General features: G+C 49.2%; 1 protein-coding gene across 3 annotated transcripts; it reads right to left on the bottom strand.

Annotated features, from left to right (window-relative positions):
• Positions 1–19428: 19428 nt before the first annotated feature.
• SH3BP4 (SH3 domain binding protein 4) lies at positions 19429–94731 on the bottom strand. Of its 3 annotated transcripts, XM_017890376.1 has the most exons (7): positions 91805–91824; positions 90177–90231; positions 77974–78047; positions 39396–39645; positions 31445–33804; positions 22367–22555; positions 19429–21527 (listed from the first exon to the last, which is right to left on the bottom strand). In XM_017890376.1, exons 4-7 carry the CDS (start codon positions 39511–39513, stop codon positions 21303–21305), a joined length of 2892 nt encoding a protein of 963 aa, XP_017745865.1. In that variant the 5' UTR covers positions 39514–39645; positions 77974–78047; positions 90177–90231; positions 91805–91824; the 3' UTR covers positions 19429–21302. The 3 variants fall into 3 exon arrangements, with proteins under 3 accessions (XP_017745865.1, XP_017745866.1, XP_017745867.1); XM_017890377.1 differs by lacking the exons at positions 90177–90231; positions 91805–91824 and adding an exon at positions 94541–94731; XM_017890378.1 differs by lacking the exons at positions 77974–78047; positions 90177–90231; positions 91805–91824 and adding an exon at positions 46655–46827 and having other exon boundaries at positions 19431–21527.
• Positions 94732–143745: the final 49014 nt, after the last annotated feature.

The following is a 143745-nucleotide window of genomic DNA, read 5'->3' on the forward strand; positions in this document are numbered from 1 at the left end:
AGGCAGAGGTTGCAGTGAGTCGAGATCGCGCCACTGCACTCCAGCCTGGGCAACAGAGCGAGACTCTGACTCAAAAAAAATCATTTACCAGTCTAGATGTTTCTACTAAATAAACAAGGCAGAAATGAAGTCTTGACAAAAATAGGGTCAGTGGTTTTCAGCCAGTATGAGGAATATCTAAGGGAAGAGGCTGGTTTTCAGCCATTGTGAAGAATATCTAAGGGAAGAGGCGACCATTACTCACGACATGCTCTTATTTCTTCAGCAGTTATCTTTGCAGGAAAAAAAATGGAAAAATAAAAAAAGAAACATATAACAATAAACAACAATAGGAAAGGAAACAGGTTCCTCTAGGCCTGAAAGACTTTGGAAGAAAATGAATTCCTCAGAATGAATAGTGAGCAAGTTAAGTAGCGAAAAGCTGGAGCATCCTTCCTCCCCAGCCGCTGCCAACAGTAGGTCTGGAGGACGTGGTCTGTTACCCACTTGTAATCATGTCGGGATTCAACACCTTGTAAACGTGCGTCGTCTCATGCCATGTCCAGAGGGCTTCGGATTTTCACCAACAGCACTTGAGTGGATAGGTATTGGCATAACACCACTTTTATTAAGAGTGCAAATGCTAAACATATGAGCCTGTTCAAGAGCAGTGGACGGAGATGGACAGGAGGGGTAGGAAAATCCCCAGACATTTTTCTTTTAGGAAACCGTCCTCTCTCTCAGTCCCTCAGGTCCAGAGCCAAGCAGGCTTCCCTAGGTGCTGGGCGAGTGGTTGTCCTGGCTGAGACCACAGCGGATCTTCCAGAGTGGTCAAGGGCATGGCCTGAAGTGAAGGTCAGGCCGGGGGATGCCAGCCAGCTGTACCCAGTTGTTGTCATGAATGCAGCCATACCTCCAACATGCCAGGCCTGCCTCCTTGCTGATTTCCACTCGAAACACCAAGAGTCAAATCATTTCTCCTTACATGAGGTTCAGGTTGACTTCTCCAAGGCTAGATCATGTTTCGTCTTTCTTCATTCGACTCTGGATATGTACGTATAACTCAGGCAGAAAAAGCACCGACGGATGGTGTCTGTTGCAGAGCGAAGTGCAGCAAGTGCAGTTAAAGGCCGTGAGTTTTCCCAGGAGACTAGGAGACTAACTTCAGCCGAACTCTTGGGGGCTTATGGCGGTCTTTCATTTTGACAAAGTTGGGCTATTAAGTCACAGGTAATAATATTAGAACCAGGCACCTGCAGGCATTTTCAGGAACCCACCATACATCCAGGCCTCTGGGCATGAAATTGTTTTATCAATATGATAGTAGTTTTGTTCCTTTAAGCAACTCTGAGCGCCAATAGAGGATGCTGTTTAAAAATGACATTAAGAAAGGTGAATGAGCCCCAAGAGCTGGCTGACTTCTCCAAATGGGGGAAACCCTCACTCTAGCACTGACAATGGCTGGCTGTTTGCATTCAGATGTAAACAGCCAATTAAACACTATGTCCAGCTCCAATTTTGAGTTCCACAGGGTTGTCAGATCAGACTGCCCATATGAGAACTTGGATGGCCCAGCAATGGGATCCTTCCTTCCCTCTTTCCTTGCCTTCTCTTCCATTCCTTCTTTCCTACTCAGTGTTCAGTGTGCCAGCCCCTATACTGCCTGCCAGGGATGCAATGGTGAGCATAGCCAGGTGGGACAACACCCAGAATCTCGTGGGGAGGTAGCGTTAAGGAAATAGTTATATTAAAGATGGTGTAGGCTGGGTGTGGTGGCTCATGTCTGTAATCCCAGCACTTTGGGAGGCCAAGGCAGGAGGATGGCTTGAAGCCAGAAGTTTGAGATCAGCCTGGTCAACATAGTGAGACCCTGTCTCTACAAAAGATTTTAAAAATTAGCTGGGCGTGATGGTGCATGCTTGTAGTCCCAGCAACTCAGGAGGCTGAGCAATGGGAGGGTATCTTGAGATTATGGCTGCAGTCAGCTATGATGATGCCACTGCACTCCAGCCTGGGTGACAGAGCAAGACACTGTCCCAAAAAAAGAGAAAAGAAAGATGACCTAATTATAAAACAAGGTAAGTTGTCCAGAGTAAAGGGTCATGGGGCCTGTGAGACTTTAACAAAGAAGCCTCTGGGGGTTCAGAGAGCATCCCTAGGGAAGTGTTAGAGGGAGTGACCCAGGGGAGGGTTAGGAAGGGATGTGATGGAGAGAGTCATCTCCAGGGAGGGGACCCCACAGATCGCCAGAGAACCAAGAGTAGCTCCCAGATGTGCTTTTTCATGTGTGAAATGTGACCCTTCCGTTCATCTTGTTCTCGCAGAGGCCTCTGCTAAGGAAGTGACATCCAGCTTGACAAGATGTTATTTTGAGTCCTCCGGAGTCCATTCAGATAAGAGATTCTGGCTGCCTCTAATCAGAGTGACTGGGCCGGCCAGTCACCCGGTAAATGTAGACTGACTTTAACAACAGCACTTGCGGGTCCCTGAATTTTTGATTGCATATCTCTTTAATTTTTTATGCAGCTCCCACAAGGGCATTTTAAAGATTTACAAGCTGTTCACAGGATGCTTCAAGATACTCGAAAGCATCAGACTACGTGAAATATACCTGTTTTAAAAGATTGTAGGGAGAGCTGTGATAAACAAAGCGTATGTTAAAGAAACATGGCTTTCAATTTATCCTCAGAACCTTAATGGAAGGACTAATATTTTCCAAAATTACAGTTTTGAATTGCCTTATGGCTATTTCTTTGCATGTATAGAAAACAGAAATCAAAGGTACTTTACACGATTTTTTAAAATACCATCTTGTGTAACAGTGAAAGAGAAGCTGTGATCCAAACTCATTCTCCAGTAATTTCTTATAAAAGGCTGAGCAAGTATCTGTGTATTTTGGATTTTCTCTATTGGAAACTAAGAAAAAACCTTCCTCTTTTTCTTAGACTGTGGGTTTTTGCAAAGATATACTCAATTATTTTTCCTCATGTATTAAGTCATATAAATTTTCTGATTCTGGCAATTTCCGCTGCATTCAGGACAACCGTTATATTGCAATAAACAAGAGGGAAAATTTGCAGACTATACTTTGCAGTAGCATCTGTTTAAAATACAAAGGTCTCGGCCGGGCGTGGTGGCTCAAGCCTGTAATCCCAGCACTTTGGGAGGCTGAGACGGGCGGATCACGAGGTCAGGAGATCGAGACCATCCTGGCTAACACGGTGAAAGCCCGTCTCCACTAAAAAAACAAAAAACTAGCCGGGCGAGGTGGCGGGCGCCTGTAGTCCCAGCTACTCAGGAGGCTGAGGCAGGAGAATGGCGTAAACCCGGGAGGCGGAGCTTGCAGTGAGCTGAGATCCGGCCACAGCACTCCAGCCTGGGTGACAGAGCAAGATTCCATCTCAAAAAAAAAAAAAGAAAAGAAAAGAAAACACAAAGGTCTCAAGTTAAATTTTTGGAATTAATGTAAAGAACATGGAAAATTTCCAAGGAAGAGAATACTTTTAAGTTTATATTCATAATAGTTTCTGGTGAAATGTTACTATCAGTTAGTAAGTTATTGTCCTTTGGAGACATATCACACTGCAAATATTCCATTCTTGTTTTTCTTTATTTTTTTGAGATGGGGTCTTATTCTGTCACCCAACCTGGAGTGTAGTGGCACAGTCATAGCTCACTGCAGCCTTGAACTCCTGGGCTCAGGAGATCTTCACATCTCAGCCTCCCCAGTAGTTGGAACTACAGGTACTAGCCACTGTGACTGGCTAACATTTTTTTTAAATAAGCTTTTTTTTTTTTTTTTTTTTTTTTTTTTTTTATGTCTGCAGGTTATTGGGGAATGTTTGGTTACCTGCATAAGTTCTTCAGTGCGGATTTCTGTGATTTTGGTGCACCCATCACCTGAGCAGTATACACTGCACACAATTTGTGGTCTTTTATCCCTCATCCCCTTCCCACCCTTTCCCCCGAGTCTCCAAAGTCCATCATGTTATTCTTATACCTTTGCATTCTCATAGCTTGGCTCCCACTTTTGAGTGAGAACATATGTTTGGTTTTCCATTCCTGAGTTACTTCACTTAGTATAATAATCTCCAATCTTTCCAGATCACTGTGAATGCCATTAATTCATTCCTTTTTATGGCTGAGTAGTATTCCATCATATATATGTGTGTGTGTGTCTATATATATCATCATATATGTGTGTGTGTGTGTGTATGTGTGTGTGTGTATATATATGTATATATATCAGTTTCTTTTTCCACTCATTGATTGATGGGCATTTGGGTTGGTTCCATGTTTTAGCAATTGTGAATTGTGCTGCTACAAACATGCATGTGCAAGTATCTGTTTCGTATAGTGCCTTCTTTTCCTCTGGGTGGATACCCAGTTGTGGGATTGCTGGATCAAATGGTAGCTCTACTTTTAGTTCTTTAAGGAATCTCCACACTGTGTTCCATAGTGATTGTGCTAGTTTACATTCCCACCAGCAGTGTAGAAGTGTTCCCTGTACACCACATCCATGCCAACATCTACCATTTTTTGATTTTTTTATTATGGCCATTCTTGCAGGAGTGAGGTGGTATCGCATTGTGGTTTTTTTTTGCATTTCCCTGATCATTACCGATGTTGAGCATTTTTTCATAGGTTTGATATTCATTTGTATATCTTCTTTTGAGAATTGTCTATTCATGTCCTTAGCCCCATTTTGATGGGATTGTTTATTCTTTCTTGCTAATTTGAGTTTGTTGTAGATTGTGGATATTAGTCCTTTGTCAGATGTATAGATTGTGAAGATTTTCTCCCACTATGTGGGCTGTTTATTCTGCTGACTGTTCCTTTTGCTGTGCAAAAGTTCTTTAGTTTAATTAAGTCCCAGCTATTTATCTTTGTGTTTATTGCATTTGCTTTTGGGTTCTTGATCATGAAATCCTTGCCTAAGCCAATGTCTAGAAGGGGTTTCCCATTGTTATCTTCCAGAATTTTTATAGTTTCAGGTCTTAGATTTAAGTCTTTGATCCATCTTGAGTTGATTTTTAAATAAGGTGAGAGATGAGGATCCAGTTTCATTCTCCTACATGTGGCTTGCCAATTATTCCAGTACCATTTGTTGAAAAGGATGTCCTTTCCCCACTTGCTGTTTTGTTTGCTTTGTTGAAGATCAGTTGGCTGTATTTGGGTTTATTTGTGGATTCTGCATTCTGTTCCATAGGTCTATGTGCCTATTTTTATACCAGTACCATGCTGTTTTGGTGACTGTGGCCTTATAGTATAGTTTGAAATCAGATCATGTGATGCCTCCAGATGTGTTCTTTTTTTGCTTATTCTTACTTTGTGGGTTCTTTTTTGGTTCCATAAGAATTTTAGGATTGTTTTCTTCTAATTCTGTGAAGAATGATTATGGTATTTTGATGGGAATTGCATTGAATTTGTAAATTGCTCTTGGCAGTATGGTCATTTTCACATTATTGATTCCACCCATCCATGAGCATGTGATGTGTTTCCATTTGTTTGTGTCGTCTATGATTTCTTTCAGCAGTGTTTTGTAGTATTCCTTGTAGAGGTCTTTGGTTAGGTATATTCCTAAGCATTTCATTTTTTTTGCAGCTATTGTAAAAGCGGTTGATCCATGCAGTTATCCTGCCTAGAAAAGACTTTCAGTTAAAATTCAAGGAAACTCACAGGAATAAAGTTGATCTTACTTCATTCGACTTGAACTCTGTGTAGATGGAAGTCTTATGCCCCACAGGCAGTCACTCTCTGCACTCTTAAAGACTTGTTTGGTCCTTTGGTTCAAGATCATTTCTTGTCAATTCAGCTCCCACTTTTTCTATCAAGCCACTTCCCTGGTGACCAGACTCATTCTCTGCTCCATCTGTGTCATATACTTTTATCAAAATAAAACTTGAGTAGTTAAAAATCGTGTCAGTACATTCATCTTAGATTCCAGTGGCACTAATGAATGCAGGTTGTGAGTCAGACCCTCTGGCTGCACCTTCACAATGGGTCTATGAGGCCAGTTTTTAACCCCAATTGATCCAGGAATCTGTGCTTGCCAGCTCACAGGGGAAACAAAGCTATACATGGCAGACTCCACTTGAGGCCTGAATAATTTCTCTTCACTTCTATTCTTCCCGATGAGCAGCACCCCTAGGGGTACATGGTTAGATTGTAGCCAATGAGTGAACATAACCCTCCGCGCCCCATCCCAGGCTCCCTATAACCAGGGGCAACCATGGGGCACAGCTCTGCTAATGCAACGCAACAGAATTCCACTGAATGCAGTCACCTACAAGGTCCTTGTTTCCCTTTCACAAAGAGACAGACTGAGCTGGCAGAGCCCCCTCCCCTTCCTCCTGCCTGAAAATGGACCTGACACCCAGAGGCGGACTGTGGGACAAAGCTACACTCTAAGGGAGGCTGTGTGTTCTGAGTAAAGGACGCTCACCCACCCTGGACAACACATTAGGTGAGAAAATGAAACCCTTTCCTTGCCACATCCGCTCTTGGTCGGGTTCCTGTTGCAGCCAGTGGAGTGCAATCCTGCAGACTGGTAGAGGTACAGGTGCCTGTTGTGGGTGTGCTTTGCCTGATGTGTATTTGCTGAGAACATCTGGGCAAGGTGTGCCTGGGCATCAGAGTCAGTGAGTTGGTCCCTGGAGACTAACGGCCTCACACCTTCATTTTGTTTAGCTTTGTACAGGAGAGTCCCTCACCAATACTCATTAACCTTTTAACAATATACTGACATCCTCCTTTGCCTACTTCTAGGCTAATGGTTATTAAGCTTTTGTGGATCACGAAGCTGTGTGAGAATCTATTAAAAACTCTGCATAATCTCCTCAGAAGATGCACAAGTCAAAATTATCAAAACATTTGTGCATCATTTTAAGGGTTTCATAGACCCACGGTATGGTTTGTCTGTGTCCCCACCCAAATCTCATCTTGAATTGTAGCTCCCATAATTCCCATGTGTCGTGGGAGGGACCTGGTGGGAGATAACTGAATCATGGGAGTGGTTTCCCCCATACTGTTCTCATGGTAGTGAGTAAGTCTTATAAGATCTGATGGTTTTAGAGGGGAAACCCCTTTTGCTTAGTTCTAATTCTCTCTTGCCTGCTGCCATGTAAGATGTGCTTTTTGCCTTCCACCATGGTTGTTTCGTTTACAAATTACCCAGTCTCGGGTATGTCTTTATCAGCAGCATGAAAACGAACTAATACACCCCCTAAAACCCATCCATGGACCCTGGCTGCAAAAGTCTTATAGGCATACACAATTCGTTTTGATTATCTGTCTGTATGTGCCCATTTTGTTGATTAACAACATGTTAATCAGGTACTTGTTTGATTTTTAATTTTGCAAATTGGGGTATTTGCTCTATTCCTTGGGTACTTACAGACAATTCTAAATTGCTCTCCTTTCATAAATTATCTGTCGCAAAAAAAGTCTGTAGAATTATGAAAATTACATTGGCACTGAGTAAGATGCTGAATAACATCAAAGGATACACAATGGAAACTGGGTCCTTCTCCAAATGTTGAACTGCAGGTCCCAGCAAACCCACAACTAAGTTTCTTGAGTGTCATTTTAGAAATACTTCGCGTACAGCTCTATTTTTTTCTTTCACTATAAATGAGAGATTTTATAGTCACTGCTCTCTTTTTTCCCTTTACTGTATCTTGAAAAGCCTTTCACATCAATAATTATAGAGCTGCCTTTTCCCTTTTAATGGTGGAACAGGATGCCATTGTATAAATGTAGTGCAAGCTATCTAACTACTCCATTATTGATAGACATTTATGTTGCAGCAAATTTTAAAATCACTCTTGGTTCAGGAGGTCTGTGTGCTGTCTCCACGCCAGCCATCAGAGTGTGCAGAGAGAATACAAACTAATTATATCTGCTTGGCCAAAGGAAATAAAAACAAAAAGCATTAAATCGATGGCAAGTCTTTCTCCACTTCTTACCGTCCTCTTCATGTCAAGAGTGAGAAATTACAACTTTTGCTATTTACCACTTTGAATTAAGTCACTATTTATTTATCTTGCTGGTTTTTTGTTTTGTTTTGTTTTGTTTTGTTTTTGTTTTTTGTTTTTTTGAGACGGAGTCTCGCTCCTTCACCCAGGCTGGAGGTTTTTGACTCAGAAAACCATCACCTGAGCATGATGGCAGCAGGATACTGCACACACGTTAGAGTCTTGGAGCTGCATTTAGATCTCAGCTCCACACTTCCTAGCTGTGTGACCTTGGGAAAGTTGCTTAACCCCTCTGTGCCTCACTTTTTTAAAATTATACTTTGAGTTCTGGGATACATGTGCAGAACGTGCAGTTTGGTTAATTCTGTCTACTTTACAGGCTGTTGCCAGAGTCAAATGAGTTAAAAATCTCTAAAGTGCTTAGGACTGTGATGGGCACAGGGTAAGTGCTAAGTGAATCTTGGCTGTTGTTAGTTCAGGTGGCCTAGGAATAAAACTGGAGCCGCTTTTGCTTCTGCAGTCTTGGTGTTGCCCAGGGTAAGCAATGCCAGGAACTGGGCTTGTCTCAGAACCCTCCTTGACCTGGTGGACACACACACACACACAAATACCTCACCTGCACACCTCCCAGGGACTTACAAAGGCCTACTGTGCAGGTACCAGTGTGCAAGAGGGACCTGAGCGAAGTCCTGTCTGAAGACTGGCATCAGCCAGATGTGAGGACTGTGGATCTGCCCACGTGGTACCTTCCACAGAGACAGGAAGCCTCTATCCGTCCAAACAGCCATGGCCCTTAGTCCCTGAACATATAGCCCCGGGTCAGCCCCAAGTCTCAGCCTGGCCGGGGGCACATGCTGTCCTGTTTCAGAGTTTCCAGCAAGGGGATAAGAATCACTCTCTCAGGCCAGGCGAGGTGGCCTATGCCTATAAAGCCAGCACTTTGGGAGGCCGAGATGGGCGGATCACCTGAGGTCGGGGGGTTCAAGACCAGCCTGATCAGCATGGAGAAACTCCATATCTACTAAAAAAAAAAAAAAAAAAATTAGCTGGGTATGGTGGTGCATGCCTGTAATCTCAGCTACTTGGGAGGCTGAGGCAGGAGAATTGCTTGAAGCCGGGAGGTGGAGGCTGTGGTAAGCCGAGATCATGCCATTATACGCCAGCCTGGGAAACGAGAGCGAAACTCTTTTCAAAAAAAAAAAAAAAAAAAAAAAATCACTCCCTTGGATGCACGGAAAGCCTGAGACAGACACTGGGTAGAGAGAGGGGGTCTGTTGCTAAGTCCTGGCTGGCTTCTTTATCCCTCTCAGCGGGGGCAACCCAACAGATCCCAGTCACATGATCTGCATCAAGAAGCCTGCCTGAACACAACTGCCTGGATTTTAATTAAACTTCAGCGGGAGGTGACTGCAAGTCGGACAATGATTGGAAGCCAGGAGGTGCAGAAGGAAGAGGCTGGAGCTGTGGCTGCTGAAATATTTAGAAATCACAAACAGAATCCTCCCTCCTCCCCTCCTCTCCAGACATGGAAGACATTTGTTTCTTTTCTGTCTAGAATTTTACCAAAAAATCAAAAATGGAGCTTGTCCTCACACTTTAGGACACGGAAGAATCTGAAGGAAAGCTTGCTAAAATATAGATTCCTGTGCCTCCACAGGCATCAGATTCAGGAGGCCTGGGAAGACCTTGGAAGCTGCATTTTTACCAGGTTTCTCCTGCTGAGTTTTCTTCAGGAGCTCCATGGGCTACACTTAAAGACACAGACGAGTGGCCACAGCAACTATGTTTTCAGAATGATATTAAATAGTGGAATTCTTTCATTTTCTCCCAATTACTAGGCTGGTACCTAGTCGGCCTCATTCCAGAGCTGTGAATGAAAGAATATACATGGAAACCCAAGATAATAATTATATATTTCAACCAGAGCTCTGTTGTGATCTGGTTGATTTGCAAAATGCCCAAATAAGAAAATTTTATAAAAATTTCAATAATGTGGCTGGATGCCATGGCTCATGCTTGTAATCCCAGCACTTTGGGGGTTTGAGTTGGGAGGATGGTTTGAGGCCAGTAGTTCGAGACCAGCCTAGGCATCGTGGCAAGACCCCATCTCCGTTAAAAGTTAAAAAAGAAAAAATTTAGCCGGACATGGTGGCGGCACACAGCTGTGGTCCCAGCTACTTGGGAGGCTGCTGTGGTAGGATCACCTGAGCCCAGGGGGTTGAGGCTGCAGTGAGCTGTGATGGTGCCACTGCACTCCAGCATGGGCAACAAGAAAGAGACTCTGCCAAAAAAAAAAAAAAAATCAATAATGTCAGGAAACCATATTTTTTTAAAATTGTATTTATTTATTTATTTATTTTAGAGATGGGGTGTCGTTATGTTGCCCAGGCTGGCCTCGAACTCCCAGCTTCAAGCAATGCTCCCATCTCAGCCTCCCAAAGTGTTGGGATTACAGGTGTAAGCCACTGCACTCAGCCTAGAAAACATATTTTTAAGACATTTTGGAAGTAGTGATACCAATAATGACACTAAGAAACTGCTTTGTTTGAAGTGAAGTGTGAGTAACCATACAAAGCTCTTTTATTGCAGGAGAGAAAGCTGCCTGACTACACCAAAGGACTTTAATAATATTTGAAGAAGAATTTTGGAATATTGCTATATGCACATCACAAACAGAAAAATGGAGTTGTTTTTGCTTGGATATGAATTTCTGAATGTGAAAAAAAAATCCTTGTTTTGATATTCTTATGCGTGGCATAGTGACATCAGCCTTTGGTATATCTGTGTATGTTTTGGACAAACTTAATATTTGAAAAATGATAGCCACCTCCCAGGACCTGAGAAAAATCCATAAATCTCCAGGGTCTGTGTGAATTATTTTAAGTAGGTCAAGTGCCCTGAGTCCCTCAAAACACACACACATCCCCTTTCCTGTCTTTAATTTCTCAGCTCATCTATCGCGTGGAAAATGTGATAATGAGAAACATATAAAGGTGTTGTACAAAGTGCCTGGAAGAACTGGAATCTGATTTTCTAAAGAGATTTTTAATGCATAATTATATCCTTATGAATTCACTGGCTGTGCAAAGAATCCACCCCATCCAGCACTCCCATAAACAGGCACAGAGTTGCGTTTGTACCTGTCAGTGTTACAGGTTGTTATGCTGATCTGTCGGTGTGAATTTTGCTGTAAATTCCTCATTCTATGTATGTTGGTTCTAACCAGGCTCAGAATAAAAAAATGTAAGTGACTCAGTTCTCTGGATCTTTTCTTTCCTAGACAAAAAGGATGGCTCTGAGCCCCCTGGAGTTGCCAGGCAACCTCCCTACCCCCCTCTACCTGTCTTGGGCTGGCTCAGGTGTCAGGGGACTGTTCAGAGAGAACTTTTAACACCCAGAAAGCTCACCTGAGGCTACAGATGTCCACCAAGTGTACCCATACTTGCTATTCTCACCTAAGTGGGATCATCTACACCCTGGGTGTGAACTGATTTTACACTTCGAGTGCAGAAAAATACGTGGGTGTGTGAAAAATATAGCAAGCACTTGTTATTCCAAAGTGTGAGCTTCAGCTGAGTTAAACATACGTAACATTATAGCGGGAAGACCAGCAAACCAGAAACGAGTAGAGATGAAACTTTCTAGAACAAAGTCTGGATTCCCCCACAAAACATGTATTTGTTTGATTAAGAAAGAAGGAGTCAGCCGGGGACGGTGGCTCACGCCTGTAATCCCAGCACCTTGGGAGGTCGAGGTAGGCAGATCACAAGGTCAGGAGTTTGAGACCAGCCTGGCCAACCTAGTGAAACCCCCATCTCTACTAAAAATACAAAAAATTAGCCGGGCATTGGTGGCAGGCACCTGTAATCCCAGCTACTCTGTATGCTGAGGCAGGAGAATCGCTTGAACCTGGGATGCAGAAGTTGCAGTGAGCCGAGATTGTGCCACTGCACTCCAGTCCGGGCGACAGTGCGAGACTCCGTCACAATAAAAAAAAAGAAAGGAGTACCACAAGGTACTCACAAAGCTATTCAGGCACTGGGACCTGGCCTCCATGCCCCTGAGGGAATTTCTCTGAAGATTTCATTCATCCAAGAATGTATTGAGTGTGAGTTGGAATTTATTGAGTGTGAGTCCAGTGCTGTGACATCCTCTTTGTCCATTTCACAGTCTGTGGGGTACACCAGGCAAAGACTCAGCTGTGATACAGAGAGATTCAGGTTCTATTTGTGGTGAGGTCAGAGAGCTATGGGAAAACGAGGGAAGGACCTTTCACAGAGGGAACATCCCAGAAGACTCTCCTAGGAGCGCGATTTGTAGAGCTGAATCCTGAAGGAGTAAACAGAGTAGGAAGTCAAGGTGCTAATTTGAAGGCAACAGAAATTGCCAAGGGTTGATTCTTCACCACAGGGGCTTAGTAAAGGAGACTTGGGCAATTCACAACAGGGTTGGGAGAGCTGAGCCCCACACTCCGCGCTAAGCTTCCAGGAACCCCATCCAGAACTGACCTGGTGATAAACGTGTGGCTGCAGTGGGCGTGCCTGGCACTAGGACAAACTGCCATGGCTGTATGTCCCCCACGGACTCTCAGCCGGGTCAGGAGCTCACCCTGGTGACCACCTTGCCAAGCAAGGCATTAAAACACCAAAACAACTCCTGCCACTACAATCCCCTGTCACCTTCAGTCACCAGGATATAGGACATTTTAACACCAGAAAGAAGTGAAGGGCTTAATCTCAGGATCAGAGACAGTTATTTGATTTGCATCAATGTGACTTCATGAAAATCCTCCGTGCAACGTCTTTTCTTCTCTCATTTTTTGTGTACCAGTGAAAGCTTCATCGGGACCCACAGTGACCTCCAAGCTGGCATTTGGGAGCCTCCATTTATCAGCTTAAACCTGGGGACTGCTGATGGCAGAGGCTAAGCAGGAGAGGGGTATGAATCCTTTTTTTTTCTTGAGACAGAGTCTCGTTCTGTTGCCCAGGCTGGAGTGCAGTGGCACAATCTCGACTCCCTGCAGCCTCTGCCTTCTGGGTTCAAGTGATCCTCCCACTTCAGCCTCCCTAGCAGCTAGGAGTGTGCTACCACACCCATCTAATTTTTTGTGCTTTTAGTAGAGATGAGGTTTCACCATGTTGACCAGGTTAGTCTTGAACTCTTGACCTCAAGTGATCCACGCACCTCAGCCTTCCAAAGTGCTGTGATTATAGGTATGAGCCACTGTGCCCAGCCTGCATCCAATTTTTAATTTATGCTATATTTTATTTTATTTTAAGACGTAGTATTTCTCTTGTCACGAAGGCTGGAGTGCAGTGGCGTGATCTCTGCTCACTGCAACCTCTACCTCTTGAGTTCAAATGATTCTCCTGCCTCAGCCTCCCAAGTAGCTGAGATTATAGGCACACACCACCACACCCGGCTAATTTTATATTTTTAGTAGAAACAGGGTTTCACCATGTTAGGCCAGTTTGAAACTCCCGACCTCATGTGACCCACCCGCCTTGGCCTCCCAAAGTGCTGGGATTGCAGGTGTGAGTCATCGTGCCTGGCCTGAATCCATTTTAGAAGGACCCTTCTGGGGACCATGGAGGATGAGCTAATGGGACAAGGCTGGAATTGAGGTTACAGCGAGAGGTGACAGTGCCTGGAAGTACAGGAGTCGCCGTGGAGAAGGAAGGAAGAGATGGAAGGCGGTTGAATCAGACGCCTAACGACCAACTCAATGGATGGATACATGAGGGGCTGCTGACCAGGTTTCTACGTATTTCCACCTTTTCTTCTCACCGGCCGTCTCTCAAAGGCCTTTACCCTCAAGTCCACAATCTTCCAGCTACGCCTTAGATCCTCCCATTCAGAGCTGAGTCCTAGATCTGCTTTCCCTCCTGCTCCCCCATCTATGTCTTACTCAGCTTCTCCCCCGACCACAGCCTTCACCCCTCCTCTCCTCCAGTTCAGCAAAGCTGTTCACCACAGCCTGGGCCACATCCTCCCAGGACACCAGTCCCTCTTGGCCCAGCCTGCTCCTGTTCAGCCGAACGGCAGACTGAGTTGACCCTCCCTCCCCCGTCTCTGTCTGCCTTCTGCCTTCCCCATTCCTGGGCCTCTTCAGGCTGAGCCTGGCACTGCCTGATGGTCCCATGGCCTCTGCCTCCCTGTCTGCCAATCCAGGCTGCTCACCACTGGCCTGTCTTCCCATCTCTCTTAGTCCATTTGCGCTGCTGTAACGAATGCCCAGCGCTGGGTGGTGTCAAGACAGCAGAAATGTATTTCTTAGTTTGGTGGCTGGGACGCCAGGATCACAGCTTGGGCAGGTTTGTGGGCTGGTGAGGGCTGCTCTCTGCTTCCAAGATCGAACCTTGCTACCGTCAACGGGGAGGAATGCTGTGTCCTCACGGGCAGGGCAGAGGGGCAAGTGTGCCAAACGCTACTTGAAACCGTTTTTTATTTTTTATTTTTTTTCAGGCGGAGTTTCATTCTTGTCACCTAGGCTGGAGTGCAATGGTGCGATCTCAGCTCACCGCAACCTCCGCCTCCCAGGTTCAAGCAATTCTCCTGCCTCAACCTCCCGAGTAGCTGGGATTACAAGTGTGCACCACCATGCCCAGCTAATTTTTTGTATTTTTAGTAGAAACGGGGTTTCACCGTGTTGGTCAGGCTGGTCTTGAATTCCTGACCTCAGGTGATCCACCTGCCTCGGCCTCCCAAAATGTTGGGATTGCAGGTGTGAGCCACCGCGCTCAGCCACAACCTCTTTTTTTTTAAGGGCTGTAAAGGCAGCAGCCTCCTGATCTAATCACTCTTTAAAGACCCACCTCTTCATCCCATCGCACCGGCCATTACATTTCAACACCTGATGTTTTGAGACACATCCAAACCATAGCTCATCCCACTCTAATCCTCCCTTGCCCTTTTTAAAGCAACTTACTCTCCAGCTTCTCTGAGCTGCTCACTCTTCCCCAGACTTCACCTCACTGGGGAGGCCTTCCAGGCTACCCTGCTCCAGCCTCGCCCTGGCCAGTGCATCACTGATTTTTCTTCCTATCACCTCTCTCTCCTCGAGCATATGAATCTAGTTCATTGCTGTTTCCCCACTAGCATGTGGGCTCCATGGGGATAGGGACCCCATCCCAGGGCCTAGAAGAATGCCTGGCAAATAGAAAATCAGTGTCTATCAATTAATAAACACCTCTCCTTGTCCTTTCTCTATCTTCTCAGGACCCCACCCTGCCTTGGGAGTCTCTTCTCACAGCCTCGGAATACTCAGCCTCGGTAGCATCCAAAGCTCCATAACGCAGCAGGTGCTCTTCTCTTCCTCAAGCACTTTCTCCGCTTGCTGCCGTCTCCCTTGAATTTCAGGTGTTTTCTCCTGGGGTTTTTTTGTTTTGTTTTGTTTTGGTTTTTTTTTTTTTTGAGACAGGGTCTTGCTTTGTCACCCAGGCTGGTGTACAGTGGCACAATCTTGACTCACAGTGTCAGCCTCCACCTCCATGGTTGAAACGATTCTCGTGTCTTAGCCTCCCTAATAGCTGGGACTACAGGCACTCGCCACCACACCTGGCTAGTTTTTGTATTTTTAGTAGAGACGTGGTTTCACCATGTTGGCCAGGGTGGTCTCGAACTCCTGACCTCAAGTGGTCTGCCTGCCTCAGCCTCCCAAAGTGCGGGTATTACAGGCATGAACCAGTGCTCCCGGCCTGCTCCTGTGTGTTGATCTTCCTTATTGGATGCAAACTCCTAGAGGCGCAGGAACCATCTCTTTTCTCCCTTGCTGTCCTTTGGACCCTCTGCGTGCCCAGGACTGACATGGGCCGACCTGTCTCTGACAAGCAGCGAGTGACCCTCTGCCAACGCCAAGCTGCCTACAGCTCACTAAGATGTATGCTGCACCCTCCCAAAATGAAAATTACGTTGAAAGTTGTAATATATATATATGACATAAGCACAAAGATTTTTTTAAAGCCAATTGAAATGGAAAATTAAGAAAGAGACTTTAGATATTTAAAAAGTCACAGGCGCAACTAATTAATTTCTTCACATTTTCCTTCTCCCTCATTAAGCAGAAACTTCTATCAGAGAAGCAAAGCTTTAAAAATACAATTCTTGCTAGCCTGGAGCAGAAAAGACTAATACAAGCGCTTAAAAAATGTGTATAGCAAATCTGGATGACTTCAGTTTCCTTAGGACGAGCTCTTTTTTCTTGAATAAGGGGAAAACATTACATCTTTATTTTCATTAACGTGCAACTGGATGTTGGTGCTTCCTTCAAGGATGCACCTAGGCAAGGAACCTCTCTAGTATTAGGAGTTCCTGCGATGTGCCAAACAGAAATCTCTGATATTTTTATTTCCATCGATGCTTTTGCAGGTAGCTAAATGCTCATCACTATTTTGAGTTTCCGGGGGATGTAAGATGAACTACTAGATTGTGTTATTTAATGCATAAAGAAGTACATATATTACACCATAATTTCTAAAAATCGTTGGTAATTGTACGTAAACATAATTGGTTTCATCTGTGAACCCAGGGTTTTTATGTGCATTTCCATAATACTGAGGAGTTTATAGCCTTTATCAAACTGCCAGAGGGGTTGATCTATGGCACAGAAGAGCTAAGTTGTTCATTTCAATCTATTTTACATAAAGCCAAATGTTATTGCAGCATAAATCATGGACCAAACTGACAGTGTTTCCCTCATGCCAGAAAATGATTCATTAAGGAATATAATGGTTCTTGGTGTACACTTCATTGAGCTCCATCCCTGCAAGGTTCATCTTTGACTTCTTAAAATCCAAGCTGGTTTTGATGCATTCATTGGTGGACAACTTTTCACTTATTTCTTACATTAGTTGTAAACACATCGTGAAGCCATTTTATTCACTACAATAGCCAAAGCCATCTTATTTGGAGATGCATTTCTATTGCAGAGATAGGAACAATTCCGCCAAGAAACCAATATTGATTGTGTTAGGCTCTTGGGATTCAGAGATGAGCCAAGACAAGGTCGCTGTCCTCAAGGAGCTCAGTGTGTGACTCCGCCAGGTAGGGAAGGAAAGGTGCCACAGCCTGGGCACAGCTTAGACCAACGCAGGGAGGTTTACAAAAAGGTGGTCAAGGGAGTGCTGGAGGAAGTCCGTGTGTGCAAGGACAGAGCAAAGGGGGTGAGCTCAGAGTTGACCACACAGCAGGAAAGGCTCCTGTGAAAGGAGTCCTTTGTCCTATGGATAGGGGAGGACAGAATTGGAAGGGAGGACCAGGGGGAGGGTGTTGGAGTAGCTTGACCAAAAAAAGAGGATGCGCATCAAGAAAAAAAAAGTCTTAATTCTGCTCATGGCGGTAGGAATGGTTGTGAAACCTGAGCTGCTGGAATCTGGACTATGGCTGGGGAAGGGATCCAGGACCAAGTCTGAGCTTGGGCACTACTGTGGGGTGATGGATACTCAGAGGGGCTGGGGGCTGGAGGATTACAAAACAACTAACTTGACACATGCCCCAAGTGACTTGACAGAAAGATGGCCAGGTGCAGATCAATGCAAGAATTAATCAGGGACAACATCGTCCTTTCCTCAAGAAGTCAGAGCCTAACTCTTTTCTAACTAAATCTTTTCTCCTGAATGAGGTCCTGAAGAAGACCTACAAATACCATAACGTTAATTATCATTCTCAACAATGTCAATGTCCAAATCAATATCAATGAAAAGCTGGAGGTTTAACTGAACTGCTTGAGCTGGCCTAGGAGTATTAGGGAGAAAAGTCATTTGTATTCAGACTGGTACTGACCAATTGTGAACATGTGTAGGCCAAGAAAAACTAGTGTGAAAGGGGGTTCTTGTTGCCTGAAATAATGCGGCGTGGTAAGGATGTTTCCCAGTTAAGAACAAGGTGCATTCCCCGCCAGCTTGTGGATTACAGTGATCATCTGAGCATAATGTACCCGAGATAAGGTAAAGCAACACCAGCCACTCTAACAAGTAACTCTCACCTTCTCAGTGGCCAATCACAGTTTTCTCTCTAGATACCATGTGACAGATACTTTGCTGAACAGAGCTTACGGGGGGTTCCTAAGGGACCTGGGGTCCTTCTGTCTGCCCCTGCCTCACCTTTAGGGACTTGGAGTTCCTCCTGATCAGTTGGAAGAATGGAGGATTTCTGGAAGGTTCCTGCAAGCCAGACTCAACGGCAGGCGCGGCCCATAGCATTTTGGTTCCCATCCTCCAGCTGGACTGTACCTGACTGCAAGGGAGATGGGGAAAGACAGCCCAGTCACTGGCTCAGGAAGAGGATGGGTCTTGGGGGAACACAGCAGTCCATCAGAAGAGCTTTCTCCCTTTAAAGAATTGCCTTCCTCCACCCTGGCTTTGTGTTGGGCGGAGGGCACCAAGATAGATTAAACCTGATTCATGCACCGTTCTTCCCAAGCAGGCTACTCCCAAAGGGCCAGGCATGGAGCAGGGTGGTGGGTGAATTGTGCCTCTCAAAAAGACGTGTCCAAGTCCTAAACCCCACTGTGAATGTGACCCTACTTAAAGACAGGGTCATCCTAGGTGTGATCAAGTTAAGATGAGGTCTTGATGGATTAGGGTAGGCTCTAAATCCTATGACTGGTGCCCTTAGAGACAGATTTAGTCACAGACACAGAGAAAAGCGACCATGTGATATCTTGATTTCAGACATCTGGCCTCCAAAACTGTGACAGAACACATTTCTGTTGTCCTAAGCCATGCAGGCACTTTGTTACAGCAGCCCTGAGTCAAAGTCCCTGCCCCTCTTATTGGCTGTGTAAATTATGGGACCACATTGAGCCCTGTCCTCAACTGCAAAATGGGTGTGAGGACCCACCCGGCAGGTGCTGCAGGGTGGAATCAACACAGGTGCAAGGGGTGGAAAGCGTCCAGCTAACAGAGGGCTTGTGCTCACTCCCCAAGTTCCAGCCATGTGGAGGGTTCAGCCTCTCCTTGCCCCATGTACCCTGTGTTATCAACGTTGCTGACACACTGGTCCCCAGGTCTGGCCTGTTGGTGGTCTGACTCCCACTCAGCCTTCAAGCCTTGCATCAAAGTCATGTTCCATAAGCCCCATTCCTCCCTCTACCTCCAGGTGGAGTTGGTCTCCATTAGGAGTCCCCCACAACACGGTCTTCCTAAAGCATGGTGTGCCCTTGTTTGCTGCAATCAGCACTTCAAGGTGGATGCCTGACACACACAAATGACTCCATCCTAAACTTTCTGTTGCGGGATTGGGGTTGCCAATTCATAGGATCCAGAAAAAAGCAAGACATCGATGTGCTTTCCTTTGGGTGCCTGGCGTGACACCAATTCCCATTTGGTTAGTGATGACTGAATGACTCTTGTTTCAAGAGCAAATGAAATGAATAGCAAGAAAATAGACACCTGCCATACCAGCTGTCATGCTGTCATCTAGGGGTGACTATTTTGGGGAGGCAGCCATTGGTCTATGTATAAATACTTACATGAGGTTTTAGTTTTGTTTTATTTAAAGTTTGGTTGGGTACAGAAAACACACACACACTTAACAGGTAAAAATATCCAAATAAAATTTACTGCAACTTTTGTAGAATTTTATTTGTGCTACAAGACACGTTGCATAGGAAAACTATTTAAAGCCCCTGAGGAAAAAATATCCATGGTTTAAGGTGCAACTGGTTTTGTATCTTCTTTGGGGAAAAGGTGATAGATGATCTCTGGGAGAAATTATGGGGTGGAGTTGAGAAGCACAATCGAAGGTTACATGGTGGGATGATTGGCAAATTGTGTGTCCTGGTTCTTGCAGCATAAAATAGCTAGTGTTTGTTTATTTTCAGTCCATTGGTCTTCAGTATCTGAATAAGTAGCTATACAACGTTTCAGGCCAGTAAGGGAGTATACATTGATTACACTAAGGAAGTAACATGTTTCAGGAAAGCAGTTTTAGAGAATGAGATTTGGGATCCCAAATGGCCCCTGACAACTGCAGGCACACAGGTATGTCCTGGCACGTTGCTGGGGATCACCTCCCTCTACTGATTTGCTGGGTATCAGTCCTTCCTCCTGCTCCCTTCCAAGACGTGACATCTATGAGGCATTGTGAGATTCACACAGCATGTCTGCACCCTAAAGTTATTAATGCAACACTGTGCCAAGTTCCTGATTTTATGTGAGACACATTTTCATTTTTACAAAATGCTCATCTTGCTCAGATGATCTTTACATTGTACAAAAACCGGTTTCATCTAAACTATTGCTTCCTTGGAGGAGACGCAGGTACACCAGGAAGGAAGAGGGGTTAAGCCTTAGATGAAATGAAGTGCGGAGTTTGGCAAATGGCAGCTGGCACCTGTGCACATCAGCATAAGGCGTTGCTTGTGAGGCCAACCACAGCATCTGCAAGAAGCACGAGAGTCGGTGGCCACCAAGGCTCTGATTCGCTCGTGAAGTTTTCTTCCTGTCCACAGAAGAGGCAGCAAACTCTATGGGAAGCACTGCTTTGACCCCAAGGAAAAAACAGTACAATGGCCTCGTAGCAGCAGGACCACCTCACTCTCAAATGGCATTGTTCTTGTCAATGACTAAATGCACACTGGCACGGCTGCTTTCTAATCTATTGGCAGAAACAGCTCAGGGCACCTACATGCTAACGCGGGACTTCACTCTGCCCACCAAAGCTCACCACAGAGTCACATGTTCTGTGGATGGTCATTCACTACGCGTGAGGCAAAGCTCAGAAGACAATGAAATCCGAGGAGGGCACAGGACCTCGGGCCTTCTCAGAAAGCATGAGCTGTACCTGTTTACTGAAGGGCCACTTTTCCCACGTGATTCACGTTCTGATGTGTAGGGAGTGACAGAGGTCCAACAACCGAACGAGTGTCTTTCTGGGCTGAGTGTTGAAATGCAAAGTGTGGCCGGGAATCAGAAATGCCCCCAGTGACCTTTAAATACCTATATACATCTCTAACATAATTTAAAAAGGTCTACGACAACATAAAAACCTCAACAGCCTGTGCCCCTATTAAGTTTTCTTTTAAACCTTTATGGTCCATAAAAAAATTAGACACCACCTTTCTCATAGATCCCTTCCCCCCATTCTTTAGAAAAGTGATTTTAAATTTACATTTACCCTTAACAAATAGAAAGCGATGTGATTGGCAATGACCTGCAATAGGCAGTCCCTTCAGGCCTCTCCCTCGATGGAGGAGGGTGGCACAGGATGGGTGTAGGCCTAGCTGGCGGGCCCTAAATCTGTCTGAGCAGCCGCCCCTTCCTCCCTCTTCAGCTCCGCAGTGACAGCAGGGCACTCAGGGCAGGAGAGGGCTTGCACTCCAGAGCAGCAGGAGGGGAGGGGACCCACTCAAATCACGAAGTCGTCCTGGTCCACGGGGCTGAAGGCGGCTGCTCTCAGAATGTCCAGGGAGTTCACCAAGATCAGAGTCCCGGTGAGGTGCTTCCAGCGCTTGGTGATGGGGTTTTTCATTTTGTCCAGGCCCAGGTGCAGCTCCTGGATGACATCCCGGTAGCTGTCCCCGATCTGATGGCTCCAGGTGAGTAAGAAGTCATACGCAGGCTTCCACATGGCCTGGGAGGTGGAGTCGTAAAAAACAAAAGGAGGGAGAGAAGAAGAAAGATTAGGAGACAGAACGAGATTTGTTCCTATTACTTAGTGCAGCTTCTGTAGTGACTATTTGGGACACTCTTTCGTGAGTGAACAAGCCTACAGAAAAAACAGTGGAACCATCTCGGCGCCGGGGTCAGCACACTCCAGAGGAAAAAAAGCAGGGCTTTGTGCAAGAGTAGGTGCACAACAAATGAATCATCAGAAAGGATTTCTCTTTCCTTACAATCCTTATGGCACTTTCTCTCTGTGCCATTCATTTGGAAATTCATCCCATTCATAAAACACAGCCTTGCGCTTGGGACTTCCTGCTTCCTGGACCTTGCAAGCCCGAACCGTCTTCCAGGAAGCTTACTAGGGTGCCCTCCACAAACATGCAAGAATACAAAGGACGTCTGAGCAACAGCCCGGCCACACCGGCTTTGGCCCAAGTTATGTAACGTACCAGGTATCACTCCAGCCCAGAACAGCTCACAAAGGCCTCTGTGTATGCGTTATTGCATTATTCAATCCTATTGATGGTAATTTAAGATCAAAATTAAAGCAAGGGACAGGGAGTTCTGTTTGTCTTTCCCATGTCGTGTGGGAAGGACATCCTAAAGGCAGGGCTCATAGCAACCAATCCAGAGGACGGTTCCCGCTCAGTGAGGCGCACCCAGTGCTGGGCACATGCGTGCACATTTCCACCCATCTCACCCTCAAGGAAATGCCATGAGGCAGACCTTTTTAGAGCTGCACTGCATGGGTCCAGGGAGCCAAGGGACAGAGGGTCTCAGTGAGCTCGAAGCTCAGCCGCGGCTCACCTCGCTGTCCACAACCCCGTTCCTGTCCCGGTGAGGAGACTCGTAGGCGTCCATCTGCTGCTTGGAGACCTTGGCCAGCTTCTCGGCCAGCTCCCGCCAGCGCTGGGCCACCTCTACGGCCGTGGTCAGGAGCACGAAGTCCTGGATGAGTCTGACCACCAGACCCTGGCAGTCCATCTTCAGTAGGGCCTGCAGAAGAAGAGGCACAGTGTGAGACAGTGTAGGGAGGGAGGCAGGCTCTGCTCCCCGCAGAATTCCAGCAGATGGCGCAGGAATGGCCATGGGCTCTCTATTCTCCATGTTCCCTGGCCTACCAAATGTCCCCTGAAATTGATCACTGCCAGGGCTCATGGGAGAGAAAAGATGATGTGCAGAGCGTGCTGGGTTCACCAGCGTCTCCCTCCAAAGCCCACATCCACCCAGAACCTCAGAACGGGACCCTACTTGAAAATGGGGTCTTTGCAGAGAGAATTAAGATGAGGTTCTTCTGCATTAGGGGAAGTCACCAATGACTGGCGTCTTCATAAGAAGAGAAAGCAGACACAGAGGCAGAGGGAAGAAGGCCATGTGAAGATGGAGGCAGAAGCTGGACAGACGCGGCCACAAGCCAAGGAATAGCAGGAGGGTTGAGCCAGCAGGGCCCAGGCCTGCAACACCTTCTCCCCCACCGCTTCCAGACGGGGCCATCCTGGGACTCCTGACTGAGACCTGTGGCCTCCTGAACAGTGAGAGGACAAGTATCTGTTGTTTGAAGTCCCTTGGTTTGTGGTCATTTGTCTTGGTAGCCCCGGGAAGCTAACAGACGGGGTGAATATGGATTATAGTTGTCACCATTCCCACTCTCTGGGGATGCCAGAGAGAAATGAATGCATTTCACCAAATAGACACCATAGCCTGAGGCTGAAAGGGACGGAGGACGAGCTGGACCTGCTGAGCGTGCAGTGCTGACACTGGCCAGTTAGAGAGCACTAAGGGCAGAAGGGACAAAGGCTGATGGACTCGGACTCAGACACAGACCACCCAGGGAGAAGAAGACAGAGAACAGAAGAGGCCCGGGGCAGAGACAGAGGGTGAACCACCAAGAACCACAGTGATCAGGAGATCCACAGACCTCCCCCAGGACTGTGCAACATGAGAAAACAGTTTCCACAGTTGGTGGGATTGCTCCCACGCCAAAGCGGCAAGAACTTTGTACTGTGTCTTTAGGACAGGGATTACTAACCACAGAGGAAGTCAGAGGGGAGGTAACAGGACAGACAGCCCTGCTGGGACAGTGGCCGGATGGGACAGGCACTGAACATATGGCTCAATAGCCTAATATACGTGGCGGACCCCAGGCTGGGGTCAAACTCACATTTCTGGTTTAAAGAAACAAATCAAATTGGCTAGCACAAGCCAGCAGGCCTGCTAGTCCTGCACACCGTGCCAAGTCACATGACTGCCACTGGGTGTCATGCGAGCGACTCTGGCGCCATCCTAATTATAAATGAGGCCACACATGTTTAGCGTGCGGCTCTGAGCCAGTCAGGATGACATCACCAGGAAGGCAGGAGAGCCGCACGCTGCGTCTGATTCTCGTCTGAGTCTCCTCTGCCATAGAAGGCACAGCTCACTGCCACCCTTCAAGCTTTCTCTCATCCAACAACGGGAAAGGCTTGGCTTCCAGGGCAAAGCGGCCCGAGGCAGCCCAGAGACGGTTTCTGAGGCTCCCGTGGGCCCTCGGACAGGCGAGTTGCTAAGAAGAAAGGAAAGTCACCAGGCCTGGTGCTCTTTCTCTCTATGCTCTGCTTCAGCACCTGAGGCTGGCTGCCAGCACTGTTTGGCCAACTATTTTGTGCGGATAGCTGGGTCATCTTGCTAGCGCTCATGCAGTCGGCTGGGCTGCTTGCTTCAAAGCGAGCCCAGCTGTTTTAGACTGAGTATTCTAAGGTACATTTTAAGTTTACTTGGGGGTAGTCTAACAATACAAAGAGGTGACCTTTTTGGTGACGTGTGGCATGCATCAGCCAGAGTAGGTGACTCACAATCCTTCCAGGTGGGCCCCCACTATCTCAATCCATGCAATTTAAAAAGAACCATGAGCACCGGGCGCCGGTAATCACGCCTGTAATCCCAGCACTTTGGGAGGCCGAGGCGGGCGGATCACAAGGTCAGGAGATCGAGACCATCCTGGCTAACACGGTGAAACCCCGTCTCTACTAAAAATACAAAAAATTAGCCGGGTGTGATGGCGGGTGCCTGTACTCCCAGCTACTTGGGAGGGTGAGGCAGGAGAATGGTGTGAACCCGGGAGGCAGAGCTTGCAGTGAGCCGAGATAGCACCATTGCACTCCAGGCTGGGCCACAGAATGACTCAGTCTCAAAAAAAAAAAAGAACCATGAGCGACAGATCATTCTGATGCCTCCCTAGATATGAGAGGCTGAGGCTGACAGCTGGCTACCAACGAGGCTGGCCAGAAGGGGGGGGTTTGAGGACCTGGTGGCCGTTTCTGTTTTTGTAGAAGCTACTAGAAACTCAGGGCTTGCTGACTGGGCTCCTCCACTCCCCAGAGCCACCCCACAAAGCAGAGTCTGAGTTCAACCCACTTTACAGAAGAAGCTGAGAGAGGCAAAGTGGGTTTCCCACCTAGAAATGCCACAGCCAGAGCTGCCTCTGGGCACCCATCCCCAGCTCCTCCCTGCTGTGTAGGCTGCAAGGCGTCTGTTCTACAGATAAGCACAAGAAGCCCGCAGACGCCAGGCTTGTCCCGGGTCCCACAGCTGGAAGTGACAGGCGTGGGGGCAAACGCAAACTTCTTGGCACTCGGCCAGCGTCCTTCTGATGCCGTGAGCCCCACAGGGCATTGGGAATTGAACCGCATGTAATACTGGTCTGGATTACGCTTCATATCAACTATTTATATATTTCAGAAGAAGGTGTGTTTCAATTTGAATTTGGACATATTCAAAATAAATTGTTTTAAAAAATGAAATGTTGCTAGATTCGTTTCAGCAGATAAAAAGCATACAGGTGTGTATTCACGTGTTTGGAGGGTGTGTACTAAGCTGGTAGGCTGTCAGATCCTAATTTTCTTGCTGGGGTGGGAGCCTCGTCTGCTGTCCTCGGAAGGTGTGCTGGACCACCACAGGGTTTGACACGAAGTCACTCAGTGTCCCCACTCAGGTCTTTTGTGGCTACTCAGCACACATCAAGCCCATCTGGCTGTGGGCACAGCTGCCTGGCTCCAAAGCAGCCTCATTTTCTAGGTAACAGAACATGTCAAAGTCACCTGCTTCTGACTCGAGTCATTCCTGGCACGAGTGATCAAAACTGCTCTTTCCCCAGGGGAACTGAGCACAGGTCCCCAACGTCCTGGGAAACACAGGTGTTCTCTGGCCCCCGGGAAGGAGAGCGCCTGGACTCCATCCAGGGGCAGCCAGGGTCCCATTTCCATGGATCCTGGATGAATGGAGAGGTCGGCACTTCCAACACCAAGAATGAAGGCATCTTTCCCTCACTCACTTTGGCTCCACTTACACAACTTTTACTGAGTCCAGCCCTGGTTTAGTTTGTTACAAACCACCCGTACCATCAACAAGGCATAATCGATGCATATTTTCAAAGGGCAAATTTTGGGTGCCCGCCAATTGTTAGCAATAGAAAAATTTCACAGCAGGAGGCTCTAGCTCTAGGAGCCTGATCCCTGCAGCTTCCTCTTTTTATGGGCACACAGGTACACCAGGAAACACTCAGTGGACTGATGCACTATCCTGATTTCAGTTGGAATTTTGTTAAAGTGAGTACACTATGAGTTCAGTCAGGGTTACTGAACTTTATAAAGGGACAGATAGTAATTTTGGCTTTGTGGGACACACGAGGCCTGAAAGCCACAGACAAAGCATATGGGAATGGGCGTGGCTGAGTTCCAACAAAATGCCATTGACAGGAATAGCAGACCTGGGGGCTAGAGTTTGGCAGCTTGTTTCAAGAGACATTCTTGGCCAGGCATGGTGGCTCACCCCTATAACACTAGCATTTTGGGAGGCTGAGGGGGGAGGATTGCTTGAGTTCAATGAGTTCCACATCAGCCTGGGCAACACAGTGAAACCTTGTCTTTCTACTACAGACAAAAAACCAAAAAATTAGCTGGGTGTGGTGGCACGTGCCTGTGGTCCCAGCTACTTGGGAGGCTGAGGTGGGAGGACTGCTGGAGCCCAGGAGTTCGAGGCTGCAGTAAGCTGTGATCACACCACTGCACTCCCACCTAGCGGACAGAGCAAGACCTTGTCTCAAAAAAGGGGCGGGGGGGAATATTCTTATAAAGTACAAAGAAATACAATTCAGGCTTTTTTGCTGCATGTTTATTCCATCCTGCTTCCTTCCCAACATGTCCCAAAACTGGAAGGGAAGCCTTCTGCACATGGCACCTGGACAATGGGCCCAGCCTCCTTCCCTTTCCCACGTTAACAGCCACAGGCTCTGGCTCTGGGGCTGCCTGGGAGGAACCCCCCAGGACCCCATCCAATGCACACTGTCCATCAACTCCTCCTCTTCTGGAGGTTAAAGTACGTCTTCTCCCAATTCACAGAGAGTCCTTCCACACCATTCTTTCCCACCCCAATGCGCCCCATGCACTTGCTAGCTTCCTTATTTCTGTTAGTTTTCAAGTCTCTTTGGGTTTATTCCAGCCCCTACTCCACTCCTAAAACAAGCACCCTCCCTTGCTTTGCATCCCACAGCAACTCCTCTTTCTTTCTCTTAGGAACTTCTCCACAGAGCCCGACATGCCTATTTCCCTACCTCCCACAGCTTCAGCAAAACGTCCCTGCTACAGCCATCACCGATGGCTCCAGGTCACCACACCCCACGGCTTCGTTCTTATGGTGGATCCAGGACCAGTTGTGACAGCTCACTCTGGCCCCTTAGGAAGTTCTCCCTGGGCCTGAGGCCACCGTGGGCTGCTTCTGCCCCCATGGCTGATGGTCACTGCCCATGGCCATCTCCAGCCAACTCCCCTTCCTTCCCCACCATAACAGAGACCACGTGCCGAGTGCTGACAGTATCCCGAGAATTGGGAATAGTCTCTTGCATCAAAAGGGTGTGGCTGAATGCAAAGTTTTCTGATTCTCAAAAAGCTGGGTTCCTTTTCAAAGGCCTCCACCACTGCCAGATGCTGCTCCCTCTCTTTGCCTGACAGGAACCCACCAACCACACAGTGTTTCTGGCCAGTCTACAGAGGATGCACTGTGAGGGTTTCATGTCCCCTGCTTCCCCTCTGATGTCTCAGGTGGCTGAAAGAAAACCCCACCCTCGAATCATGCCATTGCCACCATTTTTTTTGAACATGGGACCACGAAAGAGCATAAGGCTTAAATGTGAATGTGCACGCTTCTCCTTTCATAAATATTTATGACTCCCCCTACGGCTGATTGAATATGTATATTTGGCCACCAATATCCATAAATTCTTGTTGCCTTTGCCCCTCCCTTGAAGTGTCTGTTTTTGGCTTCTGGCAGGAGGCCTTCCTTCCCAACCTGTCAGAATAGCCACCCACAGGCTGCAACCCTTTATGAGGAATGAGGTTCTCCTTTCCAAATGCACAAACCTTGTCATTCTTCAGCGACACCATCACAGGCTCTAGTGGGAGAGAGGTGGCCAGGACAGAGGGGTACTCTGAGTGCAGCCACAGCCATGTTGCTGGGAAGGGGCAGGCAGAAGCACTGGGATGCCTTACGCACGGGCTCTATCAAAAACAGGCGCAAAAACAATGGAAAGAGAAAATGGAACCACAGAACAGAAGCATGGTACGGCCACGTGAGAATGCCTCCAGCTTGAATTCTTAGCCCAGCCCAAGGCCTGCATTCATTCATTCATTCATCACTCATTCATTCATGCATGCATCATTCATTCATCACTCATCCATTCATTCACCACTTATCTATCGAGTGCCTCAGTGTTTCTTATGTGCCGGGGCCCTTCCTCTCATGCGACCTATGTTCAGTTAGAGTAATAATGAGAAACAAGTGCACAAGAACATAAACTTGTTTCTTTTCTTTTCTTCCTTTATTTTCAAGACAGGGTTTCACTCTGTTGTCCAGGCTAGAGTATTATAGTGCTACGATCATAGCTCACTGCAGCCTCGAACTCCTGGGCTCAAGCGATCCTCCCACCTCAGCCTCTGGAGTAGCTGGGACTATAGATGTGCACCACCACATCCGGCTGATTTAAAAAAATAAATAAATAAAGAGATGAAGCCTTACTATGTTCCTCAGGCTGGTCTTGAATTCCTGGGCTTAAGCGATTCTCCTGCCTCAGCCTCCCAAAGTGCTGGTATTACAGGTGTGAACCTCCAAGCCTGGCCAAAACAAACTGCTTCTGATTCAAGAAACACCATGGAGACAGAGGATGATGGGGTGCACGGGCTGCAGGGAAGGACGTCCTGGAGAGATGGTATTTGAGCTGGCAGCTGAGGGAGATGAGGAGGTCTGGGAAAGGGAGCTTCAGGAAGAGGAACAGCATAGCATCTGCAGGGGCTGGAAGCCCGGCGAGCTAGGTGTGTTCAGGGCAGGGGTGCACGGAGCATGGTGGCCTCCAGGGGTGGGATGGGTAGGGCAAGATCTTACAGGACTTTGTGGGGCAAGGGCAGGGGCTGACCCCGTTCTAATGGCAGTGGAGAGAGGAACAACCCAGGTCTCATTTGATTCCTTTTTCCTTCCCATCTCCCTGCATACTGACCGTCTCAAACTCTCACACTTTCCCCATCATTTCAACACTATTTCCAACCCAAGGCATCAGAACAAGGACACAGAAAGCCATGATAAAAATAAGAGGCAGGGGGTGGCCTGGCTGTGACTCTCTGGGAGGGGCAGGTAAAGCAGTGGCAGAGGCCGCAGAAATCGTGACAGCCCTGTGACGACATGCGGAATAGAACAGCCAGTTTTCAGGGTCTCCTAATAAACGCCCTGGGAGAAATCCATCTGCGGTTTCTAGAAGTTTGGTCAAGATGATGACTGACACAGGTGTCGGTGGAGACACTGCAAAACCAGTTTTACTTTATCACCACAAAATCTAACCTTGCCTCAGGGAGCCGACCTAGCCAAGGGCAAGTTTCACTTCCTCCTCTCTGGGTAGAGGAAGGACTCGGTACTGAGGACACACCCCTCCCTGCAGCGGACGGGGAGGCCCACCAACAAATCCCCTCCCAGAGACGCCAAGCAATTCGATTGAAAGAGTTTGATCATTTACGTCTTTTGGAAAAAGACAAAAAAGCAGGAAATGAGTGTAAAAGCCACCTCCTTGGAGGTTATTTCCCACAGCTGGTGAAGTACTCCCGGTCGTGTCATTTTTCCACCTCTGGTGCAGCGTCGAGATGAGTGTCCTGGGCTCACCAATGCTGTCAGGTTCCATGACGGCATGCACGGCCATGGCTGTGGTCTCGGGGCCGCCCGCACAAAGCCTCTCACAGGATGGAAGCGCTTTGTGTGCCACTGTGCTGGGTGCGCCCGTGAGGAGACCAGGCCACGGCCAGGCACCAGGTTCTGGAAAGTTATTTTACTGGAGAGCCGGGAGGTGTGCTCTGTATCACACATGGGTGATGGGTGATAGGTGATGGCTGATGGGAGGGACACAGGCCATCCCCTCCCTGCAGGTGACCCCATGTGGGGCCCCAGAGGCTCCCCTGCTGCGTTTGTTCGCTTCCTCCCCACCCAAGTGCAGTGCTGCAGCCTTCCTGGTTGCCAAGGTGGCCCCTCTGACAGCCGCTTCCAGTTCCATCTCCCTTCCCTAGCGAATCTCGTGGCTCCATGCTTCTGGTACTGCACACAACTGCAGGGCACCCAGAGAAGGTCTCTCGCCCCACTCCTGCCCCACTCCTGCTGGGCTGCGTCCCTTCTGTCTCCTGGCTCAATATGGGCAGCCGAGCCAGGTATGTGCCATGTGCAACCCTCGCCTGCACACCTGTGTCTACAGGACACTCTGGGCTCTCCCAGACACACAGGGCTCAATCCAGGGGAGCCGGGGAGGCGGCAGAAAGGCCAGGGCACCAAGAACCACACCTCTCAGAAGCTAGGACACAAGAAAGGCTGCGGGTTCTGGGGAACGAGGAAGAGCGGCACATGGCAAGGTCACAGGGTTTTCCCAGGAATGAACACCAGCGATGTGCCCCTCTCCGGAGGATAGGGGTGGACTCTGTTCCATCACAGGGAGACGTCCATAGGGACTCTCCACCACAAACACCCCTGATGGCAGAACACAGGGGTCGCTAAGCCTAGCCAAGGTAACCGCCAGGACCCAGGTCTGCTGACGGCGGGGCCGCCTGTGAGGAGCGGCGCTGAGAAAGCATTGAGCAAATGCTCCCCAGTTGGCTTGCGCGCTGGGGCGTAACCCACAGTCTGACGCTTACTTTCCCCTTTTATTTCTTTGGATTCCAGTTCACAGTTGCGCCGGCAAAACAAATGCTGTCCTCGCCCCACAACTCAAACCAACACAGAGGGGGAAGTGGAAACGACACAGAGATGTTGGAAGCTTCAAGGAAGCAAAGGCAAGAAAAACTCACATTACAATGAACTCAGACTTTGGGGCAGTGGTTCTTGAGACTCTAGAGTCACAAACCCTGTTGGGAATCTAACGAACCACAGATCTGCTCCCAAGAGATCTAAACTGAAGTGGCGAGAGCACAGGCCTCCTTCTGCCCCCACCCCCACCGGGTCCACTCGGGGACCCTCGAGGAGCTCAGAGACTCGGTGGGAAAAGTGACTGGAATGCTCTTCTTTGCAGGGTTCAGGTGGTCTGGGGCCTCCCAGGATCCCCGGTAAACCCGTATCTCCAGATGCACACTTCAAGCCCCACATCTATACCCCAGGCAGCGGGACATCAGCCACAGACACCGTCCTGATGACATACACCACGGCCCACGCCCAGGCATATTGGGAAGGCGAAAGGCTGTGCTGAGCCGCACCTATTTCAGGCAGCGGGACATCAGCCTCAGACACTGTCCTGGTGACTTACGACACCACAGCCCATGCCCATGTGCACTGGGAAGGCGGAAGGGCTTTGCTGAGCCGCACCCCTAACCTCCCAGGCACCTGCTGAGCACTCACCATCACAAGCTCCTTCTGGAAGGACTTCCGGTCTTTGTTCTCCGTGTTGTTACAGTCCTCCTTCAGCTTTTCCAGGACGGACGCCACCCGTTCGGGCTCACTATCCAGCTCTGCCCGGCAGAAAAAGGTGAGCGGCAGGTTCACGTAGCCCAGGGCGTCGGCGAAGGAGCGCCAGCTGCTGATGTTCTCCATGAGCAGGGTCCTCACGGAGGCATAGATGTAGGTGAGGAATTTGCAGGGCCGCAGGATCTGCTCCAGCAGCACCGAGGTGCTCAGCTCCGGGCCTGAGTACAGGCTGGGCCGGGCCCTGCCGACCACCAGCACGTTCTTGGCATGCACGAGGCCCACCCTGCCCTGGTAGTAGCCGATGTACCACTCCTTGGTCCACAGCTGGCCCCGGAGCCTGACCCGCTCCTCGCTGAGCAGGGCAATCCCATCGCCCTTCTTGTACTCCAGCAGGTAGTGGTTCTTGTTCTGCCGCACCACAGTCTTGAGCAACTTACCAAACTTGAGGTTGGACACCGGGCGGTCCTGGAAAGTCGGGTACTTTGTAGTGGTGGCAAACGGGGACAGGATGATTTTCCCGACTTCGTTCTTCTTGAGAAACCTCCTTTGCCCGGAAGGCTTGATGGCACTTTTAGGGGGTGGCTGAGGAGTCTGGACGCAAAACTGGGTGAGGATGGCCTCCTGGTCGTCCTTCACCTGAACCCTCAGCGTGAAGTCCGAGAGCTCGTTGGGGTTCTGGGAGGTGATGGGGAAGATCAGGCGGCTCACCTTGCCCAGCTTCAGCTGGAATCCTCGCACCACTTTGGCCTGCTCACTGGCTTTGACCTCGTAATTCATCATATTGGAAAACATACAGACCTTGAGATCCTGGGGTCTGGATAAAACGAACTGGTGCTTGCCCCATAGCTGCAGGGCCACCGGGGCAGGGTTGGGGGCCTGGCGTGTGACCTCGCTGACCAGGAGTGTCTTTGGGGCACAGTCATGCCCAAAAATGGTCACTACCGTCTTGAAGGATGGGTGGATGTGTTTGGGGCCGTAGAGACCCACTGTGACTTTTTTATGGATGAAGTCCCACACGGTGGAAGGGTAGAGGATGCTTGGGCCGTGGGCAACGATAGCCACGTACATACAGGGCTCCAGGTTGTGCAGCTGTGCCTGGACCGTGTCCCCACAGCTGCAGTTAAGCGGGACGGAGACATACGGCCCTTCCTTTGAGTCGCTCCTCAGGCACTGGAGGCCCACTGTGCTTTTGCTAAAAAGGTCATTTTTTATCTCTGCTGACACTTTCATCTCCAAGATGATAGAGGTTTTCACTTCCAGGTTGCTCAGCTTGACCTCCAGCACGGGGCTGATGCTGCAGGACCTGTCACTGTTGAGCTCCAGTGGGGGGTCCAGCAGGGCTTTCATGGAGATCTGCTGGGTCTCCCCAGGGGCGACGTGGCCCTCGGGCACGTGGATGCTGATGCTGGTGTCGGGAAGCTGCACAGCACCCCCGGAGCTATCCAGCTTGCACACGATGTTTGTCTCCACGGCTTGGGTCTGACCCCAACCAGGGCTTTGGCCAAGCAAGTCCAGGTCATGGCAAGACCGGGCCAGCTTCCGGTGGTTTAGCCAGGCAGTTCGAAAATCCTCCCGGCTCTGAAATTGCTCGGGGGCAGGTGATTTCAAGCCGGTGAAGAAACTCGACGATGTGGGAGCGTCGGACTTGGCTTGGAGGACGGAGAGTTCCGAGAGACTGTAGGAGCGCTTGCTCCTGAAGAAGGGGTTGTCCCGCCTGACCGGCGGCTCTGCGTGGAGCCCGTTTGTGACTGGAAGCTCGTCGAAGATGTTGCCAGTGCTATTCGTGGTGGCTGAGCTGGATTCAGTGAAGGAGGATGTGCCTGTGTCAAAAAGGAGCAAATCCACAGTACTTTTGGGATTCAGCTCATCCAGGCTGGGCGTGACGGGCACGTTCCCATTCAGAAACGGGTTGGTCTGGACCCCGTTCCAGAAAGGGTTATTACTGTACGTTCTGCCTGGTACTCTTTTGTCATCCGACCAACCCCCGAGCAGATCCAGCTCCTTGGCTACCTCGTCTGGGCTGTCTGGAAGATTGTCAATCATACCGCTGTCACTCAGCGTTGAGTTCCGGTAGTTCAAGGGCTGCACGTAGGAGGAGGGGATGTAGCCCATTTCGGTGGTGTTGTGTGCGTACCACCACTCACCGCCAGATGTGTCCAAGACATAGAGATGGTCGCCCTTGGAGAACTTCAGTGTGGTGAAGTTGGTGGGGCAATAGTCCTTGATCGCAATCACTTCCTTCGCATTTCCAAAAGGTGTGGGGTTGTCTACTAGCAAGGCACTGGGAGAAGGCACTGTGCAAAACACAAAGAAAACAGACAGTGAGGGCAAGGCTGGTGGTGCATCCAGAGTGCTTCCCAAAGGAGGGAGGAAGGTGATAAACCAGACAGGTGGACAATAACCCAGGCAAGTCACCAACAGAAACAAACCAAAGTGAAATTCGGTACGTAATTTACCTGGCCAATGAACTGGTTACTGAGAGCACCATTGCTACTTGGTCACTTTCAAAATCGACAGCCTATGCCCGGCAGAAGGACCACAGAGGAGCCTCTCCATCACTCACAGAAAAGCAAATCAGTGCAATGGAATATTTAACATGCCCTATGCCCTAAACATCTCATTTTGGGCAACTTTAACTTCTTAAAAGAACTGCTACTTGATACAAAGAGAAACTGAATGTGATTTACTTAGAAAACATGGTGACATGATGAGTTAGGTGACCACTGCATGTGACCAGGGACTGGAAATGAACAGTCTCCCAAAACTTCCACAATGACATGTCTGAGCTGATTCCAAAGCTCTGCCTCTCGATGGAAAGGTTCCCTCAACCTACTTCTTAAATTTCCAACCTCAACCTGATCCTCATCCAGCTGTTTCCTCAGATAAAGTATGAATTCTGAAGTCAGTTCCTTCCAACCTCTTTTATACTTATTTTACGTATTTATTTATTTATGAGACAGTGTCTCGCTCCACCACCCAGGCTGGAGTGTAGTGGCATGATCTCAGCTTACTGCGACTTCGGCCACTTAGGTTCAAGTGATTCTCCTGCCTCAGCTTCCAAAGTAGCCAAGATTACAGGTGTGTGCCACCATGTCTGGCTAATTTTTGTATTTTTAGTAGAAATGGGGTTTCACCATGTTGACCAGGCTGGTCTCGAACTCCTGACCTCAAATGATCCTCCTGCCTCAGCCTCCCAAAATGCTGGGATTACAGGCATGAGCCACTGCGCCCGGCCCAACCTCTTTTAAATTATCATTCAAAATCATGACATGAAAATAGACTGTTCACATACCTTGAAAATGAGAGATTACGCCTAGTCATAGCTCATACTAGCATTGAACAAGTGTTGAAGCAGTCTGAAAATTCCAACCCTTTAAAAGTGAATCAAGTTAATTTATGGTTCCTGCCATTAAACTCTATATGTTACCAATGTAGACAACAATTAAAACAGCGAAAATAAGTCAGTTAAACAAGTGGTGTGTTTTGAAAAATAATGGATATGATTAAATATCCAAGTGTTTTCTCTCCTTCTCATACATGAGAAGGTATATTCAGAAGATGAAGAACATTCTTTCTGAAGAAAATAAGCATATATACTTCTCCCCAGGACTCCCCTCCCCCACCTCCTAAACTGCCTCACTTCAGGAGTCTGCTGACATTCTGGCTTCCTGTAATGAACAATTGAAAGAAAGAAAGGAAATGTTTTTTTTTCTTTGTCTTTTTTTTTTTTTAAAGTTGCCAAAGCAAATGACCAAAGCAAGGAATACATTTTTAGGTGAACTAAACCTACATCTTTTCTAATGTGATTAAGTCTTCAAGTTCTATTCTATCAAGTTGCCCCCCCTCTCCACCCCGCCCCAGAAAAAAATCACCTGCCAGTTTCCTTTTCCTTTGAAAGGAAATAATCACACTTCCTTGGGAAAGTGTTAGGAAATCAGGTAGACAGTTTCTATTCATTTCCATGAACTGGGTCACAGAGATGCGCTTGGCTGGGAGCATCCCTGGGCCTTGAAGCCCCACCTACCTCCTCCTGTGAAATTACAGCAGGTGGTCTATCTGGGTGTCTCAGAGAACCCGGCTCTGGGATCACTGAACCAAGACTTGAATTGAGCCCTTAGAAACTGTGTGATCTCCAGAGCCTAAGACTTGACTCATGGTGGAGAAAAAGTATATTTCCTCAATGAGCTTTGGAGAGGATAAAACGCAAAGATGTAGATAAGGCACTTGTCATAATATTGCTTGTACCAACTTGAAGAGGCACAGGATATTATGTGAAATAGACATCTCCTGGCCCCAATGTTATCTTCTTCCATAGCTCTTATCACCAACCACTACATCATGTACCTGATGGGGTTCAGAACATGCTACCCCAAAATATAGTACCATGCATATTTTAAGCTGGAGGAATTTGAGAAACAGTAGGTGCGGGAAGAACTCCCTGCCCACCCCCTGAAGCAGGTCATAGACTCTCAAGTGGGAGGGGCCCTCACTGTATGTGGGGGACAGAGCATCCTATCTCCAAGGACACAGGGAATCTGCAATGCCCAGGCCTTGCTGTCCTCTGGCTCATGACACTTGCTCCTGCTTTTTTTTTTTTATCCCATCACAGTTTTTCCAGGACTCTCCACACCTCATCGAACCCCTCGGGTTTAACTACTTCTTTAAGTCTTCATTTCCTTATGAAGAAATGTCTGTAATATATATAAAACATAGATTAAGTCAGTTTGCATGCTTTTCTCTTATTAACGTCTTCTGTTAAAGAGGCCCAAGCCAAGAACTCAGCATTTTTCCTTCTCTACATACCTTACATATATATATATATATATACACAAAACATAAAATATATATATATATTTTTTCAGGAGGCGAGCCTCCATCTCCCCATTAGGATATCAGTACCATTAGAGCCTGTTTTGTTTGCTGTTGTATCCCTGGGCCTCGTACAAGGCCTGGCACAGAGCAGGGGCTCAATGAGTATTTGTGGAATGAATGATCATCGTGCGTGCATAAATGACACAGAGAAGCCACAATCTGTGTTACTGGATCCTGGTGTTGGTCAAAGCAATGTCTGAATTCCCCCTGGCTATGCTCTTGTGCTCTAAAAAAATCATAAAACCGACAAATTATTTAATATGAGATGGGAGTGAACCAAAACCTGTGAAAGAAAATGGCTTTGATGGAGAAGTGGGAAGAAGTGATGCGGGTCAGGCTGAGGCCAGAGGATACAGAAGCTCTTCTCCCCTATTTCTGCTTGCTAGTCACGATCTCCAGGAATATCAACCGTTTTGTCTCTTTGACAAATCTACTGGAAATGTCACATAAAGATGAAAACTAAATGGAAATTAAATAAAGCTTGCCGGCCATCAAAATCTTGCCAGAATCCCTCAAAAGTTATGTCCTTATTATGCTCCCCCAGAATAATTCCCTTATAGTAGTTTCAAAACTAAGAAACCAAAGCAATCAAGCATGCTTTGTGCATAGCCTAGAATGTATCAACGAGAATTATCACTCAATTACATCCAACCGAAGAATGAAGAACGGTTTCGCTTAAAATTCCCAGCACTCTCCTTGGAAGAGAAGTCATCACAGATTTCACTCAAGGGATCAGGCTTACCCAAGGGAAACCACCCCACTCTTCCTTTCCAGAACCCCACAAGGTGGACTGTTGTGTGATTCCCCCTTCTAGATGAGGCTCTCCATCAGTCAACTGCCACCAAGCAGCTGGGGACCCTGGGGAAGGGCTTCCATCCCATCAAATGCCAGAGAATCCCTATCGAATTACATCTTCATGAATTCTGAGGAGTGTTACGCAGATTCACAGCCACCTTGATGTAATACAAAAAAATCTCCCTGGGTTTTAGGAAGTTCAATGTACTGAATAATATATTTCCTATCCCTCTGCCTACGTTCTTCTGCAGGCAAAACATTCATCAGAGCAGAAGATTCCATGGCAGATATTTTGGCTGAAATAAATTCCCACCTTGGAGTCTGTCTGTCACCGGGATGTGCGTGAAGCTTCTGGCTGGTGCACTGCCTGGGTCACATGTGGTGCCTTGGAGGTAGACTCCCCAGGATCTCTGGGCGAGACCAGAGATCCCACGGTTCTGTCAATCTCAGATTCTTAAAACACCCTCCTCCTCACGTTCGAGACTGTCTTGTTTGTCTTCCTCCTCTAAATTCGGGAGTCTTTTAGGGATAACAGCCAATATTTCCTCCAGAGCACTGTCATTATTATTATTATTATTAATTTATTTATTTTTGAGACAGAGTCTCAGAGTGCAGTGGCGTGATCTCAGCTCACGGCAACCGCCGCCGCCTGGGTTCAAGTGATTCTCCTGTCTCAGCCTCCTGAGTAGCTGGGATTACAGGTACGTTCCACCATGGCTGGCTAATTTTTAGTATTTTTAGTAGAGACGGGGTTTCACCATGTTGGCCAGGCTGGTCTCGAACTCCTGACCTTGTGATCTGCCTGCCTCGGCCTCCTAAAGTGCTGGGATTACAGGGGTGAGCCACCGTGCCCGGCCCACTATCATTATTTTTAAAAATTCACCTCACTTTAAGACTCTGCCCTCCTCACTGTAACACTCTGCCCAAATCACATAATTTATGCTCCCTAGTCCTAGCTTTGACTCTGAGTTGGGCCGCAAAGTAAAAAAAAAACAATGTCCAGTAACAGAATCTGAAAAATAAATGCTTCAGTTATTTATGGCAACACCCAATCACTGTTGCTCTCTTATTAATAACATCTCATACTGGCTAGCCTTTTATTTTAAAGAACATTTACAGCAATGCTCAGGGATGCCAGCATCAATCAGAGGCAGGGAGAAGATGTTTGGGATAAAGGGGAAGGAGAAGCTACTCAATTAGGCAGACACAAACACAGTGCGTATAATTTCTAGTACATCAGGATAGAGGATTACAACTTTATCTGGGGGACAGCGGTTTAGTTCAAGAAACATTTACTTAGCACTGACTTTAGGCTGGGGCTGAGGATACAAAGGTCAAAGTCAAGTTCCTACTTTTCAGCTGTGCTCCAGGCAAGACAATTTCAACAGCTAAGAGAAAGCCAAGGGATGATGATATTGATGATGATGGTGCCGTCACTGCAGCTGCCACGCCCTGAGGGAGCACGTTGAGAGAGACTGAATGTGGCCTAGGTTGGGGCAGATGTCCAGGAAGAAAATGCCCTACTGCTATCAACCTTGGTGTCCAAAAGATAGGTCTTCTCATGAACTCAATTTTATGAGGCCACTGGAGAAACCCGGAGACCCAGGGTTATTAAACCTTAGGACCACCTTCTAGAACAGGGGTTGGTAAAGCACAGCCCTGGAGCCACATGGGGTTGTCTACAAAAAAAAAAAAAAGTTGTCTTGGAACACGACTGTGGCTATTTAATGACTTACTTCTGTGGCTGCTTTCATGCAATGGGGCAGCAATGAATAGTTGTGACACAGTCGGTACATGGCCTGCAAAGCTTCAAATATTTCCTATCAGACCGTTTAGAGAAAAGGTTTGCTGACCCCTCCCCTAAGCCACCTTTTTTTCTTCTCTAGTGGTTCTCACTATTTCATCTATTTGCCACACTCTCTGTTCCCCTGGGTTTCTGTACCACCAAGCTCCCTACCACACTGTCACTGAATTTTATCAAGAAAAAAGAAACATACCCTGTATTAAGAAGGGGTTTCACTAATAAGGGGGAAACAAAAAATAAGACAAGTGGCTATGATTCCAGGGCTAAACCTACGAACACGGTGAAGTTTAAAGAACTAAACTTTAATTCTCTGAATGCTAAACTGGCAATCTTTAAAGCAGAAAAGTTCTTGAGTTCCAACTTGGAAATCCCAACGTTCTCCCTTAGCCACAGTCCTGTTCCCCAGAAGCTCACCTTTGACATCGTTAAAGCTCGTCTCTGAAAACCCTTCGCTCAGGTCAATCAGGGTCCCCTCTGACTTGCAGCGAGGGAGGCCGCTGGAGTTGGCAGCTCGGATCCGCTGCGCCGCCATCTTGAAACTCGCTTCCCGGGTAAAGCTGCTAAGGCTTCATATTTCTCCCTCCAGTTATCCCAGCAGACGTTGACGCTTCCGCCTCAAGCAAACATGCTGCGCGGCGGCATCCACTTGGCAATATGCTTCTTCCTGAAAGTAGAGGAGGAAAAAGTCCCCTGAGCAAGCGAAACATGGGCTCAATGGTAATTTTATGGGAAGTGGGAATCCTCTTTCTTCCAGGCTGTTCCAAGGAGGATAGACCCATTTCATCCTTCCTGGCCCCACAGAGCAGAGCAGCGCTTGCTCCTTGGCCTGTGTGCCCACTTTGTGCTTGTCTCATTGGCACCCTGGGCACACACAGCCCGGTAGTGTTTTCTGGCTATTTGCACCTGCTCTTCTTGGGGGCACAAGAGGGTTTGTGAAACGTGCTCCAGCACCTGGCCAGCCCATTCATTACAGTCAAAGAGGAGGACAGAGTAGGACTGTACAGTCCACGCTGCTAGCTGCAGGGCTCGGAAAAGGAAAAATCAGCTTCTGCTTGTTCAGAGTGGCTGATCCCAGTGCAGGAGGAGTCATCATGGTGACTCGGCCCTGGGAAGCAGCCATCAATGAGCACAGCCCAGCAGAGGCCCCAAGGGTGATGCTCCCTACCCATCCGCTGCTGAAATCCCCCCTGCACCCCAAAGAAACAATTCTAAACACAACACAGAGCAGCCATAAGGTACTCTCAATGCAACATATACAGATGAAACCAGGGCATATTTACTGAACCACTGTTACTAAGCAGGAAACATCTTTCCGTGGAAGAGACCACAAGAATAACCCCTGAGGCCTCTGCTTTTTCTTCTGGACGGGCCCACAGACAGGACAGAAGCATGTTGGGGGTTCTGGATATGAATGAGGTAACTGGTTTTGAGCAGGCCCTTCACCAGGGCCCAGGGAGAAGGGACAGGAAGAGCAGTGAGCCGATTTCAAAGCGGTGAATTTCATATGCTCTCCAAGAGAAACTGGCAGACACTGTCACAGCAGGCCACAGTACTTAGAGCTCTGAGCAGGCAAATCTCACCCCTACATAACCAGGCACATATACGATGGTCTGAGGTCCCTTATTCCCCAATTGCTCTATCCAGAGACAGCTGAGAATGTAGCTTCTGACCCAGTGTGCCGCCTTTACCATGCAGAGACCCGGAGGCCCGGACACTACCCTTTGCAATGTTTCTGCAGCAGCCGGGATGGAGCCCTGACCATCCCCATTCTTCCCCCAGGCTCCAAGTGCAGTGAGCACGGCTTGGAGGGCCCCTGTGCAGTAAGCAGAGCCAGGCGTGTGTCCACATGCTGCTATAGGGACAATCTTGTGTTCAGTATTTAACCCTGCCAAGTCTCAGCCACTGTCACCACTGCATCAGAAGCTGCTATCCCAGCTGTGAGTGACCGGTGGACAGTGGCTCAAGAGAGGCACCATTTCCACGTCAAGGCCTCAGAAGGCTGCATTCTGCACCTGAACACTCTCTGGACAGAAGGCATGTATTACGGACTGAACTGTGTTTCCCTAAAGTCCTATGTTGAAGCTCTGTCCCCTAATGTGATGGCGCTGGGAGATGGGGCAGTGGGGAGTAGTAAGAGTTACAAGAGGTCATGAAGGTGGGGTCCCCACGATCAGATCAGCGCCTTTATTTGAGACACCAGAGAGCTTCCGTTCTCTCTCCCTCTACCACGTGAGGACACATGAAGCCAGAAAGAGGGCCTTCCCAGGAACAGAGTTGGCCGGCGCCTTGACTCTGGACTTCTGGCCCCCGGAACTGTGAGAGATGAGCCTCCCTTGCTGGAGCTGCTGGGGCTGTGGTGCTTGAACGAAGCAGGCAGCAGGAGAGGAGGGCACGGTGGCCACGTCTCTGGGGAGGGGTAGAGCTGCCCTGCTGGGGGCCCTTCCCTTAGAAAACACGCACCTGAGGCCAGCCGCACCGTCTCTCCTACCCAGCACGGTAGGGAGGGGCGGAGTGGAGGCCAGCACTCACACAGGCCAGTTACTCACAGGAAGGAATGAAGCTGTTCTCCCCAAACTGGGTGGTCACAGATGTTTCCATCTTTCCCTACGAAGTTATGATGGTCAGGTCTGCATGCTCATTGCCTATTCCCGGCCCCAGAGAACTGTGCGTTGGGGAGACCACGGACTCCCTGGACGCCCGGGACCCAGACCGCCCGCCTGGAAGTGATGGAGCTCAGGCCAGGAGGAGGCCTCCTTCCACCCCACACTCCACCCCTCTGCTGGGGTCTGGGATGCTGAGGCTCAACACTGACGGGACAGCACCCTCGCCCCTACCAGAAGCGGTGACTGAGTGGCTCTGTCTGCACAGCCTGCATGCAGAGCTGGATGAAGGGGTCTTGGGAGACCACCCTACCACAGCCAGGTAGCCCGGCAGCCCCCAAATGCAAGGGCCACATGTGCAAGCCCCCGGGCTGCTTGAAGGCCACTGCAGAGACCTCAGTGACGGCCACCTCCAGAGCAGCCTGACTTCAACAGGCTGAGTGAGGAGTAAAAATCCTTCCCATACAAAAATGCGGGATCATGTACTGAAGAGAATCGGTGCAGCGAGAAAATGAAGAGACCCATGAGTGGGTGAGGGGAGGAGCTTCAGGACAATCGCAAGCCCACAACCAGTACTTGCCATGCGGCCTTTCACGTGTGATGGTCACAGTTCCTGCCTGAGAGTCTCCATCTGACTGCACCCGAGGAGGAGGAAAAGTCAAGGGTGTCAGCTGTAAGGGCAACTGGAGCCCACCTGCCCATCCGGTCAGGGACTGGGGTGCCCCCACCCCCACCAGTCCAGAGCTACTCTGAGGACTGTGCCAGGTGAGACTCTGGGTCACGGTGGCCGAACGAAGGCTCCTGTGAATCACCAATGTGTGCCCTTCCCACTGGGGCCACGACTTTCCTGCAGAAGAGAAAGGGCTGCCTCGGCCACCATGGTCACCCCACCCCCTCATGACTATAGCATTGCCTGGTTTCCCATCACACCAGGAAGAATTATTTCATGGAGGGTTAACAAAAAGTCCATCTGGGCGCAAGAGGGAGGCATTCCCAAAAGCTTCTCGGCATGTCCTGGCTCTGCAAAACTGTCAGCAGAGACGGGTGTCAGGCACCTGGGGCTCCACACAGGCTGCTCAGGACATCGCCAGGCCTGGTGGGACCGAGGGCAGTAACAGGAACGGGGTCTGGAGAGCACGACTGGTGACATAGTGAGGCCCAGAGAGCTCCCATACAAGGTGAGATGCCAGTGAGTGTTCAGTGAGGAGGAGGCGGCGGCCCAGAGGACTGTGGAAGGCCTAACAGGTGGACACAGTGAAGACCTGGCTACACCAGTGTGGAGGGGCTAGAGGGATGGAGGGGCTGTGGTGGGGCCCGCAGCGAAGGCAGGAGGCCAGGTAAGCGGGCGGAATGCGGTGGTGAAGGTCAGTCTTGCCCAGGACACCCCAGACAGCCACTGCAGCTTTCCGATTGAGAAAGAGAACTCTGGCTGTAGACAAGGGGAAAATGGAAGCAGCAATGTCATTTTCTTTGAAAACTACTGACATACGGCCTCCAGTACCCTGGGGGCAGAAGAAAGAAGTCACAGAACTACGCACGTGCTTTCTGGAGATGCAGCAGTGTTTGTGTTTATTATTGATGGAGGGGTATGGCCACTCCCCTGAGCCAGTGATGAGACAAAAAGCTAAAGTATTTGCGGTTCTAGAAAGAGATCTGCAGTCCTCTCCTCATAGAGGAAGCCATTCAAGGAAGACGTGTCAACAACTGTGGACTCTGCCACCCTTGCCCCTTTTCAGGCTGAGAGAAGCCAAGCAGGGAAGTCCCACTCCCAGGGCCCAGATGCCATCATGTTCCCATGGGCACCACTGAGCTCACTCACAGGCAGCCCTCCCCTCCACGCAGCAGGTGGGAGACGTGTGTCCTGTGGTCCTCAATGCTCTGTAAATCCCCAGATTGACAGCTTCTTCCCCAGGGCCAGAGAGAGGCCATCCTTGGGTGTTGCTTCACCCATCCAGACATTCAGGGGTAAGTAACAGAGATGCCCACTGTCTGAACCCTCGGGGCCATTTTTACAGTACAGAAAGAGGGCAGCCAGCCCTGGTGTGGACTGAGTGTGGAGGGTTCCCCACTCCCGAAACCTTCCTGAGCAGGTGGAGTCAGACTGAGGGCTAAAAGGGAAGCTAAGCTCTGCTCCTCCAGACACCACCGCATCTACAGAGAGCTAGCACGAGATGGAGAACGCAGCCAGCACCACAGGGCTGCCCTGTGTGCTCCTCACTGGGATGTCAGCTCTGTCCTCTTTCCTACAGCAGAATCCTCTCCCCTCCCACCTCTCCTCCTCCTCCCAGCTCAGCCTGGTGTGGCCGCCCTCTCTGGTCACCTCTGGCTGATAACCTCCCAGTCTCCCCTGGATCACCCACTTCCCCCGATGGATCCTAACAGCATCTCCTATGCCAAAGAGACATGGATGCTGACGGTTACGTGTCCTCCCCTTACAGCACAGGCTAAGCTCCAAGCTCCACCAGGCATCATCCCACTGCGTCCTCAAGGGCCCTAGGCAGCAGGTACCAGACTTGGCTGCACTTTGCAGATTCCATGAAAACGGGCTTGGAGAGATCACTAAAGCAACTTGCCCAGGGTAATGCAGCCAAGACGTGAGCCTGACAAAACACTCTCTGCCCCCAGCCTTGCTAACTATTTCTTCCCATGCCCAGGGTTGCCCAGGCCTTCGCTGCCAGTGGCTGTCGGGCCCCTGGAGCTCCTCAAGCTCCTCGCCATCCACCTCTGGTGAGCCCTTGATTTTCTCAAAGTCATGCTGCTGTCCTGCCCCAACACCTCTGGACAGTGCTCACTGCTTTTCAAAAAAATCAGTCTGCTCTCCCCTGGCCTGGGATGCAAAACCCCCGCTCCTCAGTTTCCACCTCTACCTCCAGGGTTACGTATCGCCGATATCAACCCTTCAATCAATCACCGGCCACATTCGCTGGAGCTTGCTGTGTCTCCAGCCGGCCCAGCACTGTCCACCTCTGTATTGTTCCTTCAACTGCTGCTTGGAGAGCCAGGCCTCACCCAAGCTTCCAGGAAGCCCGTCTTCTCTCTCCCCATCTCTTAGTTCCACTGTTCCCCAGTCCTGCGAGGTCCTAGAGTGACTCACCAGTGCACCGCCTGCGGAGCGCAGGTAGCCCAGAGCCTCAGACCCGCCTTACCCAGCCCAAGTGCCATGCCCGTGAACTGGTCCTTGCTTTAGTAGAAAAGTAGTGTTGTAAAGGGCACGTCGCTGTGATTGACTTTATAATGAGCTCCCAAAGGTTCATTATGCTATCTTTCCTAAAATTATGTACTTGTATGAAAATGTACACAATAAAACATTTTTAAAACTAGAAAATATTAGGAAACATGCATTACCTACCTTCCCAGGCACGTGCCATGAGAGAGAATGTGTGTTCATGGGTGTGGCTATCTCCTCTTGGCTAGAAAAACTGCTAAGGAGCCACCAACTCAAATGCCCAGGCAGCCTGAGCCCCCTCAAAGTGCAGGTGGACATGGCTGCATTCCCATTCTGTTGACAAGTGGCTCCTGAACCTCAGACTCAGACACCCCCCTGCCCACCAAGTGCTCCCTTCAGTACCTAAGGTGCAACTTGAATTTCCTGGATCCAAAGCCAACTCTGGAGCTTGCCCCAAACCCCTGCCCCTGGCCTCTTCCATTTCAGCCATGTACAGCAGCTCCATCCAACCAGCCAGGAAGCTGAACATCCCTCCCCATCCTCCCTGTCCCGTCCCTCTCTCATGCACTCCTGGTAGCTCCACCTGCAGAACACAACCTCTGGCTGACCTCTCCCCAGCACCTCCACACCACCGTCATCTCTCATCGCAATTACAGTCATCAGCAGGCCTGCCTGCGGCCTGGAGTCCACCCCTCAATTAGCAGCTGGAACATTTTGAAAAGTCAGTCAGACACCCTCAGGACTCTGTTTGAAACCCTCCAAAGGCTCCTGGGCTCTCATCAGCAGCTTCCAGTGCCCTAGAAGCCCAACATCATCAGCCCCTGTCCCATTTCCTGCTGTTCTCTGCCTCCCTCCATTTGACTCTTCTGGTCTCCATGAAGTTCCCCAGGTACCAAGCCCATCCCACCACAGGGCCTTTGCACATGCAGTGCCCTCAGCCCAGAAGGCCCCGGCCTAGACACAAGATGCTCTCATCCTCTCATTTCATTCAGTTCTTTGCTCAAATGTCAACACAACAGAAACAGCCCTCACCCCATCCTCTTTCTCTGCCCTTCTTTATCACCACTAGACACACCATGCATAGACTTGTCCCTCGCCCAATTTTTCCATGAGAATCTGAGTGTTCCCAGGACACAGGATCATCTGTTTGTCTCTCTCTGTTCCCGTCATGTGCATGGTTGCCTCTCAAACCCGAATCAATGAATGAATTAGGTTTCAATAAAGATGACTGTTTCAGAGTTACCTTGGTAGGTATCTCGGGATAATCTTCAAAGGAGCCAAATGGCTGATGTGATAGGATTATACTCAGGAGGCTGAATTTGGGAATTCTCTATTCCTGAAACCTAAGCCACACGTTCTCAAAACACCAACAGGTTCCCTTGGTGGGCACCTTGGGTCTACCTGGACCGCCCAAAAAGCTTGGCCACCTTCTACTCAGCAGGTCCCAGTGGTCACTTCTCTAGGACAGCCTGCAGGTGCAGGGCCCACCCTGGGCAGGGCAGCCACCACTGGATCTCAAGACCCCCTAGAAGAGCAGGGTCCATCTCACCTCTTCTCTTCCCAGCCGGGGTCAGGTCTAGGAAGACAGGAAGGTGTATCTGAGCTCATAACTGATAAGTTTTTCCTTTTTCTGTGCAAAGGCTGATTCATCTAGAGACAAAAGAGGCTGCTCTTGGCTCCTCCCCAGGAACCACGAGAGCAGCCGCTGAACAGACACCATCACTGCATACAGAAGGAATCACTGACAGAATCCAGCGGCAAACTCAAGAACCCGCACACACCCTCTCTGCTACAGCTGCTGTCACGCCATGCGCAGACTCCACATCACAGAATATTCTCCCTGTGGCCTCTGCCAACGATCTGCCCCAAGAAACCATTAGAGAACAAACCCATCCAGAAAAACCAACCTAACAAGAGCGTGTCTGGGGTGGAGAAGGTCTTACGGGAGCCTCAGGCTGAGCACACGGACTGTTCGTGTTCTCCTCTGTTCTCCTGCGGCCACGAACCTGAACCCTGCAGAAGGAAAGCAGCCAGCCTGGAGGGAATCGAGGCATAAATACTGCCCTTGCTCCTCCCCTGCCAATTCCCTGCTTGCCTTGTTTAGGATGACTCATGCTCCATGTTTGATGATAATTTCTGGAGTATCATGTTGATTTCATCAGATTTCCTCTGGGTTAGAAAACAAAAAAGCGTGAGTTTCCACCTGCTCTCTGTAATTTCTGTCACCAGCCTCTGTCAATGGAAACTCATTACATCTGCTCACCACCCTCCCTGAGCAAGAGTGCATTCCAGACGACCCTAAAATCCACAGATGTTCCTCCCCAGCAGGTCGGTCCTCCTGTTAGTGACGGCCTAACACCCAGCACCCCGCGCTTTGGACCCCATCGCTATAGTGGAAAAGCCTTCAGGGTCTGGGGGCCTGGGGACCCGGGGTGGATGAGAGGGACACCTGGCTTTCACAGAGTCACTTGATGGGACCACAAGGAGACTGTGGGTTTAACACCCCAGCTCCCTCTCTCACTCCAAAAGCAAAATCATGGAAATCTGCCTCCTAGTCCTGACCCGACTGGTCTGGGCAACAGCCCAAGTGGAGCCAACACGTGACTGGTGTCCCCGCCAGGATGCTTCTGGGCGTGGCTTGGCAGGGAATGCAAGGCCCCGACTCAGGGCGAGGACCAGCCCAGGTGCAGTGAAATCCAAATCTTTCCCGCCACCTTGGCAGATGCCCCTCCCTGTTACAGAAGCCTGATCAGCAGAACCTTTCCTAATGCACCCGGAGCACTGTCTATGGTCATACCACCCCGAATGCGCCTGATCTCGCCTAATGCACCCAGGGCACAGGAGGAACACGCTGCCCGGGGCTCAGGTGGGCTGCCTCTTATTGAGGGAGAAAACAGCACGGCCCATTGGAAGGCATGGGCAGCCACCGACAGGCACGCCAGCAGATCAGACTCACTCACAGTGCCCCTTTGGGGTGCACTTCCCTAAACAACTGAGTTCAGTTCAGGAGGTGGCAGTGGTTATTCAGAGCCAAGGCCACGCCACAGAGTGAAAGAATGAGGAACAAGGCCAGGACCACGCGTTCCAGTCGGAGTTTGAGAAAGGTGGGCATCTCCCGGGTGCCACATCTACCTGGGACCATGCACAGAGGTCACCTTAGTGAACATCTACTGAGTGCCAGGCTCTAGCAACGAGGCTCTGTGCTCAAAACTAGGGACAGAAATACATGGAAGAGAGTCGGTTTTGAAGGGACCGGTATTGGAGACACACCAACAAAACGGAAGACCTGGAGGGGAAGGAGCGCCAAGGTTCTCCGTGCCCGACACCAGGTTATAACTTGCACAGATTCAAGGCTTAACAGTGGGTGCAAAGCTGGTGACTCAGACTCCAGAGATGCATGGAAGACAAGGGCCACGAGTTGCCACTAGGTGCTCCTTGCTTGCTCAGTTTTCACTGTAAAAAGTGAGATGGCTAGGGCGGCTGGAGTCAGGACTCCAGATGTTTTCACTGGCCAGACTAAGAACATCTGAGGCTGGGGATCGCCCAGACAGGCCGGGAAGGGGAGGGGAGGGCATGCGAATCCCTCTCCAAGGCCTGAGTTTCTCACCTGGCCTCCTCCCTTTCCTGCCTCCCCTCTCCCCTGCTTCTTCCCTTCCTGGTCCCTTCCCTCTCCACCTCCCCTCGACGTGATGCCGGGCTGTGGGGTTGTGCTCAGCACACTGCACAGATCTCCTTGTGTTGAAAGCAACCATTATGGACTCTTCAGAGGCCCCCACAGTCTGTGGGAGACATTCTAAGCTTTCCAGATTCTTCACACCTTCCTCCATACATCCCATGCACTCACCAAACACAGCTACTGTTTCTTCCAAAACATCTCCAGACCTCGTGCATTTCTTCCCACCCACTTTCTTGAAGACCCAACAGGGTTCCCTATTTCTAAACACTGCCTTTGCCTTTGCAAATGGAAGTCCACCTCTTTTCCTAGCTCTCCTGGACACATCGTCATCGTCTCTAGGCATTTACTGCTTTTATCCCGAGTGTCACACTGTTCATCATGCTTGTTATTTTTTCTTAGTTCCCTAACTATACTCGTTTCCTTGAAAGCTGGTGACTTGGCTGCTCTGTCTTTATAATTTTCCAGCACTGAGCGCAGTGCCTAGCCCAAGCTTGGATTGTCTCCCACAGACTGCGGGGGCCTCTGAAGCTTGGTGCTTGGTGCCATCTGTGGCACGGATGACTGTTGCGCTCAGACATTAATTCAGCATCACGCGCATTCAGGACCAGTAAATACACAAGGGAAAGCAGGACCCGGACCTTCCCTCTACTGCTTATCATTAAGCTGGAAAGATACACACGTGAAACCAACACCACAGGAGAGGGGTGGGGGTCCCCACCACGTCTTCTGGGCGTGGATGGGACTGGAAGTCCACAGACACCTTCCCTAGCGTGCTCCTAGGTCAAAGGACTTCACCTACATCCCTCACCTTCCCCGCCCTCACCCAGCCACTGAGAATCATGAAGAGCTCACAGACACACCAGTGTATACCTGTCAAGTGCTCATCAAGCTTGGGGTTTAGGTGGATATTTGTTGCAATGGGCTTCTGTCAGTCCCCTTGAATCACATGGGAAGGCCGGCCTGCCCGTGTCAGACGACTGACAGCAGACAGGCTGTGAAGTAGGACCTTGCGATCAGCCCAGACCAGAAATACTTCCAAGCTCTGGTCCCCAGCCAGTGACCAGAAAGAAAAAGTGCAACTGTCTCTGAAGACGTTTTAAGAGCAGCAAGCAGAGAGTCCCATTCATTTGACTGGGGCTGGCCAGAGGGCTGTAGTCAGACTCCCGGCTCCCACCTGCCACTTAAGACTGCAAAGCATCAGCACTGGAAGGATTTGTGCCCTCCAAACACTAGTCACTGACTTACCATCTTCTTTTAAAAAAAAAATCAAATGTTATTAATACTTCTTTATCAATCAACCCACTTTTTACAACTTGGTTGTTTTAAAGGAAGCTTTCTATCGTACTCTAAAGAGACTCGATAGATCTTTCCTAGTACACATTAACTTAAAGGACTGTTTTAAAGTGCATCTTAGGTGCCATTCTGAAAACTGCAGAGCTAGCCCTACACATCTTACAGATGAGAAAACTGAGGCCTCACTTTTATTGAAAGGGGCTTTCCCTGATTAAAACACTGGATCTGAACAGGCTGGAGAGGGGAAGGTGGCTTCTAGGGTTTCATACTGTTCCTGATTCTACTAACAGTTCTCAGTAGTGCCATACACATGCCATGTCTGAGGCTCAAGGAATTTCATACTGTGAGGACGTGAGCGGAGCCCTGAAGCCAAAGCAGCCATGCGGATGCCACAGTCATTGCAAAAAGCCACAAGCAGAAAGCAAAATCCACTCAATGGATCTGCTGAAAAAGCGCCAAGACACCCCAAGATGCCTGACTTGTCAATCCCATACATGCAAACTGTGGAAGGGCCCTCAGGGTGTCACTTAGGAGAGATGACTTTGCAAGGTGTCACTCCTTAGTTTATTGTTTTAGCCTCTGCCTCTCAGCCAGACCTTCAGCCACAAAGAAAGGGAGCAACTGCAATTTTATCCACCAATTGATCAAGAATCTGGCCTCTAAGCAATTAGTACAATTTGTGAATGAATGATTTCCCCACTGAAGAGCTCACATGTCCATGAATTACTAATCGAGCTATCTAGAACAAAAAAGCAATGGAAACTCCATCCTTGACCAATATTTATTAAGAAAATGAGAGCGGACAGAATTGCTGTCCCTCCTCCCTTCCCACTGTCCCTCAATATACCTGTCTTTAGGAAATCAAAGATGTAGACAAAGTGTTTAGTGATATGGAAATGGGAACAACCTAGTCCCTCACGCAGAGCTTGAGGGCACCATATCTCCACAAACAGCCATGCAGCCATTACAATTCTTCTTAGGCTATTTAATAGAACGGAAAATCCATACAACATGATATTTAAACAATTAAATCCACAGATTGTATCATAAAATCTTCTTCTACTTTGTTTTCAAAAAAATACCTTTTATAGAAAAGAAGAGTAAATTTCACACTCAATGCTGACATTATCTCTAGGTAGCAAGCATATGGAGAGCTCTTTTCCTCTTCAAAAATTTCTTAATTTTCCCAAGATTTTTCTATAATCAAAATGCTTTTATAAGATGAATTTCCATTCTCTTTTTTTTCCCCCACCCCTGAGATGGAGTCTCACTCTGTCACCCAGGCTGGAGTGCAGTGGTGCGATCTCGGCTCACTACACCCTCCACCACCCAGGTTCAGGCAATTCTCCTGCCTCAGCCTCCCAAGTAGCTGGGATTACAGGCACCCGCCACCAGTTAATTTTTTGTATTTTTAGTAGAGACGGGGTTTCCCCATGTTGGCCAGACTGGTCTTAACTCCTGACCTCAGGTGGTCCACCCGCCTCAGCCTCTCTAAGTGCTGAGAGTACAGGTGTGAGCCACTGCACCCAGCCTGAATTCCCATTCTCATTCTGAAACATGAGGCCTGATTCCAGCAGGTCTTTGCAACTTTGTAAGGCCATGCTACGAGCAAGTGAAAAGGATGCCAGCCGAGCTGATCCTGGATGTTCTCAGATACTTACTTGACTGAGCACCTCTAATCGTGTACTAATCCCGGTGGATCTAACTCAAGGATTCCCGATTCCAGCTCTGGGATTTGGGGAAAGTCATTTTGCCATTACATGAAAATAAAAGGCACACCTATTTCTCTTGGCCTTGTTACTCCACTAAGTAGGAGATATGGGCTACTAGCTAGAAAGATGTGAGGAGGGACAAGGTCAAGGAGTGAGGCTCAACCAGACTCATGGGCCCCCAACTGCAGCTCTGCAGAGGGAGCACCACCCTGACCATGCTCCTCCCAGCAAGACTGCCACATTTTTGCTACTGTAATTGGCACATCAGTGATCATCTTTATATCCAACCATACTCAGCATTTTGGGTTATTTTCTTAAGACTGCTTTCAAGTACAGTATGAAGGGTTGCCAAAAGCAGTCCTGGAAGACTGTGGCAATCATCCTCTCCACAGCAGTGAGTGTCCAGTTCTCACCCTTAACCAGCAGGTCAAGAAAAGCCTTGCTCATCTGACAGCAAGGGGATGGGTCGTGAACGTTTCAATTCATCCGCTTTCAACATCTTAATCCACCCTCCTTTGAATATTAGTCAGAAATAGTTCAAGTATCAGCGACCTCTTTTTTTTTTGGAGACATTAGAGTCTTGCTCTGCCGCCCAGGCCGGAAGGCAGTGGCACGATCTTGGCTCACTGCAGCCTCCACCTCCTGAGTAGCTGGGACCACAGGTGTGTGCCACCACACCTGGCTAATTTTTGTATTTGATTAGAGATGGGTTTTCAGCATGTTGGCCAGGCTGGTCTCAAACCCCTGACCTCAAGTGATCTGCCCGCCTCGGCCTCCCGAAGTGCTGGGATCACAAGCGTGAGCCACCGCAACTGGCCAAGTAGCAACTACTTCTTAGTCCCACCTGGTGGATTATCATTTTGCACCCTCTGCTCAATTACATCCTAAAATCTCAGCAGGTCAGCTGCAAATATCTCCTCCGCTCTGTGCTCACTTGCACTAATCCATTTGGTAACTTGATAAAGTCTCAATTATGTAATCGTATCAATCTTTCCTTTGTTATTTCTCCTTGATGCACAGAAAGGCCTCCCTTGATGACAAATTCAATAAACATTCACATCTATTTTCCTTTACTTAAAAAAAAAAAGGTTTGTGGACTGAGATTAATGTACAAAGAATTTATTTTGCTTCTCGGGGAGGGATGTTACAAAATTAACTAACAAACAGATGAGCAATTACTCCTGCATGAATTCCTGAACAATCTGTCCCCTTCTGACTCATGTGATGTCATCTTAATGCATTTTTAAATGTGTACAGACACTAGGGTCTGAACCGGGGCTGTTCTGTGTCATTAGTTTGCCTATATTTATCACAATATCAACCTTTATTTAACCATGATAGTTCTGCTGTGTTGGGCTACATGGAAGGTCTAGTTTCTATGCCCTATTCTATTTCAAAGTCCTATCAGTTATTTTTACCTTTTTTTCCTTCCAAATAAACTTGATTATTATCATTTTTTTTGGAGACAAAGTCTCACTCTTTCACCCAGGCTAGAGCACAGTGGCATGATCTTGGCCCACTGCAACCTTTGCCTCCCAAGTTCAAGGGATTCTCCTGCCTCAGCCTCCTGAGTAACTGGGATTACAGGCATACACCACCATGCCTGACTGTTGTTTTTTTTTTTTTTTTAGTAGAGACAGGGTTTCACCATGCTGGCCAGGCTGGTCACTGGTCAGGCTTGAACTCCTGACCTCAAGTGATCCACATGCCTCAGCCTCCCAAAATGCTGGGATTACAGGAGTGAGCCACTATACCCAGCCCTCTTCCAAATAAACTTTAGAATAATTTAATAAAATGTCTGCCATCATCTAATTTCTGCAAAAACATATTCCCACTGGGATTTCCTGGGTACTGCCCAACAGTAAGTGACATCTTTATACTCTTCCATCTTTTCTTCCACAAATGTCACTGGGTCCCCATTGATTTAGATATGAGTCCCAGAGCAGTGTAGGGCAGAAATTGCCAAACTTTTCCTGTAAAGGGACAGAGATGAAATGAAGCTTTAGGTGTCCATATATTCTCTGTCACAAAGACTCAGCTCTGCCTTTGTGGTCCAAAAGAAGCCATAGATGATACAAATAAATGAGTAGGAACATGTTCCAACAAAAATGTATTTATAAAAAACAGGAGGCAGGTAGTTTGCCTCTCCCTGGTGTCAAGATTATGAGGGTGGAACACTCTGCCTAGAGTCTGGCTGATGGACTTGGGGCCTTGGCACTGCCAATCACCAGCTGGGAGGCTTAGGGCAAAAATCACTTGACCTTGAAAGGAGTCCTTAACTGCAAAATGGAAACAATGAAAACGCAATGAGATTATAGGTACACAAAAAGCACTGCTTCTAGGGTTGATATTAACTAAAAGCATAACAATAACTGTCGGGTAACACCAGCACTACCACCAAAACCAGCTGTAGTAGTAACAGTAGGAGTTAGAAGAGGACTCAAAGTGTTTTCTTTGCAGAAAACATTTTTAATACATTATGATATTTTAAATTTGGGTTAGGATGTTGTCATCACCGTGAATGCCATCTCTTTTTCCGATTATATTTTCAGGAGATTATTGCTGGAAAACAGAAGTCACTTATTTTTTCTTTTCTTTTTTTTCAGACAGGGTCTCACTCTGTGGCCCAGGCTGGAGTGCAGTGGTACAATTTTGGCTCACTGCAACCTCTGCCTCCTGGGTTCAAGCAATTCTCCTGCCTCTGTCTCCTGAGTAGCTGGGATTACAGGCATGCACCACCACGCCTGGCTAATTTTTGTATTTATTGGCAGAGACAGGGTTTCACCATGCTGTCCAGGCTGGTCTTGAACTCCTGACCACAGATGATCTGCTGCCTTGGCCTCCCAAAGTGCTAGGATTAGAGGCGTGAGTTACTGAACTTGCTCAAGAAGTCACTTATTTCTATATCTAGGCATTTTCAATTCAGTAACTAAAATCTTGTTTTAAAGACACCCATTCCTACAAACCTGCTTCAAAGCAAGCCAGAGTCTGCCCAGCTCAGTGGTGTCTGTTTCACTGCCTTTCCCGTTCTATCTCTTACGTCGCAAAGAAGAATCTTCCTAGATTTGGTGGCTCTCCCTCGGGGGGAGGCCACAAGTTCCAGCTTGAGTTTCTTTCTCATAATCTGGTCAATAATCAATTAAAATGTCATTTACAACAACATTTCCATATAGAACATGTAACTTGCTTTTCTTTCTCTCTTTTAAAGATTCTTTTTTTTTTTTTAAAGAATTTTAGAGTATAGTCTGGGAACTCTGGCCTCAGATCTCTCATCTGGAAAAGGAGGAGTGGAATGGACCTTCTTCTAGATTGAGAAGGTAGCAGCAGCAGAAACAGTGGTGACAACAGAACTCACCCTTCCCTGGCCGGGTGCAGTGGCTCACACCTGTAATGCCAGCACTTTGGGAGGCTGAGGCGGGCAGATCGCCTGAGGTCAGGAGTTTGAGACCAGCCTGATCAACATGGTGAAACCCCGTCTCCACTAAAAATACAAAATTAGCCAGGTGTGGCGGTGCATGCCTGTAATCCCAGCTACTCGGGAGGCTGAGGCAGGAGAATCGCTTGAACCTAGGAGGCGGAGGTGGCAGTGAACTGAGATCGCACCATTGCACTCCAGCCTGGGCAACAAGATCGAAACTCCATCTCAAAAAAAAAAAAAAAAAAAACACCCTTCCCGCCGTCAAGCCCATCATCCTCACACAAGAGGCTTTCCCTGCATCTCTCCCCTTCTTCTGCCCCCAATCCAGCCCACTATGTCCAGTCAGTGTGATCGCCACTGTATTCCAGTCTGACCTCCTCTCTCTATTACCTGCTCCTGGCCATGTGCTCCATCACTCACCTGGATGCTCTGCAGCGCCCTCTCGCCTGGGCTCCCTGGTTCCACTCCCTCCACCCACCCACCAACAAAACCATTCTCCTTAGGGCACCAGGGCTCTTTCAACAAATTAAGTCTCTCCAGGGGCATCTCGCTGCATTCAGAACAAAATTTCACCTCTTGACTAGGCCCCGAGGCCCTGGCTGTCCTTGTCTCCTCCCTGGTGCACAATGGAACTGTTCCTGCCCCAGGACCCTTGCACTGGCTATTCCCTCTGGCAGGCAAGCCCTGCTCCAGAACATCACCTGGCTGATAACTTTTGCCACCCAGATCTCAGGCCAATGCCATTGCACCAGAAAGGCGGATCTGACCACTCACCACTGCAGCCTTGCTCAGTGGGTTTTGCTGTTTTCTGGAGGGCACATGACTTACCTCAATCAACTCTGTCTTCAGGTCTTGTCTATTTCCTGGCTCCCTCTGAAGGTAAGCTCCATGAACAAACTCCCTGTTCCCAGATGTGCCCCGATTCCCAGAACAGCACCAGGTATGACTTAGTCACTCAGGAACATGGGTTTAAAAAAAAAAAGCAACCGAAACCCGAAGACAGCATTGCACACCAAAGGGGCCCCTCAGAGCACCCCAGTCCTGGCTCCCTTTCTCCCGGAAGTACTTCACCGTGGAAACAATAGTCATCTAAATTACTCATAATAATACATGCCTTTTTTGATAAAAAATTTCAGGAACTTTTGCTTGCAAAGATCATGGAGGGGTAGAAGAATGATTTACCCATTCAATAAAGCCCCCCTGAAGGCAAGCTTATGCCAGAATCATGCTAGATGCTTTGGTAACTAAGGTTGGTGTTTAAGAGGGAAGTGGCAGCTTTTCCTACTCACCTGCCCAGAGGCCTGAACCTGGCTATTGCACACTGGCCTGGGAGGGACAGCCTGTACCCGTTCCCCACGAGACTAAAACAGGTGCAGGGACTGCTGTTTTGTTTCATTTATTGCTCTACCTGCCCCCTGCCCAATCCCCTGGTTTGTGGAACTGCACCTCACTCCGAGCAAGCATCCAGACTCTATAGAATGAACTCAGGGCCATGGTCTGAAATGAGTTGCACAGAAACAATCACCTCATCCAGCTTCCTCCCTCCTGCAGTCTCCCTGCCCCACACCAAGGGTTTGGCTACACCATAAGCCACTTAGACTCTTGAACACAGATAATCCAAGACCCTGTAAGCTCTTGTCTGTCCCCACTCTCCCTGGGCCATGGAGATCTGCCAGGTCCCCGGAATTAGGGCCTGTGTCTCACTTCCACACAGAATGTTTATGTAGGTGGTGTTGATAGGACCCAAGATACGAGGTACCTAGAGTGCTTTCTGCTCCAGTGGACCCACCAAGAGTCCTGTTATGTTTTAGAAAGAACCAAAAATACTGCTTGAATATCAACCATTTGATGTGGTTCAAACTAAAACCAACATTCTAAAATAATTCATTACAGATTTAATGTGGCACTGCCTCTAATTTCCTGAGAGGGATTTTAACGCCGATAACACTCCACCCATATGAAAAGGCAGGGGAGGGGGCCTGACACATGGCACCCAGGGAATGACCCTGGGCCCCTGGAAGGCAGGGGAGATAAGCACGTGTGCAGAAATATCAACGCCCACCCGTGTTGATAAAGCCACTTATGCCCAGCCATTCATTCTGAGAAGCCAGACACAAAAGCTCGAGATAACCCCACAGACAAGGGTGAAACTGATTAATTAAGTCTGATCTATGGATGACAGAATGCCAAGCAGCCATTAATATGGCTTAGGAGTGGATTTTTTTTTTTTTTTTTTTTTTTTGAGACTGAGCCTCGTTCTGTCGCTCAGGCTGGAATGCAGTGGCACAATCTCGGCTCACTGCAACCTCCACCTCTCGGGTTCAAGCAATTCTCTGGCTCAGCCTCCCAAGTAGCTGGGATTACAGGCACCTGCCACCACGCTTGGCTAATTTTTGTATTTTTAGTAGAGACAGGCTTCACCATCTTGGCCAGGCTGGTCTTAAACTCCTGACCTCGTTATCCACCTGCCTTGGCCTCCCAAAGTGCTGGATCTCACCCAGCCAGGAGAGGATTTTAAGACATGAGAAATGTGAATATATTAAGTCTTAGCGTATTTTACCAAACAATATTACAGCATGGTCTCAATTTTCTTTGGGTACATGAGAAAGCTACATACCAAAAAAAAAAAAAAAAAAAAAAAAAAAAAAAAAAAAAAAAAAAAAGAAAGCAAACAGAAACTCATTGCAGGAATTGAGAGCTGGATGATTTATGTTGTTGCTTGTAATTTTGTTCTGTGTTCCCTGTATCTTCTGAAGCAACGTGGTTTGTTCTTGGGGGAAGTGTGAGGTGGCATCCCCATCTCCCGTAGACAGAAACCCGCATCTCTGCATCAGCTTGGAAGGGATGGATGGATGGATGGATGGATGGATGGATGGATGGACAGACAGGACGGATGAAAAGATGAGTTGTGGTGGCTCACACTTGTAATCCCAGCACTTTGGGAGGCAGAGGTGGGTGGATCACGAGGTCAGGAGATCGAGACCATCCAGGCCAACATGGTGAAACCCCGTCTCTACTAAAAATACAAAAAAATTAGCTGGGCATGGTGGCAAGAGCTCAAAGTCTGTGAAAGTTTGTTTGACACACTTATTTTTACTCAGACTTGCTGCTTCCCAAATGTTCCAGTGTGGTCTGGAATGCAAAGAATTACACCAGATTGCGTTAACAGGTGCTTCATTAAATTGGGTAGTATGATTTCTTTATTAACTACTGATCAGTTACTAAATTTTCCCTCCATTGATAGCTGTGGAAACTATGGGCTTTGTTAGTGAAGGGTCAGCAATATTCACTGCACCGTATTTGCATTTGTTTGAGCCATTTAAGGCCCAAACAAGGGGTTAAAGGATAACACAGAAATGCTTGTGAACAAGCGCCTTTTGGCTAAAACCTAAATGCCACCAGGCCAGGGAGAGGATGATACTGAGAAGTCACTGTGTTCCCATTGTTTTAATACCCTCTGTCCCTTCTAAAGACGCTGAAGTCCTCATCCCCAATAACTGTAAATGTGACTGTCTTTGGAAAGAAGGTCTTTGCAGATGATCAAGTTAAGATGAAGTGACTGGGGGGCCCAAATCCAGGAGGACTGGCATCCTCATTTATACAAAGAGGAAATGTGGACACGGAGAGACGCACACAAGGAAACATGATGTGAAGACCCGGTGAGACGGTGACCAACTGCAAGCCAAGAAGGGATGCCGAGGAGTGGAAGCCAGGAGTGGAGAATGGGACAGATTCTCCCTCACAGCTTCAGGAGGAACAGCTCTGCTGATGCTTGATTGTGGACATCGGGCTTCCTGAGCTGAGAACAGACTTCCACGGGCAAGACACCCAGCTGGTGGTGCTTTGTTATGGCGGCCCCAGGAAACAAACATTTCCTTAAAGGCTAAAACCGAGAAGGCTTGGACACAGATCCCTATTCTCAGAACTCACTCCCCTTAACGCTGTGTGGGTGCTGCTTCCCAGGCGCCTCTCACATCTAACACAATGCGGACTCAGAGCACACAGAGGGCAAGCTCCTGAAACAGAGAGACGAGGCCTCCACCGCGAAACTCAGCCAGCCTTCATGCTCACTGAGTGTACTTTCCTAAGAGCCCACACTAACTGGCATCGCCTGATCCTGCTCGCCATTCTTGAAGGATCAGGCTGACGTCGGCAGGCAACGGGTAATTATACCTCTATATCCACCGTGCAATTTACTAAATCCTGCTACGTCACCTTAAGAGCCACGCAAAGGCATTTCTTAATGGCAACCAAATCACTGGGGCTTTCACACTCGCTTTCACTAAGATACTGGAGCTACCTGAACATTGCGATTAACTAGGAATGCACTCAAACCATTAGAAAATGGGGGGAGGGTCTTGGGAATAAAAGGACAGAGCAGAACAGAGACCCTGTAAGAGACGGCAGGCAAAACCCCCTTGTCCTCAGCCCAGCAGTTACCTTGGGAGCTCTCGAGGCAGTGTTGATCTCCCCAGAAAATCAAGTTCCTCCTGGTGGGGGCCCAGCTAGTCTGCAGCAGTATACGCACCAACTAACAAAATACTTACTAATGCAAATGAATGCCCATCCCTAGTCACAGCGCTAAGATCAAACTCCAAGGAGAAATTTCCAGCAGCTGGTAGGAGCAGAGTGAAAACCAGCCAAGGGTGGGAGATCCCAGCTTGCAGGAGGGCTGGGAAGCACATGGACTGCCCAGAGACAGGGGGGACAACTGGAGAAGGGGGAACAGGTCCACACACAAGGTTCCTGTGTGATCATGGGAAAGACGGGCCGGACCTTCTGCACAGGAGGGAGGAAGGGCTGGCAGCAAACCACGCAGGCCAGGGAGAAGGCCACTCAGACAGTGGAGGCCTGAAGACCTCCTCCCTTCCCACACTGGCCAGATGTGCCCGGCGAGTCTGACTCTCACCTCTGCTGATTTAAGAGAGTCATTCTGGGAAAAGACCAGGGAACAGAAAGGCTGTTTTGGAAACATTTCTTTTTATTACGAGTGGGCTGAAGTTTCCACAACCTGGGAGAAAAGCTGGGTCACCATTTGCATTTAGAGAGCGTGCACATTCAGCATCCGGCCTCCAGCCCCAAAGCCGAGGCACAGAAAGGCCAGCTCTGCTCCCAGAGGCCTGTGTACTCGTCTGGTGTGGTCCTTGGCTTTCTCACCTGATCCTTGGTAAAATATTAAAAACTCATCCCTGTCTCCTTCCTCCTGCTCCTTGGACCACAGCGGGGACTAAGTTGGGGTGACGGCACGGCACGAGTTGGAATCGCGTGTTGGGGTTAGAAGTGTGTAATGCACTCCAGGGAGTAAGGTGGGTGACAGCAAGGGTCATGGGCTGGTGCCAGGCCAGTGCACCCTGCAGGCACTGCAGCCCAGCCGGCCGGGCAGGTGAAGGAGGGGAACTATGAGCAAGGCTTGGGGTCAGGCCAGGCCTGCAGGCACACGGGTCACCAGCAGTAAAACGAAGAGCCCTCCCTTGCAGTGTGGCCGGTCATTGTCCCCACTTAAGACATAGGGCGTGCTTTCTTTAGGTGGGACGTACAATGATCGAAACATGACAACCAGGATGAAAACTTGGCAGACAACTCAGGCGTCCCCTCAGCTCCCGTTTACAGAACACTACAGGACACATTTGTAGCTACCACCCTTCTCGACCTGTGTAGATGGAGCCTGGTCAGCATGACCTGTCTGTGGGGTGAAGACACTGGGTCACTGGCTGTGGCTGTCAATCACTGAACTGTGCCGTGTGCAGCAGAAACCCAGGAGATGGTCTGCCGAGGTCAGGACCCTTCCCGTTCCAGTTACTGTTCTTGTGTTTCCTCTGGGCCGGCTGTCCCTCCCAGTGCTCTGAGCCACCGTCAGTGCCCCGTAACACCCACAAGCAGCTGGAGGGAAGATGCCAGAGTGTTTAAGCCAACAAGCTGCTCCCTGCGTCCACACCGAGTGTACGGGCACCAGCCCCGTGCTCTCCCTCTAATAGGACCTAATCACTTTATTGTAACAGCTTATTGAATTGTGTGTCTCTCCAGCCAAGCTGTGCACTCTGGGTCAGCAAGGGCTGCGTCTGTCTCTCAGTATTCCAGCCCCCACCCACAGCCTGGAATGCAGCAGCAACCGCTCAATGGACACTAGTCAACTGCACAGAGGGCTTCAGGGTGGCTCCCATCCATCTCCTTCTATATGAATGGGGCTGCTTCCCAAAAGCAAGACATCTTATGCTCATATCCTTCTCATTTCCAGCTGGTACAGGCATATGTTCTGACAACCAGAGTTATCAGAACTGCGGTCTTCCTTAATTTAAGTCGAGAGGAAGGACATTCACTAAATACACAGGTACTGAGCCTTTGCCAGGAATACAAAGAAAAGCAAGACTGTCGCTGATCCCAGCAGGTTTACAGAAATGGCAGACACAGATGAGCGCTATCAAAGACTATGATCCAGGGAAGACAGCAAGAGCCATTGTTATGGGTGGAACTGAGTCACCCCAAAAGATGTGCTCAAGTCCTAACTCCTGGTACCTGTACATTTTACCGTATTTTGGAATACAGTCTTTGCAGATGTGACCAGGATGAGGTCACACTGAATTAGGATGGGCTCTAACTCCAGTCACTGGTGTCCTTATAAGACAGAAATTTAAATCCAGTACAGAGACACCAACAGAAGAGGGCCACATAACAATGAAGGCAGACATTTTTTGCAGGAAGGCAGCTTTAAGCCAATGAAGACTGCCAACAACCTCCAGAAGCTAGGAGAGAGAGGAAGGGGTCTTCTAGGAGAGGGAGGAAGGATTCTCCTATGAGAGGGAGGAGGGGTTCTAGGAGAGGGAGGAAGGGTTCTCCTAGGAGAGGGAGGAAGGGTTCTCCTAGGAGAGGGAGGAAGGGTTCTAGAAGAGGGAGAAATGGTTCTCCTGGGAGCGAGAGGAAGGGCTCCAGGAGAGGGAGGAAGGGTTCCAGGAGAGGGAGGAAGGGTTCTCCTAGGAGAGGGAGGAAGGGTTCTCCTAGGAGAGGGAGGAAGGGTTCTCCTAGGAGAGGGAGGAAGGGTTCTCCTAGGAGAGGGAGGAAGGGTTCTCCTAGGAGAGGGAGGAAGGGTTCTCCTAGGAGAGGGAGGAAGGGTTCTCCTAGGAGAGGGAGGAAGGGTTCTCCTAGGAGAGGGAGGAAGGGTTCTCCTAGGAGAGGGAGGAAGGGTTCTCCTAGGAGAGGGAGGAAGGGTTCTCCTAGGAGAGGGAGGAAGGGTTCTCCTAGGAGAGGGAGGAAGGGTTCTCCTAGGAGAGGGAGGAAGGGTTCTCCTAGGAGAGGGAGGAAGGGTTCTCCTAGGAGAGGGAGGAAGGGTTCTCCTAGGAGAGGGAGGAAGGGTTCTCCTAGGAGAGGGAGGAAGGGTTCTCCTAGGAGAGGGAGGAAGGGTTCTCCTAGGAGAGGGAGGAAGGGTTCTCCTAGGAGAGGGAGGAAGGGTTCTCCTAGGAGAGGGAGGAAGGGTTCTCCTAGGAGAGGGAGGAAGGGTTCTCCTAGGAGAGGGAGGAAGGGTTCTCCTAGGAGAGGGAGGAAGGGTTCTCCTAGGAGAGGGAGGAAGGGTTCTTCCAGGAGAGGGAGGAAGGGTTCTCCTAGGAGAGGGAGGAAGGGTCTCCTAGGAGAGGGAGGAAGGGTTCTCCTAGGAGAGGGAGGAAGGGTCTCCTAGGAGAGGGAGGAAGGGTTCCAGGAGAGGGAGGAAGGGTTCTCCTAGGAGAGGGAGGAAGGGTTCTCCTAGGAGAGGGAGGAAGGGTTCTTCTAGGAGAGAAAGGGTTCCTCTAGGAGGAGGAGGGGGGGTTCTCCTAGGAGAGTGGGGAAGGGTTTTCCTAGAGTCTTTGGAGAGACATGGTACTGCCAACATCTTGCTTTCAGGCTCCGGCCTCCAGACTGAGAATGTCTTTCTGGTTTAAGGCACACAGTCCTTGGCACTGTGTTACGGCAGCCCTAGGGAACCAGCATGCCCAGCAACATTCGTTGGCTGCTGGGTGTGTGTCAGGCACCATTCTAAGTGCTTTCAACGTGTTAATTCATTTGTGTATCACAAGTGCCCTATGAGACAGATAAGGATTATGACCTCTATTTCACAAATGAGGAAACCGAGATGCAGAGAAGCCAAGCCTCTTGTCCAAGGTTTTCCAGCCACCAAACAGCTAGACCAAGTAGTTTTGAGGCCTACTGTGTGCACCTTGCCCTGCGGGCCTCCTCGAAGCAGGCTGGGCCCAGTACGGGCAGTCAGCACCACAAGACTCAGACAGGCAACTGGAGATAAAGTGGGGTGGGCCCAGGGACACAGCAAAGGGGGCTCACAGAAACACCCATCATTTCTTGCGTGCGAAGGTGTACTGGCTCAAGGTTTACAGAGAAAACCTGGGGTGGGAGCCACAGGGGCTGTGTGCACCATGGGGAGGGGTTTCCAATCTGCAAGTCAGGCTGCCAAGGAGGGGATGATACACCTTACGTAGTTTGGGGGACTCCAGGGATGGGATGAAGGGTAGATAAGCAGGGGGTAACCCTGAAAAAAGACCCTCCAGGAAGCTCCAGCACTCACCAGAAGGAGGTGATGGAACATCTCCACCAAGGCAGGGAGGGTTTGAGGAGAGATGAGACTAACACACTTGCCCAGGAGTAAGAGGCAGGGCCTGGGGGTGACATGGAGGTGGCGAGCAAAAACCACAAACAAAGACGTTATTAGCTGGGATCTCCAAAATAGGCTGAATGTGGGCAGCATGGAGAAAAAGGAAGGTAGAGGGTTTTCTTCTGGACATGCCAATGTGGGGTACCCATAGGAGGAGCAAACACATGGCTCTGGCAGCGAGAGGTAAATCTCAATTAGATCTGGAATAGACTTTTGGGGAGAGATCCATAGAGAGAGGATGAGATCAAGGATATGGGAAGGAGGCAAGGGTCAAGGCCAGGACCCCAGAGAACAGTTACCATCAAAGGTGGGCCAGCCAGCAAAGAGCAGAGACAGATGCAGAGAGAGGCCAAGGAGAGAGAGAAGAGACACGACAGAGAAGCTGAGAAATAATGGAGGCCAGCGGAAGGAGCTGAATCCCCAAAGCACTCTTGGACACAATGACCTAGGAGCTCTGCCCTCCAGGGTCCCAGGCATACCACGGCCCCTCTCTCACACTCTCCTTTAAGATCCTCTTATCTCTGGCCCATTCAGTGACACTTTGGTCCCTTCAACCATCCCGCCATACTGGAGCGAACCTCTGAGTTTTGTTCCTTGGAAGTGGAGGGGCCAACTGCCTTTGCAGAGTGGAGGCCCACAGCAGACAGATACACACTGCAGGCCAGATGGCACCTGCAGAGCTCAGAGGGGAGCTGGGCAGCAGGAGGGCCCAGACAGCACTCCAGGAAGCCTGCTTATCCCAAGTAATAGTCCTTCAGGTGGTAAGGAGGCAAGTATATTCTACCCAGAACCATTTCTATTTAAACAAACTCACCAATGGGTCAGTGATGAACATTTAGCTCTCAGCTATGGGGAAACGCTCTTATGCAAATCAGCTGATTTCTAGACAGTCCCAGAGAACACAAGCTGTCCCTCCACCTGTCCCTTGGGCAAATATCAGCCCAGCCCCTGCAAGCCAGCTGGAACCCCAGTGTTGTGCTGGTGTGGTGGAGGTAACAGGGCAGTCAGACAAAAACAGGCAGGCAGCAGCCAGCTGCTCCCATTGCTCTCTTTTTTAAAGCAAAGCATAAATGAGCAAAGTGTGTGAATCACCCCGTTTTTCAGTAGGGCCTCTGCTACAGGCCCATACCAGGTGGAGATAAAATGGAACAAAACTTACCCAACAGGTTTCCTAGCAGGAGAATGAGTTCACCAGAGGCCGGTGGCCTTTTGGTAATTCACAGCTTGTTTGCCTTGGAGTTTTTACAGTGACGTAGGGAGAGGTGCTTGGAAAGGGCACCAAGAGTGATCCAGAGCCAGAGGATACCGCCAGAACCAAGGGGAGCTTGGAGAAGCTTCTTTCTTGTCTTCAACTAAAAAGTACCTAAGGAGCATTATTCCACACAGAGGGTACCAAAAACAGAATCAGGAGAAAATAACCACCTCCAAGGAGAAACGGTACAAGAGGCAGCACCTCAAGCATCCTCCGCCCCCTGCTTGACTTTGCCATGGTTCCTGAGCAGGCCTCAGCTGGTTCTTCCTGGCGTTTTCTCTCCGGCCCTCCTGGTGCCCTGCAGGGAGGCTGCAGCCCAGAGTTCATACCAGGCGACCACACAGCCCCGGCTGCATAAAAGGGCCTCCCTCCCATCAAGGGGCTGTCCCAGCCCAGGGCTTCAGGCTGGCTGAGCTGGGAGGCGAGGCTGGCAAACAGGCCTCCTTCCTTTCAGCTTATATACATCCTACAGTGGCCCCTCAAGCTGTGCCACACCTCTCCGGGCACCAGCTCCCACCTAACAGCTCACAACACCGTTCCCACCCAGGCTGGAGAGGAAGGCCACACAGAGGGCCATGTCCCAGAGCAGCTTTCCTGACAGCTCCGAAACCTCCGAGCCAGCCAGCTGCGGCTCTCCCTTTCCCGCGGGGGTGCAGCTCACGGGGCATCGTCCACCCCCCATGGCTGGTCCTTCTTGGCCTCCTTCAGAGAGTCTCCTCCCCTGCCTGTCCTTGATGTCCAACCTCTCCGGTGTCCATCCCTGCTCTGCTGGTCTCCTCCCTGGCGCATTCTCCTGGGGTGCCTGAGTCCGCCCTGGGAATGGCTAGGAGCATCTCTCCTGATGCTCAAACCTTGTCTCTACCCTGCCTCCTCAGCACTACCCACAACTGCCCCCATGGGCTCAGGATGGCTGCAGCCTCTCAAGCACTGCACACCTGGCCTCTTCTTCCCCAGATAGCAAGTGGCAGCGCCCAGAAATCCCTCATCCTAAACTCCTCCTTCCTCCAAAACCAGTCAATCAATTCTCTAGGTGAAACAGCAAACTTTGTCTGGAAAATGATTTCTCCACGTCACCACTGCTGACATTTGGGGCCGGATCAGCCTTCGCTGTGGGCTGTCCTGGGCACCGTACGATGTGCAGCAGTGTCCTCAGGCTCTACCCACCCCAACCTCCTCCCTCCTCCCTGAGAGGTGACAACCACAAGTCTCCAGACATTGCCAAATGTCCCTGGGGGGCTGGGAGAGGCAAGGTCGCCCCAGGTGAGAAGCCCTGTGGTAAAGGATCAGAGTCAGTATCTGGGGCTTTTCAGGCCATTTGGTCTCCACTGCAACCTGGAGGAAGCAGGGAGGAGTTGCTCTGGACCCCACCTGCCATCTCTCCATCTCTGACCAGCTCCCCTCTGCGTCCCCCGCCCCTGCCTTTCTGTAGGGACTCACCTGTCTCACCTGGACTCTCCCCCTCAACTGCCTCCACTCCCTCCCCTCTACTTGATTTCTCAGATGTGGGTTCACCTGACCCTAGGAAATGGAATTCATTTCCATCCTGACCGGGATGATGACACCCTTTACCCACGGCCAGGCCCTGTAATAAATGTTCCGTCAGCTCATTTAAGTCTCTGAAGCAGGTCCGATGAGTAGAGGAAATGGAATGGATTTGGAGAATGAACTTGTCTAAGGACACACAGATGCAGCATGGCACCCCCAATCTTCCTCACTAAACAGGCACCATCAGCCATGTTGCTGCTGTCACTGAGGTCCTGCCCTGGTTCCCCCTCTCTTTATCTCCCCTAACCCAGCCCCTCTTTGAACCCCCAGGCAAAACCCAGATGGAGGGTCAGAGCTGGAGGGTCTTGGCAGCCGTGCAGCAGTACAGACGGATGCTTCCATTTGGGAACAGGCCTCACGCCCTTGGCCTTGCCAGTCTCATCCGAGAGCCCGCAGGGTGCTGGCCCAGCAGAAATCTAGGCTGGGCGGCTCCTGGCAAAGCAGAGCAAGGGGGTCCCCTGAGTCCACAGGCTCCTGAGGACACAGGCCCCTGAGAGCACAGGCCCTCTGCTTCTGAGAGTCCTGTGGTCCCGACTGCAGCCAGCCCAGCACCACCGGGACCTTCATCTGCTGGCTTCCTTCCGGGAATGCTTTTGTATCACAGCTAAAAATCCATTAGGAATAAAAGGCACTATGCTTTGGTTCCTAAAAAAAAATGCTACCCCACAGATTTTTGATGGACCCACTCTTGACCAAACCCACAATGCGTATGATACCCCCCAGGCAGCAAGTAGCCGCTCTGAGATTTTCTGAACACATCCATGCCCAGCCCAAAGGAAAAGGGCAGGAAAGAAAAAAGCCTCGCGGAACAAAGCCCGCGAAGACAAAGGAGACCGAGGCTGACTCCCTAGTCTCCCACCTGCTGTCCTTTTTCCATCCTGCTCACTAGGTCAGAAAAGCCGTGGCCGGCGTGTGCTCTGGGTACAAAGCAGGCTCCGCTCTCAGGTCATTCCGCTCCAGCCAGCCCAGCACTGTGCCAGGACAGGCAGCTCCTGCCCAGGATTAGTGGCTGGGGCCAGACAGTAGCAGGGGCTGGGCGGGCTTCCTACTCACCCAGGGATCCAAACCTCCCCCTGGCGACTCCCACAGCCAGGAACACAGGCAGGCACACAACAGCGGGATTCCAACTGCAGGAGCTAAGAGGGCTTGGCTGTGTGCAGACCCCACGAAGCCAGCCTGCTTGGGACCCTGGGACGGCCAGCGCTGGCTCGTTTACAATGGGCCACCTTCCCAAAGCCAGCATGCTCTGGCTCTCCTCCCATTCTGCCCCCACTGCATTTTGTAAGATGTGTGTGAAACCTGCAAAGCTTGGATCCCTGGGAGGGTTCAGCAAACAAGCCCTTCCTTTGAAGCTCTGAAAGGCAAAAGCACGAGAGAGGTCAGCCTGTAGCCTGGGCACAAGGAAGCCGAGATCAACAACTAAGTGGGGTGGCGGAGGCGGGGGTTCAGCAACTCTGAGGGGTTCATGGTGTCAGGGGAAGATTTGCTGAAATGCAGGTTCTGCGCCTGCCTTGGAGATCTTCACTCATTCGGGCTGAGACACCACTCAAGGTCCCAACAGGAAAGCAGCAATTTACAACAATGAGGGGACCCCGGGGGGAAGTGACGCTAGAGAAGCCTCTACTGGAACCTGGGGGAGACAGGGACCCCCAGTCAGGGCAGCCAGAGTCAGCCCCAGGCGAGGGGCTCCCCTGACACTTCCCTCTCCACTGCAAGCCAGAAGGCAGGGGAGCTCCTGGGGTGCAGCCAATTCAGACCACTCCCTGGGCCAACAGCACAGCAGGGCTGGGAGGGACAGACAGACAGACAGACATGGCCAGCACAGGGGAGGCCCAGGAAGCTGCTTTTTCCCCACAAGCCTCCTGTGCGACACCTGGGCAAACACTTGGTCTAGGTCTCTTGTTGACTACCCTGCTCTCCACAAGCAGCGCTTCCTCGCATTCCTGTGTTAACGCCCAGGGGGATCTGCAGGTGGAGAGCACCTAGCACAGGCCTTTATATGACAGTGACCCTTGCTGGTCCATGCCAACAGTGAGTTCAACAACAGACCAAGCCCTAGCTCCTGGGAGATCCATAAAATCCTGGGGATAGGCATGGGATGGGGGAGAAGGAATCAAAAGCCAGGGATCTCTCCAAGAACTTGGGAATGAGAGAAGACAGCTCTTAGAATAGAATTAGACCATCAAATACATGAATCCTAGTAGCACCAGTCAAAATAGCCAGAAGGTGGCAATGACCCAAATGTCCATCAACGAATGAAAGTGTAAACAAAAAGTGATGCAGCCATATGATGGAATATTATGCAGCCATAAAAAGGAATGGGGTTCTGACACATGCTGCCACGTGGATGAACCCTGGAAACACTCTGCAGTGAAAGAAGACAGTCACCAAAGGCCACATACTGTAGGGTTCCATTTATAAGTCATGTCCAGAATACACAAATCCATAGGAATCCATAGACACCAACAGCAGAGCAGTGGCTGTCAGGGGCTGGAAGGAGGGGCAGCGACTGCTCATGGGGGCCCTTTAGGGTTGAAAAAATGTTCTGGAAATTGATAGAGGTGGTGGTTGCACAACTTTGTGAATATTCTATACAGCACAGAATTGTGACATTTCAAAATGGTAAATTACATGTTATGTGAACTTCATTTCAATCATTTTTTAAAAAAATAATGAAATCCTATAAAGAAGCAAAGTCACTGTAAAGAGGCCCAGTGCCACCGAGGCCACTACAGGCAATGACACCTTAAGAAGCTGCCCACGAGGAACCCATCTGGGGCTAAAATATTATGCACATGCACAGAGAACAGTCTGGAAAGATACATTTATTAAAAAGAACCGGGACACTGACAGCATTTTTTTTATCATGAGCAATAAACTACTAAAGCAGAGAAAAGGCAAACCTATGTTTAGTTAGGAGTTAGGAGGGTCCCTAGTCAGTCAGGCCCAGGGAAAACGCCACCAACAGGAGAAGCCGTGGCAAACTTCACCGAGTGACAGCCAGGAGCTGGGAGCTGTTGGGGTGCTAACAGGCAGCCCCAAAGCCTGCAGTCCCACTGGAGCAATGCACCCCACAGAAGGCAGTTACCTAGGGCTATCTTGGGTGGGTTTTAGGATTCTAAAAACCTAACTCAAACGAACTAAGAAAAAACAGGAACAGACCGTGGCCCCTAAAATCACACCGAGGTGAGGACAGGGGTGGGGCCATCCCTGGAGCCAACTGGATGCAGACACTCCAAGCCCCCCAGCCTCTAGCCTCTGTCACCGTCGCTGTGAGTTCAGCTTCTGTATGCCAGAGCCACATCTCCCTGCATAGGAGCGTGACTGGGAAGGCGTCACACGCCCATAACTGCGACTTCTCACTCCCACTTTACAGATGAGCAAACTAAGGCCCAACAGGGGTCAGCGAGCAGAGCCATGCAACTGTTCCTCAGCAAGATTCGACCCCCTCCACCCGCAAGACCAGACAGTTTAGTTCCAGAGTCCAGGCTACACACAGGTGCCAACAAAATGGGAAGAAAACAGGGTCTGCTTCTCAGATGAAACAGTAAACAGACTGTAAACAGACTGTAAACAGACTGTAAACAGCCCCATTCTGCTCTCATGCCCCTGACCTGTATGTACAGTGAGGATGCATTATCTGCACCTCCAAAGTATCCCCTTTCTTCCTGTCAAATGAATACATTGGTACCCTCGCCTCCATGGCCTGGGTTTGTAGGATCGAAGCCCACCCCAGAATCTGGCGTTTGAATGCCAGGCCCTGGCCAGAGGAGAGCTCTCCTCGGTCACGCTGGTTCCAGCCCTCGGGTTCTACTTCCCGGGTCCCTACTATGGAGGACTGAAAGGACAGGACCACACTGGCCCTGCTGCCAGCCACACCCCCTCCACCAAAGCCCTGGCTTTATTCGATCAGAAGCCTACTCATGTGTGTTCGCGTGAAGATTTTCTAAAGAAACGTAGCATCCGAGCTGGGCAAACTATCTCATAGCAACTTAGATGCAGACCTGCCTCCTGGCACACATCTGTGCCTGGGCAGATGGCAGCCAGGTTCAAGTTACTTCAAGTTCTTTTGAAATCAAGAGATCAAAGGCAGAACGGAATCAGCATTCCCGTTAGAGGTTCATCCGGGCCCTCCTTGGAATCTGCTACTGTCAGCCAACTCCTCCCTCTGCTGACAATTCTGGAATCTTGTGTGGCCTTCTGGGATCTGAACCCAGCCCATTTGCTCTGGGTACACTATGTCATGGCACTGGAATCAGAAGTTTCTGTTTAGGCCCATCCCTGCCAAATGCCTGACCCTTTTTGTTTTACTTGTTTTGTTTTTGAGACAGGGTCTCACTCTGTCATGCAGGCTGCAATGCAGTGCTGTGATCACAGCTCACTGCAGCCTTGACCTCCTGGGCTCAATCAATCCTCCCACCTCAGCCTCCTGAGTAGTTGGGGATACAAGTGTCACCAGCACGACTGGCTAACTTTTTGTATTTTTTATAGAGACCAGGTTTTGCTATGTTGCCCAGGCTGGTCTTGAACTCCTGGACTCAAGTGATCCGCCTGCCTCAGCCTCCCTTGGATTACAGGTGTGAGCCACTGCATCCAGCTTGACCTTGGTTTGATGACTATTTAGCTTCTTTGAGGCACAAGTTTCCTCATCTGCAAAACGAGGCTGCTAATGAATACTTGGCTCAACCCACCTGTCCTTGAGAAGATTATGCAACATAACAAACCCAAGAGAGCTTGGCAATCTATAAACCACTGTGCACAATGTAAATATAAAATAAGCCTGCAGGAGAGTTCTTCAAACCCTGTATGGTAACAGTTCTGTCCCACAGCTTCCTCTTCGCCAAATCTGACGATGGCCCCAGAACTGCATCACTTAAAAACTTACCCTCTGGCCCGGTGTGGTGGCGCACACCTGTAATCCCAGCACACTGGGGAGGCCGAGGCGGGTGGGTCACCTGAGGTCAGGAGTTTGAGATCAGTCTGGACAACATGGTGAAACCCTGCCTCTGCTAAAAATACAAAAATTAGCCAGGTGTGGTGGCGCACACCTGTAATCCCAGCTACTCTGGAGTCTGCGGCAGGAGAATCACTTGGACCCGGGAGGCGGAGGTTGCAGAGAGGTGAGATCGCGCCACTGCACTCCAGCCTGGGCAACAGAGTAAGACTCCAACTCAAAAACAAAAAACAAAAAGCAAAAACAACAACAAAAAAACACCTAACCCTCCTTTGAGAGCCAACTCATAATTCCTCTTCAAATGCAGCCCTGAAATGTCCGGGCTTGAATACCAGGAAGCCCAAATGATTTGTGAGGACTCATCTCTCCAGTCACCTCTCCACAGGCTCCCTGGAGGCTGCCTCTTGCCCTGGACTGTGGGTTTCTATTAACCTACCTAGGGAACCACCTTCGACTCTCAGGTGTCATTCAGAAGAAGACCAAATTCAATGAAAAACCTAAAGATAATGTTCAGAAGCCAGGTCTTCCCTGTTCTGCAAGTGGGCAAAGAATACATGTACTTAATGAAAAGCACAAGAAATAAAAGCTACACAAAGGGAAGGAGAGTTTTACACTCTGGTTTCTGTCAAGGGTCATCTCTGTTTCAGCTGCGCACTCCAGCCACGACATTCAGGCCCCATTCAGGCCCCCGTCAGGTCCCACCTCACTTATCTTATCTCCAAGTGCGATAGGCTTGCCTGAGGCCTGCCTCCAGCTCAGAGGTTGTTAACATTTTTTGAGGGTGCAAATCCTCTAAGGAATCTGACAGAGTCTCTGGACCCTCTCTTTAGAAAACCACCTCCACCTGTAAAGTTCTGCATGCAGTTTCAGGGGTTTCACAGACCCTCTCAAAGGGCCACGCCAAGGGCCCAGGAGCCCAGGAGCCCAGGATAAACACATCTGTTCTGTTACTGATAACAGTTACCTTCAGAAGACCAAGGCTGGGAAGAGCAGCAGATGCCCCAGGTCAAGCCAGAGCCTCTGTCAACACTGTTTATAATTAATTTCTCAAAAACTGGAGGCAGAGACGAGGTTGTACGCCCCAGCTCAGACACAAAAGTGAGCACCACGAAAACGGGATTTATGGGCAATGACAAGGTAAGAAGAAAAAGAATCAAGTTGTGTTTACTGAGAGCAAAGTCCAGAGCTGCTGCCTGGGGGAAGGAAAGGGGTCAGAACGAGGTGACGCCTGCCCACAAGCAGCTGGGGCAACGGGGGGATACCACCAGTGTAGAAAAAGGCAGAAACCACATGGAGGCTGCTGGCAGTGGGGACAGGCCCCAGTGTGTGGGGCACCAGACGGAGGGTAGGATGCAGGACAAGTCCCTGGCCTTTATGTCTCTGCTTCCTCCTCTGCCAAATGCAAGGCTGGGCTCTGTGATCTTTCAAGTCCCTCTGGCCATCCAACAGAGTGGAAAGGAGATTTGGGCACACCACATGTGGGGCTCCAGGACCATGCAACAGGGACATGAACATCGCAGCTTGACGTCCTCCGTGTCAGTGACTCAGAGACAAAGGATCAGAGCCCGACCCCAAGATCCAGGCTTCCCTTCTGGCTAAGCCTCTTGCTGACTTCTTGGAAGGAGGGGCCTCATGTTATTGACTCTGGCCAGTGGATCATGCTAATCCCTCCTCTGACCTTCATATCCCCTGGAACCAAAGGGCGGGGCCCAGATCAGGAGAGCAACCTGCATGGGAGAATAGCATGAATGAAATGTCAGGGACAGGGGTGGCCACCCTGGTCACATCAATAACATATTAACAGTGAAGCCACACAGCTCAGGCTGGGGGGCCCTCCATAAGCAGATGAGAGAAGCGAGGTCCAGAGAGGATACAGGACTTGCTTAAAGTGATGGGGTTGTGGGGACTTTCGAAAGGAAGGAAGAAGGGAAGGAGAGAGGGAGCTTGCAGAGAAGCCCAGCTGAGGATGAGTGACACTTCCCTGATTGCCTGGGGGTCCCAGTGGCTGTCGCTGCCTGGCCCAGGCACACCCTCAGCCCGGAAACCCCTGTGGCCTCACCCCTCCCCAGATGGATCAGCGGTGGAGACCAGGTACAGGTGAATGAATCCACAGCAGACCCAGAGCTTGAGGTGGCCCAACCAGCTGCTTCTGAGACTGAGACTTGGATGCTCAGAAACTCAAAAGCGGCCCAAGGGCAGGTCCTGCAATGGGCTTCTGCACCTTGGCTGGTGGCCACTCCCGGGCCAGGTGTGCGCTGGTGGTGAGCAGCAGAGGCCAGGTGACGGAGCCAGCCACACAGGTGAGAGGAAAGTATAATTTTTGATGGCTTTCATTTCTCAAAGTTTGAGAAGACTCACTATGCTCTGTTTCTGGATCATTCCAATAATCCTGCCCCCTTTTCTTCTTGAGCAAGTCTGAGAGTGTCTTCGATTCCTTTTTAGTCTTTGAGAACCTTCAGAGACCCAGGTTCCATCTTTACCAGAGGAAACTGAGGTCCAAGGAAATTGATTTATATAACATGCTATTGTGCCAATAATTGAAATCTGTCTCTGCTTAGTCAGAAGCTCTTCGCATAGGTATTTTTCGGACCCAAGAATGAAATACATCCAGGTGCCCTTCTGAAATTGCAGTCAGCCCAGTCAGCTTTAAGGGTGGAGGACAACTCCAAGCACAGAGACAGGAAAATCAGGGCTTTTCTGATTTGATGGGAAGGTTCTTCCAAACGGGAGCAGATTTCAGCAAGAGATTCAAAGGCTCTTGAAATAAATAATAGTGGAGTCTTTCTTTGACTGACATCTTTTGTCCCCACAGCCTCAAGTATGTTAAAAATCCCTCTTGTGAACTCACGACATGCTTGCTTTGAGAAAGGTGTAAGGCAGGCTAGTTATGACACCACAGAACAAGCCTCTTAAGAAGGCAGGCGCCGTTCTTAGTCCAATGTGTCGCCGGGAGTACAGCTCATGTTTCTTTCTCCTCTGTGCAGATTCCCCAGCTTCCCTTCGGCGGCTGATGGCCTCACCAATGTGCACTTGCAGCGGTTTATTCACTGAGGCCCTGCGGACATTGTCACCGGAATGCAGAGGCTTGGAGAGATGCTGAGCACGGCTTCCCGTTCCGCTGCTACATGGCCTCAAGTGCCCTTCTCCTCCGTTGGATTATCTGCTGATAACCCAGAGGTCAGGCCTTGGCAGGTGCCGAATCAGTGCCTGCAGGTCACCTCAATGGACAGTCCAAGCAGACCTGGTCATGCTATTAAGGTCGCTGGCCTTAGTTTCTCTGTCCCAAGGATGTATGAAAGCCAGGATCGCTGTCCCAGACTGAAGGCCACGGGGACTTAGCCCAATGCAAACCTCAAAAGTAAACCAATTCGTGGTTGCCAGAGGCGGGGGCAGGGGCAACAGGAGTGGTGACGTAGCGAGTACAGGGTGCTCTTCCAGGGTGATGAGGAAGTTTTGAAACGAGACAGAGGTGGAGGTGACACAGCACCAAGAATGCGCCCGATGCCCAAGCAGTGGTCAGCTGGATGTCACGTGACTTTTACTTTGAAACCAAAACCAGCAAACAGAAAGCTCAGCAAACACACACAGGGCTAGGAACCAAACACACACAGGGCTAGGAACCAAACACACACAGGGCGAGGAACTTAGGAGACCCTCAGTCCGAAGGGACCCCTGCAGACTTTCCATATGGTCCGGGCAGGAGGTGCCCAGGCAGAGCCGGCATGGCCAGTTGCCCTGTGGAGAGTGGGTGATGCCGCTACCACCCATTTCTTCACTGCACCTTCAACTGTCGTGTGAATTCACAGTCCTAAGAAAAAAAATCATGTTTACCTGTTCATTTTTATGTCTCCTGTTTGTGGCTCACAATGTATTCCCATTGGCCAGTCTAGAGTGGGGGGTGTGGTACCAGCCCACGTGGTTCATGTGCCCCCCCGCCCCAGGCACCCAGCTAAGCTAAGGGAACAGAGGAGTGGTTTAGGCGGCACACAAATGCAGCTAGACTCCAGGCTAAGCTCCAAGACTTCTTTCTTTTTGAGACAGAGTCTCGCTCTGTCGCCCAGGCTGGAGTGCAGTGGTGCGATCTCAGCTCACGGTAACCTCCGCCTCCTGGGTTCAGGCGATTCTCCTGCCTCAGCCTCCCAAGCAGCTGGGACTACAGCACCCGCCACCACGCACAGCTAATTTTTTGTATTTTTAGTAGAGACAGGGTTCACCGTGTTAGCCAGGATGGTCTGGATCTCCTGATCTCGTGATCCGCCCGCCTCAGCTTCCCAAAGTGCTGGGATTACAGGCATGAGCCACCACCGTACCCAGTCCACTTATACTTCTTAATCACCCACTGAACTTGAACTTGAATGAAGTAGTCTGGGTTTCTGAGTACTCTGAGATGAGTTTCTCATCTGTGAAACAGGCAGGGTGTTCCCAGGACTTGAACAGACACAACTACAGAGGGTGGGTGTTGAAGCCGCCAGGGGCTGGAGCTCACCCTTCCCAGCCATCCGTGGGATGCTGACACTCCCCGGAGGAGCAGTCAGTCCTGCTCTGCTGCAGGCCTCCGTTTCCTCAGTCGTTCTGGTCTCAGAAACTGAGTCAGGGAGCATTTCTGCTGCCTCCTTTGTCCTGAAGGACACCAGGCACCAGGATAAATTACCTCAGATGGTGATGACCAAGGGAGCAGGAACAAGTTAACAACTTGAACCCACGAGGGGGGAACTACATGCAAATCACAAAATTTGCCACGGGCAAAACTCAGGGCACGGAAACAGAAACCCTGGGCAGCCCCGTCTCTCACTGACCCCCAGGCAAATCAGACTGTGACTATTCAGAGGCACCAAGAAAACACTGCATGTATGCCTCTGGGAAAACAAGGCAAAAGGAAAATCAGCTCGGTGGCCTGTGGATGGTCTCTAACTGCTGTGAGGACCCACGCCCCCAAGCACCCCTAAACTTCACCCAGAGGTGCATGCAACGCTCTGCCCACTGTATCCAGGGCAAGTCTGGGTGCACCTCCCTCACCAGGCTCCCGGAAGCCTGTGTACCCGCCATGGAGACCAGCGGGCACCACTGTGGGATGGCAACACCCGTCTCACCCTCCTGTTTCTCTTCCCAGACCTCTTGCTGCCCCAGGAACTCTGGCACAGGGTCAGAAAAAGCAAACCACATGCGTGCCGCCCAAGGAACTGCTGCAGCCCAAGAGGGACCCCCATTAACCTCCTCCTGCTTTGCTCAGGATGGGGCCTGCTCTGGCAAAGCCTCAAATGCAAAGTCCAGCGAGGCGAGCCCACGTGGGGGCCCCCAGAGAACCACGTTGCACAGTTTATCTAGAGACAAGAACCCCCACATCTCTCCAGTTTATCTAGAGACAAGAACCAAGCTGCAGTAGTTGCCTTTGATTTTAGAAACCCCCGCTTTCTGACCAATGCCAGGCCAAAAGAATGCCAGGAATGTGGACGCCTTTCAGGAGGGTTCACCGCAGCCCAAAGAGACCACAGCCTCTGGGGCCAGGGGCTGCACTTATAAGGAAAGGCCTGCTGGTGGCCTCTGCCTGGGCTGAAGTGTTTCAAGTCACTGAGGCCCCAGTGGGCGGAGGACTGACCCTAGGACCAGAAAACCCCTGAATTCCTCACGTCACTGTGAAAAGCCCTGATCCTCCTCCTGAATGTCTCAAACCTTCTCTCCACCCTAAGGCACAGGCAGATACTGGAAAACGAAGAGACAGGACAGAAAGGGTGGGGGGAGAAGTTTAAACAAAAATCCAGTCAGCTACCCTCAGTTTACAGGATTTAAGAAAAACCTGAAACAGTGCAAGCAGCTGCCTGCTTTACTTAGAAGCGTTTTTAAAATTCCAACATGGCCCAAACAGGAATCCCACTGCAAGCCGCGGCTTCTCAACTCCCCCTTCGGCCTTGAGCATCCATATGTAGCGTTTACTGAGATCAATCCTTTCTGCTTGCTGGGGAACGACTCGTATGTTGCTTTTTAAGCAAACAGAGGCTGTGCCCTACGAGGTAGGCGATCCTATCCAACTGACTTTACAAAGGAGGGTGTTCCTTCTATTGCCAACCAGGACGATAAAGGCCAAGAACAGCCAAGAAAACCTCCAGGAACATTTTACCAGAACACCATTTAATCCAGCTCTTCCTCATGCACACCAGTCAAGGCTTCCTTGGAACATTTTCTGCCAGCGTGTTTCAAGGACAAATGCTCCCCGGACGCCTCAGGGAGGGTGACCTGTAACCGCGGGTCATCCCCATCTCGTTGCAGGTAACCTCCTGTGACGTGAGAACAATCCTTCCTTTGTGCACGCACCACAGGAGAGGACAGCCAACCTGGGCTCTGTCCCGCGGCTGCTGGGGCGGGGATGAGATGCTAGCCCGGCTTCTCAGAAGAGTGAGAACGTTCCACGGGAGGCAACAGAAAGGGGATTCGCTGAAAACAGAAACATGGGGCTGTTCTGGGAATGCGCTGGGGCTAGGCTTCTGGATGCCAGGATGACAAACGACCTTCCCACACCGGGGCCAACACTGTGGGCTTCGAGGACAGGAGGAGAGCACCATGAGGGACAGGCCTGCAGTGCCTGCAAAAGGTCAAGTGTCACCAGAAGCTTCCAGAAGCTTTCTCCCTCCTGCAGCTGCTCTGCACACATTTGGGGCCCGTCTCCCCATGAGTCCGGCACCTTGGTCATGACATGGTAAAGCGGGTCCAGGTACGGCAACCCACTCACACCATGCCTGCACTACGTACCTGGTACAGCCACAGCCTCCTGCCGTCAGAGAAGTCCCAGGACACGGCCTTCTGTCCAGGAGAGAAGCGAAGCGCTGCAAGACAAGAAGGAAACACAAGTGAGCTTCAGTCCCATCCAGTGCAGAACTCAGGCCTGCTTCCCGCCAGGGCCCCTTCACGTCCTGGAGGACAGACGGACTCTGCAATGCATTTCCACAGCAGGTGAGGACAGTGGTGGACGCCGCCACGCGGCCTCCAGGTCCCCTTCTGAAGCCAACTCTGGGAGCGTGGCCAGAGGAAGGACCTTGACCCAGGGCCACCCAGAACTGTCTCACTGGAAAGAGCCCTTCTCGAGGTCACATCGGCCCCATTCCTGGGCCAGCCTGCACCCAATGACCAGACCAGTGACCAACGCAGGGTAACAAAGCCTGCCCCTTACCCCACTCCTGAATCGGGGTGACTTGGCAGTCTGGCCCAGGCCAGAGCTCCTGTGGGGTCAGCGACGGGCTGCGTGGAGGCTGCATCCCAGCCTCACTGTCCTCTGCCCCTGCTGCTGTGCTCCCCAGCAAACCTAAACATCCCGCCCAGTGGCCCCTGCGTCATGGTCCGCTTCACAGGGAGCCCTGCCTGTGACAATAGCTTATTGTGCCTTTTCTCACCCCAATACTGAGTCTCCCGTCACCTGCCATTACTTCTGCTGCAACGACTGGCATCGTGAGGGCCACAGAAGCATCTTATCAGCTGCGCCCTGAAGATGAACCTCAGACATGCCGCAGCAGTGGGGTCTCCTCCTCAAGTCACAGGGCGCTGACATCACTACAGAGCCGGCGCCTTTGAGAGCAGAACTGGCCAACGTCGACGTGACAGGCAGGACTGCAGGTGCCACCATGACGCCCTCCCCCTCAAGCTGACTTTCTCCACAGGAATAACAGAGTGGGCCCCGGGCCTTCAGAGGAATCCGGGACCTCATCGGACTGTGAAAGGAGGAGTGGGAACTTCCTTCTGGACACCTTTCCTAAATCATGGCCACTCAGCCTCCGCAGGAACCAGACAGCCCAGAACAGACCTCCATCCATGTCAATATTTAACATGCAATTAAAAGAAGCACCACAATCACCCCAGAAGGAAAGAATCATTCCCTGTGGTGCTGGGACAACTGGCTGGTGTTGAGAGCACAGACCTCCCCACTTCAGGGCTTCAACTCATAGCCAAAGATAAAATGAATTCCAGATCAATAGAACCGTGTGGAGGGGGAGAGGGAGGGAGGAAAGGAAATTGCCCAGTAGATAATAGAAAATCTAGTTGTAGAGTTGATCTCTACATAGACACGGACCTTCTAAGGGTACAAGCGACGTGCAAAATCACACAGGCAAAAGGAAAAGAATCAATGAACGCCACGAAAAAGGCCACAACAATGTGACAAAATAAATGCACACACACAACAAAAGATCTCAAACCAGAGAAGACAAAAACAAAGGGTAGGAAGAGACAGGCGGGACTGCAGGTGCCACCACGGCTCCCGCGCAGCCACCCACACCGCGACTGACTTTCTGGACAGGAACCCCAAGGCGGCCCTGTTCACAGGAGAGAAGGCAGGATGCCGCCATCCGTCCATCCCCCTCCTTCGAGACAGGTCTACCATGTTGCTCAGAGCTCTTCGGAATCTCTCTCAAAGTACTCGTTCTCCAAAGAGTCATCCCAAGACAGAGCAGCTGAAAATCTCATCATCTTAAAAGAAATAAAAGGGCACTGAAAACACCTGGGGGAAGTGAAGCTACAAAGGGGGTTGGCTTCGTGGTATACATCCCTGCCCTCTTCAGACTTCTGCAGCTTTTCCCGTTTCCTCTACCGTGAGCATGCCTTTCCCTTTTCTTCTTTCTGATTCTAAAAGCCACTGCACCAGCATCTCTGAGAACCTGGTGCCTCTTCCTTCCTTTGTACCCCAAGCCCCTATGCCCTGGTCAGGGTACTCGGAATCTTCATCCTGAATTCTAGGCAGGCACCGGCACTGCTGGGCCCCTTTGTCAGGCGGGTCCGTTGCAGGCTGTCATAAAGGACAGATGGGAACTGCCTCAGTGGGGACCCGCCTCCAGTGGCTGCAGTGACTACTGGGCAGGTGAGGAAATGAGGGGAGGGCGAGTCCAGTGACACAGAACAGAACACCCCAAGAGAACGTGTGGCCCGAACATCAGCTCTGACAGGGGCTTCAAGAAACGGACCGCCGGGGCTCATCTCAGCCTCCTCACTCTGCCCGGGGCACTTCCTGAGACAAGCCCAAGGCAGGGACAAGTGTATTTTCCCTGCCCCACCAAGCGCTCCCCAGAAAGACCCGGCTCCCCTCACAGGAACTCCCCAGCCTCCCAGGCTGTGGGCAAGGCCTACCCCAAAGCCTGCCAGGTGCTGCCCAGATCCAGAGCCACACGGCAGGAACACATCTATCTCCAGGTGCTGCCCAGACCCAGAGCCACACAGCAGGAACACATCCATCTCCAGGTGCTGCCAAGAACCAGAGCCACGTGGCAGGAACGCGTCCATCTCCAGGGGCTCCAGACCCAGAGCCACACGGCAGGAACACATGGATCTCCAGGGGCCCAAGATGCCTTCCTCCTTGTGACACTCCTCCCCCAACTCACTCCACTCCACTCGGTCGTGGGGGCTACTGAGGCCACAGAGCTACCTGAAGAGCCACCCTCCAGCCGCCACAAGGAAAACGACCTGCGTGTGGCCTAGGGCCTCAACCTCCCCATTCTCGCTGCTGCCCAGCCCTCCCCAAGCTGCCCAGCTCCCGCCCCCCAAGGTGCAAAATAAATCTTTGCTGGATAATTCCAGATACCACCTCGGCCCAACTCCAAAAAGCTGCCACGCTCCTTTCTCTATTTAAAGAGAGGCTGCACTGACAACACTCTCCGTCACTGTGGCTTTCGGCACTGATTCTCTTCGCATTTTTGGATAAGGGCCCTGCAAGCCCTCTGGAGCTTTCGTTGTGGCAGGTTCTTTAGGTGGCGTCTTTACTTAACAGCCTTGTGGCCCGAAACTGAGCCCAGAAGGCTCCCTGGACAGCGAGGATGATTGGGTAAACTCACACCTCATGCCTAAGGGAGGACCCAGCTTCCCTGACAAGGGACTCAGAGATGCCATAACTGGACCCTGGGCAGGGACAGGTGCACATGTGGCACCACTGGCCCCCTCAGTGCTGGAGTGGCGGGAGGAGAGAATCTGGCTCTGTCATGTCCAGGAGGTCCCAGTGGATAGATTCAATGGACAGGACCGCTGGCCCCTTTCTACCTCCCCAGGAGGTTGATCACCTCCTGATCAACCTCTCCAGAGGCCCAAGGTTTCTGGACAAGGACCGGCCCTGTTGAGAAGAGGGGGGCACGATCTTTCAGTCAAGCACTGTTCTCCCGTGGGCACCACCAGACACCAGTGTGGGCCCATCAGTCTTCAGGAGCCCCAAGAAAACCACGCAGTTTAGTGTGGGTGGATGGAATTAGCATGAAGTCTAGAGGATGCCTTATTCTCCGGTTGTTTCAAGAAACATCAATGTTGTCATTAACCATGATTTGGGGCAAATCGCCATAAACCACAATGCCAGGAAGACAAGATTCTATTGTCTTCAGTAGCTCAAAACACAAGAGTCTTCTCCCATGGTGCAGAGAGAAGGGCAGTTATGTCGCTTTGTCCATCTGAGTAGCTGTTTTAACAATGGCTGACAGTCTCAGCTGATGACAAATCTGCAGAGGGTTCATCCCACCTCTTATCCCACCTCGGCGGGTCTGGGAGCGGGAGTGGATAAATGATATGAGGCTTGTGGTCCTCACCCCACCACATCCAGACAGGAAGCTATATTCATACACAGAGACGACCACTGTGTCCTAAATCCTCATTTCGGAACAGTCAAAAAGACAGTGATCGCCCCATTTCCTAAGTGGTACAGATGGAATTGTGTCCCGCCAAATTTGCACATTAAGTCCTAATCCCCAATACCTCAGAAAGTGACCTTATTTGGAGACACAGCGTTCAAGGTGCAATCAAGCTAAAGTGAGAGCACCAGGGTGGGTCCCAATCCAATATGACCTGGTGACTTTATAAAAGGGGAGAGTTTCAACAGACATGCACACAGAGAGGGACAGGTGACAGGACGACGGAGATGGGGTGTGAGGCTTCTACAAGCCAACAGCTACCTGCAAACCCCCAGATGCTAAGGGAGAAAGGCCTGGAACTGATTCTCCCTCAGCCTCAGAAGGAACTGGCCCCAATGACACTCATCTTGGACTTCCAGCCTCCTGACCTGTAAGATAATCCTTTTCCGTGGTGCAAACCACCCAGCAGTTTGTGGTCCATTGACAACAGCCCCGTCAATGTAATTCATCAGACCTTAGAGTCTCCATTTGCAAATTGGGAAAAGGAATTCTCACGGCTCTGTCCATCTCAGAGGTTACTGAGTGAGTGACAGATTTGAAAATATTACATGAACTCTTCACCCAACTCAACCTACAGGCCAGCCGGTGCTGACCACACTAAGAGCTGGTCCACGCTGCAGAGCTGAGTCTTTCAGGGCCAGATCCGCACGGTGAACATGCAGGAACACCCACAACTAATTTTGTTACAGCAACCTCAGGTATGGGCCCAAAAGTCCAACCCACTAGTTATGAGACATAGTTCTTGAAGGGTTGAGGTGAAGCAATGTTAGGCTGGTGTTGAGTAAACTGAAAAACGTGTAAGCCTATTTCTTAGATTTCCAAGCCTCCACAGTGAATATCAATGGAGCCATTGGCCAGAGGAGCCTCTATATCCTGCATCCCCGACAGCTGGATGACGGGGGTCGCTCCATTCTCACCCACCACCATACATCAGAGCCAGTCACTAGAACCAAACTACAAAGTAGAACTAAATACACGCTGAGTACCATTTATCCAAAATCCCTGGGACCAGAAGTGTTTCGGATTTCAGATTTTGGAACATCTGCATATATACAATGAGATATCTTGCGGATAGGACCCAAGTCTAAACACTAAGTTCATTTACGTTTCATCCGTACCTTCTACACACAGTCCAAAGGTGATTTTACGTAACACTTTAAATAATTTTGTTCTGGAGCTTTGACTGCAACCTGTCATGTGAGATTAGGTGTGAAATTTTCCACTTGTGGCATCACGTCGGTGCTGAAAAAGTTTCAGACTTTGCAGCATTTTGGATTTCAAATTTTTGGATGAGGGGTGTGCACCCGGAAAATTCTTGTCCAAATCAAAGGCAAACTACAGCCCGTGGGCCAAATCCAGCCTGGCCACCTATCTTTGTATGGCCCATGAACAAAGAATGTCTTTCTATTTTTAAATAGTTGGAGGGAAAATAAAAAGAGTAATATTTCACAATGTGAAAATGATACGAAATTTAAGTCCCAATGTCCTTACCTAAGTTTCACAGAGCACAGCCCCACCCGTTTATCAATAGCACTTCTGTGCAACCAAAACAGAGTAGCTGTGACACAGACCTTATGGCCCACAAAGTGGGAAATATTTACTCTCTGGCTTTTTACAGAGAAAAGTGTGCCAAGCCCTGTTCTCTACCCTTCCTACTTACGCAGTGGGCAAAGGGCCAGGCGGGATGTAGGCTCAGGCCAAACGGAAGTGGGCATTCACCCGGTACATGGCTGCATGCCAGGAGTGTCTGCCAAGAGACCAGCTAGGGTAAGAGATGGCAAGAGGGAAGGAAAGAAAATCAGACGGAGGTGTGGTCAGAAAGGGAGACGGGAACGGGCCCAACATCCATTTCAAGGTTTCTTTCTAGAGCTGGCTCCAACCTCAAAAAGAGGGGAGGCATCTCTGGCCCCCTCCAGCAGCACAGTGACACCGTCCTCCTCCAGCTTCGGGTTCGCACAATCAGTCCTCATGCACGGCACGTCCAAGAATACACGGGGGCTTCATGGCCTGGCCATGGACTCAACCCCAGGTTCTTCATTCTCTGTGAGGGCAGATCATTCCACTCCGAGACAACCAATTTACAGAACTGAGACAGCGGCACTCTGGTAGACGGACAAAAGCCTTTGTACTTTATGCTATCAAAATCAGCACTATTAAAACTTACACACTGACAATGTATTTGGGCAAGGGAAGGATGAAGCAGCCACGTGAGAGGGCCTGAAATCTCACCTGATGCACGTTACATTTTCTTATGCAAAACACAAAACCGCTTCATTTACCTTTCCCATAATTACACAAAATTTCCAATTTTACAGAGAATGTGATAAGGAATGGGATATGACCTTCCTCTCTCCTGCGTTAAACCTGGAATGAATACTAAGCATAAAAACGGGGGAGGGGCGTTGAGACAACCACACACCCAGCACTCGCAACAGCTTTGTACACCTGTTCATGAGTCCCCCCTATACACCGTGGGCTCCTCCTGGCACCTGCGCAGCACCAAGTGGCTGCCTTCTCTGAACGCCCTTCCACCCTGGCAGGGCAGTGGAGGAGGTGGAGGCCCCCTGCCCTTGAATGTGAAGACAGGAGGATGATGAGACACAGGGCCCACTACACCTGTGGGGCCAGAAGACCATTTTCTCATTCCCCTTTGGGCTCTGCTCCCCTGGCTGGAGCTGGGGGAAGCTCGTTGTGGAAATTTTACATATTTAATTACTACATAAACTGATGGCAGGGGTGAGACAAGGGCAGCTCCCATGGCAATTCAAGTGGAATATTTCAGAAAGACTCACTAAAGGTGAATCACTTAAAAATGTGGCTGGCGGGCCGGGCATGGTGGCTCATGCCTATAATCCCAGCACTTCGGGAGGCTGAGGTGGGCGGATCACGAGGTCAGGAGATCGAGACTATTCGGGCTAACACAGTGAAACCCCGTCTCTACTAAAAATACAAAAAATTACCCTGGCGTGGTGGCGGGCGCCTTTGGTCCCAGCTACTTGGGAGGCTGAGGCAGGAGAAGTGCTTGAACCTGGTAGGCGAAGGATGCAGTGGGCCGGGATTGCACCACTGCACTCCAGCCTGGGCGACAGAGCAAGACGCTGACTCAAAAATGTGGCTGGCAAGCTAGATGACATTCAACACCTGAGAAAAATGGAGTCAACTCTAGAACTCTGGGCACAGATGGCCTCACCAGTGTCCCCGTGTCATGGCACCATCTTGGACTGGAAATCAATCATGGAATCATGCATGTGGGTCACACAGGAGACACCAGGGCCAAACCCACACTCAGAAAAGACCCGAACCCAACAGAAAGACTGGAAGATCCGCACACACGCAGCTTTTCCTTGTATTTTTAATTATTCTTCTAGACTTTGACTTTTTCAACTCACTGACCAATCACTTCCGGAGCCTCACAAGCTGATCTAGCTCATCATTCTGGGCTCTACCGGGGCTGCGGGCGGTGAAGGTTTTTTTTTTTGTTGTTGTTGTTGTTGTTGTTGAGACGGAGTCTCGCTCTGTTGCCCAGGCTGGAGTGCAGTGGCCGGATCTCCGCTCACTGTAAGCTCCGCCTCCCGGGTTCCCGCCATTCTCCTGCCTCAGCCTCCCGAGTAGCTGGGACTACAGGCGCCCGCCACCTCGCCCAGCTAGTTTTTTTTGTATTTTAGTAGAGACGGGGTTTCACCGTGTTAGCCAGGATGGTCTCAATCTCCTGACCTCGTGATCCGCCCGTCTCGGCCTCCCAAAGTGCTAAGATTACAGGCTTGAGCCACCGCGCCCGGCCGGTGAAGGTTTTAATCCAAGGTTTCGACAATCACCACCTAAAAGCTAGCCAAGGACAGCGTCTCAAGGAAGGCATCCTGGCTGGGCGCGGTGGCTCAAGCCTGTAATCCCAGCACTTTGGGAGGCCGAGACGGGCGGATCACGAGGTCAGGAGATCGAGACCATCCTGGCTAACACAGTGAAACCCCGTCTCTACTAAAAAAATACAAAAAACTAGCTAGAAGAGTTGGTGGGCACCTGTAGTCCCAGCTACTCGGGAGGCTGAGGCAGGAGAATGGTGTGAACCCGGGAGGCGGAGTTTGCAGTGAGCCAAGATCCGGTCACTGCATTCCAGCCTGGGCAACAGAGCGAGACTCCGCCTCAAAAAAAAAAAAAAAAAAAAAAAAAACAGGGAAGGCATCCTAGGCTTTGATTCTGACCTCAGAACTCTCTCCCATGAACAAGTGGGGGGACACCATGAGCCGCCCATGTTGGGGGAAGGCAGCCTGGGGAATGAAGGGTCTGGAGATGGTCATGAGTCAAACGAGAGGGTTCACGTTTCTCACCCCAGCTCCACGACCTTTGCTAAGTGACTTATCTTTCCTGGGTCTCGTTTTCCACAACTGTAACGCAGAACTCTAGCGTACATCCAGTTCGTGTGGGTTTCTCTTCTTTTAGTTTTTCTTCCAGCCTGTAGACCATGTTGAGGGCAGAGACCCTGTCTTTCGTTTTGTTTTGTTTTCTTTGAAACATACCAGACACTGAGCGCCAAATACATGGTAGAAATGGCACACAACACCCGTGAAATTCTGTGACTGAGGCAGTGGTTCTCAAACACCGGCATTCACTGGAATTACCTGGAGGGCTGATTCTAACACAGGTTGCTGGGCCCAACAACCCTCAGTTTCTGATTCTGTAGGTCTGGGGTGGGCCTGAGAATGTGCACTTCTAACCTGCTCCCAGCTGATGTTGACGCTGCCTCTGAAAACCATTAGCAGGCCAGGCGCAGTGGCTCATGCCTGTAATCCCAGCACTTTGGGAGGCCGAGGTGGGTGGATCCCTTGAGGTCAAGAGTTAGAGAACAGTCTGACCAACATGGTGAAACCCGTCTCTACTAAACGCAAAAAATTAGCTGGGCGTGGAGGCACATGCCTATAATCCCAGCTACTTGGGAGGCTGAGGTTGCAGTGAGCCAAGATTGCACCATTGCACTCCAGCCTGGGCAACAAGAGTGGAACTTCATCACAAAAAAAATAAACAAATAGAATTATTAGCAGAATGTATCCTAGTTGACAACATACTTTCCCATCTGGCCTCTCGGTCGCTTTTCACAACAACCCTGCGAGGTAGGCCAGACATGTATTATCATGCCATCATTTAGCAGATAAGAGAACTGAGGCTGACCCGGTTTCAAAGACTCACCCAAGATCAGGAATTGAAAAGCTGGGATCCTAACCCAAAGCCAGCAGCCTTGATATGCAGAGTAACAGCAAACACAAACAGAACAATCCCAGGACCAGACAGGCTGCAGTAAGACAGGACGTGGACAAGTGAGGGTGTAAGATTCCAGACAAGGCTCCAATCCTGCATTTCCTTTTCCCATGGCAGGTTATAAAACTGCAAGTCTTTTAAAGTAGAAGTTAACATTCCTGCCCCTGAATCAGACTAACAATGTTTGTGATGGAGTCTTGAAAGAGTTTATGTCCCCCTAAAAAACCTAATTTAGGAGGCTGAAAGTATCTAGGAAACATGAGTGTGTTGAAGACTTGGACATTATTTGAATATGGACTCAAATCTTGGCTCTGCCACGAAATGCTGGGACCAGAGTTAAGTCTTATCCTTCCTCCTCCACTCAGGGTAGGGAGAAAATGACTGGGCCCCCTCGTGAATAAGAGAGATAATGCCCGCACCATGGTCTCTGTGCTCACAGGTGTGCATTGAGGGCCGGTTCACCTGCACATGGACCCTGAGCTCATAGGTATGTATCCAGGGCTGGTTCACCTGCACACGGTCCCTGTTCTTATAGGTTTGTGTCAGAGGCTGGTTCACCTGCACAGGGACCCTGAGCTCATAGGTATATATCAAGGGCTGGTTCACCTGCACCGTGCTCCTTGTACTCGTAGGTGTGCGTCACAGGTTGGTTCGTCTGCACATGGTCCCTGAGCTTGTAGGTGTGCGTTGAGGGTTGGTTCACCTGAACATACATCAAGGGAGGCTGCTACAAAGAGAGAGCCAAAACGCCTGTAGGCAGAGGGTCAAAAATACCTGTGCACGGAGAGTCAAAATGCCTGCACGCAGAAGGTCAAAAACGCATGTGCGCGGAGAGTCAAAATGCCTGCATGCAGAGGGTCAAAAATGCCCGTGCGCAGAAGGTCAAAAACGCTTGTGTATCTTGGGTCAGAAATGCTTGTGCACAAGAGTCAAAAAACGCATGTGCAGGTGAGATGCGCTTTCCCACTTCGTTCCCCTTCATTCACGCACACTTTGACTTTGACTTTCTCCCATATTCTTCTAAACATCTTCCGCCACGCTGACTGTTTGTAAAGTCATTAAGGCAGACGTTGGCAGGTGACTCAAGTCTTGGTGGATGGAGCTAAACTATGGGCCTTTCTTATGACTCCCAGGGGACAGCCACAAAGTGAGGACTTGGTGGAAGTGGAAGGCCAGCTATAGCAGATCTTTATACATTCACTACTCCGTTGCTGCGCTGTCAAAACGTTCTCCAAATGGTGGGTGTGATCTGCAGGAGCTCTGCCACCCCAGCACAAGGCAGCCCCAGGAGCCCGGGTCAGCCTGCAGGATGGAGGATGTGCTGCAGAGATATAGCGCCCGGGGCTGCCCTGGGGTCGACGTCCCCGCCTCTGGCCTCTAGAAAGACAATTCTAGGGCATAGTATCATGGCTCCTCAGATGCATCTCCAGCATGATGGAGCCCTAATAGTGGTTAACAGTGGCCACTAGCTCAGTAGCTGACCCCTGATTTGCTTTTCCTCTTCCCTCTTCTCACCCTCTTCTGCTTGGATGGACTGCTGGGACCAGTCAGCTCCCCGAAAACATCAGCACCCAAGTCCTTGTCTCAGGCTCTGCTTTCAGGGGTTGCAAACCAGGACAGATGGTAAATGGTGCTAGACCACTGGGTTTTCTGTCCACGACACAGGCACTCCGTTGAGTGATGTAACTGAGCACTCGGTCGGTTCTGGTCAAAGCCAGTGGGGCTGTTACGGATTGTTAGAAATTCCCAATTTAGAAAGCCAAGCAAATATTTTCTTCTGTTAATAAGATACACTTATACTCAGCAAAGGGGATTGATACCTCATCTGACATTTTTACATTTAAAAGGACAGGGCTTAGTGGCTCATGCCTGTAATTTCAACACCTTGGACAGCCCAAGCAGGGGGATTGCCTGAGCCCAGGAGTTTGAGACCAGACCAGGCAATACAGCAAGACTTCGTCTCTACAAAAAAAAAAAAAAAAAATTAGCCAGCCATGGTGATGCGCGCCTGTAGTCCCAGCTACTTACGAGGCTGGGGTGGGAGGATCACTTGAGCCCAGAGGTCGAGGCTACAGTGAGCCATGATTGCACCACTGCACTCCAGCCTGGAGACAGAATGAGACCCTGCCCCGCACCAAAAACAAAACAAAACAAAACAACAAAACCCATACACATATATATGCACTGTGGGTCATTTCCAGGCTGAGGACAACTAACTGCCAGAGCAGGGATTCCTGACCCTTAGCTAGGCCTGGATCCTGGTTCGGGCTCTGTGGCCCCAGCCCACGTGTCGGCAGGGAAGCCCAGCCCCAACCTCAGACGGCTCTGCTCAAACATACCTCCCTCAAAGCCGCAGAACCCTGCATGACTTTCCTACCGATGTTGTAACAAATTACCACAAACTTAGTGGCTCAAAACACACATTCACTCTCCAACAGTTCTGGAGGCTGGAAATCTGAAACCAGGCTCACTGGGCTGACATCAGGGCCAGTGCCTTCTGGAAGCTTCAAGGGGGTGAGGTGCTTCCGTGGCCCTGCCCTTTCCTGCATCCCATGGCTGCCTGGATTCCTGGCTCAAGGCCCCTCCTCCGTCTTCAAAGCTCAGGACTCCAGTCTCTGTTTCCACCATTCCAGGGCCTCCTCCTGTGGTCAGATCTCCATCTCCCTCTTCAAAGACTCATGATAACATTTAGGGTCCATCTGGGTAATCCAGGGTATCTCACCATCTCAGGAGCCTTCAATGAATCACACCTGCAAAGTCCCTTTTGCCGAATAAGGTAACACCTACAGGTTCTGAGCATTAGGACAGAAATATCTTTTTTGTGGAGGGGATTCACACACCATATCAAAAACACAAGCACACCACTGCTGCCCACTCCCTCCCCTGGTCTCATCCACCACTCTTGACATTCTTTTATCTATCATTTACTTCTCTTCTTTTTCTCCCACCAGAACAGCCCCCATGAATGCAAGGACTTTGTCCTGTTCACCGGGAACCACCTGGAACATAGCAGGTGCAGTCAGTGTTTGAATGGATGGATGATTTATAGAGTACCTGTAATGCCAATGCGGGTGGACGCACGGGAACTCAGAGCTTCTCAAGCACAAATCTGTGGACAAGAACAAGAAGCACCTTGAACAGGCTGCGTGGAGTGCCCTGGGGAACTGGCATCTGGGTGTTTGGCAAGCTGGCCTGTATGGCCTGTGGGCAGGAACCCACCTGTCCTGCTCACTTCTGTATGCCCAGCCCCTAGGCCTGCACTAGTACTTAGTGGTAGCTGCATCAATAGCACCTGCTGCCTGAACAGAAAACGAAGCTTCCCCAGCACCTGTGACCAGCAGCTTGGTCTTGGGTCCACCGATCCACCGCCTCCCTGCCGATCTCAGCGGCATCTCTCCAGCAAACGTATAGCCCCACTACCTCCCATCAGTGTATTATCCTCGGCTCAAGAGCACAGGGTGCCCTGCTCCTTCCTGCCCCTTCCTCCCTTGGAGCCAGGCTTCCCTGCCCCATTTCAGGGTTCTCTGCAGTTTGCCCTACCCCACGTGGACAGACTCCATGGCATCCACCGCCAACCCCCTTCACTCAAGCCAGGTCAGCGGCCCCACCCTCAGACTCTCCTACACACATCCCACCTCCTCCCATTTGCCCACTGCCTGTGACTAGGCAATGCCTCCTTGTTCCCCTCCCTGCCTGCACAAAAATTACCTCTCCCTCAAGGCCCACACTGAGGCTTCCCTGCAGCCTGTGTTCCCAGGTCTCGGGGATAGCCCCCCTGCCACCCAGACTCTCAGCCCCATGGCACTTCTTCCCTGTGCACGAGTTTCTGATCATCTCTTTTGCTCTCCAGGCAAGATGATGGTTTCATTTCTCCTGTGCCCTCCAGCTGCTGGGCTTTGAATTCTACAGACTAAGAGTTCCATTCACGAGCTGCACACCACTGGACAGGCTGGTAACCCTCCAGCCTCTCCCTTCCGCCTCCATAAAATGGGTACACGACCCCAGCCCAGCACCAGCAGGAGGGTGCCAACAAAGAAGTGGACAAAACCCTGCAAAGACAAAGGTGTGCCCACTGGTGCCAATAGCCCGCTGGTGACGGCGACACCCCTTTCAGCTGGGAGAGGCCCAGGCACCACCCGAGACCAGGACAGAGGGGCCTTCAAGGTGTAGCTGGGCTGGGAGAGGTCTCTAGACAAAACCCAGAACACCCAGTTACATCTGAATTTCAGGTGTACAGTTAATAATGTTTTAGTGTACGATACCCCAGATATTCAAATGGACTTGGGTATCTGTATTTGCGCAACCTGGACCCCTGGACTGCCTGTGCCAGTCAGAGGGGGGTTCCTAAAAAGCCCAGCCTCAGGAGATGACATCAGAGGTGGCCGCCCAGGAAGCAGGCGGACACGGGAAAACGGCAGCCGAGCTTACAAAGAGATACACTCCACAATATTTGCTTCCCACTAAAGAGCTGTTTTCTAAAATAAATTTTAAAAAATCTTCTTGCTAATTATCAACAACGGATTGTTTCAACAATATTTTTCCATTCCGGTATGATTCTTCAACCACTCGGAAAACAAAGCAGTGATTCCCATAACAGAGATCACTGTGGAAACCGCTCACCTCCATCCCAAAAATCGTGACTTCACCTCGCATTCCACCAGAAACCAACTATAGATGCTTACCAAAGAATCCTTGTGCAAACAAACACCAGCCAACTGTGACTGAATGGCAGGAAATGTAGCAGCTTTTTCTAATTTTAACTTTCTCCAGGAATGCATTCCTTCTAAACACACTGGGCAAATTCTCCTCAGACCCGTGCATTCCTCTGCAGTCAAGCAATCACCTCCAGGGAACCCAAGACAAACTGCAGATTTCAAGTGTGCGCTGGCCTGGCTGGGAGGGGTCCCTGGGCTCCAGGTCCCGTGCTGACTCACTGAACGATGCTCTCCAAAGTGACTAAGAGGTTGGAATGAGCTATCTGAACAGGAAAGCACTCCCAGACTAGAGGGTGAGCCACAGACGGGAACAGAGCCCAGCAGTCTCCACCTCAGGAAGGCACCATCAAGCAACAGTGATAAACAGGGGCCAAGTCCACAGGCATCAGTCCATGACCCAGAGACCAGGACACACAGGCCAGGATTGGGAATGCCGCAAAGCATAATTCTGCAAATTATCCCCCCGGGACAGAAAAACTCAGAATTGTGCCTGATTTGATTTTAAAAGCCTATGAGGGCAAGGGACATACTGGGATGCAGTATCTGCAACGCTCATAACTAAGAGAGGCTTATTTTCCCCAAAGTCCAAAGCACTCCGACAATGAGCCAGGCATGGTGGTACAAGCCTGTAATCCCAGCTACCCCGGAGGCGGAGGTTGCAGTGAGCAGAGCTTGCGCACCACTGTACTCCAGCCTGGGTGACAGAGTGAGACCCTGCCTTTAAAAAACAAAAACAAAAAGCACTCCTACAATTCAGTAAGAAAAGTGGGCAAAACCACAAAAGGATCTCCGCATGGGAGGAAATCAGAATGGTCCGTAAACATTAGCTTCCGGAAGAATATAAAAACACTCAGATACCATCTCACACCCATCAGACCATCCCCCCAAGTGAAAAAAGGCGGACAATATTGAGGGAGGGGAGCATGTGGAGGAGCCTGGGCGAACCTGAGGGCTGCTGTGGGAAGTGGAGCTGGACTGGCAGCCAAGGCCCAGCCGCACTCCCTAGATAAACATTTGCACGCTGAGCTGGAAGTCATGTACAAAGACCTTCACAGCAAGTGTGGTTTCTGATAGCAAAGGCTGTAAATAACCTATTGTCCTTCAGGAGCAGAAAGAATAATTAAACCAAGGCATTAACATACAGCAGTTCCCCCTCATCCCAAGTTTCCATGGTTTCAGTTACCCCTGGCCAACTGCGGTCCCAAAACAGGTGCTACAGTACAACAAGATATTCTGGCAGGGAGAAAACACATTCACACAACTTTTACTACAATATAGTGCTATAATTGTTCTATTTTATTATTCATTATTGTTCATCTCTCAGTGTGCCTAAGTTTACAAACTAAACTTTGTCATAGGCATGTATACATAGGAAAAAATATATCGTATATATAGGGTTCGGTACTATCTGAAGTTTCAGGCACCTTCTGGGGGCCTTGTATTCCCTGCAGATAAGGGGGGACTACTTACAAGGGAAAGACATAGTAACGAAAGCAGATGAACTATAACTACAGATATCAACACAGATGAACCTCAAGAACATCATGCTCAGGCAAAAAAGGAACTCTTGCAAGACTATGTATTAGCTAGCTAATGCTGTGTAACAAATCGCCTCAAACAACAGACTTCTATTATTGCACAGTTTCTATAGGTCAGGAATCCAGATGTGGCTTAGCTGGGTGAAGAAGAGACCCTCTTCTTCAGGGCCTCTCACAGAGCTGCCATCAAGATCTTGGCCCAGGCTGGGGTCTCATCTCAAGGCTAAACTGGGGAGGGGTCCTCCAGGGTCACCTGCTTGCTATAGCATCCAGTTCCTCATGGCCATGGGACTGAAGCCTCAACTGCATGCTGGCTGCCAGGGGGTGGCCACCCTCAGTTCCTTGCCACATGGCCTCTCTATATGGCAGCCCGCACCACCACAGCCAGTGGGGGAGACCATCTGTTGTCAAGGAGGAAGTTTTAAGCCCACATAACCTAATCACAGGAGGAAGGCGCAGCATCAACTTGGATGCATCCTATTGGTTAGAAGCAAGTTGCTAGCTCGGCTCACACCAAAGGGAGGGGACTTCACAGGATGTGAATACCAGGAGGTGTGGATCACTGAAGGCCATCTCAGAGTCTGCCAGCCACAAAAGATATTGCATGATTCCATGTATATAAAAGTTAAAAACAAAAACAAATGAGGTTGCTTAGAAACACAACCCCATGTGATAAAACTAAAAAACAGCAGAGAATGACAACCGCGAAATTCAGGACAGGGACTCCCTTAAATGCTTCAGGTTTATCCGATAAACACATTTTTGCAGGGAGGGAAGAGGATCGGCAGCAGGGAGCTGGGATTGGGAGGGGCAAAGGGAATTTCAAAGTTAAGTTCCATTTCTTGGCCTGAGTAGTGGCTATGCAAGTGTTCATTGTTTTTGTGATTGTGTAAACATTCCCAAATATTTTCAAATATTATCTGTATCTACTCAAAGTTCAGGAACTACATGGCTTGCTCCTTGGCACCCCACGGAACAGTGAGGACAGGGGCTCTGTACCCTGTGAAACTTCAACAAATGCAGCAGATGCCTCCCCAGCATCCCCGCCACCTGTCCACCTTGCCCTGCAAAGAAACGCACCAGCTCTGACCCAGAAGCATGTCCAGCACCCAGAAATCCTGCTGTCTCTCCTCGCCAAACCAAATGCAAAAGCCTCTAGCCTGACCTGGAGGTAGAGCCGTTCCTCCAGAGGTTCAGCCTGTTCCTCCGTGCTGCAGCATGACTCTCGGAGTTCACCAGCCTCTTGCCCTTCAGTTTCAAATGCAGGCCACGGATGCTGCAGAACTCGGTCTCTCTCCACGGAGCCAGGGCTGCCCTCCAGGACCTCGAAGCACCCTACCATTGGGGCGTTTGTCTCTGTTTCAGTTATTCTTCTTAAGGCAACTGAAAACAACCATGGATTTGCTGGGAGTTGGGAGTCGCCCAGAACCACATCCTGTTTGGCCCTGGCACTGATTCAATCATGCCAATGTCACCCGGACAAAAGAACTTGCTACACAGGCTTAAGAAAGAGACGCAGCACCTGCAGCAGGAAAGGAGCCCAGCCGGAGAGTTCACCGCACCAGTCAGCCAGCAGAGTGCTGGACGGATGACCAGTGGGGCCTCAGGGCACTGTGGGGTGCAGGAAAAGAATACCTGGTCCTGCAGTGACCGTAGTGAGGGGGTCCCTGCATTTTTACCCACCCTTCTCACCTGGCAACACTGCTGCACAGGCTGGCAGGTACTTGTTGAATGAATGAATGAATGGATGGATGGATGGATGGATGGATGAACGAATGAATGAATGAATGAAGCTCTTCTCCAGGTACAGTGAGGAAATGTCAAAATAGAAACAGACTGCCAGGCATGGTGGCTCATACCTGTAATCCCAGCACTTTGGGAGGCTGAGGCAGGTGGATCACCTGAGGTTGGGAGTTCAAGACCAGCCTGGCGAACACAGTGAAACCCCATCTCTACTAAAAAATACAAAAATTAGCCAGGTGTGGTGGTGCATGCCTGTAATCCCAGCTACTCGGGAGGCTGAGGCAGGAGAATCACTTAAACCCAGGAGGTGGAGGTTGCAGTGAGCAGAGATAGTGCCTCTGCACTCCAGCCTGGGTAACAAGAGCCAAACTCCATCTTAAAACAATAAATAAATAAATAAAACAGACCATCCGAGTGGGGCAGACTGGCCACTGGCAGCTGCAGGACACAGCCTCAGTGACCCCTTCTTAAGACTAGAAACTCAAGTGCAGGGCCTCAGGGTCTGTGTGTGTGCACGCATGTGTGTGTGTGTGCCTGTGTGTGTGTACATGCACGTGCGTGTCTTTTCCAGTGCAGGGCTCACTCTGTGCACTGACTGTATAAGCAAAAAAAAACATCTAAGGAGCAGGTGCCTCGGTGTGGCTGTGAATATTCACACTTGAACCAGCCCTCTTTGGGGGAGAGACACTCTCATCCTATTTTCCATCCACTCACCCCCTGAGTCAGTAATGGGATTAGTGGGGGCCGGGGCCACAGTCACAGGTCCAACACCTGCCAATCACCCCAGAGCCGGGTGCTCTGGGCTCTGAGTTTCAGAGCCGTTTAATAATGCACCATTGTCCCTGCAGCTCTGCTCTGGTTCTCAAGTTCACTCGGCAAAAAGCTGATCTGTCTCTGTGTTTAGAAGCTCCTCACTGGCCAGGAGGGTGGCTCACCTCTGCACGTCTGGGCTGGAGAGAACAAAGGACGTGCTGTTGGGAAAAGAGATGGGCCTCGGCCCAACTGGGAGTCCTGGGCCCCCCTGCCATGGCGCACCAAGCGAGGGTCTGTAGGAAAGGGAAGTTCCCAGCCAGGGAGTGGGGACCCTGGGCTTCTCCCTGGCAGGGGGTGCCCAGTGTCGCCTGCCTGAAGCGGACACGGGGGCAGAGAGTCAGGCCTGGAACCCCGGGCTCCGACCAGTCGTCCTAACCACTCTTACCTGTTTTCTTAAATACGCTTTTTCTTTTAGGATAGATTTAAATTCATAGAAAAGTCGTGGAGATAATATAGAGAATTCCCACAGGCCTCCCACCACACGGTTTCCCTGTGAATGTCTTACAGGAGGGCCACTTTTGTCACAATGGATGTCAGTGCACTAACATCAAACAATAAAGCCTGTCCTTCATCCGGGTCTCCTATGTTTGTCCCTGAGGTCCTTTTTTCTGTTCCAGGATCCCATCCAGATCACCACACGACGCTACGTGTCGTGTCTCTTTAAGCTCCTCTTGGCTAGGGCATCTCCCCAGACACTGTGTGTTTTGGGTGACCTTGCCAGGATAGAGGAGGCCTGGTTAGAGGAGGCCTAGGTATTCTGTAAGACGTCCCTCGGCTGGGGTTTGCCTCATGTATTTCTCCCAGTTAGACTGGGTTGTGTGTTACTGAGGAAGACCACAGAGGCAAGTGCCCTTCTCACCACACGATGCCATCAGTGTGACTTATCCATGCGATGGTGACCTTGGTCACCTGTCTAGCCCCTCTTAACCCCTTCCGCAGGCCCCTGCTTGCTTTCTGCTCAGAGATGCCCCTGTGTCCACTACCAGAAGGGAGTAAACATTGGCTTCTGTATTTATCACGAAAAAAGAAGCCCGGGGCCAAGAGACGGTAGCCCTGCTTAACTGCAGGCAGCCACCCATAAAATGCAACAGAGACCTTAACCTGGTACACACCGGCCCTGTCACCCCATAAAAATCTAAGTGAGATACTCAGAACTGTCAGTTGACTATAAGCTCAACACGAATTTAAAATCTAAGTGACTGAATGAATAAATAAAGGTGACAGACTGGCCTGCATTTATAAAAAGACAATTTCTGGGAGAAAGGCCCAGATACCACCTGTCCTGCCCAAGCCCTTCAAAGCTGGCCAGGTGGGCTGCTGCTGGGGTAACCTGGAGCTCAGTTTCTATGGAGCTGAGGAGACAGGAAGCTGAGGCTGGAGAAAAGAAATAGCCTGTTTTAAGCAGAGAAGCGGGGAAGCCACTAGAGGTTAGGGGGAAACTAAGGTTGAATGTTCCTGGTCAAGCTACTTTTATTTTTTTTGAGAGAGGGTCTTGCTCTGTTGCCTAGGCTGGAGCACAATCATGACTGCAGCTCACTGCAGCCTCAATCTCCTGGGCTCAGGTGATCTTCCCACCTCAGCCTCCTGGGTAGCTGAGACTACAGGCACGCACCACCATGCCTGTAGTCTACCAAAAAATTTTCATATTTTTGGTAGAGATGGGGTTTCACCATGTTGCTCAGGCTGGATTTGAACCCCTGGACTCAAGCAATCCTCCTGTTTCAGTCTCCTGAAGTGTTGGGATTACAGACATGAGCCACAGCTCCCAGCCTCAAACAACTTTCATTCAATTTTTGACCCTCAAAGCTTGAGCAAACTGCTTGGTGCCTCAGTTTCCCCATATATGAAATGAAGTCACTCACAGTGCTTGCCTCACAGGTAGGATTCTAGAATTAGGCCTGATCCTGAGGTTAAAGCCACATCAGATGATGGGACTCAGATGCTGGAGGTAAGAGACACTGTGCTTAGGTACAGACAGATTTCTGGGCTCAAGTCTGGCTGCTGTGACCTCAGCAAGTGCCGGCACCTCCCCAGGCCTGGCTTCTCCACCAGTGAAAGGGAGAACAGCAGCAGCTCCAGCCACAGCACCCTGCACCCTGAGTGACGCATCTGCCGTCCTGCGACTGCTGCTGTCCCCGATGTTACTGCCATTTCCTAGAAGCAAGAAACCAGTTCCCTGTGGGATAACAATGCAACCAACCACAAAATGCCTGTCTCCCCAGGAGCTCTCCAACAACTGTCTCCACCAGAAATACTCAATCCCGGCACCAAACGAACCCAGAGAAATACATCGCAAGCTAACCTTCCCCTGTCCAGTTCCTGAAACTCTGAGAATTGCAAGGCAGCTGCCTGCTGCCCGAGCTTGGCCTGCTCCAAGGGACGGGACTGAGATGTGTGCTGGGCATGCTTCCCACATGCCTCTAATCAGACTGTTTTATTATGATCCCCATAACAAATCGCCACGTCACGGGCAGGCTGGGTGTGCCAGGGTGAAACGTGACCTGCAGCACCCCCAGTGTGCGCACACTGGTGGGCTCAGATTCCTTCCCCTCCCCTCACCCTTGGCCAAAAAGTACGCCAACACCAGCCAAGGAACAAAGAGGAGGCAGAGAGGAGTCAGAGAAGCTGGCAAGGAACCCCTCGATTTTTCGGAGCTAAGAGAGCTTGTGAACGCCCTGGGTCGAAGACTGCATGGAGCCTTTGTTACTGCAAAATGCAACCAGGGAACGGGGACTCTGAGCACCAGAAGGCCTGTGCCAGCCCAACACTAAGGCAAGACCTGAAGGGCTAAACACGGAGGCTTTTTCTGGGCTTCCAAGTGGACTCAGCACATCCTGTGGTGGGATGCAGGATACTCCTGTTAGCTCCAGGGCTACGTGTCCATAGAGCTGCATGTCCTGCCCACTTCACGAACGCAGCACTTTATGGAGCAGTGAAATGGGCGGGAGCTCATGATCTTCATAAATCTCTCTTTTTTTTTGAGACAGTTTCGCTCTTTGCCCAGGCTGGAGTGCAATAGCGCGATCTTGGCTCACTGCAACCCCAGCCTCCTGGGTTCAAGTGATTCTCCTGCTTCAGCCTCCTGAGCAGTTGGGATTACAGGTGTGCACCACCACACCCGGCTAATTATGTATTTTTAGTAGAGATGGGGCTTTACCATGTTGGCCAGGCTGCTCTTGAACTCCTGATCTCAAGTGATCCACCCACCTTGGCCTCCCAAAGTGCTGGGATTATAGGCGTGAGCCACCACGCCAGGCCCTTCACAAATTGCTAAATGAGTTTTCCCAGGACCAGTGAGGAGCTGCTGAGTTCTAAAAGCCTCCCCTGTTGACTTACTAGACCCGGAGCACTTGGAGACTGGCTTGTGTCGGCAGTGCAGCCTCACAGTCTCCCAAAAATCCAGGCTTGGCCAGGTAGTGGCTCACACCTATAGTCCTGGCACTTTGGGAAGCTGAGGCAGGAGCATCCCTTGACCCCAGGAGTTTGAGACTAGCCTGGACAACACAGGGAAACCCTCTACAAAAACAGTTTTAAAACTAAGGTGGGTGTGGTGGCACATGGCTGTCGGCCAGCTCCTCAGGAGGCTGAGGCAGGAGGATCCCTTGAGCCCAGAAGTCACTCATCCTTGTGCCCTCCACTCCAGCCTGGGCAACAGAGCAAGACTGAGTCTCAAAACAAAACAAAAAAAATCTGGGCTTTCGATAGAAGGGCTTCTACAGCTGAATTAAGTGAGGAAGGGTAGGTACCATCAGTTCAGGAGGGTACGTATTGCATATGACCGCCTCAGAAAGTCAAACTGCTTTGGGACTGACTGGTGCCTCCCGCATAAGAGGTGGTCAACAAATCCTCGATGACTTGACTTCAGGACAGAGCACTGGAATGACTTCTGCAAAGTGAAGCTGTACCTACTGCTTAGAAATGCTGCAAAGATGCCAATCTTAGCAAGGAAGATTGGCAAGGAAAATGTTAAAACTGGGAGGGCACAGGGGTAGGTGAACCACTGTGTTCCATCAGTGAGGGGTCACGAAACAGCACTGAAAATAACTTCCCCGGAAGTTGGCCTTCCACCTCCCGCCGGGGGTTGCTCACAGGTGGATGGTGTGTGGGGAACGTCAGCACCGCCAGTGAAACCTCCCAGTGAAAGAAGCAGGGTGCAGATATGAACACAAATGACCCCATCTAAAAAGAATGTCTGTGTGATTGAGCTCACAGTAATGGAGTTAAGAGAAGTCAGATGATTTTTAATTTCTTTCCGAGGCTCTATTTTCTACATCTTCTACGATACACGTGTAACTCACCAACAGACAAAAGGACAATTACTGGCCATACTTTAGAGTCACCAGGAGGCTGGAGTCTCAGCCCTCGAGTCTGCAGTGATGTCTGTGTTCCGCATGTGTTTTTCAACACAACATACTTCAACTACATTCACTCTCAACAATCTGCAAGGGTACAGGTGGCTTTGGAAGAGTAAAGCCAGGAAAAAGGCTCGTCCCCACTTTCCACGGAAGGAACTTCTTTCTGCAGTCTGTTCAGAAATAAGCTCCCCGAGCAAATGTGCAATGAAAGAAACATACACTATCTAAAACAACTCATTTGAGCTTTACTTTTCTTTTTTTTTTTTTTTTTTTTTTTCTTTTTTTTTTTGAGACGGAGTCTTGCTCTGTTGCCCAGGCTGGAGTGCAGTGGCCGGATCTCAGCTCACTGCAAGCTCCGCCTCCCGGGTTCACACCATTCTCCTGCCTCAGCCTCCCGAGTTGCTGGGACTACAGGCGCCCGCCACCTCGCCCGGCTAGGTTTTTTTTTGTATTTTTTAGTAGAGATGGGGTTTCACCATGTTGTCCAGGATGGTCTCAATCTCCTGACCTCGTGATCCGCCCGTCTCGGCCTCCCAAAGTGCTGAGCTTAACTTTTTCTTTTCTTTTTTTTTCTTTTTTGTTGAAACAAGCTCTTGCTCTGTACCCAGGCTGGAGGCTGCAGTGCAGTGGCATGATCGCAGTTCACTGCAGCCTTGACCTCCTGGGCTCAATCATCCTCTCCTGGGCTCAGCCATCCTTCCACCTTAGTCTCCCCAGTAGCTGGGACTACAGGCGCATGCCACCTGCCCAGCTAAGATTTTGTATTTTATGTAGAGACGGGGTTTCACTATGTTGCCCAGGTTGGTCTCAGACTGATGGGCTCAAGCGAGCCTCCTGCCTCAGCTTCCCTCCTCCCTCCTTCATCTCTACAAAAAAAAAAACAAAAAACTGAAGGGATTACAGGCATGAGCCACCATGCTTCCCAGCACTTTGGGAGGCTGAGGCAGGTGGATCACCTGAGGTCAAGAGTCCAAGACCAGCCTGGCCAACATGGTAAAACCCTCTCTCTACCAAAAAAATACAAAATTAGCCAAGCATGGTGGCGCATGCCTATAATCCCAGCTACTCAGGAGGCTGAGGCATGACAATCACTTGAACCCAGGAGGCAGAGGTTGCAGTGAGCTGAGATGGCACCACTGCACTCCAGCCTGGGCGACACTGTCTCTAAAAAAAAAAAAAAAAGGGCCNGCTGGAGGCTGCAGTGCAGTGGCATGATCGCAGTTCACTGCAGCCTTGACCTCCTGGGCTCAATCATCCTCTCCTGGGCTCAGCCATCCTTCCACCTTAGTCTCCCCAGTAGCTGGGACTACAGGCGCATGCCACCTGCCCAGCTAAGATTTTGTATTTTTATGTAGAGACGGGGTTTCACTATGTTGCCCAGGTTGGTCTCAGACTGATGGGCTCAAGCGAGCCTCCTGCCTCAGCTTCCCTCCTCCCTCCTCCATCTCTACAAAAAAAAAAACAAAAAACTGAAGGGATTACAGGCATGAGCCACCATGCTTCCCAGCACTTTGGGAGGCTGAGGCAGGTGGATCACCTGAGGTCAAGAGTCCAAGACCAGCCTGGCCAACATGGTAAAACCCTCTCTCTACCAAAAAAATACAAAATTAGCCAAGCATGGTGGCGCATGCCTATAATCCCAGCTACTCAGGAGGCTGAGGCATGACAATCACTTGAACCCAGGAGGCAGAGGTTGCAGTGAGCTGAGATGGCACCACTGCACTCCAGCCTGGGCGACACTGTCTCTAAAAAAAAAAAAAAGGGCCAGGCACGGTGGCTCACACCTGTAATCCCAGCACTTTGGGAGGCTGAGAAGGGCGGATCATGAGGTCAAAAGACTGAGGCCATCCTGGCCAACATGGTGAAACCCCGTCTCTACTAAAAATACAAAAATTAGCTGGGTGTGCTGGCACACGCCCATAGTCTCAGCTACTCGGGAGGCTGAGGCAGGAGAATCGCTTGAACCTGGGAGGTGGAGGTTGCAGTGAGCCGAGATCACGCCACTGCACTCCAGCCTAGCGACAGAGCAAGACTCTGTCTCAAGAAAGAAAGAAAGAAGGGAAACGAAAAAGGAAAACTTTACAGAAACTTTAAGTGAATAAATGCAGTTTAAAGAAGGGAAGCTGGCCAACATCATGAGTCGTCAGAGAGATGCAAATCAAAACCACCATGAGAGACCACCACACATCTGTTGAGACGGCTACTGTCAAAAAAAAACAGAAAATACCAAATGCTGGTGAGGATGTGAAGGAACCGGAACCCTTGTACACTGTCGATGGAAACGCCAAATGGAGTGAATGCTATGGAGAACAATATGGAAGTTCCACAAAAAATTAAAAATAGAATTACCATATAATCCAGCAATTCCACCTCTGGGAATATACCCAAAAGAGCTGGGAGCAGGGTCTCAAAGAGATGTCTGCATACCCAGATTCACAGCAGTATTATTCACTATAGCCAGGAGGTGCAACTCAAATGTCCATGGACAGATGAATGGATAAACAAAATATAACACATACATATAATGGAATATTATGCAGCCTTCAACTGTAACATCACAGGCCACAGCATGGATGAACCTTGAAGACATTATGCTAAGTGAAATACACCAATCACAAAAAGACAAATACTGTATGATTCCACCTATATGAAGTACCTGTAGTAGTCAAATCCATAGCAACAGAAAGTGGAATGGTGGGTGCCAGGAGCTGGGGCAGGAGGAAACGGGTACAGAATTTTCATTCTGCAAGATGGAAAAGTGGTGAAGATTCTGCTACACAACTCTAAGGCAACTGAACTGTATGCTTCCAGATGGTTAAGATGATAACATTTATATTATGTCTTTTACCACAATTTTAGAATTTTTTTTAAAGGCAGTGAGGGAAGGCCATATTGAGTAGCCTATTTTGTTGTCTTCATGCAGTCTCTGAAGAAATTTGTGCCTGGTAACTCATGCTAATGCCATCACCACATCTACCTTCTTTCCATTTGGACTTGATAACCCACAAAACAATTCTAAAGCAGTTAAAAAAAAGTCAACCCTCTCTCCAATTGCTTTTACTAGGCAAAAAGTGATCCCGATCCCCAGCGCTAATAAACAAAAAAGAAAACAACACATAAATCCCATCTGGGAATACAGACATGGAAACCTACGCAACAGAAGTCAGCTGAAGAGTGCACCCCAATTAGCTGGAATTAGCGGTGGAATGCAAGACCGGCACCCTGGGGGAAGGCGCTCCAGGAAAGGAGGGTGACTCACTGTTCACTTTCTATGTGTCTGTAATATTTGGAATGACTACAAAGGCTTTTATTATTCCTACAACAAAAACAGTTAAGCACACCCAAAGTTTTGAAAAACCATGATCTCAGAAATGATACCACTCAAGACACGTATTCCAAAGGAGGTAACTGTCTAAACTGCTCATTTTCAATGCCAGTTGGGCCTATCCAATCACCTAGGGTGCTTGTAAAATTAAAAAGGCAGAGGTCCCAGCTCCAGGCCACTGGAATCTCTAGGGGAAGGACCTGAGCAATATCTTCAACCCTCACAGTTGATTCTGATGCACAGGAGTAGAAGTCCCACCATGGTTTACAGATGGGTTAAGGCTTCTCCACATTTCAGATTCCATCCGGCCAGTCCTTCAGCATCAGCGTTCCCAAGTGTTTTGAGTTCTGACCAACACAGCTAGAACTAAAGCAGAAGTGCTCTAGAAACGAAGAGGGGTGTGTGTGAGTGTGAGAGAGTATGTGTGTGAGTGTGAGTGTGTGTGTGAGTGTGTGTGTGAGAGTGTGAGACAGGAAGAGTGTGTGAGTGTGTGTTTATGTGTGTGTGAGTGTGTGTGTGTGAGTGTGAGAGACAGCAAGAGTGTATGTGTGTGTGAGTGTGAGTGTGTGTATGTGTGTGTGTGAGTGTGAGAGAGTGTGAGACAGCAAAAGTGTGTGTTTATGTGTGTGAGTGTGTGTGAGTGTGTGTGAGTGTGAGACAGCAAGTGTGTATGTGTGTGTGAGTGTGTGTGTGTATGTGTGTGTGAGTGTGTGAGTGTGTTTATGTGTGTGTGTGAGAGACAGCGAGTGTGTGTATGTGAGAGTGCGTGTGTGTTTATGTGTGTGTGAGTGTGTATGTGTGAGAGTGTGTGTGCATGTGTGTGTGAGAGAGACAGCGAGAGTGTATGTGAGAGTGTGTGTTTCTGTGTGAGTGTGTGTGAGTGTATATGTGTGAGTGTGTGCACACACACACGTGTTTCAGCCTGAAAGCTGAGAAGGAAGGTCCCACCAGGCAGAGGCAGTAAGGGGAAGGCTGGGGTGCACACATGCTTCCCTGAAGGGACCCACAGGCATCTTAGGGGCCCACTGGAGGAGGCAGGGCAGGCGCAGGCTCTGGATAAAACCCTCCAAGTCCAGCTTGGCAGGCTCCGAGTGCTGTGTGGAAAAGTGGAGGCTTATTCTGTAAAACCACGAAGTCCTCGGAAGTCTGCAGGCCAGGAAGAGGCACGATCAGATCTGTGTTTTCAGTCCTTGGAACAGCAGTAAGGCCACAAGTGGCACTGAAGGCAGCCTGCGCGTGTCTGCTGAGCGAATCAATGAATGAATGGGCAGGAGGCACAAGGGTAGCCTCCCAGACAGAGGCCAGGGTCACAGAGCCACCTACTCAGAGCCAGCACGCACTGGGACGTCCCAGGACTGCACATGATGGCATGCAACTTCCAAACTTCAGGGGAGGGGACTCTGAGCATGAGGAAGTGGCATAGACCCAGACTCTACTGTTCCCCAAAGCCACCCCACAGATCAGAGCACCAAAAGTACAAAACTAAAACCACCCACAAAATTCTGCAAAAAGCCAATAAATGAGATATCCTATGCTGCCAATCTGCCTAACAAGACTGGCAGCTTCAACAACACAAAATTAGAACCTCTTAAATGAAAGTTCCCCTGTGGCTACCGGCAAGAGGCGCCCTGGGGGAAGTAGCCCTGGGCTGGGACGAGCTTGAACTCTCTCCTTTCTAAAGCTAACAGCAAAGTCACCTGGAACCAGGGTGGCTGGTCTCACTTCCAAATCATAAAGGAAGAAAGAGCTCTAGAAGATGGTATCTTCATGTAAGAGGGCAGTGATGAAACCAGTGGAGTCAGTTCCAACACCAAATATGAAAACCAGCAGAAGGAATCACTTGCACACTATTTGCATAAAATAAAACCACAACAAATGACCTAGAAAGGGAGGCAATAAAGGGGTATCAGGAAAAGTATGAAATACACACACACAGGATTTCTCTACTGGTAAAACTGCAAAGCAACGGAAACATCCAATTATGCTGAAAGAATGACTAAAACATATGGTAAAAGCTGTGAGTGAGGATCAGGGAAAAGGGCAAAGCAGCAGCCACACAGGGAAACCCAAGCCCGTCTCTTGAGATCTGACAGTCCAACAGACAAGACACGTGGCATGCGATGTGAAATACGATACAATCAAGCTTGATTTAACCGATCTATCTGAAACCCCGTGTCCCAGAGAAAATACAATTTTTTTGCAAGTATCCAAGGAGCAACCACAAACACTGAAGGCATTCTCAGCCAAAGAAAATTTCAATAAATTCCCCAAAGTAAAAACCTGTACTAGACACCACCTGGCCCCAGTGCAATAATTCTAGAAGGTAACTAGAAAATAAGAGTAAACAACTTGAAAAAAAAAAAAAGAAAGAAAGAAAAAACTCTCTTGAGTTAAAGACTCCTTAGAAGGTACAAGGAGAATACCCCAGGCTCTATCTGGCTCTACAAACCCATTGGGCACCAGGTGGCTGTGTTTCTGCAGCCCCTCATGGAAACACAAGCCTCCAATCCCCACCTCATGAGTCTACTGAGGTTGCTACTAACAAATATTCCCTGAGTAGAGTTCAGATTTCTAAACGGGAAAACCTAGAACACTCCATCTATTATCATTGCTANTATGTGAGAGTGCGTGTGTGTTTATGTGTGTGTGAGTGTGTATGTGTGAGAGTGTGTGTGCATGTGTGTGTGAGAGAGACAGCGAGAGTGTATGTGAGAGTGTGTGTTTCTGTGTGAGTGTGTGTGAGTGTATATGTGTGAGTGTGTGCACACACACACGTGTTTCAGCCTGAAAGCTGAGAAGGAAGGTCCCACCAGGCAGAGGCAGTAAGGGGAAGGCTGGGGTGCACACATGCTTCCCTGAAGGGACCCACAGGCATCTTAGGGGCCCACTGGAGGAGGCAGGGCAGGCGCAGGCTCTGGATAAAACCCTCCAAGTCCAGCTTGGCAGGCTCCGAGTGCTGTGTGGAAAAGTGGAGGCTTATTCTGTAAAACCACGAAGTCCTCGGAAGTCTGCAGGCCAGGAAGAGGCACGATCAGATCTGTGTTTTCAGTCCTTGGAACAGCAGTAAGGCCACAAGTGGCACTGAAGGCAGCCTGCGCGTGTCTGCTGAGCGAATCAATGAATGAATGGGCAGGAGGCACAAGGGTAGCCTCCCAGACAGAGGCCAGGGTCACAGAGCCACCTACTCAGAGCCAGCACGCACTGGGACGTCCCAGGACTGCACATGATGGCATGCAACTTCCAAACTTCAGGGGAGGGGACTCTGAGCATGAGGAAGTGGCATAGACCCAGACTCTACTGTTCCCCAAAGCCACCCCACAGATCAGAGCACCAAAAGTACAAAACTAAAACCACCCACAAAATTCTGCAAAAGCCAATAAATGAGATATCCTATGCTGCCAATCTGCCTAACAAGACTGGCAGCTTCAACAACACAAAATTAGAACCTCTTAAATGAAAGTTCCCCTGTGGCTACCGGCAAGAGGCGCCCTGGGGAAGTAGCCCTGGGCTGGGACGAGCTTGAACTCTCTCCTTTCTAAAGCTAACAGCAAAGTCACCTGGAACCAGGGTGGCTGGTCTCACTTCCAAATCATAAAGGAAGAAAGAGCTCTAGAAGATGGTATCTTCATGTAAGAGGGCAGTGATGAAACCAGTGGAGTCAGTTCCAACACCAAATATGAAAACCAGCAGAAGGAATCACTTGCACACTATTTGCATAAAATAAAACCACAACAAATGACCTAGAAAGGGAGGCAATAAAGGGGTATCAGGAAAAGTATGAAATACACACACACAGGATTTCTCTACTGGTAAAACTGCAAAGCAACGGAAACATCCAATTATGCTGAAAGAATGACTAAAACATATGGTAAAAGCTGTGAGTGAGGATCAGGGAAAAGGGCAAAGCAGCAGCCACACAGGGAAACCCAAGCCCGTCTCTTGAGATCTGACAGTCCAACAGACAAGACACGTGGCATGCGATGTGAAATACGATACAATCAAGCTTGATTTAACCGATCTATCTGAAACCCCGTGTCCCAGAGAAAATACAATTTTTTTGCAAGTATCCAAGGAGCAACCACAAACACTGAAGGCATTCTCAGCCAAAGAAAATTTCAATAAATTCCCCAAAGTAAAACCTGTACTAGACACCACCTGGCCCCAGTGCAATAATTCTAGAAGGTAACTAGAAAATAAGAGTAAACAACTTGAAAAAAAAAAAAAGAAAGAAAGAAAAAACTCTCTTGAGTTAAAGACTCCTTAGAAGGTACAAGGAGAATACCCCAGGCTCTATCTGGCTCTACAAACCCATTGGGCACCAGGTGGCTGTGTTTCTGCAGCCCCTCATGGAAACACAAGCCTCCAATCCCCACCTCATGAGTCTACTGAGGTTGCTACTAACAAATATTCCCTGAGTAGAGTTCAGATTTCTAAACGGGAAAACCTAGAACACTCCATCTATTATCATTGCTACCACCGAGCTGACCAGATCCCTGACCACCCGGCTACAGCCCAGCTGCTCCCTTCACTCCATCAGCTACAGACCGCTTGGTGGAACCAGGCGGACCTGGGTGTGGTCGCCCTCAACTGAACAAGCAAAGGAGTGGGCTTCTCCACAGGTGGAAGGAAACCCAGCAGGTGCCTTCACCATCTGGGTGGGAGCTTCCTGCCATGCACTAATTCTTAGATGAACACACAATGGCCAATCAGAGAAACCCCACAACGTACAGATACCTGAGGGCAAGCTTCTCAGGTATAGTGTCTCTGCAGCATCCGCCACTCAGGGTGGCAGGGATCCTGGCTCTGATCATCTCCACCAAGGGTCCACTGTGGCTGCCCCTGTGCCACGCCTCCCAAAGCAGGACTCAGCATCCCCAGGTCACAAGGTGAGGGGCTTCAGTGACACCTGTCTGTGCAGAGGTGAGCACCAAGAACCCGGGCAGCCAGGGAGGAATGGGAAAGAGGAAACCTGACACGGATATGAAGCCATGAGAAGAATTCCTTGTTGCAATGAGCACAGCTCCAGTACCACTTAGGGAAGTGTAAGGGTGCAGCAGAAGCCGCAGGGCTGGAAGGCCGAGGACTGTTGCAGGAGACTCCAAGCTGGCAGGGAAGATAGGGAGCCCATGTGTCAGGGTGCAGTGGTGAGACCCCAGCTCCATACCCTCTTGGTGTTAGGGCCTTCCCCTCATCCTCCAAGAAGTGGCTCCTGCTGTAGGTCTGGACTCATCCTCCTGACTACCCACCTGGCAATCTCCCGCCCATCCTCACACCTCATCTGGGACCTCAGGTTCCTCACCTCCCACAACACAGCCCATCTTGCTCCCCAGTCTGGTCCCAGTTAAGCACCTTGTTCACCCTGGAATCGAGACCTGGCAGCCCGCGTCGGGGAGAACGGTATCATGGTTGAGACAGCCAGGACTTAACTCCTGGCTTCTGCCCTTCCCAGCTCACACAAGTCCCTAAACTCTGTGGTTCCTCAGTTTCCCGATCTGTTAAACAGAGAAAGAATCCCTCCCCTCTTGTGTTGTAAGGTTGTAAAGTGCTGAAAACACAGGATGGCATGCAGCCCTATTCTATTACTATTATTACTGTAAGCATAATACATGCGTTACGCATGAACACTAAACAAGAATCAGAAAGATGGAATACACAAACATGATTAGTTAGCAAAGTAGGATTACATATTTTTAATATTTCTATTATCAAGAATAATGTTACCTTTATTAAGCAAAGCTTTTTTTACCTTTTCTGCCAGCAGGCAATGTTCACATTAGTTTGACACCAGGGCTATTTGCTGCCAATGAAAATAACCATTTTCAAAGTTTCAAAAGACCCTTATAGTTCAAAGGAATATTAGAGAGTCAAAATGATGTCCAAGTCACAGGCATCCTCAAACATAGAATGTGAAATAGAGTTTGCAGAAAAGTAAAAGCAACATGCCGGTGCCTTGTGTCTCCAATTCCCCTCGGTTAATATCCAGACCTAAGTGCCACACACAAGATTTACTGTTTGGTATTTCAGATACTTGCTGTGTTCATGGACACATTAATTATCCTCTTGGCTTTAGTTTCATCACAAAATGGAAACAAAACCATTTACTCCACTGAGTTTTCCTGAGGATTAAGGAAGTGAAATAACCTAGTACAGTGACTGCCTATAGCTGCTTTACAAATTTTAGCCACCACCTCCCTTTCTCCTCCTTTTTTTTTAAACAGAGTTCTGCTCTGTTCGCCCAGGCTGGAGTGCAATGGCACAATCTCGGCTCACTGCAACTTCCACCTCCTGGGTTCAGCGGTTCTCCTGCCTCAGCCTCCTGAGTAGCTGGGATTAGAAGCCATGCCCGGTTAATTCTGCATTTTTAGTAAAAATGGGGATTCACCATGTTGGCCAGGCTGGTCTCAAACTCCTGACCTCAAGTGATCCACCTGCCTTGGCCTCCCAAAGTGTTGGGATTACAGGCGTGAGCCACCGTGGCCAGCCTATTTCTCCTCTTTTCTCCCAAAGTATTTAAATTTACAGTTTACTTTGTTTCCTTAAAGACAACGGGAGGGGTGAGGTGTGGCTGGGCAGGAGATGACCATCCTGAACCTCGCCAGGCCAAATCTCAACCCAAACAACAATTGTTATTTTTGTACATTCCCTTCCAGACCCTATTTGCAAACTCTACTGCGTTGCCTATTTGCAATTCCTAGTAGCACAAGAGGACAACAAACAACCTGACTTTCAAAGTCACACAAGCGCAAGTTTTTCCCATAATGCCTAATTGGCAATCATCGCCTAAGCAGTACATCGGAATTTTGTCCTGAATGTTACTCACCTGTTAGTCACAGCCCTCCAACACAGGTTCGCTGTGGGAATCACTGCCATTTTACCCATCTTCCTGCTCATGAAAGTAACCCCCATCTTCCTAGAATAACAATCCGACTCCCAATTTAGCAAGCAGCCAATTTCTAGACAATTTCACTAATGACAAAAAATTCCGTGTTTATGACATCATCTCTCAGCTTTTCACCATTTCCTTTTCACCTTGAAAAATCAATGGTTTTCCTCTGACCAAGTTAAGGACAGCCGGTTTTCCTATTGCAGCAGAAGGCTGTATTCAAGTTTTCACAGAAGAGATGGGATTAGCCAGATTCATGTGGGTTCAACACAGAAGTCTCTCTGAATGGCCAGTAAACTCAGCAGCTCACAGGAGTGCAGAGACAGTGGCTGTCAGGAGTCTGACCACCCAGCCCGGCGAGTTTCAGAAACTGACAATTAAAGCCAGGACACGGCCTGTTCACTGACTTTCCCTGAGGGGGAACTGCCGAGGAGTTCAAGGACTCAGCTGACCAGAGAGAGGTGCACTGATGCTGGGTGCCTCTCACGTGGTTTTCACTGGACAGTCTCCTCTTCAACACTTTTTTCCCTCTGGGATGAAAGAATGCTGTGACTTCTTTAATGATTCAACGGTCAGCTTAGTTTCTGAAGTGTTGTTTTGGGTAATAAAAGTAACTTTTAAAAGCTGTAGGCCGGGCGCGGTGGCTCAAGCCTGTAATCCCAGCACTTTGGGAGGCCGAGACGGGCGGATCACGAGGTCAGGAGATCGAGACCATCCTGGCTAACATGGTGAAACCCCGTCTCTACTAAAAAATACAAAAAAACGAGCCGGGCGAGGTGGCGGGCGCCTGTAGTCCCAGCTACTCCAGAGGCTGAGGCCGGAGAAAGGCGTAAACCCGGGGGGCGGAGTTTGCAGTGAGCTGAGATCTGGCCACTGCACTCCAGCCTGGGCGACAGAGCGAGACTCCGTCTCCAAAAAAAAAAAAAAAAAAAAAAAAAAAAAAAAAAAAAAAAAGCTGTACAGGGTGGTTAATCAGGAGACAATTTTATAAGAATCTCACAGCAGGCCGGGAGGGAGAAGTACCACATGTGGGTCACGGGAGCACTGGGCTGGGAGACCGACTCTGCTACACGTAGTGCCAGGGCTGTGAAGATGGGGGTCTGGAACAGGATGTGGTGCACAGGGTAGCCTCCCCGCCATGCCTCGATGATGGACGGATCACCTCCTGTGCCAGGGAACCCCGGGCAGGTCACCTGGCCCCTTTCAAGTCGTGCTTACACATCTAATCGCATCTTCTTGGTGCCCTTAGATACAAGTTCAAAGCTAGGGAAGCGCAGAAGGACCTGTTCGATCCAGCCACCTGCCCCGGAATCCCTCCCAGGAGCTCTTGGGAAGGGGTCTCACTATGGCCCCCTTTTGGTTCCTTGGACTCATCAAGTCACCCTGCCCAGAACCTACCAGTCCACTGCCCCCCCTAAATCACCATGCACTTCCTAGCCTGCTCATTCCTCAGGTCCCCCTACTTAGTGGGACTTCTTTGGGGATCCTGCCCTGACCCCCAACACAACCTCACGAGCCCTGACCTTTCCCCTGGTGCACTTTAACACCCCTTCTCCCGTGCTGGGTATCGAACTCCCTGTGAGCAGATGCTGTGTCTGGTGGGCTCCCCATTTATCTCCTCCACCTGGAATCCAGAGGGGCTCAGCAGTGAGTCAAGGAATTAAAAGGCGTTAACGCGTGAAGAGGAAGAGGGGAAGAGCCAGGACCATGTCCCAGAGAGTTAGAAAAGGGGTCAGCTCTCAGGCTTGATGTCGGGGCCCCCCTCCCAGCCTCCTGAAGGTGTCCCCCACACTCAGAACAAAAAACCAGAACTCATGGACAGTCTCCTGCTTCCAGGCAGCCCCTGGGGTGTCCTGGGAATGCTGGTCAGTCCCTTACCCGCCTAGCTGGGGTTTCACAAAGCCCCAAAGTGCTGCCTCATGTTACCTATAGGTGGATGACTCACAAATACTGCAGTGCCAAGACCCGAGGAGGCAGCCAGGCCCCTGTGCAAAACTACGCACAGGAGACAGGCCAAAAAATATTCCGCCCATAAATTAGTTTTCCTCCCTTGCCAGAAAGAAGGCTTGCGACACCAGACCGCAGTCAAAGATCCAAATTACAGTCTTGCAATCAGCAGGAGGCATGACAAACTCTCCCCTTAGTGAACCCAGAAGTCCTGAAAACCAAGTCTGCGCTTTTACCGGATGCCAGATCCAACTGCAGTCTGTCTTGTCACAGCTGATCAAGTGACACAGCCACAAAATCACTCTGGACACCCATGACGACATGACCCCGGAGAAGCTCGCAACGGCAGTTCCAAAGCTGAACACATCACTCATCCCCTTCTAGGAAGGAGTGGGCCTTGAAGATCTCCCAGCAGAAACACCTCCTGGGCTCTAGGACACAGTTACTCCCAGATGTTAATGTTTCTGAAGCTGGCACGTATGTGTGCATCCTAAAACTGAAGTAGGCGCTGAAGGCATCAACGTGACCCTGTTACCCAACCTCCCACTCCAAAAGCACAGGACGCAAAGCACATCAGGGTCTGGAGAAACAGAAAGCATTCCCCCAAAAAGGATGGGAATGAATAAGACTGCTCTTAAAAGTTCACCAAGTTTTATACAACAGATTCTGGAACTCTTTCCAACATTACTCCCTTTTGAGGTGCTTTTCTGTATAGTAATTACACAGTCACCCAACAATTAATATAATTAGAAGTTCTTCATAGATTTTAAGCACAATAAAAGTAAAAGATTCATTCAAAGGAGAAACTTAATATGCATGGAAAAATCTATATATCAGAGACTTTCATTGCAGTGTTGTTTATAATTTCAAAATAACTGGGAAGTGTCTATTCATAAACGCTTGTTAAACAAACAGGGTACTTACCTATACAAACCTGACATGAAAAATGAGGATGTAAATCTGTATTTATTGATCTGAAAATATGTCAACAATTTTAGATAAAAGCTATTTTAAAAGCATAGTATTTCTGGGCACGGTGGCTCACGCCTATAATCCCAGCACTTTGGGAGGCCGAGGCAGGTGGATCGCTTGAGATCAGGAGTTCAAGACCAGCCTGGCCAACATGGCAAAACCCTGTCTCTACTAAAATATTAAAATTAGCCAGGCATGGTGGCAAGTGCCTGTAATCCCAGCTACTAGGGAGGCTGAGGCAGGAGAATCGCTTGAATCCAGGAGGCGAAGGTTGCAGTGAGCCAGCCTGGGCGACACAGCGATACTCAAAAAGCCTCAAAAAAAAAAAAAAAAAAAAAGGGAATTTTTTATACAAAAAAAACTTATTGAAAATTGCTATATGCCAGATACACAGGGAAGACCACTCATTGTCCCAGCCTGTTTTTGTCTGAAAGCTCTATACTTCCAGGCAAAAATATCTAAAAGACGCATATGCAAGTGTCCAGAGGGGTCATCGTGGGTGGCAGAATTCCACTGATGTGAATTTCTTTTCCTTTTACATTTTCTAGTGTTTCTAAAACAAACACGTACAAACCTGTAATTTATTGAGTCATTTAAAATACATAAGCAGAAAGGGTTTTTTTGTTTTGCTTTGTTTTTTAAAGAAGAGGCCAGGCACAGTGGCTCGCTCACACCTGTAATCCCAGCACTTTGGGAGACCAAGACGGGCAGATCACTTGAGGTCAGGAGTTCGAGACCTGCCTGGCCACCACAGCGAAACCCCCGTCTCTGCTACAAATACAAAAATTAGCCAAGCGTGGTGGCGGGCACCTGTAATCCCAGCTACTACGGGGGCTGAGGCATGAGAATCACTTGAACCCGGGAGGCGGAGGTTGTAGTGAGCTGAGATTGGGCCACTGCACTCCAGTCTCGGTGACAGAGGGAGATGCTGCCTCCAGAAATAAAAAAAAAAAAAAGACAGAAAATCACAAGGAACAATTCCAAAAACAACTCATGTGTCTATAAAGTACTTAACAGTGAACAAAAGATGTTTCTCACCTCCCCACCCCACCCAAGAAGTCAGGGCAGGTAAAGCCCTCTTGCAAACAAAGGCACAGGGGCCTCCGGCACTTGCTGCTGGTCCTTCTATGCTACCCGCCAGAGCCACACTCCACCCCAGGTCGGGGACCTGTGGCCTCATCAAACACATCCCTCTCTTCACACACCCACCACCCCACCTCCTCCAGGAACTTCAGGAACTGGGCAAAGTCAGCATGGATGAGCCCTAAATCTTATTTAGACACTTAGGACCGCATCAAGCCCCTGGTCCACACCTACATGCTTTTTAAAGGTCAAGTTGAGCACCAAAAGAACAAAGCCCTACACTCTGTTCAACTCAGATGCTGGAACATCACAGAAACTCTATTAACTCAGTATCTAAGAATAAACTACAGCACATGTACACAAGACAAAAGAAGCAAGGCATGAAGAACTGCATGCTGACAAGGATGGGACTCAAAACCAACATGGGGGCCAGGCGCAGTGGCTCAGGCCTGTAATCCCAGCACCTGGGGAGGCTGAGGTAGGTGGATCACCTGAGGTCAGGAGTTCAAGACCAGCCTGGCCAACATGGTAAAACCCCATCTCTACTAAAAATACAAAATGTAGCTGGGCATGGTGGTGCACACCTGTAATCCCAAGTACTTGGGAGGCTGAAGCAGGAGAATCACTTGAACCCGGGGGGTGGAGATTTCAGTGAGCCAAGATCGCACCACTGCACTCCAGCCTGGGTGACAGAGCAAGACTCCGTCTCAAAAACAAACAACAAAAACCACAGGGACAATGATGCAGCCAAATCCACAGCTAACAGTACAGTGGCATTTAGTGTGATCTCATTTAAACTGTCCAACTCCAGGAGCAAAGTATGATGGTCACCATTTTAGAGATCAGAAGGCTGAGCCTCAAAGACATACAAAAATGTGTCCGAGGTCATAACAGGAAGATAAGCCAAATATTCGGACACAGACAGGTGTGTGGGGCTGAGACCACCCCTGCTCTTTCCCACTGTGATGTCCCCGCAATGAACCAGGTCCCAACAAAGAGCCACGGAGCCTCCACTGGAAAAAGGAACTTCTCATATTGCAGTCTGTGAAAACGTCATTCCAGCTATTGTTCCCTGACAATGGCTGGGAAACAAAAAACAACGTTAGAAGAACATGATGCGTGAGCCATGAAATTCTTACCAAGGATTTTCCTGCGTACGACAACTTTCAGTTTTGCAAATCAGGCTGTTTCATACGTGATTGATTTCGAAGAAACAGCTGTGCACAGAAGTGTCTCAGTGCCTAACACAGGGAAAAGGCCAGCAAATCTGGGAAGAATCCGAACCCAGGGAAACATCTTACGTTACACAGGACAACTGAGCATTTCAAGTGTGTGTGCATGTGGCCCCAACCGTAGCATCTGCTTTCCCCCAATTCAGTAGTTCTGAAAATCACAGATGGCTCCAATAAGATACACATATTAGCAAAAATGGGCACTAAGTGAACTCCTGGGATTCTGTTTTGATGACTAGCCAGTGCCTGATCTCCTGATGTCACGCAGTCAGCACCCCCTCACACAGGCCTGAAATGGAACCAAAATTCAAAATCGTGTTGATGTCCCAGTCCCACACTGTAAAGGAGAGAACCAATGGTTGCTGCTCAGTTCTGAACCGGAACAGAGCATGCCTCTTACAAACATCTGAAATATCGATTCCCCAAACCACAAGATAAAAACAAAAACCCAACTTTCCTGAGTGGATATCTGGGACAGGGGTAAGGAAAAGTGAGATTAGACCACAGCAGTAAGAATCACAACCATATTTTTATTCACCACTTTGCACTGGGGCCTAGGCCCTGGGCCTAGCATTCTACATGAATTATGTGTAAGTATTACATCAGCTCCAATCATTATTTTCAGTTAGATCTGAACACAGGACCCTTATTTCCCATTTATGCACAGGACACATACAAATATTTGACAGCACTTGTCCATCAACTATGATTGATAGGAGGATTTAAAAATGCTTAAATGCACATGCATTTTAAGAATACTCCATTTACCTCTTAATATCTTAAAGCTATTAAAAAATCAAATCCTTGCTGGGCAAGGTGACCCACACCTGTAATCCCAGCACTTTGGGTGGGGTGGGCGGATCAAGTGAGGTCAGGAGTTCAAGACCAGCCTCACCAACATGGTAAAATCCCATCTCTACTAAAAACACAAAAATTAGCCAGGCATGGTGGTGCACGCCTGTAATCCCAGCTACTTGGGGGACTGAAGCAGGAGAATCACTTGAACCTAGGAGGCAGAGGTTTCAATGAGCCGAGATCGTGCCATTGCACTCCAGCATGGGCAAGAGTGAGATTCTGTCTCAAAAAAAAAAAAAAAAAGTCAAATCCTCTTACAAAGGGCAACAGTAGAAAATGGGTAAACAAAGGCGAGGTAAACCTACCCGAATTAAAAATTAAATTGCACAGAACTATGGGGACGGCCACTTGACAGTTTTTATAAGTAAGCTGTTTATTATTCATAAGGAGGAATTACTTCTATCATATATTGTAAGTTTTAAACCGCCAAGATGTCAAGAAGAGAATATTGGAGTTGTCACTACATAGCTGTATGAAGTCACCACCCTAAGTTTTCACCTTGCCCAGCCTCTCTCTCTCTCTCTCTGCCAGCTCTTTCATGCACTGGGCATGGTGTCTGAGGGGCTCCTGTGTATGGAGGATGCAGAGATGATAAAATGCAACTGCTCCCAAGCAGCGCCCTGCCTAGGGGGACAACAGACAGGTAAGAAAGCTAGGACACAGGCAGAGCCAGGTGCAAATCACTCGGGTGTGTCTGAGAAGGGAGTGTGAACTGGGCCTGGAAGAGCAAGTGAGTCTAGTGAACTGCGTCTTAAGGACAAATGGGCTCCCCCAGCCAGCCCCCCACAAAGGCTAGTGGGAAAAAGTTGCAGATGTATGATCTGAAAAAGCATTTGGGGAAGGTCTTTTAACCAGCTGCTCCTGGTGATGAGTTCTTCACACCCAATGCTTCCCTCTCAGTATCTGCGGCCACTCCCCAGTGCACGGGTACCCCAAGGAGAATTTTCCGCCCCTGCTAGAATCCCAGTCCCTCTGACCCAGCCCTGGTTCCTTCCTGCCCTGTCTCCACACCATCAAATACAGTCCAATTTCTCTTATCACCAACATTCTTCTGCGTGGCCTCCACTCTGCACTATTTCTTCCATTATAGGAGTTTCTCCACTACCACAGTGACAGGGTTCCAGTCCTCCCGTCCATAAATCCTCAGCACATGATAGACCCAGAACTGTCCCGTCTGCTTTGAGCTCTCAACCCCCTCTCCCCCTACCCCCACGTTTCTCCTCCTTGGCTTCAGGGCCACGCAGGGCACTTGTTCTCCCATCCCAGCTGCTCCTCCACTGGCTCCCCCTTAGCCTTCCTGCCCCACCCGGGGGTGACCCAGCAGTGTGATCCCGGCCCCTGCTCTTCACACTAGGTTCCCATGTGTGAGCTCTTCCACACTCACCGTCCAACTCTAAGGAACTGAGCCCAGGCCCACCCTCTCTCAAACAGCCCTCCTCTGGCCAGCAGGACAGACCCTGCCCCAGACACCCCCCAGGGTGAGCACCTCCTTGAATCCTGCACCCCAGGGGCCTCGTGTGCCTCTCCCCAGTCCCAGCCCCGCTCACCAAGGCTGGCTCTGAAGTTGAATGACGTTTGCCTCCCACATGCTTACTGCCTCCAAAGAAAGCTCTCACATTTTAAAATAATTTTACTGCTAATTATGATGGAGAAAAAATAATCAGCTTATGTGTGCACCCAAGCTCAAGGACTCTTACAGTGCTCAGCTATGGTCCTCCAGCCTTCGCCTGGGTGGTCCCAGGAAGCCCCTCTGCTTTAACATCTGAGAACAGCTCATCACACCCACCCAGGGCGTCTGCCTGGCTTCATCCTGACCCCTGACTTCCTGGAAGGAAGACCCTTTTCCTTTCTAGACCAGCAGAAGCAACCAAAGCTAAACAAGCAATTGGACCTCATCAGTGTAGGACACGTGCCCCTGGAGGCGGACAGACCTGCTGGGGGGAAGATGGGCTCCACCTGCCTCTCCTAGCCCAGCACTTCCTCACCCGCTCCGAGGCTTCAAGGAAAAACATTCCCTGCTTTTCAAGAGAGATCTTACTTCCCTGGGCTCAAATACAGGGTCTGCCACGCCCTGCCCCAAATTGCCCCCCCCACCCCCAAATTTCTTCTTGAACAAATTCATTACCACATCCCTGGAGTTCAACGTGGATATACATTACAGTCACCCGGGAAGCTTTCCAAATCTACAGAGGTCTGGCCCCACACCCAGACGTTCTGATTCAACTGGGGATGGGCCTGGAACATGGACTGTTGTTTTTTCAAGCTCCCGGGTGAGTTTAAAATGCAGCCTGAGTTTTGAAGCCTTCTACTCTTGCTGGCCAAATTTGGTTACTCAATAGTACCCAAATCCTTTTTCAGCACTGCTCCTAGGCAGACATGGACCAAGCAGAAGTGAGGCCACGATTTCAGCTATTAAGTGATGGGGCAGACGGGAGGGGAAGCGGGGGTGTCATGTGGGTGGGCTCAGTGCAAGGAACAGTGAGCAGGACCCAGCTCTTATTGGCTCACACAGCTTGTTAACTGTTTAGTAATATTCCTAGCCCAAACTGGCAGTTTGAAATCAGGCTGGGCGCGGTGGCTCACATCTGTAATTCCAGCACTTTGGGAGGCCAAGGTGGGCTGGGGAAGCTGGTCTCTACTGAAAATACAAAAGTTTGCTGGGCTTGGTGGTGCACACCTGCAGTCCCAGCTACTCAGGAGGCTGAGGTAGGTGAATAGCTTGAACCTGGGAGGTGGAGGTTGCAGTGAGCCAAGATTGCACCACTGTACTCCAGCCTGAGCGACAGAGTGAGACTCAAAAAAAAAAAAAAAAAAGAAAAGAAAAGAAAGAAATTGGCTGCGGTGGGAGTATTTACATCATAGAAATTGGCAGATAATGCAATCAAAGTTCTGCTTTTTCCTCAGAGAGCAGGTTTACCAGCACACTATGAGCTCAGGGACCTCCTACATCGGAGGGGCTAGAAAAGCTTTCTTCAGGCCTGCAGACTTTAGTAGCTCATAAAAATGGGACAAGGGCAGATCAACGTGCCTCACACCTGTAAGCCCAGTGCTTTGGGAGACCAAGGCCAGAGGATCACTTGAAACCAGGAGTTCAAGACCAGCCTGGACAACATAGCAAAACCCCATTTCTACAAGAATAAAAAAAAAAAATTACCCGGGCGTGCTGGTGTGCACCTATATAGTTCCAGCCACTCACAAGGCTGAGGAAGAAGGATTGCTTGAGCCCAGGAGTTGAAGGCTGCAGTGGGCTATGACTGAGCCACTGCACTCCAGCCTGGGTAACAGAGAAATCTCAACACACACACACACACACACACACACACACACACACACACAGAGGCAGGGTTGTCCTCAGTTATGCAGATTGGGGGGAAGATTTAACAAAAACTTGGAACCATAAAATCCTTTCAAAGGAAGTATTCTTCTCTATCTCTACAGAAGAATTGGGCTAACAGGCTTCAGCAAAGAGAGCTCCCCTGAGACAAGCTTTTATTGTACAGATAAGAATAATCTCATTAGTATGTCATTTATTTGATTGTAAAGAGGAAGGTGGAACCCTTATTGTACATTTACTTAACAGCCTTCCTATAATCTTAATCTCATTCTAGTGACCTCATGTGCCCAAACGCGCTCTTTTCACGGGACGAGGAAAGACGTTGTACCAAATCTGGAGTTATCCCGAGTTCAAAGTCACAATCTTCCAAATAAACCTTGCTTCACCCTGGCGATGGGGTGAGGGTTTCAAGAACAAAGGTGCAAAATGGCTGCCTTCCATTTAGGCTGAGAAAGCGTCACATGTTTTAAAGATTTCATCACCTTCAGAGTACAAGCTATTTTCTAATTGGGTGAAGGAGGCTGGCACCCTGCTATTTGCATGCCTGTATCTTCAGGCTCCAATGTGTGACTGAGAGCCGTTTATTTCTTTAACCTCAGTACCCTGGGATATGTGATGACGAGCTCTGGACTTGGACAGATCCAGGTTCAAATCCCAAGTCAAGCACTCATTCAAGTCTAAGGTTGGAGGAGTTTCTTACACTCTCGTAGCTTCCCTGTAAAATGAAACCTCTGGCAGTTTTCGTGAGGATTGAAAAGAGCACACACGTGGCCTAGCATATGATAAACCCTCAACAAGGGGTACCTATTGCCATCCCTCAAAATACCCCAAACCTTAAATTAGAGGAATTCCATACAGCAATTCTACCTCCTCAAATTCATATGCTTCCTGATGACTTCAGGAGGCACTGTTCACCTGGAAGATGGGAGGCTGTGATGTTCTACATGGGATTTCACCCTTCTTAAACACCGCACACAGCCTTTCTTTCTAAAGCGTATTCTGCACTCCCTCGCCATCTGAAGACTGATTATTGAGACTTTTTCCCTTGAGCGAGGTCACGGTGGCATCAGGTGCTGGGTTATGTAACACACGGATGCCCTCAGGGCCCACCAAGGAGCTGGTTTCGGCTTCCTGGAGGATACTGAATCAAGTAGCTGGACTGTTCCCTAGGCGTTTGGGGGCTAGATGAATTGTTTTTCTGTCACTGCTCCACAGGGTGGTGGCAGAATGTGACGCTTCTTTTGTGCAAATAGCTGGGGAGCCCAGAGACCTAGCCCAGCTCCCCAAAAGCTAAGTGTAAACGCTGCTTGGCCTGAGGCTCACTCCCGGCCAGGAGCAAAGCTGACCCGGACACTGAGAGTGCTCTGAGAACTCTATTTAGTGCTCGGTGACCTTTTCGGATTCCTGGTTGTCAGGCGGCGACCTCGCAACAAAGAAGACTTGATGCCCACCTCCAGGGCCTTGGGAAATGTCCCAGGGGCCTGACTCCAACTTTCAGAAGAAAAATCACAACACAGCCCAATTTAGGTGTGGAATTTGAAAACAATAAAGCTAAGGGAAATCCACATGGCTGGCCAATTGTAAACAGCAGTTCCTACTTGGTCAAAACAAGGCTGGTACCTGAAACAAGGAACGGGGAGGTCTGCCCAGAGCCAGGGGCCAGGGACAGGGGCCAGGGACGAGGTCTGCAGGGCCGCACTCTGGAGCTCTTAACCTTCTTTGGGTCAAGGGTTCTGTAAGAAGCTCCCCAGGAAGAGAAAGCACACATACCTCCCACACAATCTCAGGGGAGCCAAGGGCTCTTAACTGGCCAGGAACCCAGGATTTAAAACCAGGAACACCTCCCAGGACTCAAGGGCGTAAACCACATTCACCATTCGCATATCTTATGATCAGACCAGAACCCAGCATTAGAATAAGAAGAAAGTCTATTCAAGCAGCCCAGAGGGAAATAATTCCAGGCTGGCGGATTAGCAAACAAGAGCAATGGAGAAAATCCAGGAAGGTCCTCCCTCCACTGAGAAAAGTAAGAGCACAATACATTAACAGACAAGGCACCCGGTGAAGGATACTTTATCAGCAGTTTTCTCAGCCCACTTTCTGGGTCTTTCCAAAACCCCCGGTTGAGCTGTCATCTGCAACTAGACAGACCCTGATCAGATCCATGTGCTGGTGGAAGCCACAATTTAAAAAATGAAACTATCAAATGACAAACTGTTACCGAAAGAGGATCTTCTACCCTGATTACTTTGTGGTTGGCGGGGTGGTGTGGGTGCTTGAGGACAAAGGCATGCTGTGAAGTACCTCTCCCCACCTGGGCCTTTGGTACCCGGAATTAACAAATGGCATGGATTCTTATTTATTGTTTTATAAGATCACTAAAATGTAGTCTTAGGGCAACAGGAAAAAAAATAATAAAGCTCACAGAAGTGTCCTGGGCTTCTCCGCAGCCGGTCATTGTTCATTTAGTAAACAAGTGAGCCATAGAAATCCCTAGGAAGCCCGGTTTGTTCAGTTCACGCGTCCTCCCAGAACTAACTGTTCTTTTGGATAAGCACGGCCCGGGCATTCCACAGACCCACAAACATCAGGCAGTGGGCAATCTGGGGTCCTGCCTAAATATCACTGTCCCCTTACTTTAAGAAATCTGCCTACAAGCAGAAAGCAGAGGTCAGGGAGAGGGATTTGACAGTGCTGCCTCCTCCCAAGCTTCCCACTCTGAGGGATTTGGCCGAGTCCTGAGGGCACTGAGCAGGGAACCAGGAATATTGTCCTCAGGGCTCCACTGGACATTCCTGGAGTCTGTTTCCTGGGCAGGACGGCCAGGTGAGAAGCAGCCTATTACACTGGATGGCCACTGCAATCAGGAACAGCAAAATGTTCCCCAGCACCTTAAAGTACAGCCGCTGTCCATCCACGGATGTCAAAACGCTCTGCAAACCACCCATTAATTTTTATGGTGGCCTGAGAAGCAGATTGAGAATCATTACCTTCATTTTTACAAGGCAAGGAACCAAAACCACAGAGGGCGGTGAGGATCCAGGCCTCTCCCATCATTCCATCTGGGCCACGGATCTCAAGGAAAGCCCCAGCCCACAGGAAAGAGGACTCGTGGCCAGCAGAGACTGTGCCCGAGTAGGGAGCAAGGAAAAAACCCAAACTTTGGAGCTCCGAGACGATCACAAGGGTGAGCAGGGGAAGCTGCATTCAGGGATTCTCTGGTTTAGGCAAGAATGGCTCCAGTTCTAACTTAATGTTCAAATCTGCCAGGCTGTGACAAGGCTGGTAGAAACCGCGGGATTGGGGATGGCTTCCTGTTTGCTGTTTATATTTCTCTTTATCTCCAGCTTTCTGCATGAGCATAACATTGTTTCTGTAATCAGAATAAAAGTTATGCGAACTTTATTATTATCCCGGATAAATTCTATAGTTCCAATCTGCCTATTAACTTGAAAAGAATAAGCAAGAATACAATCTCGCACAGTGTTCTTTTTCAGATTTCATTGATCCATCAGGTTCCACGACCCTCTGCTCGCTGAGCCTGGCGGCTCTCCCGCAGCTCCTCCCGCGCGGCATATCTGGGCGCCCGACACCCGGTCAGGGCCAGCTGGGCCTGTCCCCCACCCCCGTCTACACCGCAGGCCCCGGGCTAGGAGCCGCGGGACCCAGGGTTGGGGTCCCAACAGACACCCGCCCGTGCCGCGGAGCGGGCTTCTCCGTAAACATCGCTCAGAGAACAACGCGCCTCTATCCCAGCGGGTCCCCGCCCGCGGGCCGCCGGCGCTGTCACCTCGCAGCTGCCCGGTCACCCGATCGCCAAGCCAGAAACCGGAGTTTTCAATTTCATCCTCACAGGAGGGATCTCCGAAGAAGTTGAAATATGCATTGTCACCAACAAGTTTAACTGGAGACCGCGCGTCCTTCCCTCCTCCCCAGCGCCGCGCGAGGGGGGCGCCCCGACCCCTCCACGCCCTCCCGTGACCCCACGGCCCCCACGAGCAGAGCGCGCCCCCCGATTCGCGCCCGAGGACGCGTCCGGTTGCCCAGGGAGGCCACCCTGCAGGGCCGCCCGCCGGGAAGTGGCCAGAGCCGGGGTGGGGGGGGTCGGCCCGAGCGCATGCTGGGTCTCCGAGAGCTGCTCGGCCCCAGGAACCGCGAGCCGGGTCCCTGCCCGCCAGCACCGGGACGACCCGAGCGCCTGGGGGAGCGGCGAGGGGCGCGCGAGGCTTCCCCGAAGCCGCCCCGCGCCCAGGCACCCGCGCAGCCCCGAACTCAGGCGGCGGTGGCACGATCGGCGCCCGCGAGGGAGTGCAAAGCCCCGAGCACGACCCGCGTCCCGCTGGCCCCCAGGGCCCTGCCCGCCCGAGCGCTCCCCGCCAGCCGCCTTGCCTACCCTGGCTTCGCATGGCGTCCCCGCCGGGCCTCCTGGGCTCCGCCTGGTCGGCCCGCGGGCATCGGGCCCAGCCGTGGGCGGCGCAGCGGCTTCCGCGGGACTCACGGCGGGCGTTCGGCGGCGGTGGTAGGGGCCCGGAACCGCCGAGAGGTGCCGGCCGGCGCTGGGCCCCCCACCCATCGCCGGGCGAGGGTGGTCCGCGCCGGGGCGGGGGCGGGGAACCGGGGGCGGGTCGCGGGGGCGGGGCCCGGGACGGAGAAGCCGAGGCCGCGGAAGGTGGTCCCGAAGCCGGGGCGGGTCGGGGAGAGGGGCGGGGCGGGGCGGCGGCCGCCTGAAAGGTTTGGCGAGCGTGGGGCGGGCTGGGGGTGGTGCCGCCGCTCCGGGTCCCGGCAGAGATGCAGTCTGGGCGCCTTCTCTTGTTACTCTGCCCGGAGCCGGCCAGGGTAGCGGGGTCCTGGCCGCTCGGCATCCCCGGGTCTAGGTCTCCCGTACCGAGCAGGTCTGGGTGCTGGCCCGCGCTCCTGTGCTCCCCGCACCCCATCTCCCACCCCTTCTCCGGGAACCCCTAGCTAGGACCCCTGGGGCGGTGCGGCCCCACCCCCCACCCCCCACCCCCGCGAGCGGGCGTGGGCGAGGGTCGCGCCGGGTTCGTAGACGTCTTACAACACCTTGGCGGAGGACCGTGGAGGGAAGGCAGGCGCGAGGCTGCGGGGGCCGGCGCGAAAGTTACACACTAACAAGAGGGAAGGCAGTCACGCTGAAAATCGTAAAGGGAGGAGAGCTTCCTGCGAAGCGGAATACAGATTGAAGGGCTCTGGTCGGAATAGTTTACACTTCGTCTGACCTGGGCGCTTCTGGGCCCCCGGCGCGTAAAACAGGCCTGGCACGTAGTAGGCGCTCCATCAATGCCCAGTGAATGAACGCACCACTTAACTATGTGGCCAGCGACGACTATGGACCGACACATCTAATCCTTAAAAACACACACACACACACACACACACACACACAATTTTGGCTACTCTCCTTAGTCCATTTCACACGAGTAAACTAGAGCTCGGAGGGTTGGTTCGCCACAGCAGGAGAAGGGTAGAACCAGAATCTGAACCGAGGCCGACTCCAGAGGCTGGGGTCTAACCACTGTGCCACTGCCTGGGGCCCTAGGGACTACGCCCACCCCCACCCTGGGAACCCGGAGCCCAGGAGAAAGCGCGGGAAGAAGCCAACATTTGTTGCTCCGAGACACACAGTCAGTCCTCCCCATTAACCCCGAGGCAGATATTGTTATTGTCCCCATTTTATAGGTGGCTTGAGACGTTAAACATTATGTTAGGATCGCATGGGGCGTGCCAGAGTCTGAATTCAAACCGGGGACGTTCAGACTCCCAAGCCCCTGCGGCTGCCCCAAGCCCTGCCGCTCCTGCGGTCTGGTAGACCTTCCTTTCTCTAAGGAATCTGGTTTTCTTCCGCTGCATTTGAAATCTGTGTTGAAGTTTCAGGAGACACAGGTGGACAGAGACACCGACCTAGGGCTCGGGAGAAGGGTGGACATTGCTGTTCTGATTTTGGTGTCATTTGTGTGTAGATCATGGAATTCCTGAAAATGGATACGAGTATCCCTAAAATACATGCGGCAGATTTTAAAAGGAGGCAGTGAGGCGAAGGGGCAGGTAGAGGAAGCAGAGAAGCCTCCGAACAGAGGAAAGTTCTGGGTGACTAGAAGGTCTGATTGGTGTAGGGATGTGTCTGGAGTGTGCCTGAATCTCTGGCAAGTTATCTCGCCTCTCTGTGACTCAGTTTCCTAAATGAGTGTGAAAATGAAAGGCAGTATGCAAAGTGCTCAGCAGACTGCCTGGCACATAGTAGCTTTTAATAAGTTTTAGCTGCTATTAGTACTGCTATCCCAAATAACATCCACACTGTGGTTTTAAAAAAATACCTATAAAAACATTGAAAAAGACAAGCCAGTAGAAAATGAACAAAAGCTACGTAGATAATTCCTGAAAATGGTTCAAAGCATGAAAAGCTCCTTGACTATACTAGTGAGGAAACTAGGGCTAAATACACACACACACACAAAAATCGAATGAGAAAACACAAGGCCTGTCCAGGCAGCTCAGTTCACTGAGCAGAGAGGGAGGAAGATACCCTAAAAATTACAAAGAACAAAGTGCCGTGGAAATGCAGGATAGAACGTGAATAAACAAGGCATTACAGATTTCGCCTGGGGAAGCAGAGAACGTGTCTTATGATGTCCACATATGTATGCGCAGTACTGGCTACAGTCATGCCTCAAGCATCCTCAAACCAGTCCACATCCTAGAGAGGAATTAACAGAGGTCAGAATATTTAAACAAAGTGTGGGCAGGGGGCGAGGGGGAAGAACATATTACCTTATATTCTTACTACAGTAACTGGAATTCTTCTTCAGCTGGTATGAGCCAGGGAGTCAACATTACTGGTTTAGGTGTAAGTTGTTTGTGAACTGTTTTCTTTTTGCATCCTGGAAGGCAGAAAGGTCTCTAGATGTTGCTTCCTGTTGAATGTGTGCTTTTCTTCCACCAATTTTTGTTACTTGCTCTTCTAAAGGCCTCTGGATCAAAAGAAAAAAAAATGAGCTATTCATTTGTAACACTCAATTATTCAATAAGCTTTCCAGTGGGAACACATACAGCAAAATCAATAACTTGGGGGTTTTTTTTAGTACAGAGATAACACATTTGTTTCAAAGGATTAAAATGATTAGAGAATTTTATAGAGTAAAAAGTAAATATCGATCCTAAGTTCCTACCCTTTCCCAGATTCCACAGTTTACCGTGAATTATACTCTGCCAGAGGCTTTCCCCAAGCATCTTAGGGAAAGCGTTTGCACGTGTTGGATGTGTGCATGTATAGATGATACATATGTGTGTGATTTGTATGGGTATATATACATGCAAATGCACCTATGTATAAAGACAGTGTCATGGGTTCTAAAATCAGGCTGCCCAGCTTTGAATACCAGCCCCACCACTCACCCGCTGGGTGACATAAAGCAGGGTCACTCAGTGCCAGTGTTATCACCTTGGAGTGGGTACAGTGCTCACCAGGATTAATGGAGGTGCTGCATGGAAACTGCTTAACGTTTCCATGTAGTGCTGGGCGCACGGCACATCGTTTACAAATATAAGCTGTAACTATTAGTATTTACACACACATACACACTATTCTTTGTTTCACATTAATAAGTCAAAAACAGTGAAATTTGGACGTCTTGAAAGGACTCCACTTGGCAAATCTCTTGGTGAGCACGGGCTCCTCTGTGTTGGGGTGTACTCAGTGTCTCTGTCGTCTAGGAAAGTAAGATGCACACAGACGGTGCAGGGAAAGATTGGGGTAGGTTTGACGGTCAATGTGCTGCGTCTGTTACTAACACCAGCAACAGTTCAATCACACCAAGCACCACCAATTCATCACAGGGACTTCTCAGAATAGACATAACACTCCCAGAAAAAGCAGCCTGGGCAAGAATAACTCCCAAGTAATACACACTCTCCTGAACTCTACATAAGCCCTCTAATAAGTTACAACGTTCTGGCCACCTATAAAATACACTTCACATTAGGAAATAACTACTCAGAAATTGCATGTGGCCCACCACGAAAATATCTCCCTGTGGACAGAAACATTCTCAGCAATGAAATAAAGAGGATAATGTTCTTCTGGTGAAGTGAAATCATCAGTGACCAAAATGTCCATGTCACAGGGAAAATAGAATACAAATGTACAAAACACAGCTAAAGGAGCGAAGAAGAGCACAACGCACAGGATATTTTTCAAATGGAATCCATAACAATAGAAATTGAATCGTCAATGTGGGTGAATGGAATTTTAAATTAGTTGTCTCTGACTCAGAATGCGGAGAGAGGACCTGTTATCAAAATGCAAGCCTGGATACATACCCTCTGTTGGTGATAAAATTTGGATATTTGTTCCTTTGAACTCTCATATTGAAATATAACTCCCAATGTTGGAGGTGGGACCTGGTGGGAGGTGTTTGGGTCATGGTGACAGACCCCTCGTGGCTTGGTGCTGTCCTCCCCAATAGTGAGTGAGTACTTGGGAGATCTGGCCTGTAAAAGTATGTGGCACCTCCCCCTCTCTCTCTTGCTCCCACTTCGCCTTCCACCATGAGTAAAAGCTCCCTGAGGCCTCATCAGAAACTGAGCAGAGGCCGGAGCCGTGTTTGTACAGCCCGCAGATCTGTGAGTCAAATAGATCTCTTTTCTGTATAAATTACACAGTCTCAGGTATTCCTTTATAGCAACACAAGAACAGCCTAATACAGTGGATTTAAGTTGAGGGAGAAAATGCTGCTTACATGATTCAAAAGCCTACAGAATGACATGCATTTGTTCAAGAAATATTTATTGGACATCTGCTGCATGCCAGCCCCGGAGCATGGCCCCAGGGAGTGAGAGCCCTGGTGAGACAGAGGCAGCTGAGATTCCAGAGTGGAGCCAGGCAGAAGGGGAACCACAAAGCCTACAGGTGGTGAGAAGCGTCCTAAAAGAAAGCACAGTCGGCTGTGAACTAGGATGACGTGAGACCTGCTTTATGTGGGAGGGCTGGAGAAGGCACTAGGGGAGGTGACATTGGACCCAAAGGGAAAGGAGTGGAGAGGGGCATGCTGGGCAGAGGGAAAGGCATGTGCAAAGACCCTGGGGCTTGAAAGCGCTTCACACCCTCAGGGACTGAAATGACACCAGTGAGACCAGAGAGTAAAGAATTAAGTGAATGGAAAGAGGGAAAGAGAGAGATTCCAAGGGGACTGTGTTGGGAAATGCGGGCTCATGGGGCATCTAGATGCTGCCCATCCTCTGTAACTTCCCCAGCAGCTTGGAGAACATTACTTTGCCAAAAATTCAGTGAGACACTAGCTATAAGAGACAGCGAGACTTCGGTTTTGCCAGAAAATGTTGGGTGATATGTTTGCCATTCTGAGAAGCCTCTATCCTTCCAGTTCTAAAAAGTTGTGACAGGGAGCCCCCTCCACACGGCTGACTGTCCTTAATAAATTTATAAGCACTGGGGCCAGGCGCGGTGGCTCATACTTATAATCCCAGCACTTTGGGAGGCCAATGTGGGTGGATCATCTGAGGTCAGGAGTTTAAGACCAGCCTGGCCAACATAGTGAAACCTTATCTCTACTAAAAATACAAAAAAAAATTAGCGGGTGTGGTGGCGCATGCCTGTAGTTACAGCTACTCAGGAGGCTGAGGCAGGAGAATCGCTTGAACCTAGGAGGCAGAGATTGCAGTGAGCCGAGATCCAGCCACTGCACTCCAGCCTGGGCGACAGAGCAAAACTGTCTCAAAAAAAAAAAAAAAAAAGAAACAGAACTAGGGGGCAGACATCCCAGGCAGAATCTGGAAGTGCAAAATTTGGAGGTTTGAGGGAGTTCCAGGAAAGGATCAAAGGGCTTTCTGTGTCTGGTGAGGAGAGTGGGATGTTTCTACGGGGCCGAGGAAGACCAGGCCAGACATGCAGGCTACCTCAAGTCCCAGAAAGTCCTGCAAAGAGTAGAATCAAAACTGTGCAAGGCCAGTCATCATCTGCACAGTTAATATTTCAGTGTCAAACTATGAAAATTTGACAAAGGCATTTTGGTGAGTTTGGGAATGTATAAAAGAGGTGATAGGTTTGTATCCCACAGCCAGTCTTGTGATTAGGAAACAGCACGAACAGCAGAACATTCCGTCTAGAGGGCTGAGATTTACCCACATTTGTTTCTCTGGGTCACACATGGCTTTTCCACCTGGCCTGGGAGAAGTTGCTTTATTTCTTAAAAAAAAAAAAAAAAAAAAAATCCGGGCCAGAAGCAGTGGCTCACGCCTGTAATCCCAGCGTTCTGGGAGGCGGAGGCTGGTGGACCACCTGAGGTCAGGAGCTTGAGACAGGCATGGCTAACATGGCGAAACCCTATCTCTACTAAAAAATGCAAAAATTAGATGGGCGTAGTGGCGGGCACCTGTAATCCCAGCGACTTGGGAGACTGAGGCATGAGAATCACTTGAATCCCGGAGGCGGAGGTTGCAGTGAGCTGAGATTGCACCACTACACTCCAGGCTGGATGACTGATAGGAGCTGAGGATAGGAAGATAGGTATGTTCTAGATTCTTCTACTTAAGGAGTACACAGTTGAGACTCTGTCTCAAAAAAAAAAAAAATCAGTAACTATTAGTCGTGTCAACATGGATATCAATTGTATTTACATAGGGATTTTAATTGGTGTTTTCCATTTACATCAAAAAAGGAGAAAGATCTCAGATAAACAACTTAACATCGTGCCTCAAGGAAACACAGAAAGAAGAATAAACTAAGCTTAATGTTAGTAGAAGGAAAAAAAATAAAGATCAGAGGAGAAATAAATGAAAAAGACTAAAAATAAAATACAAAAGATTAACAAAACCAAGAGTTGTTTTTTTGAAAAGATAAATGGCCAGGTACAGTGGCTTATGCCTGTAATCTTAGCACTTAGGGAGGCCAAGGGGGTGAATCACTTGAGGCTAGGAGTTCAAGACCAGCCTGGCCAACATGGTAAAACCCTGTCTCTACTAAAAATACAAAAATTAGCCAGGTGTGGTGGCGTGTACCTGTAGTCCCAGATACTCGGGAGGCTGAGGCACGAGAATTGCTTGAACCTAGGAGGCAGAGGTTGCAGTAAGCCAAGTCTCATCACTGCTCTCCAGCCTGGGTGACAGAGCACGACTCTGCCTCAGAAAAGAAAGAAAGAAAAGATAAACAAAACTGACAAACCTTTAGCTAGACGAAGAAAAAAAGAGAGGACAAATAAATAAAGTCAGAAATAAAAGAAATATTGCAACTGATACTACAGAAATATAAAGGATCCTAAGAGACCTCATGGTTTCACTGCTGAATTTTGCCAAATATTTAAAGAATAACTAATACCAATCTTTCACAAACTCTTCCAAAACATTAAAGAGGAGGAAATATTTCAAACTCTTTTTATGAGGCCAGCATTACTCTGATACCAAAACCAGAAAAAGACACTACAAAATAAATACATAAATAAGTAAGTAAAACTACAGGCCAAGATCCCTGTTGAACATAGATACAAAAATCCTCAACAAAATACTAGTAAGCTGAATTCAACAACACATTAAAAGGATCATTCACCATGATTAAGTGGAATTTATCATAGGATAGGAAGATGGTTCAACAAATGTAAAGCTACAAATGCGATACACCACATTAACAGAATGAGGGACAAAAACCATATGATCACGTCATCAGACACAGAAAAAGCATTTGACAAAACTTGACATCCTTTCATGATAAAAACTCTCAACAAATTAGGTATAGAAGGAATGTACCTTAACGCAATGAAGAATATATATATATATAGCACACAGTTAACCTTATACTCAATGGTGAAAAATTGAAACCCTTTCCTCTAAAATTCAGAACAAGACAAGGAAACCAACTCTCACCACTTCTATTTAACATCATATTGGAAGTCCTTGCAATTAGGCAAGAGAAAGAAATAGAAGGCATCCAAATGGGAAAGGACGAAGTGAAATTGTTGCTGTTTGTTGATGACATGATCCCACACAGAGGAAACCTTAAAGATTTCACCAAAAAACTATTAGGACTAAGAAATTAATACAGTAAAGTTGAGTATTACAAAAGCAACACAAAAATCAGTAGTTTCTATTGATTTGTTGACACTATGAACAAACTTTCCAAAACACAAATTAAAAGAGCAATCCCATTTACAATGGCTTCAAAAACAAAAACAACTTAAGAATAAATGTCGCCAAGTAGGTGAAAACCTGTACACTGAAAACCATAAAATGCTGATGAAAGAAATTGAAGAAAACACACATAAATAGAAAGATATCCTATGTTCATAGATTGGAAGAAGTAATATTGTTAAAGTGTCTGTGCTACCCAAAATAATCTATAGATTTAATGAAATCACTATAAAATCTCCAATGTAATTTTACATAAAAATAGAAACAATGATCCTAAAATTCATGTGAAACCACAAAAGAAATCCAAATAGCCAAGGCAATCACACACAAAAAGAACAAAGCTAGAGGCACGACACTACTTGAATTCAAACTATACTACAAAGTGATAGTAATTAAAACAGCATGACACAGGCATAAAAATAGACACATTGACCAATGCAACAGAATAGAGAGCCCGAAAATGAATGTACATCTGTATAGTCAATGGGTTTTTGACAAAGGTGCTAAGAATACACAATGGGAAAAGGACAATGTGTTTACTAAATGGTACTGGGAAAATTGGACATTCATATGCAGAAGAATAAAACTGGATCCTTATCTCACCCCATATACAAAAATCAACTCAAAATGGATTAAATATTTAAACATAAAATATTAAAAAAAAAAAAAAAAAAAAAAGAAAAGCCAGGTCTCAAGACTTGAGACTTGAGACTATAAAACTGCTGAAGGAGAACATAGGGGAAAAGCTACATTAGTCTGCATAATGATGCTTTTAGATTTGATTCCAAAAGTAGAGGTAAGAAAAGCACAAATAAACGAAGGGGATTACATCAAACTAAAAAAGCTTCTATACAATAAAGGAAACAATTAACAATGAAAAGACATCCCACAGATTGGGAGAAAATATTTGCAAGCCATATATCTAATAAGGGGTTAATACACAAAATATGTAAGAAACTCAAACAACTCTATTAGGAGAAAAAAATATCTGATTTTTAAAATAGCAAAAAACCTGAATAGATATTTCCCAAAAGAAAACATATATACGGCCCACAGATATATGTAAAAGTGTTCAACATCATTAATCATTAGGGAAGTACAAATTAAAACCACAATGAGACATCAACTCACACCTGTCAGAATGGCTATTATCAAAATGACAAAACGTAACGAGTGTTGGTGAGGATGTGGAGAAAGGGGAACCCTTGTAGGCTGTTGAAGGGAATGTCAATTAGTACAGCCATTATGGAAGACAGTATGGAAATGCCTCTAAAAACTAAAAGTAGAATTACCACATGATCCAGCAATCCCACTTCTGGGTGTTTACCCAAAATATTTGAAATGAGTATGTTGAAGAGAAATTTGCTCTTCCATGTTCATTGCAGCACTATTCACAATAGCCAAAATATGGAATCAACCTAAGTGTCCATCAACAGTTGAATGGGGAAAGAAAATGTTGTGTATATACACGGTAGAATACTATTTAGCCTTTAAAAAGAAAGAAATTTTGTAATTTTCGATAACATAGATGGCAGAGAAAAACATTATGCTCAGGCACAGAAAGACAAATACCACAGGTTCTTACTTACATGGGAAATCTAAAACAATCAAACTCATTGAAACCAAGAGTAGAATGGTGGTAACAGAGGCTGGGGGTTGGGGGCATGAGGAGGTGAAGGTCAAAGGGTACAAAGCCTCAGTTAGACAGGAGGAATAGTAATCATTTTCTTTGAAATCTGTTGCAAGGCATGGCAAATATAGCAAATAATAGTGTATTGTACATTTCAAAATTGCTAATAGAGTAAATTTTAAGTGTTCTCACCCCCCAAAATGATGAATATTTGAGGTGATGGTTGTATTTGTTGGCTTGATCTAATTACTTCATATTGTATTCATGAAGCATATCATTTTGTATCCCGTAAGTATTTACAACTATAGCTTGTTAATTTATAATAAAAATGATAATTAGATATAATCAGAAAAAAAAATTGGTGTTTTCAAGAATGTCAGGGAGATGTGGACATAGATTCCATAGCAAAACCTGCAAATTTTTCTTCTCTTTTGTTGTTGTGTCTACTGGTGGGTGGACTTTTCTCTCCGTGTGTAAGATGTTGGAGAGGGCATTCTCTCTCCTTCCCTCTGTCTTCCTCCCTGGCTCCCATTCTCCCTTTTCTTTTTTCATTCTCCCTTCCATCCTCCTCTCCTCTCCCTGCCTCTCTTCTTTCCTTCCCCTTTTTCTCTTGCATTATAAGGAGCTTTCTTTACCGGTTATCTACCTTAGCCACATTTCTGTCCTTGTTGACCTTTTGAGGGCCAGAGAGAAGCATAGATTTGAGATTTCTGTTTAGATAGCATGTTACTCACTGGGGAGAGGTAAAGGTCTGGTCAACACATGGTTCTTAACATCTGGAAAGTCAATAGCAAACCTTTGTGTTCCTGGCCTCTGGTGCATTTTGGGTTGCCTGCCTGCCACTCTACCCCCTCCTTGGTGAACCGTACCCTCATCTTCCTTTAGAGAGTCACACTCAGATGTGTGCTTCTGGTGGCGCCTGCAGCTCCTGACTCCAGGACCAGCCAATCAGAACCTCCAAATCTCAGAGGCAGACACCTGAGCCAGGTCAGGCCAGGGGGACAGAAACCCGGGGCTTTTGCTGGAAGCATGCGGGAGAGAAGCTACAAAGTAAGTGATGTCCATTTCTTATTTCCATTTTGTTTTGGTTATAAAGGGCAGAGGAGGGAAATGATTTGCTTTTTTATGCTTGCTTGTGCATCAGGTGCTCTTGAGAGATAGTTTGAAAAAGAAAAAAAAGAAAACAAGAAGTGCCCTGGTAGGGTGCTTGTTTTGTGTGGGGCCCCATTTCTCCAGCCCAGTAAGTGATGAGGAGAGCTCACACTTGCTGGGACTCTAAGACAGTCTGAGCCTGGACTTCACAGTTCATTCTTCCCCAGCAGCATGCTGGCCTGAAAGCAGGTACCGGCCCTGGAGAGGAATTCAGAGGCTGCCAGGTGCCCCACACCTCTGGTCAGTGCAGAGCAGGGCAGCAGTTGGAGCTGTCACTAAAGAGAGGCTGCGTAGGGAGAGGGCCTGCTGCAGGCTCAGCTTTGGGGTGATCTCTCCCTAAGCTGGTAGTTTTGTGTATCAGCCTCTCTCCCTAGGGGTTCTGGAAGGGCAGAGAGGGGAAGGGCAGGTGGCCCTGCTCCCTCCCCAGGTAATGGGCATGGTCAGAGAAGGCCACCATGGGGGCAGTAATCTCACAGGCTCACTGTCTACACACACTTGGAAAGAACAGGGAGGGGGCTTCCTGATTTTCTCCTCTGAGCATCAGAATCTAAATTCTCATAGATGAGGGCAGGAAGGAGGTCGTCTGAGAAGTTCTTTTAGACAGCAACAAAAGGACTGGGTCTCAAAAACTGTCACTTATTAAAAATGTATCATTATATGCTGCAGGCTAAAAGTACAATTGCCCTCCCCCAACTGCTCCTACCTCTGTTTCTGATGTCAGTTTCTAGTTCCTCCTCCTCATAGAGGCAGGGTATGGAACCTAGGCAATGGGACACTGGTTTCCGGGCTGCTGCTTCATCCTGTATAAACCTGATATATTTCATCTGCACAAGAACCAGTCACCCGTATCTCTCAGGGGAGAACTCCCAGGCCTGACGATTGGCTCTCTGTTTATACACTTGTTCCAAATGCCACCTTTGGATTCCGAGTCTTTATCAGTTGTTTACACGGGAAGCTCTTCCTGGCATTTATTCTGCTCTGCACCTTTGCAGGTGGATCACCACGCCTGGGCTGGGGTGCCCTCTGATGCCCTAGCCTTTGGGTCTAGCGTCTCAGGCAGCTGCGGAAAGAGTCAGGCAAAGGCATAGATTGTCATCTTCAGATCTCTCTGCGTACTTTCCAGGGTAGCACCTTCCCCAATGAACACCGAGTCAAATTGAACTAACAGCTCTTGAGTGCTTCTTCTGAGGCAGATACTATGTTGCACACATTGCCTCCTATTATTTTAATTTTTTTTTTTTTTTTTTTTTTTGAGACGGAGTCTCGCTCTGTTGCCCAGGCTGGAGTGCAGTGGCCGGATCTCAGCTCACTGCAAGCTCCGCCTCCCGGGTTTACGCCATTCTCCTGCCTCAGCCTCCCGAGTAGCTGGGACTACAGGCGCCCGCCATCTTGCCCGGCTAATTTTTTGTATTTTTTTAGTAGAGACGGGGTTTCACCATGTTAGCCAGGATGGTCTCGATCTCCTGACCTCGTGATCCGCCCGTCTCGGCCTCCCAAAGTGCTGGGATTACAGGCTTGAGCCACCGCGCCCGGCCTATTTTCATTTTTACAAAATCATTCTCAGTGATTCAATACTTTGCCCAAGATCACAGATAGCTGGGAAGTGGCACATGACAGGCTCGAACCCAGGTCTCCCTAACAGCATGTGTTCTTCATCGGCAAGGCTTGTGCCTACTGATGCTTCTCCACAGGCAAGGGCCGTACAGTCCTAGGTGTGCCCACAGCTGCCTATGTCACCTTGAATAGGTCACTTTTCTTCCTACATTTGGGTCAAATAAGCAGATGAACTAGATCATCTCTGAAGTCCCCTCAAGCCTTGACAGCCCAGGTTCATGTGTTCATTTAATAAACAGTTAAGAGCCTACGGTGGGCCAGGCATTGTTGGAGCCCCAGGGAATATTACAACGTACATGCTGTCACAGAATTAAAATCAGGTAGGGGTAACAGGCAATACATGACAACATAAAAAAGTCTAGGGGAGGCGTTTTCCTTTCTTCTTTCCCTAGACATGAGAATCACTACCAAGGAAGACCACTGAGAACTCGAGGGAAAAAAGGACCGTCAGAAGGAGAGGGGCTATTCCCATACACAGAGACTTCCAGGGTTGCAGTGTGCCCCGAGCACTGGCTAGAGGCTGACATCTCTGGGGTGGGGTGGGATAAAGGCCAACTGTTTCTTCAGGCTTATTTTTCATGCCCATGTGTGCTCCAAGGGGATTTAGACAGTTCATGATGAATAATACAAAGTCCATAAAGCCATTAAAAAGAAAGTACATGTTTAAGAGCCTTGTAATATGGACTAAAGATGGAAGGAGTTATTTTTATTTTTTTATTTTTTATTTTTTTATCCCAGCAAAACTTGGCTGAGGTGTATGCCTGCAACTGAGCATAAGATTTAACACCGAGCTCCCAGGTAACCAAAGAAAAGGGAACACACAGGAAGTTATGAATACACTTATTATCCACTAACAAGAATTGTATCACTTATCCAAATAGACCAGCGTTTTTCACCTCTAACGTGCACAGCGCATCTGATGGATAGATATTTCTTCTCTCGGTGTTCTTAGAAATTTCTCTCTGTTCTCAGGGTTGTGAAATTTCTTGAGATGTCACTTTGCGTTCTATTTTCATCTATTGTGATTTGTGATGAACAATTTAACAGACTTTCAATCTGGAAACACACGTGCTTCTTCTGTTTAAATTGTGGGAGATTTTCCTGAATCTTTTTTCTTTAATAATTTGAGCCCGGCCGGGCGTGGTGGCTCTCGCCTATAATCCCAGCACTTTGGGAGGCTGAGGGGGTGCAGATCACTTGAGGTCAGGAGTTCGAGACCAGCATGGCCAACATGGTGAAACCCTGTCCCTACTAAAAAATACACAAATTAGCCAGGCGTGGTGGCACATGCCTGTAATCTCAGCTACTTGGGAGGCTGAGGCTGAAGAATCTCTTGAACCCAGGAGACAGAGGTTGCAGTGAGCCGAGATTGCACCACTGCACTCCAGCCTCAGTGACACAGTGAGACTCTGTCTCAAAATAAATAAATAAATAAACAAAAATAAAAGAAAAAGAAAATGAGCTCCTCCATTTTCTCTCTCTGGAACTCTGATTTTTTTCTCTCTCTGGGACTCTGATTTTTTGGATGTTTGACCCTGTTTTCTTTTTTTCCTCATGTATTCCCTATCTCTGTGTCTATTTGCTCAGCTCTTTTTAGATACTGCCTTCATTTTATTTTCCAAATTTTCTACTGAATTCTAAAATCTTTGCCATTACACTTCTAATAGTCTCTTTGTTTAACACACAAATGCTAGCCTCCGCACAACACTATTCTGCACCTTACCTTCTGCCTAAACAGAATATCCTGGAAATGGTGCCAAAGCAGAGGACAGAGTGTTGCCTCCTTCTCTTTAATGGACATAGAGTGTTTCATTGCACGGCTGTGCCAGACTTTATTCACCACGTTGGGTTGGTTCTGAAGGATGACAGGTATCCACTAACTGAGAGGGAGCTCTGGGCATCACAGGTGGAGGAGGAAGTCAGTGGGAAGATGTGGGATGCGGGACAGCCTAGGACATTGCAAGAGCTGGGCATGGGTGGCCCGGGTGGGCTGGAGGAGTGAGATTGTAGCACATGTGTCTGTGTTGGAGAGAATGTGACTTGAGAGTGAGATGAAGGACAGATCACTTTTCCAAGCAATGTTAATGGAATACTCTAGACTGAAAGCAGGGGAGGGCCATGAGGACATCTGTTCCTCAAAAGTCCCTCCTGTCTGGAGTATGGAAGGTGGACCAGAAGGGGACGAAACTTGGGTCATGAAGGACATGAAGGTTGTTGCAGAAACTGGAGCAAGAAGTGATGAGGGTTGGGACTGGAGTGGTAGCAGTGTGGTAAGCAGAGATGCTCGATGTGAGGACAGTAGACGCTGTTCGATTTGTGGCTATTTGGAGAGAACGAAGAAGAAGACTAGCACGATGCCTCCGTTCGGCCAATTGACTTAGCAGGTAATGTCTCCCTTCACAGGATGGGGAATCCCAGAAAGGAAGCAGTTCTGAGGGGAAAGAGGAAGTTGGGTTTGGACATGTTGAGTCTGAGATATTTCTGGGACATCCAAATCGAGATATCCTAACGATGGGGGTCTGATTCTTAACCAAGAAGTGTGGGCTGACGTTGTAGATTCATCAGGACAATAATGGAAACTGTCATTCCCTCCTGGACACCTTGGCGCACGCTCTCCCTCCACCCCTTCCTCTTTTGCCATATCTCCCCTGCTGCTCCTCAAACATATGCAACAGGGACCTGCCTGAGGGTCTCCGGACTTGCTGTTCTGTTTGCCAAGTGCATGCTCCCCAGGACTTCACGTTGGCCACCTTCCTGTGTCATTCCACCTCTGATCAGCAGCCTCCCTCTCTGATCACCCTAATCCAGGTAGAGCCCTCTTCTGTTACTCTCCATCAACTTCGCCTCCTTTTATTTTGCTGCCCAGTGTTTATCATCACCCGTCCTCGTGGTACATACTTAAGCCTTCATTTATTTGTCACTTGTTCCTTGCTCTCCACCCTCACCCTGCATTGAAACGTTAAGTTCTTCCAGAGGAGAGGCGATTGCCATATCCACTGGGCCTAAACGCTCCCTGGGAACAAGTTGGTGCCCCAGAATTATTTGTGGAGAGAATGAGTGAGCATCCAGAGGGAGTCAAGAGAAGACTCAGAAGGTACACTTGGGGAAACAGAAGGGAAGTCAAGGTAGCCCAGCCTCCGAAGGCCAGGAGAGAACGGATTTCAAGTAGGAGAGAAGGGTCAGCCATGTCAGATGTGAGTGGGATGGCAAAAAAGAGAAAAGCAGAGGACTTCTGTTGGTTTGGCAACAGGAAGAGCATGGGCTGCTTTAGCCATGACAGAAGGGCAGAGGGCAGAGGGCAGACTGGGAGGTGAGAGTGGGAGACCCGGGCTCAGGATGTTTTTAAGAAATTGGCTATGCATAAAGACATATAGAGTGATTTAATGGACTTTGTGGACTCCACAGCGAGTGGGAGGCAAGTGAGGGATAAAAGAGTACACACTGGGGCTGGGCGCAGTGGCTCACACCTGTAATCTCAGCACTTTGGGAGGCCGAGGCGGGCGGATCACGAGGTCAGGAGACTGAGACCATCCTGGCTAACACGGTGAAACCCCGTCTCTACTAAAATACAAAAAAAAACAAAAAAAAAAACAAAAAAAAAACTGCTGGGTGTCATGGCGGGCGTCTGTAGTCCCAGCTACTCCGGAGGCTGAGGCAGGAGAATGGTGTGAGCCCGGGAGGCGGAACTTGCAGTGAGCCGAGATCGGGCCATTGCACTCCAGCCTGGGTGACAGAGCAAGACTCTGTCTCAAAAAATAAATAAATAAATAAATAATAAAAATAAAATTAAAAAAAGAGTACACATTGTACAGTGTACACTGCCCAAGTGATGGGTGTGCTAACTCCGACTTCACCACTACAGAATTCATCCATGTAACCAGAAACCACTTGTACCCCCAAAGCTATTACAATTTTTTAAAAACAGAAGAAATTGGCTATGAATGGATCAAGATAAGGGAGGAGCTAGAAGGAGACCAAGATATTTTCTTTTTTTTCCCCTTCAAATCATTGTTTATTGGTTTTGGGGTGCAACAGCCAGATAAATGAGAGGGCACAGTGTGAATGGGAACCTGAAGGTGCCTTTTCAGAGGCAGAAGCATCTGAGATCGTCGCCAGAGTCTAGAGGTGGCACTGGGGGCAGGTAGCAGGCAGGGCCTGTGCCCTCTCTGTGGAGGCAGCCATGCACCCCCGGGTCAGGCTCTCTCTGCCTCAGCCCCTCTACTGCTCCCCTCTCCCCGTAAGTAGGCTCTGATAAAGCTGGCCTCCATAAGTATGGATTTTCACACACTGTATGTTGCACTTGCTAGTGTGATTGAGTCTGGTGAGAGTGAGGGGTGCCTCTTTTCACAATGTCGTGCTGTCTGAAGTCCCTACCTTGGCCCGTGGACCTGGGCTTTGCCTTTCCCTTGGCTGCCTCTGCTCTCCTCTTGTCAGGCTGTCAGGACAGAGGCGCCCCTTCCTGTCCCCCACCAGGAAACCTGCTCTCCAGGCAAACCTGGCCACTTGAGGTAAAGAGTCAGTTTGGGGCCAGGCGCAGTGGCTCACGCCTGTAATCCCAGCACTATGGGAAGTTGAGGCGGGCAGATCACAAGGTCAAGAGATTGAGACCATCCTGGCCAACATGGTGAAACCCTGTCTCTAATAAAAATACAAAAAAATTAGCCGGGCATGGTGGCACACGCCTGTATTCCCAGCTCCTTGGGAGACTGAGACAGGAGAATCACTTGAATTCTGGAGGCAGAGGTTACAGTGAGCCGAGATTGGGCCACTGCACTCCAGCCTGGTGACAGAGTGAGATTCCGTGTCATAAAAAAAAAGAGAGAGAGAAAGAAAGAATCACTTTGGAAGGAAGAAGCCCAGGATATCCAACCCCTTCCCGTTTGTGAAGGAGACTTCCAGACAAGGCAGTGGTAGAGCCTTGGAGGAGGTTCCCATGCTCTCAAGTTTTCCCAGAATCTCTGCAGAACACAGAGAAGAGAAGTTTATGTGTGCCCAGGAAATGAAGTGGGAATGCAGTCTTCAGGCTGGAAAACTGAGGTTTGGGAGCAGATGGAAGGGTCACAGACGGTTGTGTTATAAAGGGACAAGCAGACGTAGACGGTCAGAGAGACAACACTACCGCCAGGACAGGTCAGAAAAATATGATCATAACATTTCAGAGAGCCAGAATGGAGATGGGGCAAAACCAATCATCAACATTGTAGAATGAGCTGGGCGCAGTGGCTCATGCCTGCAATCGAAATCCCAGCACTTTGGGAGGCTGAGGCGGGCGGATCACTTGAGGTCAGGAGTTCGAGACCAGCCTGGCCAACATCACGAAACCCCACCTCTACTAAAAATACAAAAATTAGCTGGGCGTGGTGGTGGGTGCCTGTAATCCCAGCTCTTTGGGAGGCTGAGGCAGGAGAATTGCTTGAACCCGGGAGGCAGAGTCTGCAGTGAGCCGAGATTATGCCATTGCACTCCAGCCTGGGCGACAGAGTGAGAGTCCATCTCGGAAAAAAAAAAAAAAAAAAAAAGATTTGTAGAATGAAATACAAATCAGCCCAAAAATAGAATTCCAACATGAGGAAATCATGGCTGGAAAGGGCAGGCAGTGACCCAAGTTAAACATATGGAGAAAAAGCCATGCAACTTTTAAGACACAATTTTTAAAAGTACTTTGCTGTTGTTGTTATTGAAAGAAATGATTTGCAGGAAAATATTAAAATGATGATGTTTACAGGTCTGGATTAATTTGGAGTGGGGTGGGGAGGTAAGGAAGAAAACTTCAAAATCTACTGTTTTCCTTATAAGGTTATTACAAGGATCCTTTCCTTGCTGAATTTGACAGTTAGTTTCCATTAAGTTTAAGAATAGAGTTTTAGGCCAGGCTCAGTGGCCAATGCCTGTAATCTCACCCAAGTTAAACATATGGAGAAAAAGCCATGCAACTTTTAAGACACAATTTTTAAAAGTACTTTGCTGTTGTTGTTATTGAAAGAAATGATTTGCAGGAAAATATTAAAATGATGATGTTTACAGGTCTGGATTAATTTGGAGTGGGGGTGGGGAGGTAAGGAAGAAAACTTCAAAATCTACTGTTTTCCTTATAAGGTTATTACAAGGATCCTTTCCTTGCTGAATTTGACAGTTAGTTTCCATTAAGTTTAAGAATAGAGTTTTAGGCCAGGCTCAGTGGCCAATGCCTGTAATCTCAACACTTAGAGGGGCTAAGGTGGGCGGATCACGAGGTCAGGAGATCGAGACCATCCTGGCTAACACGGTGAAATTCCGTCTCTACTAAAATACAAAAAAATTAGCCGGCCATGGTAGCAGACACCTGTAATCCCAGCTCCTTGGGAGGCTGAGGCAGGAGAATCGCTTGAACCTGGGAGGCAGAGGCTGCAGTGAGCCAAGATCACGCCACTGCACTCCAGCCTGGGTGACAGAGCGAGACTCTCTCAAAAAAAAAAAAAAAAAAAAAAGTACGTTTTTAAATATTTTCATGTAGGCCAAGCACAGTGGCTCATGCCTATAATCCTAGCACACTTTGGGCGGCCGTGGCAAGAGGATTGCTTGAGCTCAGGAGTTTGAAACCAGTTTGAGCAACATAGCAAAACCCTGTCTCTCTAAAAAATACAAAACTTAGCCGAGCATGGCGATGTGCACCTGCAGTCCCAGCTACTCAGGAGCCTGAGGTGGGAGGATCGCCTAAGCCTGGGAGGTAAGGCTTCAGTGAGCTGAGATCACGCCACTGCACTCCAGCCTGGGCAATAGAATGAGACCCTGTTTCAAAAAAACTTTTTTTCATGTAACAATTATTAGATTAAAAGAATATTTACCTTACAAATCAGTACTAGAATCTATACAGGAAAATAAAAGCGGGGGCGGGGGGGAAAGACCTCACTCAAACAAAACCATAGGGAATAGAGAGGAAACAATTACAGAAGTGAAACTGAAGAGAAGCAATGTTGATGGATATAAATGGGTTAATTCAATCACTAAAAGGAAGCAAATTGAATTAAAAAACAAAAATCCAATAATAGGTTGCTTACAAGTCAGACCCACGACATGAGGACAAAGGGAAAGATAATTACAGGCAAACATATAGTACCAGGTACAGGAGAACCAGAAAGGAAGTGAGGGGGGATATGTTAGCATCAGCCGGGATTCAAAGCGAAAAGTCTCCCTGGGAAAGTGGAGGTCTGCTTGCTCTGCATGATAAGGGAGGAAATCAACACTGTCTCCCTAGGGGACCTCATCCACACGCTCACAGTTAATGATCATCTGTATGCTAATG

This window comes from Rhinopithecus bieti, unplaced genomic scaffold (genome assembly GCF_001698545.2).
Source record: "Rhinopithecus bieti isolate Rb0 unplaced genomic scaffold, ASM169854v2 scaffold_19482, whole genome shotgun sequence".
Taxonomy (NCBI): domain Eukaryota; kingdom Metazoa; phylum Chordata; class Mammalia; order Primates; family Cercopithecidae; genus Rhinopithecus; species Rhinopithecus bieti.

Excerpts from the sequence above, each read along its gene's own strand:
- SH3BP4 (XM_017890377.1), bottom strand. The coding sequence starts at position 39,513 with ATGGCGGCGCAGCGGATCCGAGCTGCCAACTCCAGCGGCCTCCCTCGC. Across the intron at positions 33,805-39,395 it reads GAGCTTTAACGATGTCAAAG|TGCCTTCTCCCAGTGCCTTG; the intron begins GTGAGCTTCTGG and ends TGTTTTGCACAG. Across the intron at positions 21,528-22,366 it reads ACGGGGTTGTGGACAGCGAG|GCCATGTGGAAGCCTGCGTA; the intron begins GTGAGCCGCGGC and ends TCCACCTCCCAG.